We start from the raw sequence: 130,957 nt of genomic DNA on the forward strand, positions 1-130,957 counted from the left end.
AAAAAAAAAAAAGGAGTGACCCTTCTAGGCCTTTTTTTTTTTTTTTTTTTTTTTTTTAATGTAAGCTCTATGCCCAACATGGGGCTTTAACTCACAATACTGAGATCAAGAATTGCACGCTCTATGGGCTGAGCCAGCCAGGCACCCCTAGCTTTTCTTTTTAGGAAATGCATAATATACCTTTATATTAACCCTAAAGTATAAAGAATATAGTATATGGTTTGAAAAACCAATACACATATACACATCTTTGCATATGATCCACTTTCTGAATTAGTTATTATTTAACTTATAATTAGAAGCCACCTACTCATCCAGAGAACTTAAATTGCTTTTGTTCATTTTCCATACTACTCCCCATACTTCATCGCCAGGACTTTGAAAAATGGTGGCTATACCTCCATGCCAAGTTTCACTTGTTTTGCCTTGGGAATTGCCAAAGTCAAGCTTAAAATCCTACAAAGGAAACCAAAAAGACAGGATCAATATCCACTGGAACCAAAATTTCCCTCCTCAAAATAAAAAAAAAGATTTACCTTGAACTCCATGCAATTAAAACACAAACTTTGAGTTCCTTCTCTGCGTAAGAAACTGTAAAAAATACAAAGATATACAAGGACCCAGATCTCGACTTTATTTTTTCATATTCTTCTTTAAAAATGAAACATACGCTAAATATATTAGATGTATACATATCTTACCATAAACAGGTTTGAAGGTTAAAAAAAAAAACATAATCCCAATGCCTTAACACAACTATTTTCATTTTTGAAAATTACTTCCCAGTCTACCTACATACTCATAGATTTTAATTTAGAGGCAACCATAGTACACATAATTGTTGAAGATGAGTAGCTGTGTAGGGGTTATAACCTTTTCTCTACTTTTACGTATGTAGAGAGTATCCTAACAGCATATATCACTACGTCCTCAAGGAGCTGGCATTTTGAGGGTGATTTGGATACTTATTCATCTAACATTCATGAATTGTACTATTATAATAATCATAAGAGCAGTTAGCACTAGAACTTTACTAGGTTACATACACTGTGCTATGAGCTTTACATGGACTCTCATTTTTATCCTGCCAACAACTTTATTTTACTCATTCAACAGCAAAAAAACCCCTGTAGTTTATAAAGATCAAGTAACTTGTCCAAGATCTCACAACTAATAAGTAATGGAGCCAGGTTGCTAGTTTTGCTTATTCCCTGTTAGGGATGGGTAATCAGAGGAGATAATCCTGAGGAAGATTAAAAACCCTTCTTTGGTTGTTTGGTGTAGGAAAATTTCTTTCCATCTTTCCAGAGCTTAGTTTCCTTAATAATAAAATTAAAAAGGTTGGACTAGATATTAAATCTAAGGTTAATAATTAATCTTTATCACCTTATTTTCTTAAATTTTTTTTTCAACGTTTATTTATTTTTGGGACAGAGAGAGACAGAGCATGAATGGGGGAGGGGCAGAGAGAGAGGCAGACACAGAATCGGAAACAGGCTCCAGGCTCCGAGCCATCAGCCCAGAGCCCGACGCGGGGCTCGAACTCCCGGACCGCGAGATCGTGACCTGGCTGAAGTCGGACGCTTAACCGACTACGCCACCCAGGCGCCCCCTTATTTTCTTAAAAATGTCAGACATTCAGGAAAAAGGCTGCTTTGAGTGACCAGTACCTTTAGTTGGTATACTGGATGTTCTAGAACCAAGTAGCCCTGGCAGGACATCAGGAGAGCTGTTAACAAGTTACAACCACACTAGGTACTGGCTGTCTATTACTAAATCCAAGTTCCACTTTTCTGCTGCTTTTTTTTTATTATTAAAAAAAAATTTTTTTTTTCAACGTTTATTTATTTTTGGGACAGAGAGAGACAGAGCATGAACGGGGGAGGGGCAGAGAGAGAGGCAGACACAGAATCGGAAACAGGCTCCAGGCTCCGAGCCATCAGCCCAGAGCCCAACGCGGGGCTCGAACTCACGGACCGCGAGATCGTGACCTGGCTGAAGTCGGACGCTCAACCGACTGCGCCACCCAGGCGCCCCTTTTCTGCTGCTTTTGACATAGTTAACCATCCTGTCTTGATCAGCCTCTTCCTGACTTTCAAACTGTTTCCTGCTCTCAATTCCCTTTGCTAATTCCTCCTCCATACCAGGTCTTTAAATGTTAGAGTTTCTAGGGCTCAGTTTAGGCCCCTTTCTCTGTTCATCAGCAATTTGCTCAAGATGATCTATCCCCTCCAATGACTTCAAATACCATCCAGTATTCCAATTCTCTTTTATTTTATTTTTTTAAATTTTTTTTTAACGTTTATTTATTTTTGAGACAGAGAGAGACAGAGCATGAATAGGGGAGGGGCAGAGAGAGAGACACACACACAGAATCTGAAACAGGCTCCAGGCTGTGAGCTGTCAGCACAGAGCCCGACATGGGGCTCGAACTCACGGACCGCGAGATCATGACCTGAGCCGAAGTCGGATGCTTAACCGACCAAGCCATCCAGGCGCCCCTCGCTTTCCAATTCTCTTTTAATCCAGCCCAGATCTCTCTTCTAAACTTCAAGAGTGCTTAGAACAGGGCCTCCCAGACAGTGAATACTTAATCAATGATCACTAATATTTTTCTGCTCATTTGGATGTATAACCAGCATCTCAAACTCAGTATGTTCAAACTGAGCTTAACTTTCCCGCCAAAACTGATGCTCCTCTTCTCTTTACAAGCATCACCATCATCCACGCTATTGCAGCAAAAACCTTAGTCACCCGTTGCCTCCTCCTCCCTTCACAATCAGTCACCAAGGCTTAACACTGTTATCTCCTAAATATCTCCCAAACCCATCTACTCTCGAATGCTACCACTCCAGTTCAAGGTGCCATTATCTTTAGCATGAATTGCTTCAGAGTCTTTCTAACCGGGCTTCCCACGTTCACTGTTGTCTCCCTCTTCCAATCCATTTCCCACTGCAACCAGAAAGGGCTTTCAAAGTTGTGAATCTGACCTCTCATTTGCTGAAATTCTGCAATAGGGCTTTTCATTGCTCTCAAGATAAAAACCAAAGTCTTCTGTGGTCCTATAACATGTGACCCTTTTCCTACCTCTAGTCATCATTCTTTATCCTCCTCACACACTGAACTCCAGCCATAGTAGCTGGATGATCTAGCTTCTTCTTTCCTGAGGACATTTGTACATGCTGTCCCTTCTATTTTCTTTGCCTCCCCCCGCCCAATCATTCAGGTCTCAGCTTAAAAGTCGTATTTTCAGGAAGAGCTTTACTGAGCTCTTAGGTCGGGACTCTAAGTCATACATACACTTCCATAGCACCTAGTACATCCACCCTCCCCCACCCTTTTTTTAAAGCCTTCATTTTTTCTTTTTTTTTTTTTAAAGATCGGTTTTAGGGGCGCCTGGGTGGCTTGGTCGGTTAAGCGTCCGACTTCGGCTCAGGTCATGATCTCGCGGTCCGTGAGTTCGAGCCCTGTGTTGGGCTCTGTGCTGACCGCTCAGAGCCTGGAGCCTGTTTCAGATTCTGTGTCTCCCTCTCTCTCTGACCCTCCCCCGTTCATGCTCTCTCTCTGTCTCAAAAATAAATAAACGTTAAAAAAAAAAAAGATTGGTTTTAGGAAGGTAAAACTGAGAGGAAGGTACAACATGTCTCCTTTTTAAACTCACCATATCTGTAAATGAATAATCATTTGCTTGATAGCTCTTCCATTGGTCCCAACTATAAGCATCTGAACTTCTTTTCCACATCTCGGCAATTCCCTACCTTCTGAGTCTGGGAGATGGGTAGAAAGTTCTATAGCCCACCTCCCATTTTTGAAGCTTCAAATGCCAACAGTTGGTTCTCCCAGCTTTGCTGGTAGTCAGGGCATAGGCACTAGCCAAGAGTTAGCCGGTCAGGACACCCATGTGGGGCTTTGAATCAGAAGCTGGTGCTAGTGCCCAAGGACGGCAGAAACTACACCCTGGAGGTGGTGGCCACATTTAGGTTTCAGGAACTGCAGGGGTGTAGTGGTGGCAACCCAGGCAAGGTCCAGAGCAGGTGGTGTCAGTGATGCACACTGCAGCGTCCATGTTTACCAAGGTCAGCAGTGCTGCACCAGCGGCCTCCTGGGCTCATTCTGTCTGTGATACTGACTGTGTTATGGTGGCTGTGGTTTCCTTTATGCCTGCCTCTGTGTGTGTGTGTGTGTTTCTAAGTAGGCTCCACAACCCAAAGTGGGGCTTGAACTCATCACCTTGGGATCAAGAGTTGCATGCTCCACCTACCAGCCAGGCACCCCTAGGCCTGCTTGTTTTCTCAGCTCTGTAGTCCTACCTTCCTGGTCATTCATGAGCCCTCCAACAGCCTTTCAACACATTCTTTTTTCTGCTGAAATCAGCCACTTTCTGTTGTTTGCAAATAAGAACCCCGACAACAACAGCAGAGACCATGCCTAATTCAACAATGTCAAAAGGTTTTGCACAATTTTCCGTCTTTCATTTCTTTCTTTTCTTTTCTTTCTTTTTTGCGTGTTACCTCCTATAGACCTAGAGGTCCTCAAAGTAGCCAACTTTACTCAATCACCTTTGTATCTGCAGGGAAGAACATCTACCAAATGAAGGAATGGACTGTAGTGAAGAGCAATGATTTTTACCAAGGTGGGTTACGGTTCATCCAGACACTGGACTTAGCTGAGCTCAGCCCTCACCACGGATGAGACTCCCTCCCAGCTTTCAGGACCTCTCCAATCAGGAGCAAAAGGCGGGTGAATGGAGTTTTACAACAACAGGTGACAAGTCCTGCAGCGAAGGTGTGGGAGGGAACAGAAAGGAACCCATTCTCTGCCCTGGGGTTGGAGAAGGCGTCTCAGGCACCAAGCGAATGGATCCTGTGAGCGTGCCCATTCAGCGGGTGGGCACGAGAGGGGTGGCCGGACCTGGGCAGAACGAGCAGCCTAGGGAAAGTTAGGAGGGGACTCTAGGAGACCCAGACGGGCTTGCTCAGGAGGGCAGAACCCAGACGGCGAAGAGAGCCCCGACGTACTCTCATCAGCGAGAGGTGGATTCCCGGCCCCGAGGAAGCGACTTCTGGAAATCCTGCTCCCTCGTCCGAGGGATGGGCACGACACTGCAAGGGCCGCGGGCAGCACTGACCTGCAGGCGGGCCACGCAGCAGAACACGGCTGATGGGTTTCGGAGGTGGATCCGCTCGGTCAGCAGATTGCTACCGTAGGCGAAGTACAGAAAACTCTCCCCCTCCTGGCCCCGGAGGTCCTCACAGCCCGAATTCGCCATGCTCCACCCAGACACCTGCACCGCAGCGGTGTCGGCGGCAAGACCGTGAGGAGACGATTGCAAGCGTCCCAACTTCAGTGGCAAACCGGCCGGCGACTCTAGGGTTAGGGGAAACGCGGGAAGCGTGGGCGCGGCGAGTCGGATGCGACCGCCCTTGCGATTGGCTGCCGGTCACAAATGTTGAGTCACCCCATCTGATTGGCCAAGCCCATCACCTCCTCTCAATTCTCCAGTAAGGATTCTGAAACACTCAGACCTGAGGCGACCGGGAGCCGACTCTTCATTGGACACGATCCTCTTGTTGTCCCGCCCCGGTGTTCAAGCCTCCCTCTGATTGGTGAATGGGCCGGCACTACGCGAAGGTGGGTCAGGTCTGGAGGGTTCGGTTTAGGGGGCCGCTCGGCGAGCGTCCCAGCCTTGTTTTTTCGGCTTCAGGTGGCGCAAGCGTGCTTCCCTGGCTGTGGGTGCATTTTAGGTAGCTCTGGGCACCCCTGAAGCGAAACAGCTGCCCTGGCCGCGCCCCCGACGGTTCCCTCACCTGGCAGCTCACTCCCGTACCGCCCTCCCGGTTTGGAGCAATCGGTCACTACGGGTCTCTTCCCCCCACAGGCTGGTTCCGGCTTCCCCAGCCCTGATCATCTGCGTGGAGAAGCCCCTCCGAATGTCTGGGATTCCCTTCCCCGACGGAAGTAGCGAGTCGGGTTCAAATCCCGATGATGCCATTTACTGGCCACGTACACTTGGGCAGCTCTCATCTGTTTCCTCCTTTTTATAAATTATGATCACAGTTACATAACTTATGATCCCTTATCTCACAGGGTTGGTGTAAGTACTTAAAGAATAGTTTTGTTAATGTTATTAGGAGCAAAAACTCCAGTGTAAAATAAGACATAAAAGCCTAAGAACAATGAAATAAAACCTTGTATCCTTAAACTTTGAAATGAAAGTATTAATTTAAACTCAGGGGAATGGCTGGCTATCCTTGGTACCCAGATTTTTATTTCTAAATACCACTCTCCACCAAAAGGTATGAGGGATCGTCGGAGAAATTGTTTATGCCAAGTCAAAAGCTAGGAATGAGTAGGAGCGGTTGGAACATCTTGTGACAAAGTCTGGAAGTATCCAAGAAAAATGAGGTCCTTTCAGAAGGACATGGGAGCCAGCTTGAAGGAATGCCCACTGGCCAAAAGTAGAACAATTTGAGTACCAAAAATAATGACTGCAATTGATTGAAAATGTCAGACAGAAAAGTCCCACCAAAAGAGTAAACCAAATATAAAAAGCAATCTTTAAAAACCTAATTTGCCATGGTGACTATTACAGCAACTCTTTACCCTGAAAAGTGGTAATTTAAGAAAATGTAAACATTTATCCTGCCCTTCTACTTGCGGCTGTATTTCAGGGGTAACCAAATAGTCCCAGTTAATGAGGAAGCAGTTCTCTTTACAAAAGTGTGCCAGCTAAATAATGCAAAATGAATGATAGAATGAGAAAATCACCATTTTGTAGGCCCTAATGAAATAGTTGATTTATGCCAGGATCATCAATGAAACCATTTGGTGAAAGGGTGATGGGGAACAGAATACTCGCATAGGGCCAAATTATCCCTCAAGGATTACTCGCTGTAGTCAGAAGGAAAACATAATGACAATGAAGAAATCTGTTCCCTCCCACCGTAACCTAGATCAAACGTATAATCACGGAAAATGTACCAACCTGACATTACGTCTCTCCTGATGTGATACAATGGGAGGCACCAGTATGGTCTATGAAGTATTGTTTCCCAAACTCTTTCACTTCTATACAATCAAGCATAAGCAGGAACTACAAGGATAGAAGAATAGAAATGACACCAAGAGGAAACAATCAGAAAAATCGTGAACAAATGGTGGGGCATCCTGCAGAATAAATGAACAAATGGCTGTCTCTTAAATTAAGTCAGTGTAATTAAAAAAAAAAAAAAAAAGGCAGGACTGAGCACAGGCTGTTCTAGGTTAAAAGAAACTAAGAGACATGATAACTGCATGCAATGGCTTGTCCTTGGTTGTAGTTCGATAAACCAGATATAAAAGATATTTTGGAGACAATTAAATCTGAATACAAAGTAGGGGATGAGATGATATTAAAAACTGCTTTCTTTATTAGGTATGATAATAGCATTGTGTTATGTGGAAAGATATCTCTATTTTTAGATATACATATTCATGTATTTAGGGGCAAAATGTTTGCTATCTATATTTATTTGAAAATAATTCAGAAAAATTGAAATGTGGAAAGTGTTAAATGTTAAATCAACTGATGTGGATATGGATGTTCATTTTATTATTCTAGCTATTCTTTTCTATATAGTTGAACATTTTCATGTTAAAAAGTCAAAAAGGGAAAATGGTGATACTTGTAAAGCACTGGGCAGACAGCACTCAGTAAGCAGTAACACTGTTGTTAGATAATCGGAAAATAGGAAGGTCGGTCCCCTCCCCCTCCCCCAAACATCAAGGTGGAACTTGAAATGCAGACTTGGGAACTTGCTGGCAAGATAGTGCTCTATTGCATCAGAATTCTCAAGGCCTCTGCTTCGGAGCATCCCCACTTAAAATGTCCTTCTGCATTTTAAATTCTTTTAGACATTCTAAATGTATTTATTATTTAATGATTTTCTAAGTCTTTGACTTTTTTTCTCACCCTACATTTCTCACTAATTGCTTAATTTTATGGTTATTGATTTTTCTTAATACCCTTTTACAAAAATTTTCTGAAGCACCGCTGTTTCCTCAAACACTGAAAAATCTTTTCTTAAGCCCATGAAGCATTTTATTTAGCTTCCCCATGTAGATTGCTGTGTGCTGACCCCTGTTGGCCAAGGCAGTAGATAGCAAGCTTTTTTTGTTTTTCCAAATTTAACCAAAGCTTGGTTAATACTCGTTAACATTCATTGAACACTTATCAAATGCCAGGCACCAACCTAAATTCATATATATTAGCTGATTTAATCCTGAAAATAGCCCTATGCAGAAAGTGCTAATACTATTCTCATGTTACAGTGGAGGAAGCTGAGGTAAGTTAACTAATTTGCCCCAGGCTGTAGCTAGCAATGACTGGCCAAGCACTCTGATTCTAGAGGCATTATGGGGTACTGCTTCCCAAATTTCTCAAGCTGAAAAGCCCTGGTGGTCTAGAAAAAACTGGTTATTAATAACCCTCTTTCAAGTACAATCTCTACCTTACCCATAAGGATATTATAAAATAATAATTCTAGCTTTCAATCACTTGATAATGGGTTAATGAGGTCAAATTTCTTTCAAGGGCCATTATTCAGTCTAGTGGTGTTTAAAGTTTTTTTATTGTATTATTAAAGTTTTTTTATTGTATTATTAAGATTTTTGAACACACACAATGTATATGGCATACTACTTACAAAATGACAATTTAAAAATAACTATTTAATTGTCATGTTAATGCAAAACATACATTTAGGGTCAAGTTAATTACAAATAATAGTGGATAGAAATCCATATTTCAAATAGTCCTCTTGCAAAATTTTTTGGCTGACCGTGTCAGATCTTATCAGATCATCATTGTTTTTATACCATAATGTAGGTGATAAAGAGCTTGTACCAGAAGTCAAGAACGTGAGCTTGGTACCTTTCTTTTTTTACTTGTGCTTGCAATTTCAGTAAGAGCTTTAGTCCAGTTTTTTACAGAAATTGTTTTTTGTGTGAGAATTAGTTAGTTCTCTGTAAGTCCACTTAAGCAAACACCAGTGAGTTGCAGCAGGTCACAAGACACAGCAAGTGAATGAATGAGGGCCATGCCACCATTACCCCTCCTCGGGAAGACATTCCCACCTGTCCTCTAGGATACCGCACCTCTTATTAGATATAATAACTATCTGACTGACTCTGGGGTCTAGTGTCAGAGTAAAGCTAAATTCTTATATTAGGATATAAGCGTATATACTACATATAGTAAAATACAGTAAATCGAAATTGTACTATTTTAGCTCACAAAATAGAACTTTGTTTTCACACCCAGTAGATCAACTTGCTCACCCACTTTGAATAATTGTTATCTTATTTATTTATTTTTGAGACAGAAAATGTGAGTGTGAGCAGGGGAGGGGCAGAGAGAGAGGGAGAGAGAGAGAATCTCAAACAGGCTCCACAAGATGTGGGGCTCGATCTCATGACCCAAGCCAAAATTAAGAGTTGGACGCTCAACTGACTGAGCCACCCAGGTGTCCCTAACATTTTATATATTTATTTACTTACTTATTTATTTTAGAGAGAGAGCGTGAGCGGGGGAGAGGGGGCAGAGGGAGAAAGAAAGAGAATCTTAAAGCAGGCTCCACTCTCTGTGTGGAGTCTGACCCGGAGCTAATCCCTCGATCCTGGGATCATGACAGACACTCACTCAACCAACTGAGCCACCAGGCGCCCTTAGCATTATCATTTTAAAAAGAACACTTCGATGTCAAATGTTTGCACATTATGGCAAGTTTGAAGAGTTGTATAGTAAGAAGACTATGTGTCTCCTGAGTAAGGCCAAGCTGGCTGCTTAGGCAAGGTCATTCAGGGCAGTAGTACTATAGTGGGACAGATAGGACTGGTTCTCATGAATCTGTTTCTTAGCTCTGTGGATTGGAAAATTCAGTCTTGGCTCTGGGAGCAGATGCACACTAACTAGACTTATAAGAGATAGATGTACACATCAGAATGCCAATTAGTTGAAATGTGATGAGAGCTGTAACAAATAAACCAGATTCATGTGTTCACTGATCAATGCATTTTCTTCCATTAGGAAAATAAATAACACGAGAAGTCTCCAGACATGAGTTTAGCATGTTTTAGGAACTACAGGTCAGGTGGTTAAAGAGGAAGGAATACGAGGAGTGACAGGAGATGAGGCTGAGAGACAGGCAAGGGCAAGCTCACGTAACGCCTCGAAGGCCATGTTAAGGAATCTGGATTTTATTCTAAGAAACGAAAAGCTGTTTGGGCAGAGATACGATCTGACTTACTTTCCAATAGGATAATTCTAGATGCTGAGTGGAGAATCAATTCCAAGGGGATAAAGAGGATATTTAAGAGACACATAAAGAAGCTGTTGCAGAAGTTTTGACAAGAGTGGATGGTGGCCTTGGACTCCCTAGGGTAGTGGGAGGGAAGCGAGAGAGAAGAGGACTGATCTGGGGTGCCGTTTATGGTAGAGAAGATTGGACTTGCTGAAGACTGGAGGGGTGATTCCATGCCTACCAAACAACTTTCCAATTCCAGTCTGTGTCCTTAGTAGATTCTCTTTCTAGAAGGAAGCCTTGATCAGAGATCACAGGGACGTGATTTTCCTGCTAATTCCAATTTTCTTTCCTGAGAATTTGAACTTGAGTCTGGGAAGGGTTAGGTTACTTGTTGGGAGCTGAGACTATAGCTTGTGATGCTCTGAGCTGGTGTCAGCCATGTTTGCACAGATGGAATGGGAAGAGGAAGAAGGTGACCTGAGTGACAGAAAAGAAAGCAGACCGCACCTAAGGAGAGAATGGTGCTAGAGAAATCCAAGTCCTAAGCTCACTGAAGTGTCTGCATCCGGCTGTTACCAGACCCAGCTGAGTTTCTCACTTTGTTTTTCCCAAGATAGTCTCATAAGCCTTATTCTCCACACTGGTAATTAAATGATTCTATTAAATGCACATAGGTTATGAGGAATACAGCATATTTAATCCTGCCACAATTTTATTTTATTTTATTCTATTTTATTTTGAGAGAGAGAGAGAGATGAGAGCAGGAGAGAGGGGCAGAGGGAAAGACAGAATCCCAAGCAGGCTCCATGCTTAGCGTAGAGCCTGACATGGGGCTCGATCCCATGACTCCAGAATCATGACCTGAGCTGAAATCAAGAGTGGGATGCTTAATCAACTGAGCCACCCAGGCGCGCCCCCCCCCAACAATTTTTTAGAGTGCGTTTTGACAATTTCTAGCTCCCAAAGTAAAGTATTTTGCTCTGCCTGTATTATTTTAAATATATATTAGTGATCTAAAGTATAGAGAAATCATTAATCATATGTGGTCCCAGGCTACACAGGCAGTATGAAATAAACATGAACCTCCAAAACTGCAAGGATGTGGAATAAGCGGGTATGGAGAGAGAATTGCATTTGCTGCCTAAAACCTAAAATGAGTTACCTTTGACTCATCTCTTCCTTTCAAACCCTATATCCTATCAGTCAGTAAGATCTGCTGCCATCAGCTGTCTTCTGCATTCTCATACTTACCACCCTCTCCCTGGTGGCATCATCTCACACCTGGATTATGGCAACAGCTGCCCAGCTGTTCCTCCTGACTCTGCTTTTCTCTGGAGATGGGGTAAGGTTGGGGATCACATGAGGGCAGCCCGGAAGGGGTTTGGAGAATGGTAAGTTGTTCAATTTCAGTAGAGCAAATAGGTTCATATCAGGGAGTGGGAGACAAGTCTGGAAGGAGACTAGCATAATTTGTGGGAGGGTCTTGAATTTTGAATTAAAAAGCTCAGACTATTTGGTGGTCAAAGGGGAGATCTTTTTGACTTTTGAGCAGACAGTAACCCTCCTGCACCTGTGGAAACTCATTTTTGTGACTGTGTGTAGGATGGCCTGGGAGGGAGTAGGATGGGGAGATGGTTGAGTACTGGACACAAGTTCATTGCAGTAGGCCGGGTCATAAAAGTCAGAGCTAGGGCAGTACTTACAGAATGGAAATGAAGGGATGGGAAGGATTGAAGACCTATTCTTTTAATTTGCTTTTATGATATCACTCGTTTGTGCGGAAACCTTGTGAGGCTGTCTATTGTCTATTACTTTATCAAGTTCAAGCTCTTGTGCAAGCTTTTTGTTATCTGATTCCATTCTGCCTGGCCGGTCTGATTTCTCAGCTGATGGTAAAACCCTCTGGAGGCAGAGACCACACCTTATATTTCTGTACACCTACAGCGCTTATTACCACAGCATAGATGAATAATAAATATGTGCTGATTAATCAAGCCAGGGTCAAAATCTCCCCTAGCCTTTACACAGGCTCCCAAAGCCTTTTTTCTATATGATTTTTTTTCCCCAGCTTTCCTTGACTTACTGGGAGGCATTTGTCCTTTACCTCTGATTTAAGATTTAAAAATTTATACTGATGCTTTAGCATACAGGATTCTGCATACATTTTATTGGCCATAGTGGTATTTATATCTCCTCCCAGCTTATGGCCACATGACTGGGAAGCATGCCAGAATAGATGAAACCAGAAATGTTCTGGAGGATAAAAAGAGTAAAACTCGGGTAGGCAGTAATTTCTCAGGATGTTTGACAGATAATCTGTATTCTTGTTTTGAGATTAGCCCTGGAAAGTAGTTCCAATACAGTTTTTTAGTGCTCAGTAAATGGTCTCCTTTGTTATCTCTCTATTTATATGTATTTACATCTATAACCATACACTGTGGAAAGGCACACACAAAACTGCTGACAGTGTTTACCCGTGGGAAGGGAAATGGAGTTGGAAGGGTGGGGAGTAGGGGAGAGGGTTGGACAAAAAGCTTTCATTGTTTCTATTCTGTATTCTTCAGTATTTTTTGCATCTTTGAGCATGTATTCTTGTATTACTTTTATTTTTTTTTTTTTAATTTTTTTTTCAACGTTTATTTATTTTTGGGACAGAGAGAGACAGAGCATGAACGGGGGAGGGGCAGAGAGAGAGGGAGACACAGAATCGGAAGCAGGCTCCAGGCTCTGAGCCATCAGCCCAGAGCCTGACGCGGGGCTCGAACTCCCGGACCGCAAGATCGTGACCTGGCTGAAGTCGGACGCCCAACCGACTGCGCCACCCAGGCGCCCCTACTTTTATTATTTAAAAATACCTTATTGAGTTCATATCCTATGGAATTTTAAGTCCATATCTAGAGATCTAGTGTCAGGAGGGTAGAAAGAGGGTGATGACTAAATTAATTGTTCAAAATAAAAACAGATGCAGCAAACACATTTCCAGGTAGGTCTGCCTTTCGACACATCAGTTAATTAGGCCAGAGTAGGTCGGTCTTGCTCTGCGGAAGGAGGCCTCTGGGAGGCCCGCAGCTGCAGGATCTCAGTGCGTCTACCGGGACGAGCGCTCTTGGCCTTGTGAGGTGCCAGTGGACACAAGACCCTGTATATTTCCCCAGTCTGGTTTAGGAGAAGGCCACACATATAGTCTAGGACAATGGCCTGCTATATCCTACTGCCAACCTTAAGTCACTTCCAGAAGGTTCTGGAAATATAGCAATTCAGCTATCTGCATGTCATTTACCACAGCTACATTAGATCGAGACATACCAATTCCAAGATTTACTACCATTAATGTTAAAGTCTGACAAACTGCTTCATAATTCATATGTCCACCTCCTCATTGTATATGTCCACGTTATTTGTAACATCTTAAGTTCAACTGAAATTAAAATGTAAAGCAAGAATATTGCTGCATGTTTCTACTGCCAAGAATAGAGGGAATATAAGCAATAACACTTTAGAATGTAGATTTACTTAAGTGAGAATCCCAATGTTTCCCTTGGCGATAGACCTCATTCTTTTCTCCTAGAAGTTTATACTCAGTAAATTCTAACTATCATGTATAATAATTAGATGAGAGCCGAGGTTTTCTCAATGTCCCCATAGGAAGCATGGCTTTGGAATGAGGCCTAGTTTAAGCATTTGGAAGCATTTATGGAAAGTGAGAACTGTGCTTGAATTCTCTGCTTAATTAATGTGCTTGGATTTCATGTTTTCAGTCTACTCAACAATATTTAATCAACAATTAACACTTCTCAGACACATACACTCAAATGAAGCATTTTACTTGACTATAAAACAACTCTGGATGTTTGGAAATCTTTCCAGAATAGCTGATCTAGTGCTGGTGTCAACCTTTTTTCTTCTGCATTATTTTCTGCTTTCACACGAATACAACACATCCCAATAATAGAGCTCCCAAAAGGCATCTCTACTTATTGTCTTTGTTAAATGCTTATTGGCTGAGAAGACAACAGAAACTCTAGATAGCTGAGTAACAGAAACTCAGCTCGCTGAAAATGACAGTCATTCATGGGAGAAATAGGTAGGTTTTGTGTGTGGAGAAGAAACTTCCTTCCGTAAGTCATTCTCTAAGATTCCCGAGGGTAGTGCATTTTTTTAGGTGCTTTAAAAACTATGTCTCAAGCTAGCCAAATCATCTGAATTTTATTAGCATTCGTATATTTTAGAATTTTATTTCCATGATCCAACAATTCCACTCTTAGCTACATACCCAAACAAACTGAAAACAGGTACTCAAACAAATACTTGTGCATGAATATTCACAGCAGCACTATTCACAACAGCTGAGAGGTGGAAATAGCCCAAAGTTCATCAGCTGATGAATGGATAAATAGCAGGTAGGATAACCATACAATGGAATATTATTCAGCCATAAAAAAGCATGAAGGACTGATACTTGCTACAACATGGATAAACCTGAACACACACACACACACACACACACACACACACACACTATGGAAACTGAAAGAAGCCAGACATAAAAGGTCACAGATAGTATGACTCCATCTATATGAAATATCCAGAACCGATAAACCTATAGAAACAGAAAATTGACGGGTGGTTACCAGGGGCTGGGGGAGGAGGAGTAAGTACTTCATGGGTACAGAGTTTTATTTTGGGGTGATGAAAAGATCTTGGAACTAGAAAAAGGTGGTGATTGCACAACATTGTGAATGTACTACACGATGCTTGGTTGTTCACTCTGACGTGGTTAATTTTAGGTTATGCGAATTTCACCTTAATAATTAAAAAAAAAAAAGCCAAAAAGCCCTTGTTTCCCAGGGATATCAAGTTCCTCTGATTTGAAGCGAGGGTGAGGAGTTTTACTGATTGGACATGTCTCCCTGAAGGTCACTCCCGTTCCCTTATATACTACACTGGAGGAACGTGATGCCCTTACTATTCTTCAAGGGATGATGGCAGAAACTTTGCCTCCGGTAGGTGTTTGGTAGATGCTGCGGGAAGGGAAAATCAATCGTTACTAATATGCTGCTCCTTCTCTGGTGTGTCCCTATAGTGTTCGGTGTTCCATTAACAGGAGGGGGATGTTCAAGAATAGCAATTCTACTTGAACAGCAATATTTCTCAAGATATGATTCTTGGGAGACATTGGCCCCACTAGATGGTCCTCCATCCAAAAACAGCTCTGTGGTCAAATGAACTGGAAAACAGTATATTCTGTATTTCCTCTTAGAGATTCACCGTATCTATTACCACTGGAAGGAATTGAAGAATGCCTGTAGTGAAGAAAACTGGTGAGCTGTTTGTCCTGACTCTCCCAAACCTTTTTGGTTGTAGTACCCCTTTGATGTGGAAAGCATATTACTCAGAGTGTGGAAAATGCTGCTCTGTATTGACAGGCTAACCTTGATTTGTTTAGAATGACTGTTTAGTTCTTGAAGAATCATATTAAATAAAACCCTAAATTATCTAGAAAATGGCAGACAAGCAATGGTGTGTTAGCTAGAAAGGGAGGATTCTAAATCTTTGTGTTGTTCTGGTTTCCCACTGCTTGACTTGGTGGGTGATAACCTTTTATCATGGATTGACCCATTGAAATGTTCCATGGCTTTGTTGGCTAAATACCTGATAACCAGAAACTGCAGAGTTATGTGTAAAAATAGCCATCAGCCATCAACTTCTATTAAATTCAATAATGGATGCTGGGGCGCCTGGGGGGCTCAGCCGGTTAAGTGGCCGACTTCAGCTCAGGTCATAATCTCACAGTCCGTGGGTTCGAGCCCCGCAATGGGCTCTGTGCTGACAGCTCAGAGCCTGGAGCCTGCTTCGAATTCTGTGTCTCCCTCTCTCTCTCTGCCCCTCCCCTGCTCATGCTCGGTCTCTCTGTGTCTCAAAAATAAATAAAAACATTAAAAAGATTAAAAAAATAAATTCAATAATGGATGCAAGCTGGTGAAAATAAGAATGTGATTGCAAGGCTGCAAGTCAAAGTGATAGAGTCCAAAATTATCAAACTGGGAAAGGATTTGGTTCCTTGGCTCTATTTCCTACCCTTCTTATTTTGCTCTTTCTCCGTTCCTTTAAGATTGTCAAAGAAGTTTACAGGCTTAATAAAACAGGTTAGACAACTTCATGGAAACCTAATTACTATTGGTAACAGTGGCAGATCTTGTTAGGCCAGTAGCTTCTTGAAACAAAATGCTTGAGCTTACTCATTAAAACATTTTAGTAAGTGTCAGTATTGATTCATGTTTCCTGCTGCAAATTAGAGTTCTTTCTAAATTCCCATTTGGAGGAATCTGTGGGCCTAGCAAGTTCTACTCCCTAGTGTAATACGATTTTCCAAGCTGTCACGCAATTAAGAATTTTCTCAATATGTATAATCACTAATGAATTGATAATGACAAATTAGATTAACTGCATTTGGCTGTTGCAAGTCCTGCCAATCTGGTTTAGTGTGTTCAATATCTGATGTTCTTCAAAGTGAGCAAATAACAGTAAACAGGGGTGTGGCATGGAACAGGGGTGTTCCGTGGGTTCTCAGCCAGGTGTCAGGAAGGTTTTTGGAAGCAACAGGGAGACCATTTTTAAGAAGAATATCTTCCCTCTGGCTTAGAAATGAAGATATTTCTCAGGAAGAAACTTAGAATACATCCTTTTTTTCCTTGAATTAATTTCATCCACTCTGTCAAAATTAATCTCTTTTGTAGAACTGTTTTGAATCTTACTTTGCCAAGCTATCCTGCCTAGGGAACAAAAGCAAAAATAAACTCGAATGACTGAAACCCAGCAAAATATTGGTTAATATTTACATTAGCAAAGTAGGACTGGACTGGAGTGAAAGAATCCTGCTAAAAATAGGCCCTGCAGCACCTGGGTGGCTCATTGGCTTAAGCATCCAACTCTTGACTTCAGTTGAGGTCACGATCTCACGGTTCGTGGGTTCGAGGCCTGCATCAGGCTCTGTGCTGACAGTGCACATTCTCTCTCTCTCTGCCTTTCCCCAAATCTTGCTTCCTCTCTCTCTCTCTCTCTCTCTCTCTCAAAATAAATAAATAAACTTAAAAAAAAATTCTGTGCACATAATTTCATCCTGCTTGCAAAGACTTGTCCTACTTTCCTGGAAAACTCTTATTTGTTCTTCAAGATCAAACTAATGTTGCCTCCTGTATCACACCATCCCTAACTTCTAGCTAGATACAGTCTTCAATATTTATAATACTTGATTGATTCCTTTACTCTTGCATTAAAACCATTTTAATTATTTGTTGACATGCTTCCTTCCCCTTCTAGACCAGATGCCCACAGAGGGCCAGAATCATTACCCGTTCAGCATACATTTATAGAGTGCTTAGTATGGGCCAGCAGGCCATTTTGCTATTCTTTAAAACCACAACAGTCATCTTTATTCCCAACACTTAATACATGCCTGTCTCATTATTGAGTAGGCACTCAGCAATGAGTTGCTAAATAATTAAATAACTGAGTGAGTGAAAGGATGAATGAATGAATGAATGAATGGACTCAATTATATAAGGTAGAAAAGGCACAATTTTTGCCAGGAAGTTTTAGTTTCCCAATTTGCAAACAGAATCAGTGCAGAGAGAAGTTAAGCTTCCAAGAAGAGCAGGACCTATCATTCTGCAAGGAGACCAGGGACTCAATGCCTAGTGGACCTCAGAGGTTTAAAGACACCAGGGATATCAAGAGGTATGACTTTAGGAGGAAGCAGTCCTAGCCAGGTGTCCTCTACGTGCTATATCATTTCTGAGATAAGATGGAAGTCTGGCTAAATCAGCAGAATTCCTAGGGCTCCCCTGCAAATAGCCAGAATTGAGAGAAAGAGAAAGGCAGGGGCACTGGACTAAGGAGGAAAGAACAAGCACACACGACATTTAAAAGACTGTGAGTTTCTCCCCTTACTGCAACATGCTTGCTGCAGAATATGTAACGCTTGTTGATTTTTCTCTTACAATACGTCCTCTGATATTTTCTCTCTCTTCATAAATAATGTGCTTGGCCCTATATAGCTGCTGCAAATCATTTTTGACAGCAGGGAGTACTTTTCCAAGATGAGCCTGAGCGATTCTGAGCCTTGAACTTGCTCATCAGCAGCTTGCCCACATGGCAGTCTCTGGGGCTGGCCCAGACAGGCTACAATGCCTCTGAATTTCACACTTGAGATGAAAGGTCATTACGTGGAGTCTGACCTAGTTGCAGTAGCCAGTATGATTTCTGTGGCTGGGTTTGGCATAAAGGAAGACAGGCACAAAAGAAAACCATCAATCTTACGTGTGTACCTAGTTAATTTCCTTTCTGGTTTTCTGCGTGGCTTTCAGCCTCCTGCCAGTCTTGTCAAGCCACTGTATGCTCAGGAAGTAGCACCCCTCATATTTTAATTTACAGAGAAAAAAATAGACCATCAGCCATCTAGTTTCTTTCTTTTTCTGTGTCAGGCATGTCTTCACCTGTCATTCTCCAATTTCCTTCTGACTCAAAAAAAGAGGTGATAACAAACTTCTGTGTAACAATGACTGAGTAGAGCTTAAAAGAACAAAAATTATCTCATAGTTTCCATGAGTCAGGAATTTAGAAGCAGCTTAGTGGGGAGGCTCTGGCTTAGGTCTTTCACGAGGTTGCAGTTGCAATATCAGCTGTGGCTGCATTCATCTGAAAGCTTGACTGGGGCCGGAGGACCCACTTCTCAGATGAATCATTCACATGGCTGTTAGCAGGAGACCTCAGTCCCTGGCCACATGGGCCACATGCTTGCTTGCATGTTTTCATAAAATTTCAGCTGGATTCCCCTAGGTTGAATGATCCAAGATAATGAGCATGGAAAATGCAGCAATGCCTTTTAAAACTTCTCAAAAGTTGCACATTACCACTTCTACCTCATTTTATTAAGGTCATTAAGTACCACCTACATTCAAGAGGAGGAGGAATTAGCCTCCATCTTTTGAAGGAAGGGGTATCAAAGAATTTGTGGCCATCTTTTAGAAGCACCTCTTGTCGAAGAGTGATCCCTATTCCTTTTCAGGACTAATCCATCCACCTGTGAGCTTGATTCTATCATTTCCCATCTGGACTTGGCTAATCAGTTACGCTCTCTCTCAATTTCTTAATAGTAGATCCCATTTATGGAGCATGTGATATGTCCTGGCTACTGTGCCAAGCACTTTATGTGGATAATCTCAATACATACAACCATGTGAGGTCAGGAACTGATTACCCCTCTTTATATGTATAAAAAAAAGATTTATTTAATTGTTTATTTATATATAGAGAAAAAGCATGCACAAGTGGGGGATGCACCAAGAGAGAGGGAGACAGAAACAATCCCAAGCAGACTCCACACTGTCACTACAGAGCCCGATATGAGGCTCAAACTCATGAACCATGAGATCATGACCTGAGCTGTAGTTGGACTCTTAACCGACTGAGCTACCCAGGTGCCCCTGATTACCCCACTTTTAAAAAAAAAAATTTTTTTTTCAACGTTTATTTATTTTTGAGACAGAGAGAGACAGAGCATGAACGGGGGAGGGGCAGAGAGAGAGGGAAACCCAGAATCGGAAACAGGCTCCAGGCTCTGAGCCATTAGCCCAGAGCCTGATGCGGGGCTCGAACCCACGGACCGCGAGATCGTGACCTGGCTGAAGTCGGACGCTTAACCGACTGCGCCACCCAGGCGCCCCAGATTACCCCACTTTTTACAAATGAGGAGATCCAAGCTCAGAAGGATTCAGTGAGATGTCCAATGTCAGATGGCTAGTAAGTAGAAAAGTTACCATTTAAACCCAGTCTGGACTGTCTCCATAGCTGTGCTTCCCTCCACTAATCTATTCTACACTGTCTTGCGTGGACTTCATTTTTATTATTATTTATTTGTTTGCTTGTTTGTTTGTTCTTAGAGAGAGAGAGAATGAGCAGGAGAGGGACAGAGAGAGAGACAGAATCGTAAGCAGGCCTATGCTCAGCACAGAACCTGACACAATGTTCAATCCCATGGCTCTGGGATCATGACCTGAGCCAAAATCAAGAGTTGGACACTCAACTAACTGAGCCACCCAGGCGCCCTTGCATGGACCTTTAATCTCTACCTCTCTGTCAGCTTCTCCTTAGTTTTTTTTTTTAATTAAAAAAAAATATTTTACTTATTTTTGAGAGAGAGAGAAAGCTAGGAAGGGGCACAGAGAGAGGGAGTCACAGAATCTGAAGCAGGCTCCAGGCTCTGAGCTGTCAGCACAGAGCCTGACGTGGGGCTTGAACTCACAAACCATGAGATCATGACCTGAGCGGAAGTCAGACGCTTAACCGACTGAGCCACCCAGGCGCCCCTTCTCCTTAGTTTTCCAACAGGCTCCATTCTTCTTCATACAAACATTGCCTTCCTTTAAACCCTGCCACATCTCCAGCCTCATCACATCTTCCCATCACCACCAATTTCTCAAAATAGTGGTCGGCATCCTGTCCCTACTTCCACAGCTCCCATTTGCCCCAGCTCATGGCCATCAGTTCTGCACTTACCAATTTCACGAAAGGGGTTTCTCTAAGTAAGGCCAATGCCTCCCTAATTTCCAAACCCAGTGCGCTCCTCTCGGCTCACATTCTGCTGTATTTCATCAAGTCCACCCCACACAATTTTCCTGTTTCTGAAATCAGGATGTCTTAAAATCAATGGTACTTTGTATTTGGTAAATTCAATTTCTTTACGCTTCTGTACATTTTATAGCATGCCTGTTCCCTTCTCCTGGAACTCTCTGCTCCTGTGCCATAGACATCCCTGTGAACAGGCTTCCCTCCTTCCCCTCTGATAGCTCTATGCAGTTTTCCTCATTGATTCCTCTTCCTCAGACAAACCCTTAGATGATGGTGTAGATAATTTGGTAGTGATCCACTCTTTTTCCTTCTGCATTGTGGGTAATCTACTTTAAAATATCTTCCATGCCACTTTTGTGTTTCTAACTCCTAATTTCTGCTCCAACCTCCATCTTTCCCTTTAATTAATTACTTATTTCCTGTAGGTCTTACAAGTACTACAAACTCTGCATGTGCTAATCCTTAACCCCTTTCCAGACTATCTGCCCCGCTCTTTTTTTTTTATTTTAATTTTTCAATTTGCATCCAGGTTAGTTAGCATATAGTGCAACAATGATTTCAGGAGTAGATTCCTTAAGCCCCTTACCCATTTAGCCCATCCCTCCTCCCACAACCCCTCCAGCAACCCTCTGTTTGTTCTCCATATTTAAGAGTCTTTTCTGTTTTGTCCCCCTCCCTGTTTTTATATTATTTTTGCTTCCCTTCCCTTCCCTTATGTTCATCTGTTTTGTCTCTTAAAGTCCTCATATGAGTGAAGTCATATGATATTTGTCTTTCTCCAAATGGCTAATTTCGCTTAGCATAATACCCTCTAGTTCTATCCACGTAGTTGCAAATGGCAAGATTTCATTCTTTTTGATTGCTGAGTAATACTCCATTGTATATATATACACCACATCTTTATCCATTCATCCATCGATGGACATTTAGTATCTGCCCTGCTCTTATTGCCTATCTTGGATGTTGACATCACCACTGTCAAAGCATATCTCACAGACATTTAGTTTGAAGCACAGCTGATGTTTACTCATATATAGGGGAGATATAGTCATATATAGATTGTCACCAAAGAGGCAAAACAGGAACCCTTAGTTGGTGGGACAAGGACAAAGCTTTTTGTTTTGTTTTGAACTTCAGCACGCTAATCGGCTGAAAACTATCAAGGGAGCAATTTGTACCCAAGCAGACTGCATTATTGCCAATATAGACAATTTCAGTTATTTGTGAATTTTCCCCCCCAATTCCTATGATTTCAGCTGTGGAACAGATAGGAAGTATATTTATTTTTGGTATTGGCTGCTGATGTCCTGCCTTTGGTATCTATGTCATAGTTAATCTAGGACTGCCCCATTTCTCTCATTATAATTACTCACTCCCTTTTTGGGGTCAAACTCAGACCTAGGACTGTGGTTGACCGTGAAGACTTTAGTATCTTCCTGATGCAGTATCATCCACTAGATGTTGCCTCGAGATAATAGGTCATAGTAATATTTAAGTAGCTGGATAATCAGACAGTGGAAGAACTCACAAAGTATGAGAACAATCATAAATATAATAAAAAAACATTTGTAACCCCATTTGTAACCAAGTTTCCTAGTTGGCCTAGACCAAACGAGGAGAATAAGTCTCATATCTTTTTTTTTTTTTTCCTATCCCTCATAGTCCTTGAATTCCTTTGAGGCTTAGGTAGGTTTCAGTAAGAGCAGCTAGTGATTAAGAGGCCAAGGGTACAGTTAAGACATACAGATATATTAGGGAGTCTTATTAAAGGGGTCGAAAGCCATTGGCAAATCCATCCATTGGAAAAATTGGCAGCCATTGCAATTGTCTGAGATCGGTGATTTAGGAAGTTCAAACAGTTTATGGGAAAGAAGGCAGCTGAGAGAAAGGCAAACAGGACTATGGCAGTCATTTTACAATCTCATCCTTTGACTCACACAAAGAAAAGTATAGAAGTAATAAAAGGAAGAGACAAATGACAAAATATAAATCCTAACCACAGATCTTAATCTGAAAGTCTTAGGTAGAAATTGTTTACACCTGATATCATCATTTTGATTCATACATCTTGGAGTAGCTCTCAATTTCCAGAGCTGTGTGCTTCTAAAAGCTTTTTACTAAGCCTCAAGGTTGTATATCTCTGGTGGAACTGGATGTTCAGGTTGTAGAGCCCTTAGCACGCTTGCACTGGGAATCATGAATCCATGAGTACATCCCCTAGAGTTTAACAGCAATATTGGCGGTTCAAAGTCTGTGATGTGACCTTTCCAAAGCTGATGTCTTCGTGTCCTTCTTGGTATACCCAGTTTCCTGGTTTTATATCATGTAGGAATGTGTTTGATGTCACTTTCAAAGTGCAGCTTTCACCTGTTGGGCTTGTGACTGAGTACATGATATTAGTTTTGACAATACTTGACAAGATTGGAACGTAATAAGGTAAGGTCTGTTGGAGAAGGAGTTAATCTGAGCCTCATCAGTCTTCTCCTTTGTCGTCTTTTTTTTTTTTTTTTTAAGTGAACTATGCCCAACATAGGGCTCAAACTCACAACCAATCAAGAGTCACATGCTCTACTGAGCCACCCAGGTGCCTCCTCATTGGTTTTCTTATATGGATTTTCTGTGGTTAGAGTTTCAGATTTTGCGGTGTAAATCACATTATAATTGGGGCAAAGGGTAGACCTTTAGGCCAAGAAAGGTTAGGCTCTTCTAGAAATTTGGACAGTTTCGATTTAAAAAAATCAGGGGCGCCTGGGTGGCGCAGTCGGTTAAGCGTCCGACTTCAGCCAGGTCACAATCTCGCGGTCCATGAGTTCCAGCCCGGCGTCAGGCTCTGGGCTGATGGCTCAGAGCCTGGAGCCTGTTTCCGATTCTGTGTCTCCCTCTCTCTCTGCCCCTCCCCCGTTCATGCTCTGTCTCTCTCTGTCCCAAAAATAAATAAACGTTGAAAAAAAAAATTAAAAAAAAAATCTTTAGTTAGTTTTACCCTTCTAGAACTTTAGGGGAAAAAATGGACCATAAAGTTTCTATTTTATGTGAAGATTCTACATAATTCCTTAAGAATAGAAACTGAGCTCCTCCTTCCAGGTAGAGAAAACAAAACCCCAAGTTTGACTATTTTCTTAAATCATGTAAAGCATTATCCTTTTAGCAGAAGAAAGCTTTTGTTCCAATAAGAAAAACTGCAAAAAAAAAAAAAAAAGTCTATTACTGAAACACCTTTACAATTTTATCATTTAGGGGTGCCTGGGTGGCTCAGTCAGTTAAGTGACTGACTTTGGCTCAGGTCATGATCTCACAGTTCGTGGGTTCAATCCCCTCACGGGGCTCTGTCAGAGCCTGAAGCCTGTTTCGGATTCTGTGTCTCCCTCTTCCTCTGTCCCTCCCCAACTTGCAGTCTGCCTCTCTCTCTCTCCCTCTCTCTCAAAAATAAACATTAAAAAAAATTAAACTTTTATCACTTGGGCAATAGAATGAATCCACTTGTGTTTAAATGAATCTTGAGGTGGGATTCTGAGCTTTGCCCTTGATAGTTTTTCCTGGATTTTGATACTTATACATAAAGGAAGTTTTAGTCACCAATTGGGCCTCAGGTAAAACTTCCCAACCATATTTTTGTATTTTGGATCTTTTCATCCTGGGCATCGCAGATGCTGCCCCGTAGCTAATGTAATAGAGGTTTGCAGGTGTACTTGGGAGCCGCCAGGTGGCCATCACGGGAAGTCCGAAACCCAATGCTCTGCATGAGAGTTTAGATACATGTATTTACTATCTTTTTCCCTCCTGTAGCGACAGATCATTATATTCAAATAAATCCTTCTGGATTGATGAAATCCTACTAAGTAACTCTCCTTATAATAACAGTTGTGGGAAGATCAGTAAGGACTGTGTGTTTTACACAGGTAGATGTCTATAGCACTTCCTTTAGCTTCAAAAGTATTATTTGTATGCATTTATAGTAGTATTTTTTTTTATTTTTTTTTAAAGTTTTTTTTTTCAACCTTTTTATTTATTTTTGGGACAGAGAGAGACAGAGCATGAACGGGGGAGGGGCAGAGAGAGAGGGAGACACAGAATTGGAAACAGGCTCCAGGCTCTGAGCCATCAGCCCAGAGCCTGACATGGGGCTCGAACTGACGGACCACGAGATCGTGACCTGGCTGAAGTCGGACGCCCAACCGACTGCGCCACCCAGGTGCCCCTATAGTAGTATTTAAGGAGTATTTTTGATAGCGTTTAAAAAATAAGTATTTCTTTCAGGTGTTGTCTTGGCTCTAGTTAGTTTATTTTTTTAATTTCGTTTTTACAGAGAGGGTGTGTGGGTGGGAAGGGCAGAGAGAGAGAGAGAAAGAGAGAGAGAGAGAAAGAGAGAGAGAGAGAGAGAGAGAGAGAGAGAATCTTAATCAGGCTCCATGTTTAGTGCAGACCCCAATGCAGGGCTTGATCCCATGACCCTGGGATCATGACCTGAACTGAAATGAAGAGTTGGATGCTTACCTGACTGAACCACCCAGGCACCCTTCTAGTTAGTTATTAATTCATTTTCCATTTTTGATTCAGGTACCCAAGGAATTTAGAAAACCCATTTGCTTTCAAAACATGCCAACAACTTGAATGATCCAAAAAGGCATATCTACTATCAGGGTGGGGATTTGAATTCTTACATCTTTAAAAAGACGGCATGTTCTTGTTAAGAGTCAGAGAGTTCTGAAGTTACAGTTTACGCAGCACAGAATGTACACTGATTATTTTTAAAATAAGAACCGTGAAAAGATAACACATCGGCGCTGGCCAAGGGAGTAACAGGACAGGAAATGCTGAGACTTTGAAGAGCTGTTCAGAAGTCATGGGGCTCACTTTTATCAAGAGGAGAAGTTGTTAGATTGGTTTCTTAGGTCGGATGACTGAGGTTAGAGTGGTGTTTGACAATTACATGGGAAATGGACAGTGAAAAAAATGTCACATGTGAAATGCAAATAACTATTGTGCATTGTTTGAAACAATTAGGTTTGAATGACAAAATTCATGAGGGCAGTGGGTAAGAAGTAGAGCCAGAAAAATTCCTGCTGTGGTTTAACTGTCTCAGCTACAGCAAGAAACATGGTACCGAAACCTATCCAAGGTAGGCCATAGGCTTGTGATGCGTTGTTAGCTTTTGCATAGCACTTTAATTTTTTTTTTTTTAATGTTTATTTATTTTTGAGAGACAGAGACAGAATGGGAGTAGGTTGGGGCAGAGAGAGAGGGAGGCACAGAATCTGAAGGAGGCTCCAGGCTCCGAGCTGTCAGCACAGAGCCTGATGCGGGGCTCGAACCCACAAGCTGTGAGATCATGACCTGAGCCGAAGTCGGATACTCAACCCACTGAGCCACCCAGGCGCCCCTGCATAGCACTTTACTTTTTTTATTTTTAATTTTTTTTTAAGTTTATTTATTTTTGAGACAGAGAGAGACAGAGCATGAACGGGGGAGGGGCAGAGAGAGAGGGAGACACAGAATCGGAAGCAGGCTCCAGGCTCTGAGCCATCAGCCCAGAGCCCGACGTGGGGCTCGAACCCACGGACCGCGAGATCGTGACCTGAGCCGAAGTCGGACGCTCAACCGACTGAGCCACCCAGGCACCCCATGCATAGCACTTTAAAAGCACAACTTACAGGGGTGCTTGGGTGGCTCAGTTGGTTAAGTGTAGATTCTTGGTTTCGCCTCAAGTCATGATCTCACGGTTCATGAGTTCAAGCCCCACATTGGGCTCTGACCTGATGGTGCAAAGCCTGCCTGGGATTCTGTCTCTGTCTCTCTCTCTCTGTCCCTCTTGCTGTCTTTCTCTCTCTCTCAAAATAAATAAATAAACTTAAAAAAAAAAAAAGCACAACTTGCCTTTTCAGTAGAAACAATGCAAAGTGTTTAGCATGATCAGGTTGCCTAAAGTCAGGAGTTGCTCTAACGTGGGCTCAGGAAAGGAAAAGGCCTATTTAACGTCTGACTCCCAGGAGAGGGGCTCTGGAACATTTAGGTAGCTCTTGTAGTGATTCAGCTAAGAGAAATATGGAAAAGCCCAACACGTCTAGTTATCTCTAGTATCTCTCCTTGAAAAGGTGAAGAGACGAAAGACGGTGCAACCCAGTAGCCACCTGAAGAGTGTCAAAGTCGCAAAAGGCATCTTAATGGTTTTGCCGTCTTGAGTTAGAGCTTGAATATGGGAAATGACATAAAGGAATTATCAGATCAGATATGAACACACATAAGGAGAAGAGCATAAATAATAGGTGCCTAAAAGTAGGAAAGTTATGACAATCTTTGTCAGATGGACAATTTAAAAGAAAAACAGTAAAAAGCAACAATAATTCCTAAGAATCCTAACTTTCTCAGAAGTGAAGAGTTTTTGTTTAAAAGTGGTTCCAAAGCATGTCAAAAGCAAAATAAAGGATATTCAAAGATCATCCTTTTCAGAACTATTTTTCATCATTCACAAACTTTTTTTATTTTTATTTTTTTAATTTTTTTTTCAATGTTTTTTATTTATTTTTGGGACAGAGAGAGACAGAGCATGAACGGGGGAGGGGCAGAGAGAGAGGGAGACACAGAATCAGAAACAGGCTCCAGGCTCCGAGCCATCAGCCCAGAGCCTGACGCGGGGCTCGAACTCACGGACCGCGAGATCTTGACCTGGCTGAAGTCGGCCGCTTAACCAACTGCGCCACCCAGGCGCCCCCAAACTTTTTTTATTAATTCACATGACTTGATATGTATGTGTTTAGACCTACACTTAAGTGATAAGTTTATAGCTTTAGAAGATAAAACATTAACCATATTGAATTTACCATCTTTGTTTTCTTAAAATTTTTTTAATGTTTGTTTATTTTTGAGAAAGAGAGACAGAGCATGAGCAGGGGAGGGGCAGAGAGAGAGGGAGACACAGAATCTGAAGCAGGCTCCTGGCTCTGAGCTGTCAGCACAGAGCCCAACGCGGGGCTCAAACCCACGAAGCATGAGACCATGACCTGAGCTGGTCAGCTGCTTAACAGACTGAGCCACCCAGATGCCCCTGAATTTACCATCTTAATAAAACCTCAGCAATTTCCTTGAAAACCCAATAAAACATCCACCACCTTACATATTTGTATCTCTTTGCAAATACTATTTAAGCACTCATTTTATTACAGCTTTTAACCAAAGAAACTAACTTTTGTTCCCTCTCAGTTGCAGAGAAAACTGGGAGGGGAAGTAACTGAACACTTTCTGCCCCACTTAAGTACCTTAGCCTCCCAGCACTCCTCAAGGACGCCTGATTGTGTACTGTAAACACACATTCCACATTCATTCATTCTGTATGTCTGTAGTGTGGAAAATGGTATCACGCATGTTAATATGACTCAAGTGCATCACTTACTAATCTACTAACTGATAGCCACTCTAAAGAATAAAAGTAGGAGGCAGATATAACTATGTTAGCTTGTTTTTATATTCTTGACCTTTTGGAATTTTAATCTAGTAAGAAATTGGTCATCCAAAGGTTATTTATTAATTAACTCAATTAGCCCAAGGTCTCAAAGTCAATTTAGGATCTTGGATTATGATTTAAGCTGAGACTATACAATAATGCAATCACTGCTGACATCAAAAATATTGTCAGGGAAGTGATATTATAAATTTTATGTAGAAGTGGAGTAACTGAGTCTAAATAGGTTTTAACACTGTTTTGAAATTCTTAAAGGTAAATCTTTTAAAAAGATATAATTATAACTCAGTGTAGTTGGACATACACATTTCTTAACATTTTTATATTATTAAATAATTAGTAATGTAAGCTTATCTGAAGAGCAAGACTAGATTTAGGAACTTCAAAGATTTAGGAACTTCAGATTAGTAAGACTTTCAATGAATAAATAAATCCAAGTCTTGCAAAAGCTAGGATATTAGTTACCATTATTTTTTTTCCTTGTTAAAAACAGAGAAAACATACTACTATTTTAATTTTTTTAATGTTTATTTATTTATTTTGAGACAGGGAGAGAGAGCATGTGTGTGTGAGTGGGAGAGGGGCAGAGAGAGGGGGAGAAAGAATCCCAAGCTGACAGGGCAAAGCCAGATGTGGGGTCAATCTCACAAACTGTAAGATCATGACCTGAGCTGAAATCAAGAGTTGGATGCTTTGGGAATGCAAGCTGGTGGAGCCACTCTGGAAAACAGTATGGAGGTTCCTCAAAAAACTAAAAGTAGAACTACCCTACGACCCAGCAATTGCACTACTAGGCATTTATCCAAGGGATACAGGTGTGCTGTTTTGAAGGGACACATGTACCCCAATGTTTATAGCAGCACTATTGACAATAGCCAAAGTATGTAAAGAGCCCATGTGTCCATTCATGGTTGAATGGATAAAGAAGTGGTGTATATATATACAATGGAGTATTACTTGGCAATCAAAAAGAATAACATCTTGCCATTTGCAACTACATGGATGGAACTGGAGGGTATTACACTAAGCGAAATTAGTCAGAGAAAGACAAATATCATATGACTTCACTCATATGAGGACTTTAAGAGAGAAAACAGATGAACAGAAGGGAAGGGAAACAAAAATAATATAAAAACTGGGAGGGGGACAAAACATAAGAGACTCATAAATATGGAGAACAAAGAGAGGCTTACTGGAGGGGTTGTGGGAGGGGAGATGGGCTAAATGGGTAAGGGACACTAATGGGTAATCTACTCCTGAAATCATTGTGGTGCTATATGCTAACTAATTTGGATGTAAATTAAAAAAAAAAAAATTAAATAAAAAAAAAAAGCCTAGAAAGTAAAAAAAAAAAAAAAAAAAAAAAAAAAAAAGTGCCTGAGCCACCCAGGCACCCCCATATTACTGTTTTTAAATCAAAACAATCCAACCAGTAGATCTAAAGCATATAGAATTAAATATTTTTATTTTCTTGAATTCTTCTAAATTTACATGAAAAATTATCAGTTTCTGGTTCTATGCTTATAGAATGGAAGAACTGATAATGTTAAAATGTCTATACTACACAAAGCAATCTATACATTTAATGCAATCACTATCAAAATACCAACAGCATTTTTCACAGAACTAAAACAAGTAATCCTAACATTGGTATGGAATCACAAAAGACCCAAATGGCTAAAATAATCTTGAGAGAGAAGAACAAAACTGAAGGTATCACAATCCCAGATTTCAAGTTATACTACAAAGCCATAGTAATCAAAACAGTATGGTACTGGCATACAAATAGACACACGGATCAGTGGAACAGAATAGAGTCCAAAAATAAACCCACACTCATATGGTCAATTATCTATGACAAAGGAGGCAAGAACATACAATGGAGAAAAGACAGTGTCTTCAATAAATGATGCTGGGAAAACTTAACAGCTACATGCAAAATAATAAAAATGGAGCACTTCCTTATGCCATAAACAAAGGTAAACTCAAAATGGATTAAAGACCTAAATGCTACAAGGAATCCCATAAAACTCCTACAAGAAAATATAGGCAGTAATTTCTCTGACATTGGCTATAGAAACATTTTTCTGGTTATGTCTCCTCAGGCAAGGGAAATAAGAGCAAAATTAAACTATTGGGACTACACCACAATAAGAAGCTTTTGCACAGTGCAGGAAACCATCAACAAATAAGAAGGCAACCTACTGAATGGGAGAAGACATTTGCAAATGAGATATCCAATAAGGGGTTAATATCCAAAATACATCAAGAACTTATAAATTTACCACCAAGAAAATAATCTGATATAAAAATGGGAAGAGGATCTAAATAGACGTACAAAGAAGACATACAAATAGGCAGCAGACCCATGAAAAGATGCTCAACATCACTGATCACCAGGGAAATATAAATCAAAACTTCAATGAGGTATCACCTCACACCTGTCAGAATGGCTAGACTAAAAAGGACAAGAGACAACAAGCATTGGTGAGGATGTAGAGAAAAAGGAACCCTCTCACATTGTTGGTGGGACTGTAAGTTGGTGCGGCCACTGTGGAAAACAGTATGGAGGTTCCTCAAAAAATTAAAAATGGAATTACCGTATGATGCAGTAATTCCACTACTGGATATTTATTCAGAGAAAATCGAAATACTAATTTGAAAAGATATATGCACCCCTATGTTTACTGCAGCATTTACAACAGTCAAGATATGGAAGCAACCCAAGTGTCCAATAGGTGAACAGATAAAGATGTGGTATGCATATACAATGGAATATTACTCAGCCATAAAAAAAGAACGACATCTTGCCATTTACAAAAATATGGATAGATCTGAAGGGCATTTTGCTAAGTGAAATAGGTCAGACAGAGAAAGGCAAATACCATATGCTTCTCACATGTAGAACTTATGAAACAAAACAAAGATAAAAAAGACAAACAAAAAACCAGACTGTTAAATACAGAGAACAAACTGATGATTGCCAGAGGGGAGGTTGGTGGGGAGATGGGTGAACTAGATAAAGGGGATTAAGAGCATAATTATCAAAAGTGATGAACAATCAGTAATGTACAGAATTGCTGAATCATTATATTGCATACCTGAAACTAATATAACATGGTATATCAATTATACTTCAATAAAAAAAGATTAATAGTTTCTATAAGTCAATCAAAATAGAGGCATCTTCAATTTTAAGGTGTTCTATAATGAAATTTATAAATTCTCTCTGGAGGCAGGCAAAAATACACCAATCCATTTGTTTAGAAATTATTTATACCCTGTATTCATTAGAGTTCTCCAGAGAAACAAACCAATGGGATGCATACATATAGAGAGAGACTTATATTATAAGGAATTGGCTTACAATATTATGGAGGTTGGCAAGTCCAGATCTTCAGTGTGGACCAGAAGGCTTGAGACCCAGGAGAGTCAATGTGCAGGTGAAATCCAAAGACAGTCTGTAGGTGAATTCCTTCTTGCTCAGGGAGGCTGGTGTTTTTGTCCTATTCAGTTCTTCAACTGAATGGAAAAGGCCCACCCACATTTGGGAGAGTAATCCAGATTTAAATATTAATTTCATCCCCAAATACCCTGTAAACTGATACATGATGAACCATCACATACCCATACATTGAAAATACCTTATCAGATTGTTAGGAAAGCTAGGTAACACTATGGAGGAGTTTAGAGATGCATTTCTCTCTATTTTATTAGATGCTATTTTCTCTATACTTGCTGAGTTAGATTGAGTTGAACTAAGGGTTCAGCTTTAAGATTAACACCTTGCTGTTGGCTCAAAAGACTTCCCTTCTATCTTGACACTGCTCATTTGGATATATTTCTACTGAACTTCCCTATTTCTTTTAGTAGAGAATGGAAAAAGAAAAAGCCTTGTACGCAGAATCTTTATGATTTCTCAGGATGTCATGAAGTCTGACAAGCCAGAAGCAATCATTCCTACTCCATCTCCATTCCCCAAACACACATTCAGATATATTTAATTTGCTATCAATTAGAGTTCTTTATTTTTCAAGTCACGAAAAACCAGTTTCCATTGTTTCTTTTTTCTTTGTATACATTTCCCTCTCCTTTGATAGAAGGTATGCCTGTTTGAATTAGATATAACCTATGGTGTTCACAAATGACAAGAAAATCTTGTGGCTGATTAATTTCCAATAATTAACAACAAAAAGAAAGCTGTCTGATAGAACTGGAATGCTGGTGTGAGTGGCCAAAACAATTTGGAAAAAAAAAAAAAAAAAAGAACAAAATTGGAAGATTCACAAGTCCTAACTTCAGAACTTACTACAAAGCAGTAAGACGGTGTGGTCGTGGCATAAAGAAAAACATACAGTTCAATAAATTGAGAGTCTGGAAACAAACCTTTGCATTTATAGTTAATAGATTTTCAACAAGGGTACAAGATAATTCAGGGAGGAAAAGAACAGGCTTTTCAGCAAATGGTGCTGGGACAACTTGATATCCACATGCAAAAGAATGAAGTTGGGCTCTTTTCTCATATCATACACAAAAAACACTTCAAAATGGTCATATACTTAAACATAAGGCCTAAAACTATAAAATTCTTAGATAGAAACATAGGAGTAAGTCTGTATTACCTTGGGGTAGGCAAAGTCTTGTGAAATGTGACATCCAACACACAAGTGAAAAAGAAAAAAAATAATAAATGGATTGCATCAAAACTAAAAACTTCTGTGTTTCAAAGGGCACCATCAGTGAAAAGTGAAAAGAAAATCCACAGTGTTGCATCCACACGACTCCTGAAACAGAATGCTATGGGTGACAGTCACAACAAAGTTTATTACAATGAGAGGCAAGGCCAACCGATCTGGACCAACACTCTTGATAAAAGTGCGGACCCGAACAGCCGGGGTACACACAGAGTTTTTATAGCCGATCACATTGTTTTATTATCACCTGGGAACAGAACAAAGAAATAGTTCCCAGATGAGTTAGAAACAGTTCCCGGATGGGGGTGATTGTTTTAGACTTTCTGCCGTTAAATTGCAACCAGTGGATCTCCTTGACCCAGCCTCTGATGCTCTTTTCTTTGAACTTTTGTTTCCTTAATTGGCGAGGCCTAATTTACAAGAGTATGAAGCGTAATTTACAAGAGTAAAGCAAGGCTGTTATCAGAACACAGCTGTTACTTTACAAGCTAAGCGTTAGCCCCACACTACAATTTAACCCTTACAACAGAATGGGAGAAACTGCTTGCTAATCATATACCTGATCAACATAGTCATCAGAGAAATGTCAAATACAATGAGATATCACTTCATACCACTTGGATATTATAATCAAAAAAGACAGTAATAGGTGTTGGGGAGGATATGCAGAAATCGGAACCCTCATGTATTGCAGATGGAAATGCGAATGGTGCAGCCACTTTGGAAAACACTCTGGCAGTTCCTCAAAAAAGTTAAACACAGAGTTGGGGCGCCTGGGTGGTGCAGTTGGTTAAGCGTCTGACTTCAGCCAGGTCACGATCTCGCGGTCCGTGAGTTCGAGCCCCGCGTCAGGCTCTGGGCTGATGGCTCGGAGCCTGGAGCCTGTTTCGGATTCTGTGTCTCCCTCTCTCTCTGCCCCTCCCCCGTTCATGCTCTGTCTCTCTCTGTCCCAAAAATAAATAAACGTTGAAAAAAGTTAAACAGAGTTAACCACATGACCCAGCAATTCCACTCCTTGGCATCTTCCCAAGAGAAATGAAAACATATGTCCACACAAAAATTTGTATACAAATGTTCATAGCTCATTATTCATGACAGCCCCAATGTGGAAACGACCCAAATGTGTAGCAACTGATGAATGAATAAACAAAATGTGGTATATCCATACAATGGAATACCATTTGGTTATAAAAAGAAATAAAGTACTGATAGATGTTACAGTATGAATGAACCCTGAAAACATTGTTAAGTGAAAGAAGTCAGGCACGAAATACCACATATTATATGATTCCATTTATATGAAATGTCCAGAATAGGCAAATCTCTCTATAGAGAAAGTAACGGTTGCCTAGGACTTGGGGTGGCGGTGGGGGCACAGCTACTGGGGAAAAAAGGGACTGGCTGCAAATGAGTCTGGGTTTTCTTTGGGGTGATCAACACGTTCAAAAACTGTCATAGCTGCACAATTCCGTGGCTATACTAAAACCTATGATATTTTATGCTTTAAATGAATGAATTTCATTATATGTGGATTACCTCTCAATAAAGCTGCTTAAAAAGATTTCCACAAATATGGGGCCCCTGGGTGGCTCAGGTGGTTAAGCGTCCAACTCCTGATCTCTGGATCTCAGCTCAGGTCTTGATCTCGGGGTCATGAGTTCAAGCTCTGTGTTGGGCTCTAGGCTGGGTATGAAGCCTAATTAAAAAAAAAAGATTTCCACAAATACAAAAGAAATATAATTATTAACAAACTGCTTAAAAGAGAAAATATTTTCAGGGGCGCCTGGGTGGCGCAGTCGGTTAAGCATCCGACTTCAGCCAGGTCACGATCTCGCGGTCCGTGAGTTCAAGCCCCACGTTGGGCTCTGGGCTGATGGCTCAGAGCCTGGAGTCTGTTTCCGATTCTGTGTCTCCCTCTCTCTCTGCCCCTACCCCGTTCATGCTCTGTCTCTCTCTGTCCCAAAAATAAAGAAATGTTGAAAAAAAAATTTTTTTTTTTAAAAAAGAGAAAATATTTTCTTAGTACTTCCTTCCTTTGCAAGGAGAGGCAAGGCTTTTTTCACTTATAGACCCTCAGAGAACTGGCAAATGTAAATATAGAGCATAAGACAAAGAACACAAAGGATTCTATTGAAAGGGCGGGCCTACGCCAGCCGACTCCATCTTGTTCTGTGTCCTTCACCTTGACCACACCTCCTCCCCTTGAGTAAACCCTCCCTCACCTGCCAGACCCTTCCCCGGGACCCCTCCCCAGCCAATCGGCTGAGGCCATAGCCATTACCTCACCAACTGCCCCCAGGCCCCAATAAAACCTTTGTCCTTTTGAAACTCGCTCTCTTTCCCTGGTATCTCACCGCTGCGTCGGTGCAGGTAGGGGATTGACCTCGAGCTAGCTCGAATAAAGGCTCTTTGCTTTTGCATCGGACTCGGCTCCCTAGTGGTCTTTGGGGATCACGAATTCTGGGCATAACACTATCAATACTTGAAAAATACAATAAATCAGCACTGTTAGATATGACATAACAATTTAAAAAAAATTTTTTTTTTCAACGTTTATTTATTTTTGGGACAGAGAGAGACAGAGCATGAACGGGGGAGGGGCAGAGAGAGAGGGAGACACAGAATCGGAAACAGGCTCCAGGCTCTGAGCCATCAGCCCAGAGCCCGACGCGGGGCTGGAACTCACAGACCGCGAGATCATGACCTGGCTGAAGTCAGACGCTTAACCGACTGCGCCACCCAGGCGCCCCAACAATTTTTTTTAATGTTTTATTTATTTTTGAGACAGAGAGAGACAGCATGAGCAGGGGAGGGGCAGAGAGAGAGGGAGACACAGAATCGGAAGCAGGCTCCAGGCTCTGAGCTGTCAGCACAGAGCCCGACGTGGGGCTTGAACTCACGAACTGTGAGATCATGACCTGAGCTGAAGTCGGACGCTTAACCGACTGAGCCACCCAGGTGCCCCGACATAACAATTTTCAATGTTACAGTTGAGGGTGGCGAGTTCCTGATTAAATCATTGTATTGTGATCTCAAGGCACACATACCGGCTTCCCAAATAGTAGAAGCTTCAAGAAAAGCAGGAACAAAAAAAAAGACAGAGACACTAAGCTCCCAGTCTTTGCCACTTAACAGAGATCAGATAATCAAGGCCTAACAACCACCTTTTTGTCCACCAATGGAAAAAAAAAAAAAAGCAGCTGCTGTTGAGACAAAACTGTTCAGGAGCCGGTTTCAGCATGCAAGAGTAACAAATTTTTTTTTTTTAAGTTATTTATTTTTGAAAGAGAGAGGGAAAGGGAGAGAGGGAGAGAGAATCCCAAGCAGGCTGTCAGCACAGAACCTGATGTGGGGCTCAAACCGACAAACCGTTTGGCTCAGATCATGACCTGAGCCAAAATGAAAAGCTAACTGACTGAGCCACTCAGGTGCCCCGAGTCACAAATCTTAATGGCCACTGAAAGAGTCCCACCAGAGGGGCCGAGGGAAGACGATTCAGAATTCAAGGTGTCCAGAAGAAATGCCACATATAAGCTCCAATGAGGGAACTAAGGTGCGCTGATCTCGATGGAGAGTCCAGAAATAACTATCGAAGAACAATTTTGAGACATTTATCACAGCTGATATTTACTCATACATGCGGGAGACCAATCAAGCACAGACTGTGGTGGAATAAAGGCAGGGCAAGGATTATAAATGCAAACACCACACAGTGCGTGAAACAGTGAGACTTCCCTTTTGTCTTTTGGCAAGCTGACTTCCTGAAAACCACCAAGGAGAGTGGTTTGCCCCAGGGAAGCAGAAGGGACTTTCGGTGATTTACAGATTTTGGGAGAAACCTTGTGGTTTTGTCTATGGAGTGTATATAGTGTGCTCTCCTCTGTGTAATGGCCCCTGGTGCCCTTCCTTGGGCATTTCCATCGTAACCCAGGACTAAACCTGTCAATTATAATTCCTTACTGCAAATCCAGTTGTCTAAGCTAAAAGCCTAGCACCCCCAATTCTTCTGTTTCACTCCCTCCTGACATATGAGGTTCCCAAGTCCCACTAACTCTGCTTTCTTAATACCTCTTAAGCCCATTCTCTCCCTCCCAACCCACGACCCCCACCATTTGTCTAGTTCAGGTCCTTACAATCTGTGGTCTCTTAAACCGGGTGTCCTCATCCATCTGCCACATCGATGCCAAAATTATAATACAACACAGACGTTTGACATTCCTGTGCTTAGCAGCCTGCGTAGACTCCATGTTGCGACTAGAATGAAATCCAAATGCCTTATAAAAATGGCAAACAAGGCTTTTCACAATCTGGTCCCCGTGGACAGTGGCAGCTGCCTCTCCACCAGCCCTCCTCCACCCACCTGCGCTCCCCTAGATGCCATCACCTGGGCTACTGTGCATTCTGTCACATTCCCTCTGCCTGGATGTTTTACTCCTTCTCTGCAAACCTCCTTTCATCCTTCAAAACTTAACCTCTTTGGTGAAGCCAGATTTGCCAGTCAAAGCAAGTTACTTCCTTATTTGTGTTCCCAAGGCACTTTGTACTTACTTCCATTCCTTTACTTTGTATGTAAATGTATGTATGTATTTACTCGGCCGCTTTTCTCATACCCTGAGGCCAGCAGGCAGTCACAGCCACATCTTTTGTGTCCTCCAGCACCCATCTTCGGCTTTGTCAGGAAAGCTCTTCTCAGTAAGTACTGGGGAGAACCAATGTGTCACCCTTCACAGAGATGCAGATCAGCCAGTGTTGTTTCAATGCCAGTACCTGCCCTGCAGGTGATAAAAAAAAAAAGACAGCCCACAGTCTGTTGGAGGTGAAGAGAAGTCAGTATGAATACAATAAACTATACAGCAATTTAAAAGCCATAGGAGAATCATAAACCAAAGATATGGGCTCAGGTGGGGCAGAATGATTCTCAGAGACCATTTTAAAGATTTCTAGGTAAAACTGATGGTAGGAGAAGGGCAGCAAAGAAGCTGTTTGCAAATGTGATGCTAAGACATGTTGACTGACATCATTTTCAAGGCCAACTCTACTTCTGAAATATTCAGGGATACTGGGGATTTCATCAAAGGGCTGTGCTCTCGGGGAATTCCTTATCTTCTCGGGGAATCCCTTATCTTACACAGTGTAACTGGAGCGCTTCCTTCAGCCATCAAGATAACCTTCCTCTTAAATATTTGGAAAAAGGGTTCTCACTGTGACTCCTGAGCGGGTCCATACTGCGGCAGTGCCTTCCCTGTTGTTATCTGCCTCTCCTCATTTTCAGCTTTGGTAGTGGCTGTTATGCCCAGAATTCGTGATCCCCAAATACCGCCAGGGAGCCGAGTCCGATGCAAAAGCAAAAGAGCCTTTATTCGAGTTAGCTCGAGCTCAATCCCCTACCTGCACCGACGCGGCGGTGAGATACCAGGGAGAGAGAGCGAGTTTCAAAAGGACAAAGGTTTTATTGGGGCCTAGGGGCAGTTGGTGAGGTAATGGCTATGGCCTCAGCCGATTGGCTGGGGAAGGGTCCGAGTCCTGTTAGGCAGGTGAGGGGGCGCGGTTACTCAAGGGGAGGAGGTGTGGTCAAGGTGAAGGTCACAGAACAAGATGGAGTCTGCCGGCGTAGGCCCGCCCTTTCAGTGGCCACATCTGGAACTTCTGGACCATTGTCCCCCTTGATCTGACATTGCTATTGCCACACAGGCCTGAGCAGAGGGGGAGCAAAGAAAGCTGACCTTCCCTTGGATGCGCATCTTTTTGGACTCCTGCAATCCACCCTCTCTAGACTTTCAGGCTGAAACACTTCAAGGTTTGGTAGTGAGACGCTAATTACACAAATGGACAATGACCAGACCACATATACAAACTGAACTCTAGCCTACACTCTGAAGCAACCACGGGAGCCAATCTACTCTCTGTTAGTCAGAAGTGTAGGAAGTTGGACCTCCATCTCTACCCATCAGTCCAGGAAGTCAAGCAATAACTCCTGTAACAGTCAGACCCCAATGGTCAGCCCTTTATTAATAACTGACCATCTCCCTATCTCTTGCCCCTATTTTTTCCATAGAAAGGAAATATGCACTCCTCATCAACCCCGTACAATACCCCACTTCTAGTTGGCCAGCCTACAGTTTACACACGCCAACAGCCTCCAATCAGGGCAAGGCCACAGCCTTCCCTTCTTTCCATGGTGAAGCTTTTCCACTCCTCTGCCTGCTTCTGAGACTCTGCCAAAATGTGTATTGGTGGCTGACTCCTTTGCTACAGCAAACCCTGAATAAATGATCTCATTTGGTTGATCTTTGTTGATTTTCACAGCAGAAAACGTTTCTTAAAACTGGATGCTAAATATGGTTCCTGGAGTCAAAAGGAGAAAATGTTAAATACTGTATAAGAGTCCTCTTGTGGGCATAATGAGTTCTTGCCTCACTTTGGGTTTCTTAAATTTAACCCTCCTCTTGGATTCTGTAGGCTGTACATGGAAGCATACAGAGCCTGGGATCTGTACCTCTACCCTGAACAGCGCAGTGGAACACAGTAAACCCCAGAAATCCCTTTCCTTGAGGGTGAGTTTTGTTTAGAATCCTGTCACCAAAGAGCTGCTACAGAGGAGCCCAATGGGCATTGCTCCCCATTTCCCAGGCCGCGAGCTCTCTCCCCCAGGGCAAGGTGATGTCACCTTCTGCCTTTCCCCTGTGATTCTCCAGCTCCCCGGAGGGTGACTCTTGGACAGAAGCCCACGAAGCAGCTCACATGATAGACACTCCTCAGAGACAGCACAGTGGGGATCCATGTCAACGAAGAACATTCTCCTACAGCAGTATAAATGGAAATCGCATCCTCTTCCTTCTACCTTACTCGGCAGAGAAGTTTTACTTCCACCGTTCTCTTCTTGCTCTGTGGGGCCCCGCCCCAGGTTGTCCCAACTGTAACGGAGTCCTTGCTGGCTTCCTTCTGGACAGCTGAGCCCCTCACTCTGGACACCTGCACTGACCACACGGAGAATTAGCAGGAGCCTGCCAAGTTTTTCTTTTCCAGTTAGTTCATGTTCTTAGGCCCAGTGGGGTCTTCCCACCAGGCCAGATTAAGAAGAAAGGAACATGATAAGATTTGCTCTCCCAGTATCCACAGCAAGCCCCAGGGCTGGGGCAGGAGGAAGTCTGAGGGGGGGACTTTTTCTTGTCAAATGTGTGTACAAAGGTATACTTTGAACTATTTTATTTAAATATTCCTGCTTTAGAAATGTTTTTAAACTGCGGTTAATGTACAAATAACATTTACCATCCTAACCATTTTTAAGTGTACAGTTCAGTGATCTACTTTTTAATTTATTATTATCTTTTAATGTTTATTTATTATTTTCGAGAGACAGAGACAGAGCGCGAGCGGGGGAAGGGCAGAGAGAGAGAGGGAGACACAGAGTCCGAAGCAGGCTCCAGGCTCTGAGCTGTCAGCACAGAGCCTCATGTGGGGCTCAAACTCATGAACTGTGAGATCATGGCCTGAGCCAAAGTTGGACACTTAACCAACTGAGCCACCCAGGCGCCCCCAGTTCAGTGGTGTTCAACATGTTGTTGTGCAACTAACCTTCAGAACTCTTCATCTTACAAAACTGAAACAATTCCCCACTCTCTCCTCCCTCCAGCCTACTTTCTGTCCCTATGAATTTGGCTACCCTAAGTCCCTTGTGTAATTGTGGAGTCGTATAGCATGTGTCCTTTTGTGGTTGGCTTTTTTCACTTAGCATGGTTTCCTCAAGGTTCATCCCTGTTGTAGCATGTGTCACAGTTTCCTTCCTTTTTAAGGCTGAGTAGTATTCTATCAATGTACACATCACATTCTGCTTATCCATTCACCTGTCAGCGGACGCTTAGGTTGTTTCCACCTTTTGGTTACTGTGAATAATGCTGCTCTGAAATACAGATGTTGCTTTTCTCTATTCCCTTGTTAGTGGCTCTGGTCTAGCCAGAGATGCTGACAAAACCAGAGTAGGGTTATTAGTGTGAAATTAATCGACGCTAAGGAATTAAATGGAATTATTTTACTCTGAATTATTCCAAATTAATTATTCTGACATTCACTTTGAGAGGAAGGTCTGAGGACAGCAGATCCCCAAGTTTATGCTAAAACAACAAATTTTGATAGAAAACTGGACAGAACTTCTTGGCTCGGGCTGTCCTGGGGAACATCGAAAAAGTACCCAGTCCTACACCCTTCAGAGTCTGAAATAATTGATCTGGGCCTGCTGGAGTCACCTGCAAGCTTTTAGTTTAGTTTAAATTTTTTTTTTTTTTTTAAGTAGGCTTCATGCCCAGCATGGGGCTTGCAGCCATGACCCCTGAGATCAAGACCTGAGCTGAGATCAAGAGTCAGACACTGAACTGACTGAGCCACACAGGCACCTCTCACTTGAGAATTTTTAAAGAGGAACAATGCCAATAGCACCAAGCTTCACCCGAGACCCATTAAATTAGAACTTCTAGGGGTGAGCCCCAGACACTGATGTATTTCAAAGGTTCCCCAGGTGAGTTTATTGCTAGCTGGGACTCTGAACCATTGGCATAGCTCACAACTCCACCCCCAGAGGGACTAAAGATGGGTCACCTGAACTGGAGAGGAGTAGGGAGACGGCTGGGGCATAAGCCTACATAAAGGGGGTCACCTTGATGGGGTCCAGGTGGAGGGAAGCCATACCCTGAACCTGTTCACACTTTTTTTTTAAAATTTTTTTAACGTTTATTTATTTTTGAGACAGAGAGAGAGAGACAGAGCATGAATGGGGGAGGGTCAGAGAGAGGGAGACACAGAATCTGAAACAGGCCCCGGGCTCTGAGCTGTCAGCACATAGCCCGACGCGGGGCTCGAACTCACGGACCGCGAGATCATGACCTGAGCCAAAGTCGGCCGCTTAACCGACTGAGCCACCCAGGCGCCCCTGTTCACACTTCTATAAATGGTCCTTTCGTTAAATTCTCCTCAGTTACCTTGTTTGAGTGAGTCACTTTCCTGCCAGATCCTGACCTATGTAGCTGTCCTCACCTAGATAAGGTTGCTAGGTTAAGCACCTGGTTGCAGAAATCAGAGATGTTTGGTTTGCCCCGAGCAGATGCCATAAGGCTACGTCAGAACAAGACCTTTTTTGAGACTGGCTTATTTCACTTGGCATGATGTCCTTAAGGCTCATTCTCATTATAGCAAGTGACGGGACTTTCTTTCTTTTTAAGGCTGAATAATATTCCACAGTATTCAAATTTTTTAAATGTGAAATTTAAATTCAATGAAATGAAAAAAAATCTTAAGTGCATATCCACTAAGTTTTGACAGATGTATAACCCCCAAATCACCCCCAAATGCTGATTCTTTCCCAGAAAACCCTCACCCTCACCCCTTTCTCCCAAGGGCAACCATTCTTCTGATTTTCCAGTGTAGATTAAATTTGCTTTTTCTAGGACTTCATTTAAACCCAATAATCCTTAAGTGTTTTTTTTTTTTTTCATTAGATGGATGGGAGTTTGGAAAGCAAAAAAATGAAAAATGCTAAATGAGAAGTATCTGCTAATTGCTTATCAATCAGAAATTCAGTTGGAAAGGAAAGACACAGGGGCTCCTAATTTTAGATTTAATTTAAATCAAGAGGAAATCTTACTAGGTCATCCAGGTTCATTTTAAACACAACTTTCTGGCAAAATCCTCTTTAAGGATATTAGTTACCTTTTCACATATCAATTCAATGATTCACAGGATTATACAGAGACAGTAATTTTCAAACTGAGCTCCTTGGAGCCCCTAGGGCTTTCAAATTTAAATCAAATGGTTGGAGTGGCCCAAGGGAATCTTCAGAAACCTAGGAGGGGGTTTAAAGCTAAAAAAGTTTGAAAGCCATTCTCCTAAATCACTGAATTTTAATAATGCAAAAGAGCTTAAACATTATACCATCAAATGCTTTTACTACTCAGATAAGGAAAATGAGAAGCTGGGCCATTAAGTACCCAAAGCCACCAAGCTTTTATGGGCAGAGCCAAACTCAGGGGGGCCCCCTTATTGTTGCCCAGGGCCTTTTTACACAGATTCTAGTTAGCTTTAGCTTGGTCTGCAGGTCTATAGGAGAGAAGGATGAAAGTCTCCCTGATCAGCATCATCATTTATTTATTTAAAGCTAATAATTTTCATAATAATTCCTAACGGTAACATTTTCAGACAAATCCCATTTTGCCGACTATTCCAGGGGGGATGTAGACTCCTAGAAGTCTGGCCCTGAACTGGAGATTAAGTGCTCGTGTTCAATGGCATATATCTAGCCCCATAAACATCCTGCACAGGACTCTTCATCTGTCTTTTTTTAAGTAGGCTTCGCCCAGTGCGGAGCCTGATACGGAGCTTGAACTCAACGACCCCAAGATCATGACCTTAGTGGAGATCAAGAGTCTGATGCTCAACCTACTGAGTCACCCAGGCTCCCCTTCATCTGTCTTTGCCAGAGGATCAAGATAGCCAAAACTTTTTGGGTTTGGACATACATCTCTTTATTTCAAACTTATTTTGTCTAGTGAACAGAGATGTACAACAATGATCATAACCTTCCAAGTTATGTTAGAAAAGGGAATAAAAGGACAAGTGACTCAGGTAGTCAATACAAATGGGTGCTTGGGCAGGAGGGTGTTTTGCTGCCTTTAGTACCGCAATGATTGAGAGCCTCTCATCCTAGGCAGAGTGAAACAGACAAACCCAACAGATGGCACTTGCTTTGTTTTTTTAAATTTTAAACGTTTTATTTTTATGTTTTTATTTTAGAGTAAGAGAGAGGGAGAGAGCGAGCAGGGGAGAGGGGCAGAGGGAGAGAGAAAGAATGCTATGCAGGCTCCATGCTCAGCACAGAGCCTGACTCAGGGCTCAATCCCATGGCGCTGGGATCACAATCTGAGCTGAAATCAAGAGTTGCATGCTCCACTGACCCAGCCACCCAGGAGCCCGTTTTTTTGTTTTACCAAACATGGGGATCAAATTCACACCCTAGATCAAGAGTCACATGCTCTACCTACCAAATGAGCCAGCCAGGCACCCCTACATGGCATTTTTTGATCATTTACTCTGTGCCCTGTTCATTAGATACCAAACAACCCCTGAAAATGACCTAGGAGATCTCCTAAGTATTTAAGGTGTGTGAACATCAGAAGTAATTTCATTATAATAAAGTAAGAAAAAACCACTTTTTTATGATTATAGGAAAATATACATAATCTGAATTTCTTCAAGCCTTATCAGGATATGGGGAGAGTTGAGGGTGACATCGGCATTTATAACTCTTGTCCCTACCCGCTAATGCAGAACCCCAACATGTAAATTTCTTTCCAAATATTTCTTTTGCCACGGAGGGAGTGTTTCAGAGCCCGTCTTATGTTCTGTACAACCAATTCCACCAGGTGGCAGCATTTCATTTGCAGACACAGCCATTTCCATTCATGGCGCTCTCCTCCCAGAGTGTGACAAAGAATTCTTTTCTGCTCCTTACATTATTACTAAAGAGTTCCCAAAGAGACTTTGTTTTGCTTTATTTTCATTTTTAGAGAGTACAGCTAGTTTAGCCCTTGTCTCTTCATAGGAACTGGGCATTAGTCCCCTGAAAGTTCCATCTGAGTTGCAGCCATGGGGCTGTATTCAGAATTGCCTTGCCCCTCTGATGACAAACGCTTGACCGGTGCATCCATCTGGTCCCTGGGCTGCTTGAGAGCTTGAGAATAAGACAAGTGAGTCTTGGATTATTTCTACTTCTGCCAATTCCTAGCCATGAAAATTTGAGCAGATTAACTTCAAAACCTGTTTCCTCATTAGTAAAATGATGGTACCCACTTCATAGGGCCAATGATGAAATGAGATTCCAACATATGGAATGCATTTAATCAATGTCAGTGCTTATTATAAGCACATATAGCTACAAAAACATTAACTGATTATTGCGGCTGGCAGCGTCACAGAAAAATTTTAATTTCTTCTTTGTTTTCCCAATTCTCTTTAATAAGCATGCATTGTTTTTATAATCAGGGGGAAAAAGGCAATTTAAATATAATAGATTGTTGATCCCAGTTCCTGATGATTCCTGCAGAAACATTCAAATACTTTTACTGCTCAATGAGCTCTGGAGGGCTGGGCGTAGGTCTTACCTATTTTAGTACCATTTGCATGAAATACGTCATTTGGCACCCAGTAGGTAGTCGATACTCATTTCCCGAACCAAAAACCTCAGTGGTAATTGCTTCAGGTTTTAATTTCTCTGTGTAATGAAATAGCTTTTTCTTTTCCATGAATTCTTTTTTCTTACGTAGGTCCAATTTCTAAACCTTTTATCAATTTAATTGAATCCTCCCCAAATTGAGTCCCCTCCAAATTCTCCCCATCAGAATTCCTCTTAGATTGTGAAGTTGGCTTTAGGCAGGTTTTCAGAAAGCATTTCACCTGACCTCCACACGACTCATGCCAATAGGGGATATGGATGGGACTGAGTTGAGGTAGAATCTTTTTAGCAGCGAAATGAAGATGGACCCCGGTAACATAGATTATATAAAGATTGTAAAAGGAAACAGACATTTCCAAAGACGTGTCATATTTTAAGTTGAAACCCATAGTGAAGAGAGTGGTTGGTTGGTTTTTACCCATGGTAAAGGGTACAGGGTTATTGACGATTAAGTCTGGCTGTTGCTATCCCTTGGTTCCTTTGATCTTAAATGAATAAATGAAATGGTCAGGAGGATCTCTAGGGAGGACAGGCTCAAGCAGGATACTGCGCTGGCGTTTCTTCTATAAAAGCAAAAGCAAAAACTATGACATTAATCCTTGGCAGCTGATCTATTTTAGTTCTTTTCTCACATTATCGATACACATAAAACTCTCTCTCCGGGAATTTGAATCTGAAGGGAAGTCCAAAGTTGATTACAGCTGAGCCACCTGAGGCAGGGCCCCTGACAGGCATGGGAACTCCAGAGGGCCCCATCTATACAGAAGCTGATATTTAATTCCTCCTTTGATCTTTCAATCTTTAATAGATTCTTCTTTGATTAAGATGTCTAGACATTTAGACTCCTAACTGGGTCTTAAAAGGTTCTAGGCCAAGCTTGGGTCCAGAGCCAGGAGGTGGCCAGGGGGGCAAGATGTGGGGAAGGTGGTCCCATTGTTGATGGTGGCACTGGGCACAGAAGGTGGAAGTAGGTGGAAAGAGAATGGAAAGCTGGCTGCTTGCACACATTGTTTGGGCTGGCTTCTGTCCTCTGTAACCTAAGGTTTCAGTTGATGTGATGCCAAAGCAGGGCTGTGTTCCTCTTGGCCCCTGCTCCTGGCAGGAGTGGGGAGAAGCTCTTGCCCTTTTTGTCATGCTGTGGTCTCTGATGTGAGCATCAGGGCCCGAAGAAGAGCTCTGTCTTCTCCAAACTGCTCAAACCTGGTCCTTGTGAGGCTGACTGCAGACACTGTCTTTCTACCTTCTCTCTGCCCCCAGGCACTGGGACATAAGCTTCCAATCTCATCATTCAGGCAACAAATGAATAAATAAATGAAAATCAAATCATGCAAGTCTCCTTGGCAGAGGCCAGCATTTCATACGTAGGTCCAATTTCTTACATGGGTTGTCACACTTGCCCAGATTTACCTAAGCTGAGAAGTGAAGGTTGATCAGGCTCACGTGTAAACCCTGGGTCATCAGGAAAATTCCGGCCAACAGGGAACATTGTTTTGAAGCCTCCCACATGACATTCCCAAAAAGAGTTGGTCCAGGAAAAACTCCACCTGTTCAAAGATGAATCATCAAAGAGGAAAAGGCAAAGGATCTCTCCATGCATAGGAAAGGGACAGGAAAAGCAAGTGGCAGATGTGGAACCCTTACCAGGAAAATGCTGCCATAGAGCAGACAAAAGCTATAACCAGTTGTCAGGCATTTAGAAAACTTAATGAAGGGACTGCCTCTAAGAAGAAAGAGTGCAGGGATAAGATGGTAAGACATCAGGGGGCAAAACAGGAGCTCAGGAAGAAAGTGGAAAAAGAAAATAAATAAAAACAGAAAAGAGCCCAAGGGAGAAAACAAACAAACAAACAAACAAACAAACAAACCACAAACCCAACACTACTGAAAATATTAAGGACACAGAAGGCAGGAATGACAAAAACTCAGCAAAATAAAATAGAAGTAAAAGAGTTTAAAAGAATTAGACAGGCCAAGAAGTCCAGTGACTATAAATTTATTGAGCACCTGTGATGTGCCAGGCACTGTTGTAGGCACTAGGACTTACAGCAGCTCCATAGCCAACATGCACCCTATGGCCCTTGAAACAAAACTGCATTTTTTTTCAGCTTCCCATACCACCTACAGTGGACGATGCAAAGGCCACCGAAGAAAGGGCCCCTTGTCAAGGTCTATCATGGACTTGACATGTTCTCCACCTGCAGGCAAGTGGCATTATCCAGCAGTGGAATCGTCTCCTCCAAACTTAACTCATAAGACATCTTATGAGTTAAGACGTTTATCTCTGTCACCTCCTCCTTAGCTGGGTTACTGTTATGGGCTGAATTGTGTACCCCACCCCCCAACTCATAGGTTGAAACCCTAACCCCCAAGTGATTGCATTAGGGGATAGGCCTTTAGGGGTAATTAAGGTTAAATGAGGTCATTTGTGTGGGGCCCTGATCCAACAGAACTGGTATCCTTATAAGAAGAGGAAGAGACTCTAGGCCATGGATAATACCAAAGGCCGTGTGAGCACATGGTGAGAGGGTGGTCCCCTCTAAGCCAGGAAGAGGGCTCTTATCAGAGCATGAATTTGCCAGCATCTTGATCGTGGGCTTCTAGCCTCCAGAAGGGTGAGGAAGTGAATGTCTATTGGCATTTACTTGACCCAGGGTTTTTACGTTTAAGGCACTTGGCCTGTGGTATTTTGTTATGTTGGCTCTAGGTGACTAATACAGTCAATGAATGTGCCATGCCTAGCATGGGGTCATCTCTCCTTGGTGCTTCCTGAGTAATGATCAGGACAAAAGAGATGATGAGCTATATAAGCCTATTTTGAAAATTTAGGATTTACCCTGACCATTCCTGGCCATGATGCTCTTTTCTTCCTCCTACAAGCAAAAAAGGGACCCAAACATGGGCCTAAAATGGTTTGTGCCGATTTTGTGCTGGTAGAGAGAGAGGAATAACTCCAGCATCTCGGGAGGACAGGGGAGAGACAAACCCTGGGGGTGCTGAACTGTGAGGGCAAGTGTACAATTATTGCATTCCTTGTCCACTGAAACTCAGTGCAGTCATGGTCTGCTGGGTTGGGTGACAGCTATTTCTACAACTTTCCCTTCTGTGGGGTTTGTCATCCTTTTCTACATACTATGGAAATAAGAAAACTCACGAGCTCATGGCCATGTCTGAAGTATGCCTCTGTGCCTGATGCTCCAATAGTACCCCCAAACGTGCCTCCGAACATCCCCTCACACCGTTCAAACACCCGACCGGTTCAACCTTGTTTCTACCACCTGACTGATACAATTTCACCTGCTTCTCCCGGTGCCCAGGTGGTCTTGGGTGAGGCTATGTATGGCAATCGGAGATCTGTTCATGTTCCCTAAGCAAACTGACGTAACGGTGATCCAAATCCAAGTCAACAACAAAGCCCAAGCTTGAGTGACCTGTGCCCCTTTAAACTGTACCTTTGTGTGTGAGGGAGAAAGGACACAGAATGTCTCTCCAGCGAGTTCTGAATCTCAGTGGTGGGAAGGCCTTTCCCAGGTTGGTTTCTTCCGTGGGTATTCTGTTTCAGTGCTAGGGTTAGTGCCAGCTACTAAATCCACTATGCCTGTATACTTTTTAAAATTGGGGTAAAATCTACATAAATAAAATTTATCTTTTAAATCATTTTTAAGCATATAATTCAGTGGCATTAAGTACACTCACAATGTTGGATAACCATCACCACTATCTACTTCTAGAACTTCTCTATCATCCCAAACTGAAACTCCATACCCATTAAACTGTAAGTCCCCATTCCCTGTCCCCAGCTCCGGGTAACCTCTATTCTATTTTCTGTCTCCATGAACTTGCCCTTCCCAAGTACCTCATGTAAGTGAGGGCTACAGTATTCGTCCCTTTGTATCTTTCTTATTTCACTTAGCATACTGTTTTCAAAGTTCATCCATGTCACGGCATTTCAGAATTTCCTTCCTTTTATGGTGGAATAACATTCTACAGTATGTCTATACCACATTTTGTTCATCCATTCATTTGTTCCTGTATTTTGGGGGGCTTTCTTTATCCTTGTGTGGTTAAGCCTCTGTTATCATTAATAATCATTTCTATTCAACTCTATCAACACCGTGTAGTTTCTGTCTCCTGGCTGGAGCCCTAACTGCCTTTGAAAGCTGCCTTTCTCTCATTCCATGTGACTTTGATGGGGCCAAGCACTGAACCTCATTTCCCTCATCATAAGCCATACTGCCACTATTATACTGATAATACTATCATCATAGTGATGGGTCCTAGGGCAGGCAAGTGACGCAACCAATGCCAATCAGAGTCATTCTCCAGCATCAATAGATGGAATGGGGGAAACGCCTTTCCATGGGGTTTGCCACACTGGGGTTCTTGCAGACACATTGCAGACACGTGTAAAAAGCTAATCTTGTGGTAGGAGAAACTGAGACCAACATGCAAAGAGAAAGAGAGATGGAAAGGAGAGATTTCTAAAATATCCAGAGGTAGCGTGGCCTGACGGTCAGAATTTAAGGAAGTGAGGGAAGATATAAGAAGAGTGAGAAAGGGCAGCCAGAACTGCAGAAGAAACATCAGAAGAAGGTGGTGTCATGCTTTTGTGGTCATTGTGATATCAAGAGGATTGCTTTTCTTTTTATTTTTTCAATGCTTTATTCATTTTCTGAGAGAGAGAGAGAGAGGCAGAGAGAGAGAGAGAGAGAGAGAGAGAGAGAGAGAGAGAGAGGTAGAGAGAGAGAGAGAGAGAGAGAGAGAGAGAGAGAATCCGAAGCAGGCTCCATGGCCAGGAGCCTGATGTGGTGCTCAAACTCAGGAACCGTGAGATCATGACCTGAGCTATAGTCAGACATTTAACTGACTAAGCCACCCAGGCGCCCCAAGAGAGGATTGTTTTTAAGTTAATATTTATTTTTGAGAGAGACAGAGAGAGTAGGGGAGGGGCAGAGAAACAGAGAGAATCCCAAGCAGGCTCTGTGCTGTCAGCATGGAGCCTGATGCGGGCTTGGAACTCACGAACTGTGAGATCATGACCTGAACCCAAATCAAGAGTTGGATGCTTAACCGACTGAGACACCCAGGTGCCCCAAGAGAGGCTTTTTCTTTTTAAAGTTTATTTATTTATTTGGGGGAGAGGGACAGCGGGGGAGGGATAGAGCAAGGGGGACAGAGGATCCAAGTGGGCTCTGTGCTCACAGGAGTTGTTGGGCTCAAACTCATGAACCGTGAGATCATTATCTGAGCCGAAGTCGGACACCTAACCCACTGAGCCACCCAGGTACAGCCCAAGAGAGGAGATTTTAAAAGAAGGGAGGAGGTAGGAAGATAATGGGCTGGAAAATGGCCCTGGATTGGGCACTGGATTGTGGCTGACCGGAGTGAGAGCGATGGCAGCAGAGTGCTCTGCTTTAGCACCTGTGCGCCTTTCCTGGTCCATCTCCCGCACCCTCAAGAGCCCTGGGCTCAGGCCATGCTTGCCGTTCCTCAAAGGTGCCACAGCTGGCAAGCTGCCCCAGCTCATGCTCTTGAACAACTCTGACTTGACTCTGCAAAATTCAAGGCAAGCTCAGCTCTTCAGAGAAGCCCAGCAGGTCAGTTCCTGGATCCCAGGGAGGAGCAGCCACTCCCGTAGCACTTGCTGTGTCCTTTCCTCGCATTACTTTAGTAGCTGCTGGCTGTGCACATCTGTCTCCCTGCCAGCCTGTGGAGCCCCTTTCAAGCAGGGGCTTCGGTTTATGCATCTCTGCATTCCAACCTCTCAGCCCAGGGCCTGGCCTTGAAAGGAGCTTACTGCACGCTAATAAGGGATCAGTGCCTGCAGGGATGCACTCGCCAATTCTCCTGCTACAGGGCAATGGAATCTGGTTGCCATGGTGCTGAGAGAGTGATTCCTCCACCTGCTGTTTTCAGGAGGAACAAATCACAGTGAGCTGAATGCATGCTGGCATCTGGCCAGCAGAACGGATGCTGGGCCAACCCTGACATGGCAGAGACACCTTTCCAGCAAAACAGACCTTTTCACCCTTTTCTTCCAGGCAGCTAAGACTGTTGAGTAACATCAGAGTTTCCTTGCTTCTATCGCTGGGAGATTTAAAGGGCTCCTCTTTTGCCAGTATCCTCCTCTGCTCTCATGCTAGTTTTCTCTCCTCCTCTCCTGCCTCCCAACGCTGTACTTTCTATCTCCTTGTCTGAGGCTAAGACAGGCTCCCAAACTAAAGCCTGTTGGCCAAATGCTCAGAGGACCTCAGTCTTTTTCTAAAGGTCTTTAATGGATTGGGTGAGGTGTACCCACATTATGGAGGTTTGCTTTACTGATCTACTGGCCTGCAATGTTAATCTCATCCCAAAACTCCCTTTACAGCAACATCCAGATGTGTTTGACCAAGTACCTGAATACTGTGGCCTAGCCAAGGTGACACATAAAATTAGCCCATCAGAGTGTATGACCCAGTTCTTGTCAATGAGATGTCACAAGTTGTTGTGTGTGGCTTCTGGAAGGGCTCCTAAGGAGAGACAGCTGTGCTGGCCCACGTCTTGGTCCCTCTTCCTTATCCTTTCTGTCTAAGAGGTGGGCCTAATGCTGGACACTTCATCAACCGTCAGAGAAGTCAGCTGCAACATCTTTAAGCCTTGAGCCTGCCCTGGGTTTCTCATCTTTGTGCTTCTTTTTAGATGGCAGAAAAATAGAGTGCTGTTGTGCAGTTCTACATCTGTTTTTTCATGTCTCTGTGAATTGCAGTTAAATGCAACTCCTAATACACCAGCCTCTGCTTCTTGGCCATTCAAAGCTGTTTCATTTCTTTTTTTAAATTTTTTTTTCAACGTTTTTTATTTATTTTTGGGACAGAGAGAGACAGAGCATGAACGGGGGAGGGGCAGAGAGAGAGGAAGACACAGAATCGGAAACAGGCTCCAGGCTCTGAGCCATCAGCCCAGAGCCTGACGCGGGGCTCGAACTCCCGGACCGCGAGATCGTGACCTGGCTGAAGTCGGACGCTTAACCGACTGCGCCACCCAGGCGCCCCCAAAGCTGTTTCATTTCTGAGCCTGCCCTCGAGGCCCCTGCTGACCCTGTGAGCCATCTTGCTGTCCCTTAATGCATGTTCTGTCATTTGGGCTAGCCTGAATGGGATCTTATTTATAACCAAGAACCCTCCCCAGTGTAAGGCATATGCTAGGTGGGAGGGACTGAGGAAATTAGGGGTGTGAGGCCAAAGGCAAATGACTACTCTTCTTGAAAGTTAGTAAGGCTGGATCACAAAGCGCGTGTGGAGTGAGGGTGGGAGGCAGGCCTTGGTGAGACTGGACTTTATCATGAAAACAGGGGGGTTGGTGGGTAGGCGTTGTGTAGGTCACATGATCACACTTTCAAATCAGGAATCTCACTGTAAGTGTAGCAAGGAGAAAAGATTGCTGGGAGTTAGTATGGAGACAGGGAAACTTGGTGTAGGGATCCAGATAAGAGATGATGGAGCAGTGGAGGAAGAAGAAACAGACTTTAGAAAGACTGAGAGATAAATAAAAGGCAAGAACTGTATTTGACAAGTAACGGGGAGAGGGAGGTCAAGTTCAGAAGCAAGAATTCTGGCTTGAGCGCCTGGATGGACACCATCCTTTCCTCTGGCAGGCAGTTTATCATCCTCGCACCATACCCCATACCTGTGGAAGTGTTGGTGGACACAGAACCTGTCACCTCTCATCCCCTTCCTGAAATCATAATAGCTAGTCTTTCAGGTGGTCTTAGGCTGCATCATCAAAGGTACTGAGTTCAGAACCAGGGAGGTGATGCTCTTGTCCCCTTGACTCTGGTTAGAACATACACCAGCTAGATCATGTCTAATCTTAGTCCCTAAACTACAAGGTAGAGTTTAACAACTAGAACTGCCTAGGTAAGAGGGTCATCAGGAAACCACACCAATGAGGAAGTTCTAAGGGATCTGGGACTGGACCATTTTTAAGGGTATAATGCTCCTGTGTGCAAAAGTTTAAAGGCAGAGGGTACAGAGTGCTCCTTGTGGCCCTAGAGTACACAACAAGAACTGATGGACTGAAGCTATAGGGAGGCATATTTTTGTCCAACATAAAGAACCTTCTCTGGATCAGGGTTGCCCTGTGTCGATAGGAAGCCCAGGGAGGGAAGGAACAGCCCATCTGAGAGGTACCTGGGAGGAGGCTGAGGGGTTCTTCCTCCCAATCCACCCCAAGGAAAGATGGAGTTGGGACCACAGCTCACGTAGCCACAGGAGTCAGGTGAGGCGTTAGTGGGAGCAGTCCAGCTAACGGTGCACAAACTCGAAATTAAAACCAACAGCAGCAACAAATGGTGTGCAGTCCAACAAATCCTGCTGCAGACGTGGGATGGGGTCAGTGCACAACTTCTGCCATGGAAGGTGGGGAGTGGAGTGTGCTGGTTGGCCGGGGCTGGTCTAACAAAGTACCCCAAACTGGGTGACTTAACAGAAATTTACTGTCTCACAAGTGTTCGCAGGGCCGTGCTCCTTCTGAAACTTCTAGGGGAGATTCTTCCGGCTTCTGGCGGCTCTCGGTGTTACCCGGCTGCTGGCAGCATGATTCCCATCTCTGCTTCCATCCTCACGTGGCCATCTCCCCTCTGTGTCTGTGTCCAGGTTTCCCTCATTTTATGAGGACACCAGTCATGTTGGATTAAGGGTCCACTCTCCTCCTATACGAACTCAACTGATTCTATCTGCATGGACCCCATTCCAAATAAGGGCACATCGTGAGGTGGCCTGATCTTTTGCAGGGGCACAATTCGAACCACACCCCCAAGTCTGAAGTCCCATTCAGCTGGAGGCTTGTCAATCCAGGAGTCACACGTAGCTTGGGTGAGCCTTTTGTCTGTTTTTGCCTGTCTTGTCTTTCTAGCTTAGGGAAGGAAGCTTCTTCCTTCCCATCAAACTGGCAAAGCCAGAGCCCCACGAATGTTCAGTGACTGACCCACCCTCTCTCTGCAGGAGAGGCATAGCGGATGCCTCTCACGGCATAGCTGGATGACTTCTCATGGGGCTGAGAAGGGCTTGGAGAGCTTCCGTGTGCTCACAGTCTTGGGGCAGGGTCTCTAGTGGTCTCAGCTCTGGTGCAGAGGCTACTTTCTGCTCTGACAACCTCGGAAGGCCAGGCCTGCATGTGCCTGACACAGCCCGCTCTTGGCCTAGGTGCTGGTGTGTGGGGAACTGCTCCCCTCTGCTGGACAGAGGGAAACCTGCTCTCCTTCCGGTTCTCAGAATTTGTTCCCCTAAGTCACAAGTTCATAAATCCATAGTAAGAATGGGAAGGGGCCAGAGGTCAGCAGGTCCAGTCTCCTTCACCGTTCAGAGAGGGAGACCGAGGCCAGGAAGGGGAAAGGCCTTGTTGAAGGCCACAGAGAGAGTTAGAGGAGGGGCTGGGATTAGACATGAACCCCCTCCCTCCCACACCCCGGTCTGGGAAGCATCCCTGAGGATCCTAGCGACATGGGCTGGAAGAAAACCAAGGAGCTCCTGGGAATCCTGCACATACATTAGACTGGAGGACAAATGGTAGAAGAAGGCAAAAGAGAAGGAGGGGGTAGTTCACCTCAAGTAGGGGCATCAGAAAGCTGGAGAGATACTGGCCCAGGGAAGTGTACCAGGACCATCAGTCCATCAGTCCACTTACTCCAGATAATTCCCCATCATCAGCCTGTGTGAGTGATCTGAGCACAGCCTAACTCCATACTCCTAAAAAGTCACGTATCCACACAACTTCTGTCAATCAAATGCTCTTTTACTCTTTCCCTCCTTCTCCTGTGTCCCGACATCCTTACCATCTTTCTCATACCTGGCCCACCTAGAACTTGCTATTGCAAGCTTACCGTGCTCATAAGTACACCAGAAGGTATCACCACTCAAATGCAACAGAAATTTACATTTTGCTCATGTCAACAGTTCAAAGAGCTTATCAGAAAAAGGTGGAGCAACAGGCTCTGTTCACACAGTCACCCAGGGACCGGGCTCTGCCATAACGCATGGACATCAACAGCCAGCCAGCAGAAAGGGAAGGGCACAGAGGATGGCACACGGGAGTTCGAGGCTGGGCTGGGAAGTAGTGTGCAGCAAATTCAATCACTTTCCATCGGCTGGAACTCAAAGGATCCAGAAGGGACGAGACAAAACTAAACCTAAAGCTGGGTTAAATGTTGATCAGATGGGAGGTGCGGCACCATGAGAATATGCCTCAAAGAGCTCCTACACCATGCCCAGGACCCCAGCTGCTGCCCCTTGAAATTCATGACAGCGCTGGTGCTGAGGCACGCCTCCTGCAGGATGCTCCCTGCCACTGAATGAGTGTAGTCCACACACTATGGCAGATGGTTCCTCTGAGTACCGGGGACTCTTGTGTTGTCAGCTTTGGTTCCAGAACTCCCCAATGGCTTTACTGAACCTTCCTGAGACTATGTGGCAGGCTAGGAGGCTTCACCCAGCTGTTGCTTGCTTTCCTTCACTCGGTGGTCAGACTTGCATCATGGGCTGGTGGTTCTCGGCCTCCCTGCTTCTTCTCAACTTCCTTTCACATAGGTGTTTCTCCTAATAATAAACTTGCACACATAGTGCTGACTGGTGTCTCCATCTTGGAGGACCCAGTCTAACACAGGAGCCAACTCCCTGGTATTAACTACTCCAATTCCATTGGGGTCATTTAGTGCAGGTGGTGAAGACAGACAAGACTTGTTGAACAAATGATGCTCTGGGTACACCTAGAACTTGCTAGCTGCATAAAGAGGTACCAGGGTGTTAAGATCACAACATGCTTTTTTATGGGGCCAGAATTTGACCCATAATATTCTCCAGGCTCAGCTGGGTGACCCCTTTCCACATTTCCCCAGCGGTATTGCTCTTTAGTTCTTCACAAGGGTTTTATAACCCTCCCCAACATCACAGCCATGCAATGTTTCCCCTCGCATTCAACAAATGGCTGTCCCCCCTTCACAGAAAACCAAACCCTGACAGAAGGGAAGTCCCTTAAGTGCATGCAGCATCTGCCTCTGCTTTATCCACCTTCTTCTCCTGCCCTCCATCATCATATTCTTCCTTGAGTCTAATCTATATCCTATTTAAGGGTCCCTTTGCTCTGATGCAGGGATCCTGCCTCTCCCCAGTTTTCTCCATTCCAGGAAGTGACACCACGATCTACTGATTTGCTCAGGCTAACGATATCCACAAGTCCATCTTTATGCTTTTCTCTTCCTGACTCTCCTTCTTCCTTTTACAGGACCAATCCATCGGCATGTCTGATTTGCTTTACTTTCAAAGTATTTTCCTAAACCAGTCCATCTCAGCATCTCTACTGTTACTCCTCTGATCCAGGAAATCTAACTGGCAGTTACAAAAACCTCTTAACTGTTTTCCCCATACCCATTCTTGTTTCATTCCAGCCCATTCTCCAAACACAGCCAGAATGATCATCTTAAAACAGACGTCAGACCATTTACTCCCCTGCTTAAAATGCTTCAGCAACTCCCCATTGCAGATGAAAATAAACAACATTTTTTTTTTTATCATGGCCTACAAGATCTATATGACCTGGACTTTGCTGACCTCTGTGATCTTATTTCATATCCCTCTCCTTTTCATTTACAACATTCTAGACACGTGGATTTTCTTACTATTCTTTACAAAGGCCAAGTAGGTTGCTACCTCAGAGCCTTTGCATATGCTATTACTCAGAACTTCTCTTGGCTGATTCCTTGTCATCTCTATATCCTAGATCAAATGTTGCCTCCTTGGAGAGGCCTGACCACCTGTCTAAAGATGACCCTCATCCCATAAGCACATTCTATCAAAATTTCCTGCTTTGTTAATTTTAGAGTTTTTATTGTTATCTGAAGCTATTTATTAACCAGCTTATTTTTATGTTGCACACATGGTCCCAAATAATATAAGCTCCTGGGGCACATGGGTGGCTCAGTTGGTTAAGCATCTGACTTGATTTTGGCTCAGGTAATGATCTCATTGTTCATGAGTTAGAGCCCTGAGTCAGGCTCTGCACTGACAGTGCAGAGCTGCTTGGGATTTTCTCTCTCCCTTTCTCTCTGGCCCTTCCCCACCAGTCCCTAGAACAATGCTTGACACATGGTATGTGCTTGGTAAATGCTTACTGGATGGCTGTGTGACAGGTGCCAGGGCCCTTAGGCAGCAAAGAAGTTCCAGAGAGGACACTATCTCACCACTGTGACATTCCCAAATCCTAAAAGGGGTCTTGAAGGCCAAAGGTTTGGTCACCTGTGTGCCAAGCTGGAACACAGGAATCCTTTCAAAGGCTAGGAGTCCTAGAACTTGGATCCAGCCTCCCTAGGGTGCTGCATTAACCACCTCTCAAAGAGACCCTGGCACTGTGACCAGATGGTGTTTGGGGACAGTTGCTGGTCTCCATTTCTTTCTTTCTTTCTTTCTTTCTTTCTTTCTTTCTTTCTTTCTTTTTTTTAATTTTTTTAAACATTTGTTCATTTTTGAGAGACAGAGAAACAGAGCACAAGCTGGGGAGGGGCAGAGAGAGACAGAGACACAGAATCAGAAACAGGCTCCAGGCTCTGAGCTGTCAGCACAGAGTCCGACGCGGGGCTCGAACTCACGAACTGTGAGATCATGACCTGAGCCGAAGTCAGATGCTCAACCGACTGAGCCACCCAGGTACCCCCTGGTCTCCATTTCTTCTGGATCCACAGACCTCTATTCCTCATCTTAGAGAATATCTTGCTACTCTAGCCACTTGTGCTTCTCACTTTACAAGCCCCTGAGTAGGGATCTCCCCCTGATTCTTAACAGTTTTAGACGATAAAATCTTTTGTTACCTATGCTGTGGGAATCAAGGAGGGAAGGGAAGAGAAGCAGTTCTCTTTCTTCTTGATGCTTCTACACCAGTAAAATCAAAACAGAAATTAATCTTACATTAAATTACCCTGCCTCAGCCACTGATATTATCGTTAAGGTTTCAAGGGACCTTACCTTGTTGTTTTTGGAGGATGGAGTCTGAAACAAATATTTGCTAAGGGAGGCTGGAAATTGAGGCAAAATGTTGTTAATGGTTCAGGGGCCAGAAAGGAAAGTCAGTGAGAGAAAATTAGGGAAGCCAGATCATCCGGACCACAGGCCAGGTTCACGCACCCTGTATTCACAAGCTTCTTCAGGGCACCTCTCTGCTTTAGCCTCTGCTGTAGCTGCCTGCACCCAAGGGGAAAAGCTCAAAATCAAGCCTTGGAATTTTCTGCTTCTTAAGTAAAGGGCTAAAGGTTTATTGAATATGACAGGTACCCGGTGTTTCTGTAGTAAGGAGATCCAGGGAGGACCTTTTTCTCACTGCAGTGACAATCACAAAGGTCTCTTGAGGGCCAATAGTTTGGTCACTCGCATCTCAAGAAAAGGGATTGTACAGCCAGTTCAGGGAAGAATCCATCACTGTGTACCAAATTACCCTCAAACCTAGGAGCTTAAAAGGCCACAAAAATTTATTATCTCATTGCTTCTGTAGTTCAGAAATCTGGGAGCAGCCCAGGAGGTGGATCTGGATTGGGACCTTCCATCAAGTTAGATGCAAGAAGTTTTGACTAGGCCTGTAGTCATCTGAGGGTGGACTGCGGCTGGAAGGCATGACTCCTAGATGATGCACTCACGGGGCTTATGGCAGGAGGACTCAGCTTCTCATTGGCTGTTGGCACTGATCATAAAAAAGCTTGAGTGGCTATATTAATATGAGACTAAGAAGATTTAAGATGAAGATGAATATTGCATAATAACAAAAGCGTCATTCAGCAAAAAGATGTAACAATTATAAATGTGTCTGTGCCTAATAAAGTCAAAATGCATGAAGCCAACATGAGAGAATGAAGGGAGAAATAGACAAATTCACAATCACAGAGATTTAAAAAAAAAATTTTTAATGTTTATTAATTCTTTGAGAGATCAGAGAGACAGAGTGCGAGCAAGGGAGGGGCAGAGAGAGAGAGAGGGAGACGGAATCTGAAGCAGGCTCCAGGCTCTGAGCTGTCAGCACAGAGCCCGGTGAGCAGCTTCAACCCACAAACCATGAGATCATGACCTGAGCCGAAGTCAGATACTCAACTGACTGAGCCACCCAGGCACCCCACATAGTTAGAGGCTTTTTCAAAAATTTATTTATTTATTTTGAGAGAGAGAGAGAGAGTGTGAGTGAGTGGGGGAGAAGCAGAGCAAGAAGGAGAGAGAACATTCCAAGCAGGCTTCACGCTCAGTGCAGAGCCCAATGTGGTGCTTGATTCCATGACCACGAGATCACAACCTGAACCGATATCAAGAGTCAGACCCTTAACCAACTGAGCCACCCAGTCACCCCAGTTAGAAATTTTAATATCCTCTCTCAGTTATTGATAGAACAACAACAACAACAACAAAAAGTAGTAATGACACAGAAGATCTGAACACTATCAACCACCCTGTCTAACTGACCTTTATAAAACACTACTCACAACAACTGCAAAATGCACCTTTTTTTTAAAAGTGTACATGAAGCATTCACCATGGTATTGCCATATGCTGGGTCACAAAATGTACTGATGTTGATAAATTTCAAATGTTTTTCTCACACCATGTGGGAATTAAAGTAGAAAACAACAATAAAAATTATAGTATATATTTAAAAGCCTCAAATATTTGGAAGTTAAACAACACTCTTCTTGTTAACTAATGGGTCAAAGAAGACATCATAAGGGAAATTAGAAAGCATTTTAAGCTAAATGAAAATGAAAACGCAATGTATCAAAAACTTTGGGATTCAACTAAAGCAGTACTTAGAGGCAAATCTGTAATTTTAAATGTTTATTTAAGAAAAGAAAAAAGGCTTACAATAAATTAAGCTGCTACCTTGAGGAGCTAGAAAAAGAAGAGCAATTTAAACACAAATTAAGTAAAAGAAAACAATTATAAAGTAGAAATCAATGGAATAGGACATGTACAAAACAATAAAGAATGTTAACAAACCCAAAGGTTAGATGTTTGAAAAATTGATTAATTGGTAAACATTTAGCAAGACTGATCGAGAAAAAAAATAGAAGAAGAAAAAAAACCCTAATTACTTATATCAGGAATGAAATAGGGGATGGGGTTTTACTCTAGACCTTACATGAATTTAAAGGATAATATTGGAATGTTATGAGCAACTTTATGCCAATAAACCTGACAACTTGTATGAAACAGACAGATTTCCTGAAAAACAAAATTTACCAAAAAAAGACAAAAGAGGAAATAGAAGATACGGATAACTTTCATTTCTATCAAAGGACCTATTCACAAATTCACTGGTAAACTCTACCAAACAGTTATGGGAGAAATAATACCAATCCTACAAAAATGGGTATTTTAGGAAAGAGGAGAAACTCTTCCCAACTCATTTTATAAAGCCAGCATAACCTTGATAGAAAGACTTCACAAAAATATTGTAAGAAAAGAAAATTATAGGCTAAAATTGCTCATGAACATAGAGGCAAACATCCTTATCAACATATCAAATCCAAAAAATGTAAGCAGGATAAAACCAAGTGGGGTTCCTTCCAGCAATGCAAAGTTGATAGAACATTTGAAAAATTCAACAATGTAGTTTAGTTATATTAAGAGAATCAAGGAGAAACATCCTCTCAGTAGAAGCATAAAGAGCATTTTACAGAATTCAGCACCTATCCATGACAAAATCTTAAGCAAAGTAGGAATAGGCATGAACTTCATTAAAATGATAAAGGCATCTACTAAAAATTCTACATCTAACATGATACTCAAAGAAACAATGAACATTTTGCCTCTAAGATCAGAGGCACATTTTTCCCTTTAAGCACTTTGAATATATCATGCCACTCTCTTCTGGCCTGCAGAATTTCTGCTAAAAAATCCGCTGATAGCCTTATGGGGTTTTCCTTATAAATAACTGCCTTTTCTCTTGCTACTTAAAAATTTTTTTCTTTATCACTAGTTTTTGCCATTTTACTATGTGTCTTGGTGTGGACCTCCTTGGGTTGAATTTTGGGAAGATCTCTCTGTCTCCTAGATCTGGATATCTGTTTCCTTCCCCAGATACAAGGAAGGATGTTCCCCTAACAAGGCAATATGTTCATCCTCACCACTTCTTTTCAATACTGTACAAGATGACCTAGATATACAACCAGGCAAGTATAAAAAAAAAAAAAAGCATAAAGATCAGAAAGAAGTAAAACTGATTCTATATATAAATGACATGATTATTAATGTAGAAAATCCCAAGAAACCTATAAAAAACCCTAAAAAACAAAAAACCCCATTACTGAAATTAGTAAATGAAAGATCACTATATAAAATCCATTACGTTTTTATACATTAGCGACAAATCATTGGAAAACAAAATCATGCTCAGCGTGACCTAGTAAAACACTTAAAAATAAATTTAACAAAAGACACCCAAAGCCTGTATTGCTAACCTGTCAATTCTCCCGAAATTGACCTATGGATTCACAATCCCAGCAAGTATTTATTTTTTTTAATTGACAAGTCAGTTCTAAAATTTATATGGAAATGGAAAGGATGTGGAATAGTCAAAAAATATTTTGAAAAGGAAGGAAAGGTGGAAAATGTACACTATTTGACTTCAAGACTTACTAGAAAGCAACAGTAATCAAGAAAGTGTGATATTGGCATAAAGGTTGATAGACAGATGGAACACTAGAACAGAATAGGAATCACAGAAATAGACTCACACTTATATAGCCAATTTATTTTTGACAAAGACACCATATCTGATCAGTGGTGTAATAAATTTTGTGAGCTTTTTTTCTTTTAACAATTGGTGCTTGGAAAGATGGTGGAGTAGGAGGACCCTAAGCTTGCCTTGTCCCAGGGATCTAACTAGGTAATACTCACAGCACCGTAAATAACCCAGAAAATAATGTGAAAACTGGCAGAACAAATTCCACCATTAAAGACTGAGAAGAGGCCACATCGAAGAAGGTAGGAAGGCTGGAGATGCAGTCTGGGAACAAAATAGACCATGGCCATCTGTGGTGGGGAGGGAACCGGTGGCATGGAAAAGGGCAGAAAACAGACTGTCACACCAGAAAGCCCACAAATGGGGAGGATGAATCCCCATAATACTTCCCTTTGAAAGCCAAAGGGGCCAATTTCATGAGTTCTTATGAGGAGCAGGATTTAAAGCCTGAAATATTAAAAATCTGTGGGCTCAGTTCTGGGAGAGTCTGGGTTAGGAAGTGGAGTCCTTGTCCTTAGATAACATGACAAACAGCCTAAGCAGATATGGCATTGAACCGAGAGGTTTGAAAAATGCCAAGGGCAGAAGAGAGGGAGAGTGACTTGCTTATCTCAGAGTGACAGGGAGAGACTGGGATCATGGGGAGACCCCTCTAGGAACAAAGGAGCTGGCAGGCACCATTTCCCTCCCTCAGCCCCAGCATAAACAATGGCTACCTGTAGGAAGCAGCACTTCAGTAAAACTCATTACCTAACTTGCTTGCACCAAGCCCTGCTCCCTACTTTGCAGATCCAGCCTTTCCAGTCATGCTCAACTTAGTGCTGGTGCTGGGGGACCCTCCCCGTGCCCCCGCAAGAAGACATGTGCAAATCCTGCCAGCACCACATTTCTTGGACTTGTGCATTTTACAGGACCTCAGTTCCAGCACCATTGGGGCAGGTCTCATTTCAGAAGCTGACCACTGCACACCTTGTTAAAATGTACCCCACCCCTGCTGGGGATCAAACACAGCCCACAATAGGTAAAGAGAGCCTCTACAAACAACCGGACTGAAGGAAAACGAAGACTCAACAGCAGAGCACATGCAACACTTATAGGAGACACTCTCTGAAGCACCAGGCCCTGGGGAAAAGGGAACACTGCACTTCAGGGTGCTACAGGACTTCTTCTTCATAAGGCTGTATTGTTAAGAGCAAGAGAAGTAGCTGAATTTCCTAACACACAGAAACAGACACAGAAGGTCAGACAAAATGAGGAGACAGAGAAATATTTCACACATGAAAGAACAGGACCAAACCACCGCAAGAGACCAAAGCTAAATGGATATAAGTAATATGACTGATAGAGATTTAAACATTTTTTTTAACGTTTATTTATTTTTGAGACAGAGAGAGACAGAGCATGAATGGGGGAGGGTCAGAGAGAGAGGGAGACACAGAATCTGAAACAGGCCCCCGGGCTCTGAGCTGTCAGTGCAGAGCCCGATGCGGGGCTCGAACTCACAGACTGTGAGATCATGACCCGAGCTAAAGTCGGACGCTCAACCAACTGAGCCACCCAGGCGCCCCTGACTGATAGAGATTTTAAAGCAATGATCATAATAAAGATAATCACTGGACTTGAGAAAAAAGTGAGAGACATCAGAGAGACCCTTAACACAGAGATAAAACAAGAACCAACCAGAGATCAAGAACACAATAAGTGAAATTAAAAAGACACTTGATGGAATAAATAGCAGGCTAGATGAAACAGAGGAACGAATTAATGAACTGGAAGACAGAGTAATGGAAAGTAACCAAGCTGAGCAAAGGAAAGAAAATCATGCAAATTGGGAATAGTCTTAGGGAACTTGGTGATTCCATCAAGACTAATAACATTCACATTACAGGGATCTCAGAAGAAGACAAGAGAGAAAAGGGGCAGAAAATGTATTTGAAGAAATAATATCTGAAAACGTTCCTAATCTGGGGAAGGAAATAGATATCCAGATCCAGGAGACACAGAGATCCTCCCAAAATTCAACCCAAGGAGGTCCACACCAAGACATATAGTAAAAATGGCAAAAAGTAGTAATAAAGAAAAAAAATTAAAAGCAGCAAGAGAAAAGGCAATTACTTATAAGGAAAACCCCATAAGGCTATCAGTGGATTTTTTAGCAGAAACTCTGTAGGTCAGAAGGGAGTGGCATGATATATTCAAAGTGCTTAAAGGGAAAGATGTCCAGTCAAGAATACTCTATCCAGCAAGGCTATCATCCAGAATAGAAGGAGAGATAAAGAGTTTCTCAGACAAACAAAAACTAAAAGAGTTCATGACCATTAAACCAGCCCTACAAGAAATATTAAAGGGGATTCTTTGAGTGGAAAGGAAAGAGCATACGTGAGAGTATGAAAAGTAAGAAACACAAAAGCAGTAAAAATAAATATTTTTGTAAAAATCAGTCAAGGGAATCATAAAATAAAAGGATGTAAAATATGACACCTTATACCTAAAACATAGGGAGGAGAGGAGTAAAGAATGGGTTTAAACTTAAGCAACCATCCACTTAATATCGATTGCTATAAGCAGATGTTATATACAAACCTAATGGTAACTGCAAATCAAAAACTAGTAATAGATATATAAAGACTAAGGAGAAAGAAATCCAAATATATCACTAAAGAAAGCCAACAAACCATGAAGTATAGCAAGAGAAGAAAGAATCAGAGAAAATCTATAGCAACAACAAATTATAATTTGGCAATAAATACATATCTGTTGACAATTACTTTGTATGTAAATGGACTACACATTCCAATCAAAAGACATAGGGTGACAGAGTAGATAAAAAATCAAGACCCATCCATGTGTTACCTATAAGAGACTCATTTCAGACAAGACACCTGCAGATTGAAAGTGAGGGGATGGACAAACATCATAAAAATGGATGTCAAAAGAAAGCCAGGGTAGCAATACTTATATCAGACAAAGTAGACTTTACCTTTTTTTTAAAGTTTATTTATTTATTTTGAGAGAGAGAGGGAAAGAGAGAGAGGGAGGGGTAGAGAGAGAGATGGGGAGAGAGAGAATCCCAAACAGACTCCATGCTGTTAGCACAGAGCCTGACATGGGCCTCAAACCCACAAATTGTGAGATCATGACCTGAGCTGAAGTCAAAAGTCGGGTGCTTAACTGACTGAGCCACCCAGGTGCCCAGACAAAATAGACTGTAAAACAAAGACTATAACAAAGACTGTAACAAGAGACAAAGAAGGACACTATATAGTAATAAAGGGGACTATACAAGAGGATATAACAACAGTAAATATTTATGCACCCAAGATGGAAGCACCTAAATACATAAAACACTTAAAAACAAACATAAGGAAATAATCGACAGTAATACAACAATAGGGAACATTAACACCCCACTTACCTCAAGGGACAGGTCATCCAAACAGAAAATCAAGGAAACAGTGGCTTTGAATGACACACTGGACTAGATGGATTTAACAGACATGTTCAGAACATTCTATACTAAAACAGTAGAATACACATTCTTTTTAAATGCACATGGAACATTCTCCAGAATAGATCACATATGAGGCCACAAAAAAAGTTCTCAACAAATTTAAAAAAATTGAAGTCTACCACACATCTTTTCTGATCACAGTGCTATCAAACTAGAAATCAACACAAGAAAAAATCTGGAAAGAGCAGAAATACATGGAGGTTAAATAACATGCTACTAAACAATGAATGGGTCAACCGGGAAATCAAGGAGGTTATCAAAATTACATGGAAACAGATGAAATGAAAACACAGTGGTCCAAAATCTTTGGGATAAAGCAAAGGTTCTAACAGGGAAGTTTATAGCAATATAGACCTGCCTCGAGAAGCAAGAAAAATCTCAAATAAACAACCTAATTTTACACCCAAAAGGAGCTAGAAAAAGAAGAACGAAACCCAAACCCAACAAAAAGAAGGAAATAATAAAGATCAGAACAAAAATAAGTGAGAAAGAAACTTAAAAAATAATAGAACAGGGAGCCTGGGTGGCGCAGTCGGTTAAGTGTCCGACTTCAGCCAGGTCACGATCTCGCGGTCCGGGAGTTCGAGCCCCGCGTCAGGCTCTGGGCTGATGGCTCAGAGCCTGGAGCCTGTTTCCGATTCTGTGTCTCCCTCTCTCTCTGCCCCTCCCCCGTTCATGCTCTGTCTCTCTCTGTCCCAAAAATAAATAAATGTTGAAAAAAAAATTAAAAAAAAATAATAGAACAGATCAATGAGACAAGGGGCTGGTTTTTTGAAAAGATCAACACAATTCATAAATCTCTACCAAGACTCATAAGAAAAAAAAAAAAAGAGCAGACCCAAATAAACAAAATCACTAATGAAAGAGAAATAACAACTGATACCACAAAAATACAGTTACAGACAGTTGTAACAGAGTATTATGAAAACCTACATGCCAAAAAATTGGATAACCTAGAAGAAATGGATAAATTCCTAGATACAAATAACCAACCAAAACGAAAGCAGGAATTAATAGAAAATTTGAATAGACCAATTACCAGCAATGAAATTGAATCAGTAATAAAAAAAACTCCCAATAAACAAAAGTCCAAGACCAGATGGTTTCACAGGTGAATTCTACCAAACATTTAAAGAAGAGTTAATACCTATTCTTCTCAAACTATTCCAAGCAATACAAATTAATTCTATGAGGCCAGTATCAGCCTTATACCCAAACTAGATAAAGACACCACAAAAAAGAGAACTAGAGGCCAATATCTCTCATGAATATGGATGCAAAAATCCTCAACAAAATATTAGCAAACTAAATCTAACAATACATTAAAAAATCATACATCATAATCAAGTGGGATTTATTCCCGGGATGCAAGCGTGGTTTAATATTTGCAAAACAACGTGACGCATTACATCAATAAAGAAAGAATAAAAACTATATAATCATTTCAATGGATGCAGAGAGAGCATTTGACAAAGTACAACATCCATTTGTGATAAAAATCCTTTGCAAATTAGGTCTGGAGGGAACATATCTCAACATAATAAATTCTTACATGAAAAACCAAACATCATATTTAATAGTGAACATCATATTTAACAGTGAACAGCGAACATCATATTTAATAGTGAAAAACTAAGAGCTTTTCCCTTAAGGTCAGGTCAGGAACAAGACAACGATGTCCACTCTTACCACTTTGATTTAACATGGTATTGGAAGTCCTAGCCACAGCAATAAGACAACATAAATAAAAGGCATCCAAATTAGTAAGGAAGAAGTAAAATTCCCAATTGCAGATGAGATGATACTGTATATAGGAAACCTAAAGACTCTACAGAAAAACTACTAAAACTGATAAATTAATTCAGTAAAGTTGCAGAATATAAAATCAAGGTACAGATATCTGTTGCGTTCCTATACACTAATAATGAAACAGCAGAAAGTGAAATCAAGACAACAATCTCATTTACAACTTCACCAAAACCAACAAAATATCTAGGAGTAAACTTAACCAAAGAGGTGAAAGAACTGTACACTGAAAACTATAAAACACTGATTGATAAAAGAAATTCAAGACAATGCAAAGTGGAAAGATAGTCCATGCTAATGGGTTGGAAGAACAAATACTGTGAAAATGTCCACAATGCCCAGAGCAATATACACATTTAATGCAATGCCTTTCAAATACCAACAGCGTTTTTCACATAACTAGAATAAACAATCCTAAAATTTGTATGGAACCAAAAATCAAACAAACAAAAACACCCAAAAAAACCCCAAAACCCAAAACCCAAAAACCAAAACAACAACAAAAAGAAACCAAACCCAAATAGCCAAAACAATCTTGAAAAAGCAAAGCAAAGCTGGAGGCATCATAATTTTGGACTTCAAGTTATATTACAAAGTGGTGGTAATCAAAACAGTATGGTACTGGCATAAAAATAAACATATAAATCAATGGAGTAGAATAGAAAACCCAGACATAAACCCACAATTGTATTGGTCAATTAATCTTTGACAAAGTAGAAATGAATATAGAATGGGAAAAAGATAGTCTTTTCAACAAATGGTATTAGGAAAACTGGACAGCTACATGCAAAAGAATGAAACTGGACCACTTTCTTCCACAATACACAAAAATAAACTCAAATTAGATTTCAATGTGAGACCTGAAACCATAAAAATCCTAGAAGAGAGCACAGGCAGTAATCTCTTATTGCTCATTGGCATATTGCTCATTGGCATCGGCCGTAGCAACCTCCTTGTAGATGTATCTCCTCAGGCAAGGGAAATAAATGCAAGAAATAAATTATTGGGACTACATCAAAATAAAAAGTTTCTGCACAGTGAAGGAAACAATCAGCAAAACTAAAAGGCAACCTACTGAATGGGAAAAGATATTTGCAAATGACATATCCAATAAAAGGTTAGTATCCAAAATATATAAAGAATTGATACAACTTAGTACCTAAAGCCCAAATAATCCAATTTAAGAAATGAGCAGAAGACAAACAGACATTTCTCCAAAGAACACATACAGATGGCCAACAGACACATGAAAAGATGCTCAACATCATCACTCATCATCAGGGAAATGCAAATCAAAACCATAATGAGATATCACCTCGTACCAGCCAGGATGGCTAAAATAAAAAACACAAGAAAATACAGGTGTTGGCAAAAAGAAAAAGAAACCGTCTTGCACTGTTGGTGGGGATGCAAATTGGTGCAACCACTGTGGAATAGGGTATAGAAATTCCTCAAAAAGTTAAAAACAGAACTACCCTATGATTCAGTAATCACGCTATTGGGTATTTACCCAAAAAACACAAAAACACTAATTCAAAGGCGTACGTGCACCCCTGTGTTTATTGCATTATTGACAAAAGCTAAATCATGGAAGCAGCCCAAGTGTCCATCAATAGATGAATGGATAAGGAAGAGGTGATATATATATACACAATGGAACGTTATTTAGCCACAAAAAAGAATGAAATCTTGCCATTTGCAGCAACATGGATGGAACTAGAGAATACAATGCTAAGTAAAATAAGTCACTCAGAGAAAGACAAATACCATTAATCTCACCTGTATTTGGAATTTAAGAAACAATACAAATGAGCAAAGGAACAAAAGGGACAAACCGAGCTTCTTTAAGTTATGTGGTAAAACTGCCTCTCCTCCTAACTCACATTCTGGCCCTCCACTCAGTAGTTGTGTGACCAGAGACAAGTTGTTTATATCTTAGTGTCCTGAACCCTGAACCCATAAAATGGGAATTATTATGGAGTCCATCTCACTGGGCTGTGAATAAAATGCAGGAGATACTTAAAATGCTAACTGGTATGCAGTAAGCCTTCAATGAATATAATCTATTATTATTGTCTTGTAGATATAGTTTTTTAAGGGAAACCCTTAGGAAATTCTACTAAGGGCCATGTGGACCTATTGAAGATGCACAGCTTTGCCGTTTAGGGATAATTACTGAGGCAGCAGTGGGGAGGATGAACCAGAGTGGGGAAAAACGGATTTGGAGACTAAAGCAGAGATTGTCCTCACATGAAAATCAATGAGACATTATTCATCTAAAGAATTAAAGGTATACATATATATATATATATATATATATAATTGTTTCCAAAGTATACAGAATTTGAATTTTTCATAAAAATTCAAATAAAAATATATGTAAAAATTAGAATTGTTTTTCATTACAAATATTAAGCTAAATCCAAAATTACCTATCAAAGGGAAGCCAACTACAACTGTAATTAATGAGTATCAAATCTTGAAAGTTTTTAAAACACAAATTGCTTAATATTGCAGAAGCTTCTTCTGCACTTGACCTACTTATGCTAAACTGTCAGTACTTTTCCAGAACCACGTATTGGAACGGGAAGAAGAGAATATGGATTTCCATAGTAGTGGGAAAGGCAACTTCATTTTGGTGAGTCTGTCTACTCTCCTAAACTCCTGGGGTGGAACTGTGGGTCACAGGGAAGGTGTGTGTGGCTGGCTTTAGCAGGAAACCCCAGACAGTTCTTTAACGTGGCTGAACCAGTTGACACTCCTCTCAGCAGTGTGGGACAGTCCCAGAGCCTTAGTTGGCATTTTCCATAATTTTCATTTGGACATTCTGGTGGGTGTGCCCAATGCTTTTTCTATAACCAACACTTATTCTTTAACGCAATATTATTAATATCCATTCTCTCTGGAAAGGGAATCCAGCTTTGCCAGCCCACCCACCTTTGGGGCAGAGGGGAGGGAGGGAGTCATCTCTAGAAGGTCCTCAGCGGGGGCCCAAGCACAAGAGGGCAGGTGGGCTGCTGCAAGGCCATGCAGAGGGATTCTCAGCTCCACTCCCCTGCATTACCTTGTTTCCTAGTCTTTCCTCCTCTCTCTGCTTCTAGCTTTTCCACATCTCTGCTGGGTCAAACCCTGCTCGCTCTGCAAAGGTTGCTCAGAACTGACCTTCTCCAAATAGCCCCTCACCTCTCCGCAGCTATTTTCTTGAGGTCGACAAGGCAAGGGCGTGGTAAGACGGGCAAATCATTAACCAAGTCTTTTGTTTCCTCATGTGAGGAACAGGAGAGCCTGAGCAACATTGAGTCTGCGTCCTAGAGTCGATGTTTTGTGAACCTTTAAGGCACTGGGAGCGCAAGAACACAAACAGAACTGTGTATTCCCGTGGGTGAGCCCCAGTGCGGTGCCCAAAGCCTATGCTTTGAAGGTCCTCGGGCGTCTCTGTCTGCAGGTCTCGGATGCGTCTGCGTCTTGGACTGTCCACTCTACTGGGGGGTGGCCTGACGCATCTTTGTGGAAGTCTGTTGGCGGGGTGTTACCTGAGATCCCGCAGCCCTCCCAGGCGCCGGAGGTGGAGCGAGCCCTCTCCAGGCTCCGAAGGATTGCGGGTTCTGTGTCGAATCTGCTGGCGGTCACCCACCCGGTGCGGCGTCGCGGGGTTGGGGAATGTGCGGCTGCGCGCGCGCCGCGGCGTTTACGCGGCGATTTCATCATGCTCCGGGCCGGGCCGCGCGCGCCGCTTCCGCCGCCGCCCGCCCCGGACCGCCCAGGCCCGCCGGCTCATGCCCTCTCTGCGCCCAGCGCTGCTTAGAGCCGCTCGCGCCGTGCTGCTGCTGTCGCTGCCGTCCCGGCTCCCGGCCCAGCCTCTGCTCCGGCCCTGCCGGCGCCTCAGCACGCCCGCCCGCGCCCCGACCTCATTCCCCGCCGCAGCCTCCCGGAGCAGCATGGACGGCACCGGGGCTGAGGAGGTGCTCGCCCCTCTCAGGCTCGCAGTGCGCCAGCAGGTACCGGCATTCTGCGTCTCCCCTCGGCCCCGGGCTCTTCTCCCTCTGGTCTGCTCCGCGTCATCCTCTGTCCTCCTCTGGCACCCGTCCACCTCGCGAGTTGCTCCTCTCCTTCATCCGCTGGAAGCCCTTGGTTTCCTGGCATCTTCCTCGTCTCCCCCGATTCGGACTCAAGTCCCCGCGTGCGTCGGCCACCTTCCGTGTCGTGGACACGCGTCCTAGCCTCTGCTTGGGTGACTCCCTCGGATCCCCTTCGACATCCTGAGTCCCTCTCCTCGCGATCTGCTCTCCTTTCCCAATCCTTGTTAATGTCTGCGCCTTTCCTCTCTCCCTTGGGGCTGGGATCTGTGACCTTTGGTACTTCTCCTGGCCTAGCTCAATAACCTCAACTTCAATTTTCCAATCTCTGCGGTGTTCTTTGTGCCACCCGGGTGGTGAGGTTCCCAGTTCTTTCCCGCGAGAAGCTGTCTGTTTTGTCTTAAGACCGGACTCTTTTTTTTTTTTTTTTTTGTAAATCTTCAGGATGCTTTGAACAATGTTTCCTCCTTGACACCTTCCTTCATTTAGTGCTTGGTTTTGCCGAATGATCGGCTGAGAAATAAGTTGAAGCGTGGATGTGAGGAGGTGTTGAATTTCTTTTTCTAATCATGATGTGAGTTCTTCATCCTTAGCTCATCGTCCTTCGCTCCTGTCATCTTCTCTGGGTTCTTAATAGTCTTTTAGACTATTTGGAGTGAGTGAGCTTTCAGATCGTAAACCTGGGAAACTGTAAATATTGTTGGGTTCCTGGGTGAAGTCAGCCATCCTCTGTATGGAACACTGAAATTTGATTTTGCGGAAAGGAGGGAAGTTTCATGGACTGGAGTGCTTGGTAATTTAATACAGGCCTCCTTTTCCTAGGGTACTGCATGAATATTAGAATTTAGAAAGGACAAGGAAAAGATTAGTTCAAGTGGATTCCTACATCAAGTCAGGCAGAGCCAAAAGCTTGGAATAGGACCCCAGAATTGATGACCTAGGAGTAAATACCAAATAGGTTTCTCCTGCACGGGTGCCTGATGCAATAACTTCCCTTAGCTACGGAGGGTGGAACCCTCTGTCTCTCGGAAATAATTCATTGGGGCACAGTTGCCAAAAATTCAGCAAATTTTGCCACTTTGTAATGTCTGCTTCTCTCTAGTTTGAGGGTGACTGATTCAATAGTATTTTGTTTTGAAATTTCACTACAGGCTTAATTTCTTCTTATTCCTGGGGTCAGAAGGCTGTGTATGCTTATTCTCCATCTCCCTCCACCCACCCTACCCAAATAAATTAGGTGTGGTTCCTTTGTCTTTCCTGTAACTCACAATTTTTTTTCCATATCTTTTACTTGAAGAAGGAGAATACATCTAATTTGGGAAAACACACCCCCAAACCCCTCCCTCTGCCACGTTTGCCTGAAACTGCTGTGCAGATTATCCATGTGTAGTAAGACTATGGGACTAGTGTAACAGAAGTCAACTTTGATCATGGAACAACTTTCCGATGCAATTACTATTAGTGTATTGTTTATGTTAGCTTGGGGTTTTGTTTTGTTTTGTTTTGTGTTTTTGTTTTTGTTTTTGGGACTTTAAGATTTTTTTCTGAAGATGTAAGTTAGTTGATGTCAGTTCGAGTTCTTTTTCCATTTCTCTAGGACCACACATGTATCAGTTAGCTACCTGGAACTTTGAATCACACAGATTCCAGTGTCAGCTGGAAGGGAATTTAAAGATCACTTACTTAAAGCCTTTTTTTTTTTTTTTTTTTTTTTTTTTGCTTATGAGGAGATGAGACACTATCACATCTATCCATTTGACATACTTCCATTGGGAAGTTTGTGCTGTTGAAGACATTCTTGGAGTGGGATTTTTAAGGCACTTAACAACTGGTCTTGTTAGTGGCATGTGTTTTGTTTTTTTTTTTTAATTTTTGAAAAAATTTATTTTTGATAGAGCACAAGTGGGGGAGGGGCAGAGAGAGAAGGAGACACAGAATCCAAAGCAGGCTCCAGGCTCTGAGCTATCAGCACAGAACCCACCGCGGGGCTTGAACTCACAGACAGTGAGATCATGACCTGTCTTTGAGATCATGACCTGAGGTGAAGTCGGACGCTTAGCTGACTGAGACACCCAGCTGCCCGTCATGTGTTTTATATAAATTTGCTAATCTGCTAGACTACGTAGATGCTGCTGCTTTTTCATTTGTTGATTGACTGAAATGTATTTTCCCATGGCATATTCTTAGTCATTTCCTGGAGAATTAGTTATGGAACTTGTTGGAGGGCTTCAGAGTATCTAGAAAACGCATTAGTTGTTTGATCAAGGGCACCCTAAGGCAGTTGAAGTTTTTAAAATGTTTATTATTATTATTATTTTTAGTAATCTCTACTCCCAATTTTGGGCTTAAATTCACATGCTCCCTGAGCTGAGCCAGCCAGGCAGCCCAGGGCAATTGAGTTTTAAAAAAAGGTGAGTATAAGCACAGTATGGCCAACCTTCATTTTGCCAAATAAGAGTAATTAAAAAATTTGTGTAATCCTCAGACCACCATCTGCTTTCCCCTTTCATTTTATAAAAGAAAGTATATTTTAATACAGAAAAGCACATTATAACTCAAAGAACAGTCTTTTTTTTTTTTTTTAAGGCTTTATTTTTTAAGTAATCTCTATACCCAGGGTGGGGCTCGAACTCACAACCTGGAGATCAAAAGTCATATGGTCTACCAACAGAGTCAGTCAGGCACCCCGTTTTAAAAATTTATTTATTTGTTTTTAATATTTTAGTTAGTTAATATACAGTGCGATATTGGTTTCAGAAGTAGAATTCAGTGATTCATCCCTTACATACAACACCCCCATCACAACAGGTGCTCTTTCTTAGTTACCCCTCACCCATCACCCATCCAGCCCATCTCCCACCCATGTCCCTCCATCAACCCTCAGTGTTTTCTTTATTGTTAAGAGTCTCTTGTCATTTGTTTTCCTTTATTCTTTACCCCCCTCCCCATATGTTCATCTGTTTTATATCTGAAATTCCACATATGAGTGAAATCATATATTTGTCTTTTTCTGATTGACTTATTTAGCTTAGCATAATACACTCTAGTTCCATCCACGTTGCAGATAGCAAGATTTTGTTCTTTTTGATGGCTGAGTAGTATCCCATTGTGTATATATACTACATCTGTATCCATTCATCAGTTGGTGGACATTTGGGCTCTCTCCATAGTTTGGCTATTGTTGATAATGCTGCTATAAACATGGGGGTGCATGTACCCCTTCAAATCTGTATTTTTGTATCCTTTGGGTAAATACCTAATAGTGCAATTGCTGGATTGTAGGGTAGTTCTATTTTTAGTTTTTTTGAGGAACCTCCATACTGTTCTCTAGAGTGGCTGCACCAGTTTGCATTCCCACCAGCAGTGCAAGAGGGCTCCCCTTTCTCTGTATCCCCGTTTTTAAGCAGCCTTTTATATTTATTATTTATTAATTAATATTTATTTTTTTTATATTTAATAGGTTTAGGTTTGAAAAAAAGATCTAATGCATTGTCCCTTTTAATTTTTTTTTTCCTTTTTACTGTGTGTTGGAAAAACCTCTGTCTTGGAGTGTCTTGTTTGGGAACTATTGCTCTATGGCAGTGGTTCTCTGGTCTGCAAACCCTTGGTGGTCCTTAAGGTCAAAGTCAGTTTCATAATAAAACTGAGATGTTATTTTTGTTTTTTACTGTGTTGTTATTTGCACTGAAAACGCAAAAGCAGTGGTGAATATAACTGCCTGCCCTTACTGCTAATCAAATGAGGACACCAAACCAAGTCCTATTCTCTGTCATACTCTGACAGTTAAAAAAAAAAAAAAAAAGTCAGTTTTGCTTTAGAGTGTCCTTGATGGAGCAGTAAAAATTATTAATTTTATTAAATCCAGGCCTTTGTTCGTACATCTTCTTAATGTTCTGTATGACAAAATGGGAAATACACATAAAGCATACTGAAATATGATGATTGTCTCAGGAAGAACACTCGTGTGATTGAGTTGCAAGCTGACCTATCTGCTTATTTTCACAGAACGCTATTTGTAAAATTCAGTTTGAGCATTCATTTTCTGGAAAATGAGTGACGTGAGTCTGTCATTTCAAGGAAACAACTGATGGTATATGTAGCCAATAATAAGATCAGGTTTTCGGTTAATTTTAGAGTTTTGGAAAACTTACCTGCTGCATAAGCTTGACAGACTTTTCTGATGGGATGAGTGATGATATTAACAAATGTACTTGTTTTGATACAGTATGATAAACAGGTCAGTATTTAGAAGATCTACATAACTGGGTTAACATTTTCCAAATGACCAATACATGTTGTTATGGAATCAAATATTGGTAAGAGATTTATTTAGAGTCTAAGATACATCAGTGAATTTAATGTAACAGAGTATAAAAAGTTCCTTCTTATAGTTTCCAATTCCACATTGCTACTAACCTTTAAGAAACTACGACTTGTCAGAATTTTGGCATAGTCTAAAGAAGAATATTCACAATTATTCGAAAAGACTTTTAAAATTCTCCCTTAACTTATGATATTCTTTGTATACTTTACCATTAAAATGCTATTTTGCAAGATGGGCAGATACACACATCTAACTGTCTTCTATTAAGCTAGAAATTAAGGGATTTGCAAAATTACAAAACTCACTGTTTTTCGTTTTGTTTTGGCAAATACAGTCATTTTTACAAAAATGTTATCTTTATTCACGTTAGCACATATTGAGCTTTTATTTTTACTTTAAAAGAATTAATAACTATTTTTAAATTTGCATTTTAATTTTTTTTTGAATCGAGCCCCGCTCAGCTTTTGACTTTTTTTTTTAAATTTTATTTACATCCAAGTTAGTTAACATGTAGCGTAATAATGGCTTTAGGAGTAGAATTTAGTGATTCACCACTTCCATGTAACACCCAGTGCTCATCCCAACAAGTGCCCTCCTTAATGCCCATCACCCATTTAGCCCATCATGCATTTTAATTTCTAATATAGCACAAATAGGTAGAAATAACCCACAATAACAAAAGCTGTTTGGGATCCTCAGTATTTTTTTTTTTTTTAAGTTTATTGATTTATTTTGCGAGGGGGGTGGGGAGAGAGAGAGAGAGAATGAGAATCACAAGCAGGCTCTGCACTATCAGTGCAGAACCCGATGTAGGGCTCGAACTCATGAACTGTGAGATGGTGACTTTAGCTGAAACCAAGAGGTGGTTGCTTAACCGACTGTGTCACCCAGGCACCCTGGGATCCTCAGTAATTTTTAACAGTAGAAAGGGGTTCTAAGACCAAGAAGGTGTAGAACTGATGCGTTAGGGGAATGTAAAGGGCTCAGAATGCTGCCCACAGTGCATAGTATACTCTTGGTAAATGTTAAGTATTGTTCTGAAAGGATTGTGGCTTGTTAGAGCACTAGTGTTACCAAACAAACCATTGCTGGCATGGAGCTCACATTTTCTTGGGGTTGCCAGTTTGGTAACATTTTGCACCTTTACAAGAGGATTGATGTCTTCTGAATTTGGTGAGATAGGATGATAGAGGAACCTTTTTAGTGCTTACTTGGGAGGTCTTTAATAATGATTTACTGTCTGAACCTCTTACATGTCTAATGGTGGGAATAGACATGTGAATAACATTACTTGTGTTTCAGTATTTCAAATTTTCTTTTGCTGTGATGGGGAAGATACAGGTGAAACTCTCATCTTGGTAGCAGTAAGAAGTCTTAGGGTTAAGAGCCCTGGATTTTTCTCTGCTTTGATTTTTCTGGACTGTGAGTGTACATTAAAGCTCTTGCTTAATCCAAAGGGCAAGTGAAAAGTTTATGAAGTTTTGTCAAGGATTATAATACACTTGGGAATCTAAGATGAACTCAACCCACGTATGTGTAAAGGCAGCATCTTACAAGCCCAGGAAATGTTTTCTTGTTGGGTTTTCTTGGCCAACTGAATATGCACCATGATATATATGAAGGATCCATTAAGAAGATCCGTTGGAATGATTTCTCATCTAATAGCTACCCTGCTTTATAATCAGAGGCTTTTAGTTATTAATATATGTCTTAATGGTAGGAATTTACCCAGGAACTAAGCTTCTCAAGGATAATTTAGAGATGTTGATGATATTTCATGTCAGTTTCATTCAGTACACACATAACATGCACGGAAGCACAACCCAAAATATAATTGATTGGTGAACAAAGAAGAAAGAAAAATAGTTAGAAGTTAGGACTTCTTAAGTACCTTCATTCCATGTTTAGATCACCTCCAGTTCTTTTGTTTTCAGGATTGGATCATTATAAATCACGGTTTAATTATTCTATTATTCAGAATAAACATGATTATTTCCTTTCTTCACTGCATTTTACAGATGACTAACCCAGTGGGGGAATCCTCACTCACATACTGCTTCTTTTTAATAGCTGCACTTTCTTTGATGTATGTATTCTATGCCTGAACCTTAAAAGACCAAAAAAAAAGTGCTTCAAGGGAATTTATTTTAAATTCTTCCTGTCTCTACCTTTACGTGTGGCCTTGCTTGCTAGTGTTCTATGAGAAGCTCCAAAAGAAAAAGTGTATGAAATATGTGGGAGTGCTAATACTTGACATATAGGGGATAGGTATTCAGAAGAACTACTTGCTTACTTATTCAGTCATTCATGAAGAACCACCATTTGCCAACCTCTTTTCAAAACAGAGGTTTTCACAGAGTTCTTATCCTCATCAAAAAGCACTGTTAGTGAACATTTATGAGATAGGTGCTCTTGGTAGGTAGAGGAAAGGAAAAGAACCACTGAATAAAGAATAAGTCACTAGATATTGACTGAATACTAAGTGCTTTGTACTGTGCTAGGTTTAGTTTGTGATATCAATCAACAAATATTTGAGTGCCAGAATTGACATGCCAGAATTCCCATCTTAAAAGGGCCTACTTTATACTGACAGGGACAAATAAAATGTGTAAATAAATAAGGCACTGGATTGATAGGGTGACTTCAGTTATTGTAAGTGAAATGAAGAAGCTAAAGTTAGAAGATGACTGAGGAAGTTGCTTTAGCTGGAGAGGCCAGTACAATAGTATAAAGACTGCTAGTGTGTAATCACACCAGACTCATTTGCATATGATAAAATAAGAGGAATAACTAATTCAGTGGCTCTCAACTTTCAGACCCAGTGTCCCTTTTAACACCAGATATTTTGGAATCCCCCATTACGATCTGATAATGAAATTCATAGAAAATATCTATAAAATCTAATTAAAGTATGTGTACACATTATGTTTTAAGCGTAATACAAAGAAATAATCTATAATAAAATAATTTGTATTTCTTTTTTTAAATGTTTGTTTATTTTGATAGAGCATGCGGCGTCCTGGGGAGGGCCGGAGAGGTAGGGGGAGAGAGAATCCCAAGCAGGCTCTGTGCTGTCAGCGCAGAGCCCTATTTGGAGCTCAGTCCCACAAATCGTGGTGTCATGACCTGGGCCAAAATCAAGAGTCAGATACTTAACCGATTGAGCCACCCAGGTGCCCCTAAAATAACGTGTATTTCATTGTGTAAATTCTTGGGTATGAATCCACTGGAAGTTATGCAGAAGTAAGTGAATGCTTATACCTGTACATGGATTTACAGTGTGATTGTAATGGATACACATTGATAAAGGTGTATCCTATTGGTTGCTCAGATACCACGACAACATTGCCATTGGTTACATGTTGTTTGTTTCAAATAATAACTCTTTGTAAAATTGTGAACAAAACAGTGTATAGTTTATATAGTCTTCTTTTAAATTGTATTTTCCTGGCATTCCTGGAAAACTCAGTGGATGTTAAAACTGGGAGAATACTTCTTATTATATGTAAGCAGAGTTAGGTTCTAGGTTCAGGTAATTATAAACATCTTTGTCACCTCCTGACCAGGACATTCTAAAGTAGAGTGAATTGCAGAGAGGGAAACTGTCACTGAAAGAGGGGAAGTAAGTGGGAGCTTAGAAGATGTCAGCAACAAGAGGAAAGGGTAATGATGGGCACTTCAAAGGAGCTTGTGTTTTAGAAGGAGGAAAGAGAAATCAGTTTGAAAGTGCAGAGAGGAGTAAGGAAGACATGATCCCATTTCCAGCCTCTGAGGATCAAAGGGCTGGGATAGAAAACTCACCCTGTAGTTGAAACAGCGTCAAGAGGGGGAACTATTGTAATGCTGGAGTATTTGGGAAATGAATTTCATTAAGTGAAGGAAGATGCTTTTGGATAAGAGGATGAACATTGTTGAAAGCATGGGGGTAGGAACAGTCACCAAACTAAGAATGCTATGTGTTTGTGAGAAGTTTACAAAGGTGGGAGAGAAATGACATGAATTAGGGTGGTTTGGGGTGAGTGTATCTCAGTGCAGACACCTTTGGATGAGAACCAAACTGGTCATCTCTTCTAGCAATCTAGTTTGTGAGGTGTGAAAGGCGGAGTGTAGATTGAAATTTGAAACTGACCACATATTGGAGGTAAAGAAGGATAACTTGATGTTTCTTGTTTGGAAAGTGGTAGATGTTGTTAACAAATAGCAATACATAGGAGAAGGAACAAGTTTAGGACAGAGAACAATAATCAGTCATAAACAAGTTGTGTTTGAAGTATTTGAAAATAACTCAGCCACAACCAAGTTCGGGTGTTTTATAGCATGATAACAGCTATCAGTTTTTGTGTGTCTGATGTTTGTTAGGTACTGTTGAAAATATTCTACTTAAATTGTTTCGTTTACTCCTTATAGCAATTCAGTGAGGTATTATCATCCTGATTTTATAGTTGAGGAAACGAGCTCAAAGAGGTTTCAGCTTGTTCAAGGTTTCACAGTTACCTGATCAGGGATGAAAAATCCACGTCTTTAATCCCTCATAAATACCATATTTTACAGACTTGTCTAGATGTGGATTTTTGTTTTCCATGTCGTTTGAATTTCATTGTGCTTCCTAAATCTGAGAATTCCTGTCTTTGAGCAATTATAGAAAAATTCATAGTCATTATCTTTTCAAATGGAACCTCTTACAGATTTTCTTTACTTTCTTTGAGAATTCTGGCTGGATAAACGTTAGACTCTCTTTTTTTCTGTGTCTCATTACCCTGTTTATATTTTTAACTCTTTGTCTCGCTGCTCCATTCCATAGATTACCCATGGCTAATTTATTTAGGTCTATACTCTTTTTTTTTTTTTTTTAATTTTTTTTTTTAACGTTTATTTATTTTTGGGACAGAGAGAGACAGAGCATGAACGGGGGAGGGGCAGAGAGAGAGGGAGACACAGAATCGGAAACAGGCTCCAGGCTCTGAGCCATCAGCCTAGAGCCTGACGCGGGGCTCGAACTCCCGGACCGCAAGATCGTGACCTGGCTGAAGTCGGACGCTTAACCGACTGCGCCACCCAGGCGCCCCTAGGTCTATACTCTTAAATCACTAATTCTCTCTTCTACTTTGATCTGCTATTTAACGTGTCCAGCGAGTTTTTAATTTCTGTGATTCATTTCTAGATGATCGATGTGGTTCTTTTTTCCCCTTTTTTATTGTTTATATTGAAGTATATCTGACACACAGTGTTAACATAGGTGTACAACATAGTGATTTGACAGGTTTATACATTATGCTGTGCTCACCACAAGAATAACTACCACCTGTCACCATACAACACTATTACGGTATCATTGACTATATTCTCTGTGCTGTACCTTTTATCCTCATGACTTATTCATTCCATAACTAGAAGCCTGTGTCTCCCACTCCTCTTCACTCATTTTCCCCAGTCCTCACCCTCTCCCCCTGTCATCTCATGGGACCTGAACCTGCGTGGTTCTTTTTCAGGTTTCCTGATGGTGTTTGATAGTCTCTTATTTATTGCTCATGTTTTTGACTCCTTTCATTATTTTTTTAAAACCGTCTTAAGCGTTTACAAAGTGTATTTGATCATTCTAATACTTTGGAGGCTCTAATTCTGTTGTCATTTCTGCTGAGTCTCATCTATGGTGGCTTGTTTCCTCATGTGTTTTTAAATTTTGAGTTGAGTGCTTATTATTTTGGTGACCTTGATCTGTGAAAATCCTAAAAAGCCTATGTGGAAGGTCTAGAGAGCAGTTACTTCTGCTGGAAACCCAAAGGCTCTATCAAGTTGACCACTTTAATTTCTCAGCTTGAAGTTTCCCAGACCATGTAAGTAATGTTTGTTTGCTTTCTCAGATTACTTACTCCACCACATTACCCTAAGTGTTGGGATCAGTGTACAGGTGGTAGGTTGTTGGAAGTGAACAAGATATTCCAGAGAAATCAGTGAGGAAAAATTCTAACAATTAAGAAAAGGGCAGAGGTGGGGGATGCCTGGGTGGCTCAGTCGGTTAAACGTCCGACTTCGGCTCTGGTCACGATCTTGCAGTTTGAGTTTGAGCCCCACATCCGGCTCTGTGCTGACAGCTCAGAGCCTGGAACCTGCTTTGAATTTTGTGTCTCCCTCTCTCTCTGCCCCTCCCCCATTCATGCTCTGTCTCTCCCTCTCTCTCTCTCTCAATAATTAAAAAAACAGGGGCGCCTGGGTGGCGCAGTCGGTTAAGCGTCCGACTTCAGCCAGGTCACGATCTCACGGTCCGTGAGTTCGAGCCCCGCGTCAGGCTCTGGGCTGATGGCTCGGAGCCTGGAGCCTGTTTCCGATTCTGTGTCTCCCTCTCTCTCTGCCCCTCCCCCGTTCATGCTCTGTCTCTCTCTGTCCCAAAATAAATAATAAAACGTTAAAAAAAAAAATTAAAAAAAACAAAACAAAAAAGTTAAAAAAAAATAGAAAAGGGCAGACGAATATGAGTCAGTAGTGACCCAGAAGAAATGGGGTGTCTGGGTGGCTCAGTCGGTTAGGCTTCTGACTTTGGCTCAGGTCATGATCTTACGGTTCTTGGGTTTCAGCCCTGTGTCTGGCTCTGTGCTGACGATGTGGAGCCTGCTTGGGATTCTCTCTCTTTCCCTCTCTCTCTGCCCCTCCCCAACTCACGCTCTTTCTTTCTGTCTCAAAAATAAAATAAATAAACTTAAAAAAAAAAAAGAAATGGCCAGAGAAGTAGGTGGGAAAGCAATATAGTCTGTTTTTTTGTAAATAGGGGAGAGATTCAAGGGGAGGGTGGTTGATTTACTGGCTCTTCGTGTTCTCAGTACTAACCTGTTCTTTCATACTTTTTATCAATGCTTTTCTCTCCTCCTTTTCCATTTGTCCCCTCTCCCAAAAGGAAAAAGAAAACACACTAGTACTTATCCCCTTAGAACATAGTTACTTGTATAGTAATCTGGGTTTGTGTGTTTTGCTGAGGGCACAGACCTTCAGTTATTTATGACCTCTCACGTAATAAACATTTGAATTGCCTTATTCTTACACAGATGCTTTTTAAAAGGCATGCTTAAAAACACATTCAAAACTTTTCTTGACTTCTGAAACCAGTCCTGACTATACATTCTCTTTGTTGGCCAGGGAGATCTTGTACGAAAACTGAAAGAAGATAAAGCACCCCAAGTAGATGTAGACAAAGCCGTAGCAGAGCTCAAAGCACGGAAGAGGGTCCTGGAAGCAAAGGTGAGTCTTGGGATCCTAAAATAGGAACGTAAGTTGGTCTAGGATTGTTAATCTGTCAGGGTGGGAAAGACCTAGAAGAGTGTCTGAACAAGTATCATTTGCTTTATCTCTATTTATCCAGAATGCCTTCTCCTCCCCCGCTACCCAGCAGACTTCTCATCCTTTCAAATTGCATCTCAACATGTCACCTTTTCTACGAAGCCTCCCTGACTTCTGACCTCCCCCTCCCCCAAATGCTAGACTCAGTATGCTCCGTGAATTTCCCTGGAAGGCATTGTGCTCACTCTTCTTTATGAATTCTTCCATGCCTGTAAATAGTGGTTTTGTGTTAAATTTTTTCTTTTAAGGAAAAGGTATATCCATCTAATACTTGCTCCCAAATCTTTCAAACAATAAATCTCCCATCACCAAATTGAAATCGTGTGGAATTCTAATTCATGATCTTCCTACTGTAATCCACTAAAAATTCAGACATTGCTTATCAGTATCTGCATCTAAGTAAGCTTAGTCTTGTAATCTTGGAAATGATCATATACTTTGCTAAATAATTAAGTAAAGGTACCTTTTCTGTAACTCAAAGGGGGAAAAAACCCTAAGGTCTCTATTTTTTTAAGGTATCAAAATCTTGTCTGATAAATTTTATATTGAATTTTGTTGAGGAATAAACTGAATTCACATATATAAATTCATATTTCCACTCACCCCTCCAGTCACATGTTTTCTATTTAAAAATCCCTTACAGGAGCTAGCATTACAGCCCAAAGATGACATTGTAGACAGAGCAAAAATGGAAGATACCCTGAAGAGGAGATTTTTCTACGATCAAGCTTTTGCTATTTATGGAGGTAGGGGATTAATGATAGAGCAGTTATGTTGTTGGTGGCTTTAATATGTGTTTAAATCAAAAACATGGCTTTTCAATTGATACCTAATTGTATCAGGTCACGTAAAACAGGATATTTTGCTTTTGTTCCTTTAAAGTTGGCCATTTGGTGTAAAATCTGTTTATGTCTTTCCACCCTACTTATTCTTAAAGACTGCATTTTTCCATTAGGATGTAGGGAATTGGTAGGGGCCCAGGTATTAAGCACTTAATATGTCCATGTACCTATCAGATAGACTCTTCTTTGGAGCACTCGAGGGCCATTGTAACATTGGCCGGCTGTACTGTGCACCTCCACACAAGGGCAGTGATAAGCCAGGGTCCCCCAGATTATTCTTTATGGCAACTGCCAAGAGAAAACGTTCTTCACAGGTATGTAGATAAATCTCTATAATTTTATTTGCCTATCTGCCTATCTGTAGGCAAATATAATTACTGATTAAATGTGTAGTGGTGTTTTTTAGTTAGTGGAGATCATTGCAGTAGTATTAGACTTTTAGTACTTTGCCACTGAAACTTGATTCAGGTTTGGCTAAGCAGATCTCTAAATGTTTAACTTCTTAAGGTTTAAATATAGTGGCTCATATACCCAAGATTAAGTATAGTGGCTCATATACCCAAGAATAATTTAGAGAATTGGGTGCTAAAATATTAGGTCATTGTTACCAGCTGCCGCAACAAGTTATGTCTATGGCACAAAACTGTAATCTGCTTTTTCATTCTGTTTCTCACATATGGAGGAACATCATTTGCTTTTAGTTTTTTTCTAAACCTACTTGGAATTCTTAATGTGTAAATACAATAAATGGAGTATGAGCTTTTAAATGTTACATCTGTTAGCTAGCTGGAAGTAAGACTCTTCAGTATTGAGGGATTCGAATTGCCGACTTTAATACCTTTTTAGGGAGTATGTGAAGTCTTACAGTTTCTTGTGTCTTTTTGCTTTCATTTGCTTAGAGTGACAAGTTAAAGTCCACGTTTTACTCATTCATATTTTATAGGCGTTAGTGGTCTGTATGATTTTGGGCCAGTTGGATGTGCTTTGAAGAACAATATTATTCAGACCTGGAGGCAGCACTTTATCCAAGAGGAGCAGATCCTAGAGATTGATTGTACTATGCTTACTCCTGAACCAGTTTTAAAGTAAGATCTCTACTTTGGGGGCTGAAATTCTTTAGTAATGCATATTTAAGTAACTTCTCCTGATTACAAAAACTACCCATATTCACTATAAAAATCTGGAAAATAAAGACAAACAAAATACATACCTAATGTCCATAGACAGCCATGTTAAAATTACTGTATTTATTCTTACTGTGTTCTTTCTCTGGAAGTCCCTGTATATACATCAACATTAGCAGCACACTGCTTTTTTCATGTAATGTAGGTGAACATTTACTTACATCGCTAAATGTTCTTCTAAAGCGTTTTTAATGACAGCATAGTATTCTCTTGTGGATGTGCCATAATTTATTTAGTTAGTGCCATGTTGTAGGCATTTAAATCGTTCCTCATTTTTGAGTCTGCTGAACATCTGATAGATGGATTTTTGCAAATATATATGATTATTTCCTTTGAGTTTTTAGAAGTTCTTGGCAAAGATGTGTATGCATTTAGAATTGAATACTGCTATTTGTGTTGAAGTTTTAAGATTCAGGATCCATACTGAGTATCATGAATTCTTGCCTAGTTACATTCCCTATGGTTTCGGCCTTTGCTTAGATCGTTAATAATGGGATAGGCATGGATTAATTGATTCTGCAAAGTAGCACATGCTTTATGGCAACTTGTGGAAAAGTATAATCTAGTTGATGTCTTTTCCCTATGGGAAGAAAGAATTTAGGGAAAGGGTGAGGATATATTTGAAGAAGAATGTTCTCGGCATACATTATTATCTACCATGGGTACATCATTATATACATACGGGAGCTTCCACCTCTCAGATGCATAGATATAAGCTTAATATACTCCATATAGCAGGAAGATTGTCTTATAAGGTAAAGTCTATGTTTTAATTTGTATGAAAGTGACAGATTGGCTTGGCATTTGTTAACTTAGGACCTCTGGCCACGTAGATAAATTTGCTGACTTCATGGTGAAAGATGTAAAAAATGGAGAGTGTTTTCGCGCTGACCATCTGTTAAAAGGTATGGTTTTTCATCTCAGATACTCTTCCAGGTTGAATTCATCAAAACAAAGGGTTTAGATTAAACTTTTCTCATATTTTTTCTCTTAAAAATTTTTTGGCACACCCGAAACCAACTTTACCATATATGTTAACTACAGTTTGAATAAAAATTTGAAATAAAAAAAATTGGGGGGCATAACATACAAAGATTAAAGTGCGCAGATCTTCCATATGCAGGCATACCTCACTTTATTGCATTCCACCTTATTGTGCTTGGCAGATACTGCATTTTTTTACAAATGGAAGGTTTGTGGCAACCCTGTATCAGGCAAGTCTATCAGCACTGTTTTTCCAACTGCTTTTGCTCACTTTGTCTCTGTCACATTTTGGTAATTCTTGCAATATTTTAAACTTTTTCATAATTATTGTATTTGTTATGGTGATCAGTGATTAGGACTTCCTGAGAGCTCAAATGATAGCATTTTAGCAATAAAATATTTTTAAATAAGGTATGTACTTTTTTAGATATAATGCTGTTGCATATTTAACAGAGTACAGTATGATGCAGACATAACTTTTATATGTACTGGGAAACCAAAACATTCATTTGACTTGCTTTATTGCAATATTTGTTGTATTGTGGTTTGGAACCGAACCCACAATATATCTGAGGTATGCCTGTATGGATCAAGTCCCTTATTTAACAAGAAGTTTTTATACATGATAAGTAGAAACTCTAAGTCCTACAAAAGAATCAAGACAGTGTTATGGTTCTCCCTGTAAAATCAACCATGGAGTTTATATAAAGTAAGAACACTATCCTTGGATTCATTTTCTTACCACTTCAGCACTGAATCTCAAAGTGCATTTTCCTTTTTCCCATTGATTGAAATTGACATGTACCAACACTGTTCTTGTAGCTCATTTACAGAAATTGATGTCTGATAAGAAGTGCTCTGCTGAGAAGAAATCAGAGATGGAAAGTGTCTTGGCTCAGGTGAGTACTTTAGAGATGTTATCACAGTAACTCAGGAAGGTGCTGTCTTTCTTTCAGTGTTTGGTGACTGTTGAATTTCACATTGCACTGACCCTGGCCACAATTGTAAAGAAGTAGAGTTTACCTTCTGTCTCTCTTTGCATTTTTATTTTCTTCTTTCGCTGCCTTTTGTGGCTAATACTTTATGTTAGCCCAAACTAGCAATTCAGTGTAAATAGGCATGAAATTTGTTCTATCTCCTTCGAAACCAGTTTTCTGGATTCAATAGCAAAAACCAGACGAATGGCTGAAGATGAATGTTGTTCAGTCTTGCTGTAGAGATTTTGGGGAAGATACCTTCATGAGCACTGTCTCATCAGCCACTTGATCTACTTGTGGTTGCACCGTCCCTGACTCCATGCTGTTATTGTTAAAACCCAATGAGCAGGCCCCTGCTTTCCCTATAGACTAAAAGTTTTATAATTTCTGTTTAAGTTGGCAAAGTTTAGGGAAGACAAAAGAGACCATAGAGATAATCGATTCTTTTACCAAGTGCAGGAATACCTTCTATATCAGAAATAGTTCTTATCCTCCTTTTGGGTCACAGATCACTTTAAGAATATTATGAAAACTGCACCTCTTTGCCCCAGGAATATGCACATGCCCATGTACATATGTTGCTGATTTCTCATGTCGTGTATTCATTTAAGCAAAGTACATTTCTCCAACACCATGTTTGATCATGAGGTCCATCAAAGCTTACCTCTTAAATTTTATGTACTTCCTTGGGTAAAAATACACACACACACACACACACACACACACACACACACACCACTGCTATATTTATACATCTTTTCTTTATATTGGTATATATATATGTGAGGCTGAATGTAGGAATCCCTACCTCTTTGCTTTTTACTCATGAGAATTTATTAGATACTTCTCCACTGTTGCCTTATTTTCTACAAATATGCTGATTTTTCCCTGTGATATCTAGCTTTCTAACGGTAGAGAAATTTTTTCCTTCCTCGTTTAAATTGAAAGAAAATCTCAATTTGGCTGTTGACTAATCTGCCAATTGATTTTAGTCCTTGTGAGGTATATTTTAATCCTTTGCTTAAAGCTCATTACTTTAGGGGCGCCTGGGTGGCGCAGTCGGTTAAGCGTCCGACTTCAGCCAGGTCACGATCTTGCGGTCCGCGAGTTCGAGCCCCGCGTCGGGCTCTGGGCTGATGGCTCAGAGCCTGGAGCCTGTTTCCAATTCTGTGTCTCCCTCTCTCTCTGCCCCTCCCCCGTTCATGCTCTGTCTCTCTCTGTCCCAAAAATAAATAAACGTTGGAAAAAAAAAAACAAAACTCTAGTATTGTTGTTCATGGTTTAGTAAATCAGTTCTTGAGTTTTGACAGTTGTAGTTACACATTCATTTCTCATTTCCTTTTCCAAAGGCATGACCTTTAATAGAAAGAAGAAATGAAAAGCACTTCTAATTACCCCTAAATTACTGTTTCCCATTTAGTATGTTAGACCCACTAAGTTTCTATAAGTATGTATCTTTGATCTTAGCAGTTTCATTCATTTCCGAGTCAAGTGTCAGACCAGGAAGTAATTAGCTGATTTGTTAAGTCATAATTTATAGTTTGAAATCTGACTGTGTTTCATCTCATATGCATGGTCTTAGGAGAGCAGTCTGTTTTTTGATTTGCCATATCAGATACACATACAAGCTGTCAATGTAATGTTCAGTGAAAAGTTGGGGACTGTGGTCTAGTACTCAGAAATGGCCCTGGTGGATTCACAGCCAAAGGCCCATCTGTTTACTTGAGTGAGTAATAATATTTTCTCCACTTGTTAGTGCCTTTGATTCCTTTTCAGCTGTATGAAGCATGATAGCTTCTTTAAAAGCACTGATTCACCCTCTGAGTTAGGATGAGCTTTATTCCTGTTATGTGGATCCAGTAGCTCAGAATTAATTGTTTTTCTTCTGTATCCATTTTTGCTGACCTATTTCTGAATGTACCAGTTTTTAAAGTCATTTTTTAACTTTCATTTAAAAAATTGGTAATATATTTTTAAATGTATATTTATTTTTGAGAGAGAGCGAGCATGAGCGGGAGATGTGCAGAGAGAGGGGGGGACAGAGGATCCAAAGCGGGCTCCACAATGACAGTAGAGAGCCTGATGCAGGGCTCAGACTCAAACTGCGAGATCATTATCTGAGCTGAAGTCTGATGCTCAACCGACTGAGCCACCCAGGTGCCCCTAAAAAATTATTTTTTAAAGTTGAATCATTTGTTCCTTAGTGTTTCCTACTATCTGGATTTGGCTGACTGTATCATTTTAGTGATATTTTACATGTTCCTCCATTTCTATATTTCTTGTAATTTGGTAGTCAGATCTAGAGGCCCGATCAGATATCTTTGTCAAGACACTTAGTAAGTAGTATAATGTATGCTATGTGCCAAGCCCTGTGCTAAGTACTTTACATAATCTTTTTTTTTTTTTAAGTTTATTTATTTTGAGAGAGAGAGAGAGAGAGCACAAGGAGGGGAGGGGCAGAGAAGGAGAGAGAGGGAGAGAGAGGGAATCCCAAGCAGGCTCCACACTGTCAGCACAGAGTCTGACAATGGGGCTCGAACTCACGAACCGCAAGATCATGACTTGAGCCGAAATCAAGAGTTAGACACTTAACTGACTGAGCCACCCAGGTGCCCCTATGTAGTTAATATTCATAGTAGCCCTTCATAGTGAAGTAGGTTCTGTTTTCCCATTTCACAGAGAAGCAAAATGAGGCTCTGAGAGGTTAGGTAAGAACTTATTTTAAGTCACACAACCCATTAGTGGTAGAGTTGGGCAGTTTATATAGCGTTTTCTGACTCCAGAGCCTCAGTTCTTATGGCCATGAGTTGATTTATCTAATTATTTTGTTTCTCTTGGGAGATTTTTTTTTTTTTTAAGTTTTGAATATTCTTCAGTATTAGATGGTTTGTCATAGTCATTTGAAATTTTTGAATTGGAGGGTCATACATTATTTTAGAGTTTGGCATTGATTATCGATGTATAAAATGTGCAATAAATTGGAACAAGCAGACATGAATAAGAAACAGCTTCTCCCTTCAAGATCTTAATATCTAGTGGGAGAGAAAAGGTATATGCACATTTAATGAATAGACAGGGAAGTGAACCTGACTGAAATATGCACAGAGTGGTAAAATTCAACTTGGAACACTTACTTACATGATTTCACATGCTTGCCAGTCAGTAACTATTATAACTGAACCAGAGATACTTTTGCTTTATCTTTCATTGTGAGATGGTGAATGTGTGAGTTTTAGGTCAGTCCCAGAAAGATACTCCATTTTTCTAGAATGGTAAATGGTAAATTGATAAATGGTAAATTGATAAATTGATAAACTGGTTATGGTTTTAATTTGGATATCTTGGGGGTTAGGTTAATTCTGATGTTCTTGTTTTGGGTGACTTTTAATGATGGCTGGGTTTTATATATAATACTCTTATCTTATGCCCTGTTTTTTTCCTCAGTCTTTTACATTAATTATTTTCTTGACCTATCCTTTAGCTTGATAACTATGGACAGCAAGAACTTGGGGATCTTTTTGTGAACTATAATGTAAAATCCCCCATTACTGGAAATGATCTGTCCCCTCCAGTATCTTTTAACTTAATGTTCAAGACCTTCATTGGGCCTGGAGGAAACATGCCTGGGTATGTATCACTTATTCTTTATGTAATGAAGGTATTAAAATTTCTCACAATAAAAAGTAAACATCATTATCATCCATGAAGGAAAACTTTTGATAAGTGATATGTAGAAAGTGCAGATAAATATATTAAGGAGAAATAATGACAGACATATTATTAAGTATATTCCTTCTAAGTCTTTCCGAATGTAATTTTTTTAGTGTATGTGATAATTTTTTTTTTTTGTCACAAAATAAAAGTCTGTGATCATCATGTCTTCTAATTATAGCTGTATAGGGCAAAAGAGGTAGTTGAAGAATGATTTTGGAAGTCATTGAATTTATTGCTGAAGGACACTTAGGGAAGAATTTTGTCTAGATCAGCACTTTGCAATAGAACTTTCTGCAGTGTTGGAAATGTTCTATAATCTGTGCTGTCCAGTATGGTGGGCATCAGCCCCATGTGGCTTTTGAGCACTTGAAATGGCATTAGTGCTTCTGAGAGGAACTGAATTTTAAAATATATTTAATTTTAATCAATTCAAATAGGCATTCGACTAGTGGCCTACCATACTGAATAACATAGGTTTAGCTTGTTATTTTACAAGATGTGGTTTTCACAGTAAGGATAGCTGAGCAGCTTACAATATGATCCAGAGCTGGAATCTGTATTTACACATTTCTTCTCCATGTTAACACACTTAGCCAAAGTATTACACTTCATAGCTTCAGATATTTTTCTCACGGTCTCATTGTAGAATAATGGAGTGTAGGCATTGGCTGAAGCTAGACAGATCATGTTTCCTGGAGTAGAAACTAAAGAACAATGAAAAGTAATTGTGACAGAATGTATTACTGGAATTGTTTGAGTCACACACTGTGTTGATTTGGGATATTTTATGGAGAGAGGCCAAAGGCAAGCCTTTCATTTTGACAATACATACAGAGAGTCATTAAATGGGCCAAACCCTCTGACCTATCGTCCCACTCCTGGGAATTTATCTGAGGAAATAAGTCAAAAGGAAAGGGAGCTATATTTATCAAGAGTACATAAATTAAAAGTAGAAATAATCTATTTAATAATTTGAGATGGTTAAGTAAATTATAGTAAAGTAGTTCATTTTAGTAAAATACTCTGCAACTGCTAAATATGTTATATTTTTATGATTATTCAGAAAATGGAAAAATAACGAATACATCATTTTACACACTCTACTTACAAATAATGCATATAGGGGCGTCTGGCTGGCTCAGTTAATAGAGAATGTGACTCTTGATCTCGGGGTTGTGAGTTTGAGCCCCTGTTGGGTGTGGAGCTTACCTAAAAATAAATAAGCAAACAAACTTACAGCTTTAAAAAAAATGCATATAAACTGTAGTTCTGCTTCTATGTGTATCAAAACTGGAAAGCACCACCAAGATGAGGAGTTGGTGTGTTAGAGTGAGAGGAGGGTGAAATTATAATTTAATTTTTCTTTGTTGTTTTGTTTTCAAGTTTGTTTATTTTTGAGAGAGAGAGGGTGAGTGCCAGGAGGGGCAGAGAGAGAGGGAGGCAGAGGGTCTGGAACAGGCTCTGTACTGATATTAGAGAGCCCGATGCGGGGCTTGATCCCATGAACTATGAGATCATGACCTGAGCCGAAGTTGGATGCTTACCTACTGAGCCACTCAGGTGCCCCCTTTTTTTGTTTTAAAGTTCTTTTCACAAAATATTTATTTTGAAGCAGGCTGTTGGGAAAGCTTTCTTAGTTGATGCTTTTGCACAGAATACTTTGTATAAAATAGAGGACAGTGGATATCTTGGAGTAGTTGCTTGGCTGTATCTTTAAAACATGGAGGAAAAGAGAAGAAGCCTCTGGCTGGAAATGTAGAACACCACAGAAAAGAAAATGACAGGGAGGATCTGGAAAATTGCCTGGCTTGTTGTAATGATTGTGATGAGTGAGCTCTAATGTCAAGTGTTAGCCCATAATGGATTCTTTTGAGCCATCAGCAGCACTCTCCTGGGTGGGTTCGTAGAGGTACACTTAGGCAGGGTCTTATTTTCGGAAGGATCCAAAACTGTTATCTGCCTCCGTGTAAATGATTAACCAGGTTTTAGGGACATTGAGAGGTGCTATTTGACTCACTAGAGAGATAAAATAAAATCACATTTCTAGTAGTAGTATTACCGTACCAACTGCTTGATACATTCTCTAACACGTGCTTGAGAATGCTTGCCACCAAGAAAAATGTGTATTCCTAAAACTTTTCTTTAGGGCGCGTATGTACAGTTTTGTGCAAAAATAGTATAGTATTTAGGACTTCGAGGATTTGTATCTAGAGTTTCAGATTTTTGGAAAACAGTTTCTTTCCTTCTAACCAACTGATTTATTTAAACTCTAGGTACCTGAGACCAGAAACTGCACAGGGCATTTTCCTGAATTTTAAGAGACTTTTGGAATTCAACCAAGGAAAGTTGCCTTTTGCTGCTGCCCAGATTGGAAATTCTTTTAGAAATGAGATCTCCCCTCGATCTGGACTTATCAGAGTCAGGTACTGCCCATATTATTCTGCTGGTAAAAATCGTGAATGACCTTGGCATTGAATGGGAAAGGAAATCTTGCTATGTTGAAGCAATTCTGCTTCATTTTTATGTGGGTCAGAATTTATTTTTGTCCCCCAAAAGATTATGTTTTACATTTGTAATCTCTGGGACATCAGGTAGTTTTGAGTGACTAATGTGAACTGAAGGGAAAGGAAGGGAGGTGAAGGATAGGTCACATTTCTCACCTCCAAAATAATCTTTCCCCCTTGTTCATCATATGTTTAGAGAATGGCAAGATCTTGACTGTCTAAACAAGGGCATTTTCTGGCAGTGGTGATATATATAAGTATAGGGTGAGGTGAGGATGAGGTGATGCTTATGAGAGGGAGTCCTCAGTGTCCAGGGCAAACAACAGTGCTGGACTTGGGCTGAGAGTGCTTCCATAACCAGTTGACATTCTTCCAGATACTTGAGGCGTCTATATGACAGAAAGGCCAGCTAACAGGCTTTTTTTTTTTTTTTTTTTTTTAATTTTTTTTTTTCAACGTTTATTTATTTTTGGGACAGAGAGAAACAGAGCATGAACGGGGGAGGGGCAGAGAGAGAGGGAGACACAGAATCGGAAACAGGCTCCAGGCTCTGAGCCATCAGCCCAGAGCCTGACGTGGGGCTCGAACTCACAGACCGTGAGATCGTGACCTGGCTGAAGTCGGACGCTTAACCGACTGCGCCACCCAGGCGCCCCTAACAGGCTTATTTTTATCTAGCCTACTCACTCGCTTCTGTTCTAATAACCTCCCTTTGCCAGATGTATCCAGGAATATGTAGGGTGGCATATTAGCACTTAGTTAACATTTTTCTTTAGAAACATACTGTGACTTAGCTGTTTGTGACTTAAGCTTTTTGTGGTTTCTATACATTTTTCTTACTAATATCATCTCTTGGGGTAATAAAGTCCATATAAAAATAAGATGTAGGTAAACCTAACTGTCTTAGACTCCAAATGATTTTCCAAAGCCCCACCACCCCATCCTTCTCCTCTCTCCTTACTCACTGTAATTACAGACTTTAGTAATAGCATGTCCCAGCCACTGACTCTACATCAAAGCACCCAAACCACCTGCCTAATCTTGTTAGTCCATGACCCCCACTGAGGAAACACTCCTGTGATTGGCCAAACTGTATCTTCAGGCCTATGATTCCTTTAGCCTTCTGGTCTAGAAAGGGGAGACTGCACAGAGGAAGGGCTTCAAGACTTAGAAAAACAGGTGGGAGAAAAAAGAGGCGCAGAAAAAAAGAGGTGGTCAGAAACTTTAGCCAGCTATGATAACAGTGCAAAACTTGTCAGGTTTGAGTCTTTTGTTTTTCTGTTTTTTTCTCTCTCTTTTTTTTTTTTTCCCTTTTGTTTTTTGGCTTTCTGTCTGCTCCAGTAGTGTCTGCAGGCATGCTTTCAAAATACCGAGGAAGCTGGGTAAGACTAACTTTGTCTAAAGCCGGTGTTTTAGAGAGGGTTTACATCATGTAGAGTAGCTCTTGGAAGTTATAAAGGACACAAAGTAAGGCCTTTGGAATAAAAAGTGGTAAATCGGAAAACCAACTCAGAACTGAGGAGTGATTCTAGGAGTTAACTGGTGAAAGGCTGTGGGACTTCATGACATTTTATTCCTTGGTCATTTTCACTTTATTATTATTTTTTAAATTTTTTTCAATGTTTATTTTTGAGAGAGAGAGCACGAGCAAGGGAGGGGCAGAGAGAAAGGGAGACCCAGAATCCAAAGCAGGCTCCAGGCTCTGAGCTGTCAGCACAGAACCTGATGTGGGGCTCAAACCATGAACTCATGACCTGAGCCGAGGTCGGAGCTTAACTGACTGAGCCACTGAGGCACCCCGGTCATTTTCACTTTAAAGCATCCTGTCTGGATTCTGGCTGGTTTTTGGTATATGCCCCTGTAAGATCCTGACTTAGAAGGCTGTTCATTCTTCCATGAGCCAGTAACCCCGTGTTTTTTGTTACATGGGTTGGGTAGGGCTAGGATTTGTTTAGTGTTATGATTTCCTCTTGATGACATAGAGTTATTAGGTCTTTGCCTGGCTGTGATTTCTTTAGGTTGGGAGTATTGGAGTGTTCATATGAAAATTTTTAAATTAATTAATTATTAATTTATATTTATTTATTTATTTTTGAAAGAGAGAAAGAAAGAGGGAATCCCAAGCAGGTTCCACGCTGTGCCGAGCCTGATGTGGGGCTCAGTCCCACCACCCTGGGATCATGACCTGAGCTGAAATTGAGTTGGATTTTTTTTTTTTTTAAGTTTATTTATTTATTTTGAGAGAGAGAGAGAGCAAGAGCGAGCATGGGTGAGAGAGGGGAGAGAGAGAGGGAGACAGAGAATCCCAAGCAAGCTCCACGCTGACAGCTCGGAACTGTGAGATCATGACCTGAGCCGAAATCAAGAGTCAGAAGACGCTTAACCAACTGAGCCACCCAGGAGCCCCTAAAAATTTATTTTTACTTTGATTGGCTGGTTCTGTCTTCTAGACCTGTATGTGTTTTTGTTCTCCGCAGTTCCAGGTACAGTCTCTGAACTCAAAGACAGGAGACTGCTGGTTAAATCCGTGTTTAGTTTTGATTTCCACCTCCTGTCTGTGAGCTGACAGATGGAAAGGCTTTGGCAGCAGATTATTTTGGGATTCTGGGCCGGGCCCTTATTTTGATATGCCCTGCATTTTAGATGTTCTGTTCCTAACAGCCCAGCTCTAAGCTATGTAAGGACAGACATTGTGCTTCTCTGTCATGTTTCAATGCACACAGATGTTTGATAGTGGTCAGAAGACAAGATATAGGTGCTGTGGGGCCAAGTAAATACCATTAAAAAATAAAATTTAAAAATCAGAGCTCTTTTGCAATGCATTTCATGTATTTTTAAAACCCATTTAAGCAATTTTTCTTTACTTTGAAACATCTGAAATAATCATGAAAGTGCAGTAGTAAATGTGTGTGGGGGGGGGAGAGTTTGTTTAAAGAAGAGAGATTTGATTTTCACTCATAGCTTAAACCACTTTTCCCTCAATAGCTACTTAATTGCCATTCAGAGAAATCTCTTAGGGAAACCATTACTATATGCATATTTATTTCAGCATTATGCAGTTAGCTTAGTGTTAGCCTGTTCAATTTATACCTTATGTCCTCAACCTTGAATAACACTTTATTCAAGAAGCCGTTACTCTAAAGAAGCCAGCCGTATGGTGCCATTATCTGTCATTTACTTGTTCAGAGCAAGAAAAAGGAAGAAACCAAACTGCTATAAAAGCTAAAGAACAGTTTCACTTCACTTTTAATTTCACATTGGAACTCATTTAGTGTATATTTATGAAGACTTGCTAGTGCTTTAAGGAAAACCATTTTATTTGGAAGTCACTATTAAATATCTCATTTCTTTTTTGCATCTGACTTTGGCTTAAGTTTTCCTAATATTGAAAACTGTATCAATCTGTTCTTTAAAAATTATTTTCCATTGAAAGTAAGAATCTTTTGTTGTTGTGGTTAGTATCAAAGGAAAAACAGAGATGGACAGTAATGAAAGTGGTAGAAACAGATTTTATTCAAGATTATTATGGTAGGGGAAAAGGATCTCAGTATAGAACAGGGCCCAATTTTGAATATATCATGGGTAAGAGGGGATTTATAGCCAAGGAGGATGGTGGGGGTCAGTAGTTAGAAAATTACTAAAAGGGAGTATCAGGGGAAAGGGGGATTCTGACTAAACCAGCCTAACAGGATCTTGCCGAAGGCAGGCCCGGGTGATCAGATACCATGTGGGGGATGGTGGAGGATGACAAACCCTAAAAGATACCAGAAGTGATCACACGTAGCAAGCGGGGGAGGGGTTCTGGTTAAACTGACTTAGCAGGGTGCTTGCTAAAATTGGATTTTATAAGGAAGTGTACAGATGGGCCTAGGAGGAGGTTCAGGAGACTGATTAAAGTTTGGCCGAGCAAAGAATCTTTGTCACTAGATAGAAGGAGTTAATATTTGAGAGAAATTTGACTGTATTTCTTTAAAATACTATTTAAGCAAGTAGTGAAGTTTTCATTAATGTGTTTAAAAATAACAACTACCTACACAAACTTAATCTGACTTTTTTTTTTTTTTTCATGCCATTCCCTTAGGAAACAATTTTCTTGTGTAGTGATAAAAGATTCCTGTCGTGTGAGGGGTTATATCATTGTAGAATAAAGTCGAAAATAAGGGCCTCATTTATTTTTTATAGTTAAGCATGCCACTTTTATGTTTTTGCTTCCAGAGAATTCACAATGGCAGAAATTGAGCACTTTGTAGATCCCAGTGAGAAGGACCATCCCAAGTTCCAGAATGTCGCAGACCTCCACCTTTATTTGTATTCAGCAAAAGCCCAGGTCAGCGGACAGTCTGCTAGGAAAATGCGCCTAGGAGATGCTGTTGAACAGGTAAGATTCTGTCGGTAACTTCCTTTAGGTTATTCCTCTTCAGGGACTCCAGCACTTAACAAATTCTGTGTACTGAATGATAAAATATTTATTTTAGCAGTCATTGTATTATTTTATTATGTTTATTTATTTTTGAGAGAGACAGAGAGCATGAGTAGGGGAAGGGCAGAGAGAGGCGGGGAGAGAGGATCCGAAGAGGGCTTGTGCTGACAGAAGAGAGCCCGATGCAGGGCTTAAACTCAAGAACTGCGAGATCATGACCTGAGCTGAAGTCAGGTGCTTAACTGACCGAGCCACCTGGGCAACCCGGTCATTTTATTTTTTATATAGAGTTTGTTTTTATATAGTATTTATTCTATACTATTGTTATAATGGGAGGAAATTACGTGAACATGCCGATTTGTGGGCCATGGGGTCTAACGTGAAAAACATATTTAGCAGAGCACTTGGAAAAAAGATCTTGGTTTGAACTCTGCATTATCAATCCAACTTTTTTCAATATGTGCTACTTTTGGGGAGACATTGTGACTCACAGAAAGCAAGCCCTCGGGATTTTAATCTCTTCTGTATTGGGATAAAGTCTTGCGTAGAATAAAATTTCTCCAATCATTTGTCTGGAGAAATGAGTGAGTGAAAACTTTCTTATAGTAGCTGTGGCCTGATAGTGGAGTGAATTGCTTCAGGAAACAATGAACTTCCTGCCCCTGAAAATACTCCACTGGAGGCTGGGTGATAACTTGGCAGCTATTTCGTAGAGAAGAGCCCAGCAGCAGGTTGGAGATGGGGGCTAGATGATTTCCAAGATCCTTCTGGTGCTGTAATAGTAAGATGACACATACAATGTGGGGTGTACAAACTTCAGTGCATAAGGATACGTTAAAATCCCCTCAACGTGTCTTATTACTTCTGTTAATTCAGAAGAAATATATCTTCCAATCCATAGGGTCATTATTATGAATGTCATTTTTAATACTGTAGTTATAGAGGGTGTGAGGTATTGGGCTGAATTTTATGCTGACCCAGTGAGTATGGCAGAAAGATTTTGAATCACTCCCATTATTATCAGCTTGTTAACTTGACGTTAACCCCATTAAAAATAGCCACAGTCACATTCTGGGTATTTGAGATTGTTCTGAAAGCTGGATAAATTAGCTTACTTTGTGTTTCGAATGTTTTTCAGTAGATTATGAATAGATTGAAAACGGTATGTTGGCCTTTGAAAGAATGTGCATGTTTTTTTCCTTCCTCTGTGCTTGCTCGCATGTTTGCTTGCTTATTTATTTACTTGTTTATTCATTAATTTTTTTAGGGTGTGATTAACAACTCAGTATTAGGCTACTTCATTGGCCGCATCTACCTCTACCTCACGAAGGTTGGAGTATCTCCAGATAAACTCCGCTTCCGACAGCACATGGAGAATGAGATGGCCCACTATGCCTGTGACTGTTGGGATGCCGAATCTAAAACGTCCTATGTAAGGAGAATGGGAGGGTTGTTAGCATGTGACCGTCACGCTGTTAACTTAGGAGCATGAATATCAAAATTGCCTTTCATGTGCTTTATGTCAGAGTGGAACAAGGAGAAAAGGTTTTTTTTTTTTTTTTCTTCTGAAGCAAAATGGAAAAGGCAATTGCCTCGTGCCCCCTTATAAGGAAGGGGTTACTCTCATGTCCCAAGAGGCCTTTGTAGACTTAGACGGCTTTAATGGAGACAGTAAGAGAGAGACACAGGGAGAGATGGAGAGTGAAAGTCTAATGGGGCAGTGCTGGTGTGTACATTCTTGGGGTGGCCAGTATTTTTGGTAATATCCCTGGGTGCGCCTAAGATGGGGTGGCCTCCTTCCTGACAAGGACCCCAGAAAGTGTTGGGAATGGTGGTAAGGCCGAGTAGAGAAAAACATGGTGCTCTTTGTTTAGAGAGCTATTTGGTAGGTTTTGGCAATAGACAAATAGATTATGATCTCTTGTTTAGGAACTACCTTTCTTCAAATTCTGTGTATTTAACGGTTATTCAGAGAAGACCTCCAGGTTACTGCTTCACTGTACCACCCCATCCCCACCTCCCAAACATGAACATTCGTACTGGAGCTTAGACGTGACAAACATTTGGGCATAGGAGGGGCGCCTGGCTGTCTCTGTCAAAAGAGCATGTGACTCTTGACCTCTGGGTCATAAGTTGGAGTCCCACATTGGACGTAGACATTACTAAAAATAAACGTTTAAAAAAAAAAAAGTCATTTGGATATAGGGGATGCTTTCTGCTCTGGTGGCAATGAGAACAAGGTGGCATCCAGAACAAGGAGGTGGAGAGCCTTCTGGCATTTCCCTTATTTGGTGCTGGAGAGGCGTCTCAGTGACTTTTGACAGTCATTGGTTCCCATATGCCCTTCACTCTTTACTTTTCAAAATGACTTTCTTTTAATAGGTTCATTTTTAAGAATTAAAAATAAAAATGAGTCATTTAAAGATGACTCATTTTTGTAAAACAAAAAACAAAAAGTAATTCTGAAGAATATTATGTAGAAAGCGAAACTTCCAGTTGTATACATCTCCCCAAAAGTGGTTCACGTCTCTTCTAGATGAGGGATCAGCAAGCATTTTCTACGGTAAATGTAAAAATATTTTAGGCTTTGTGGATTTCTGTTGCATATTTTCTTTGCTGTTGTTTTTTGTCTTTTATTCTTTTTTTTTTTTTAATGTTTATTTATTTTTGAGAGAGAGAGAGAGAGACAGAGCACGAGCAGGGGAGGGGCAGATGAAGGGGAGAGACACAGAATCAGAAGCAGGCTCCAGGATCCGAGCTGTCAGCACAAAGCCCAATGCGGGCTCGAACTTCTGAGCCGTGAGATCATCATTTGGTGCCGGATGTCTGGTGCCGGATGGTAACTGGACTTCCTGGGCACTCAGTTTGCAATATGTATGAATACTGAATCAATACATTGCACACCTGAAACTAACACAATGCTGCGTGTCCATTGTACCTCAATTTTTTTTACAAATAAAGAAAATATTTTCAAAAAGGGTATGTGGGCTCAGCATTGAGATTAGGCTGCAACATTTTACGGAAGGTCATTGGAAAGCTAAACAAAACCAGAAGCCTAAAAGTACCAGGCACTTCTAAGGGGAGGGGAGAACTCCTTTAAAGATTTTTTTTATTGTTTTAAGTCCTCACAGTAGTGATTTTATTAAATTAGCTGCTTTATAAAATGTCATAGTTGTTAACAGTTTACCAAACTGTAGTGACCTGGTGCAATTTGCTGAGCATGTTGTAGACAGGAAAGGAAATGCCAAAACCCTGTTCAAGTTGATCCATTGCAGCCTAGAACAAAGGAGAGTTGTTTCTCCCTCACTTAAATCAGGGAAATGAAACAGGTAAAGAGCTTCCCTGCCCATCTGAAGCCTCTGTCAGTACAACAGTCCGCTCAGTAGAAACTAGATGGTCTATGCATTCAAGAAAAGACTTTAACACTTTATTATTGTGTACTTCATATTTTATTTTTTTCAATTAAAAAAAAAAAAGTTGCTGAGACCTCTAATGCTTCACCCTTTTCTTCTCCTTCCTCAGAGGTAAGCACTAGCCCAGAATTGTTGCTTGCCATCCTCAGACATGTTTTTGTAATTTTACCTTTTAGTGTGTAAATATGTTGACATCTTCCGTGAATGTCAGATGATCAAGTTACGTGCTTTTAGGCTTCGTTTTTTCTCTTTAATTCCTGTTTTGTTGTTGTGGTTATGTATTGGGGCTTCTGAGCTTACGAGGTTTATATTTGCCCTCTTTAGTCCACACACCCCGTGTGGTAACATGTGCTTGGAAAGCTTATGGTTGCGATGGTTGCATTTTTCCATTCTCTTTGGATCAAAGGCCAAAAACTACATACGAGAAGGACTAACTAGATATCTACTAAAACAAGCCTTTTACTTCTTTAGATCTTACAGGTTATTAAGGGTCTTTGAAAACAATGTAGATTGTGCTTTTGAAAAGTATCATCGATATTAACAGGAAATGACCCTGACATCTCTGTGGTGGTAATGCTGTGAAGTTTTAGTCTATGACTTCAATGTTACCTGCTCTTTACCGAGATTTCTTTTGTTGGGTAGGAAACTGAATTGAACATTAATGCCCATGCTCATGGCCAGCCGAGGTGTGTGTTTAGCACAGCCACATGATGCCAAGCTGTGACAGCAAGTGGACGCTTCATCCTCAGAGAGTAGTGGTTTTTGCCAGTTTCATTTGGAATCACGGTCACAAATTTGAAACCCATCTACTGGTTTTGTCTGAGTTCACATTTTATTTCCATAAATAAATCCTAGAATATATTAGTTTACCCCACATTCACAATATGGCAAAATAAATCTGTCCAAAAAACAAGACAGTTTTACGTATATGTGTGAATTATATTTTATAGGGTTGTTAGCTGCCTGATATATAAAACTATTCCCATTCCAAATATTTATAAAAGTTGAATGAAGATGCTATAATTGAATTATCTTTGGGTATGTGAAAGAGTTATAATATGCATGCATCTGTGAATGAGCTCAGCGTAAGTAAAAAGTGTTTTTTATCTGTTATGTCTTCTTAGGGCTGGATTGAGATTGTCGGATGTGCTGATCGTTCCTGTTATGACCTTTCTTGTCATGCTCGAGCCACCAAAGTCCCACTTGTAGCTGAGAAACCTCTGAAAGAGCCTATATCCTTTCTGGTCACTTTAACAACTCTGGACTCAAGTGTAAACATCCTGAAAATGGCTAAGTCCATTTCTGTACACTCTATGGATAAACTGACATGTTTTGGATGTTGTGGCAATATCTACCCTTGTCATTGCTTCTTTCCTGTTCTCATTTTTCTAATCCAACACACCCATCCGATGTTTGGTCTTTAAAAGAAGCATATTCAGAAAAATGCTCTGAACATCTTTCACAGTATTGGCCAGTTTTTGTCAGCTGTTTCCAAAATGCATTTCCCCACACCTGCACCCACCTACATGCTCTTTAAATAAAGGGCACCTGGTGAGTACTACTTCTATTAAAAGATGAGTGCCATTTAATGGTAGGTGAAATAATAATTTAGTTCACTTGATCTGTAAATCCGTAAAGTAGAACTTTCCATTCTTTACCAGGCAGTGAGTTTGTGAGCTTACCTCAGGGCTAGGCCAGTGACAGGAAATAGATCCTGTGGTGTTTGAGACATTTCAGAAGTTCGTTAAATGGTTAGCAGAGGTTATTCTGTGTATCAGGGTGTGTTGCTGATTAGATAATATCCCTTTCACGTCACTATAACTTTGTAAAAATCTTTGTTGACAGTGTTTACCTGTTTTGAGTGAGGATTTGTTTGAATGATTTTGAGGGTGGTTATTTCATTTTGCATTTGGCGTCAGTATAAACAGTGTCTAGGATGCCAATAGAGAACTGGTCGTTGTTTTATGTCAACGATGGATTGTTCTCAAGATCATTCCCATAGTATGGCAGTTCTGTGTTTTTGGATTCCTTGACTACTTCATACAAAACAGTCAATGTTGTTCAGTTTGAACCCAATAAGGGAGCCATTGGGAAGGCATATAAGAAGGATGCAAAGCTGGTGCTGGAATACCTTACCATTTGTGAGGAGTGCTACATTACAGAGATGGAAAAACTACTGAATGAGAAAGGGTAAGATTTAAGATGTGTACTTTTTTTTTTTTTAATTGGGGAGAGAGAGAGAGAGTGTATGCGTGGGCAGAGGAAGAGAGAGAGAATCTTAATCAGGCTCCATGCTGAGTGTGGAGCCCAGTGTGGGGCCCAGTCCCATGACTGGTATCGTGACCTGAGCCAAAATCAAGAACTGACTGAGCTACCCCAGGCGTCCCTAAGATGTGTACTTTTATCTGCTTCAGTTAGAGATGTTCTCTCTGCAGGTTCTGAAAGGGTGAGCTCAGTTTCTTTAGAAATTTTTTGCAGGTAAGTATTATCTCTTGGCTATATTTATAGAACTGTCATTCCTGAGATTTTGGCATTATAGCCTGGAAATAGATTTGAAATGAACTATAAAGATCTTTTTTCCCCCAATAACTTTCTTAGAGGAGGAGACTTGTCCAAGGAAGTGACTGAGGAATAATTAGAAATGACATATGCCTCTCAGTCATTGCTCTTTTTTTGAGCTTTGGAGTGGTCTCTGTAATTGTTTTAAGCATGAATATAAAAACAGTAGAGACAAATCTGTAAAGGAATATGACAAAATCCAGCACTAAATGATATAAAATGTACCATGTTTGACAAACAATAAAAAAATTTGTAAACACATGAAAAAGCATGAAAACATAGCCCATATTGAGGAGGTCAGTCAAAAGAAACACCTAGAAGTGACAAACATGATGAATAAATACATAAGGATGTTAAAACAGTAATAAATATGCTTCATATGCTCACAGATGTAAGGGAAAACATGAACATCTGAGGTGAGAAATGGAAATACATATATAAAAAGAGACAGTGGACATCTAGAGGCAGTTTTGCAAATGAAAATTCACCAAATGGGATTAACAGTAGGTTAAACATCACAGAAGGAAGATCATTGAACTCAAAGACATAGCAATAGAAACTATCCAAAAAGAAGCTATACAAAAAAAGACTGGGGAAAAAATGTCCTTTGGATTAATATGAGGCTGTCTAACATATCTGTAATTGGGAGTCCCAGAGACGGTATACAGAGAAAATAGCTGAAGATACATACAGTTGCTCAGAAATTTCCAAATTTGTTACAAACAGAAAACCCAGAGTAAAAAAGTTCAAACTCAAGCAAAATAAACACAAAACCACATGAAGGTACATTAGAATCAAATTGCTGAAAACCAGTCATAAAGAGAAATGTCCTTAAAGTAGCCAGGGGAACAAAGGCTCATTACATTAAAAGGAGCAAAGATAAGAATGCAAACCACAGCACAATAGAATAAAATCTTTTAAGGTGCTTAACAACCAAAAATCCTCTGCCAAGCAAAATACTTTCTTACAAACAAAAGCTGAGAGAATACATTGCCAGCAGACCTATACTAGGTGAAGTGTTAGAGGAAGCTCTTCAGGCAGAAGTGTGGAAATTAGCTACCAAAGAAATAAAGAGCTCTAGAAACAACAATTCACAATATGGGTAAGATAAAGGACATTTTATTTAATTTCTTTAAAAGATAATGTGCTGTTTAAAGCAAAAACAATAACGTATTGTGAAATTTACAACATATAGAAGTAAAATGTGTGCCGTCAGTAACTCAAAGGATGAGAGCAAAGAATTGGGAATATACTGTTGTAAGGTGCATATATTATATGTGAAGTGGCATAATACTATTTGAGAGTAGACTATGATAAGTTTGAAAAAATACATATGGTGAACTCTAGAGCAATTACCTGGAAAAATACAAAAACCAAAGGAATGTAACTAATAAACCAATAAGGGAGATAAAATAGAATAATAAAAAATACTCCAGAAGAAGACAAGAGGAGAAAAACAAAGAAAAGATGGGACAAATAGAAAGTAACTCATGAGATGGTAGCTTCAAATTCAGCAGTATCAGTAATTATATTAAATGTAGTTATCTAAACACTTGAATTAATAACCATCAATTGTCAGACTAGCTAAAGAAATCAAGACCCAATTAAGTGCTATTTACAGGAAATTTGCTGTGATTATAATACACAAATAGGCTTAAAAGTAAAAGAATAAAAAATATTTCCCATACAAACATTAATCATTAAGTTAGAAGTGGCTGAATTAACATCAAAGTCAATTCAGAATAAGGGAAGTTAGTATGGAAAGAGTTACATTTCATAATGTTAAAGGGATCAGTTCATCAAGAAGGCATATTCTAACTGTATACAACTAAAAACAACCTCAAAATATGTAAAACAAACCTGACATAACTAGAAGGAAAAATAGATCCACAATTATAGTCAAAGTTTTCTATTCCCTTCTCTCAATATTTGGTAGAGTAAGAAGACCAAACAAAAATCGGAGTTTAAAACAAAACAAAAACAATAGGAGTTTAAAGGTATAAACACTTAATCAACTTAATTGCCATTTATAGAATACTTAATAACCAAAGAATACAGGTTAAAAAAATTTTTTTTTTATTGAGGGGTGCAGAGAATGAAAGGGACCGAGGATCTGAAGCAGGCTCTGTGCTGACAGCAGACAGCCCGATGCAGGGCTTGAACTCATGAACCATGAGATCATGACCTTAAGTCAGACGCTTAACCGACCAAGCCACCCAGGCACCCAAGAGTACAGTTTTTTAAGTGCACTTGAAAAATCTTTTACATTCTTTTTGTACAGACCTCCAACTAAGAATGAGTTTTGCATTTAAGGAGTTACTTAAAAAAACAAAGAGTACGAGAGATTGCATATGGCCTGCAAACCCTGATATATTTCATACTTGACCCTAGACAATAGGCTAAGTGAAAGAAATCTGACACAAATATGCAAAACCCTGGGAAAGGTGAAACTAGTTTATAGTGATAGAAAGCATGTCACTTGCTGATTGTTGTGGAGGGGATTGAAATGGAGCCATGGAGCCTTGGGGTGATTGATGGTGGTTGCACATACATTTAGTCAAAAGAACTATCATACAGGGCACCTGGGTGGCTTGGTTGGTTAAGGGTCTGACTGGATTTTGGCTCAGGTCATGATCGTACGATTCATGAGTTTGAGCCCCACATCCGGCTCCACGCTGACCGCACAGAGCCTGCTTGGGATTCTGTCTCTTCCTCTCTCTCTTTGCACCTTCCTTGCTTGTGCTCTCTCTCTCTTTCAAGATAAATAAGCTTAAAAAAAAAACTGTCGTAAGATGAATGCTTATAACAAGTTGAAGATATGATCGTCCATTTCAGTAGGAAAATTTTAAAACATTCTGGTCTCCCAGAATTAACATTGCTTATGCTAAAACAACATCAAATCCCATTAAAATGGACAAGTTAGAGCACTAGTTAGATACCATTATTTGTCACAAACATGACCACTTCCTTTATTAATTATTCTTATGTAATGGGTATCTTTTTGCTAATTTCAGCTTTTTTATAACTGTTACCTACTCTGCACTTAGACTGTACTCACAGAATATATGATAATGTTTATGTAATGGAATTTTAATGCACTTAACAAACTTCAGACAAAATGGTAAAAATGAAGGAAATCAGTGAAAACCACTCAAAAAATGCATGAGATTATCAGTGCTACAGACTAGCAAAAACACACTGCAACATGTGCCAAGTATACAGCTCCAAAGACAACCACACGAGGGCTCTCTTTTCCTGGCACCGAGCTGCTTGTGAGCCAAGATGAATCCAGACCAGTTATAATGTGAGAAATACCTCCTAAGCGGAAATATAGGTACTGCAGTGAAGTGCTTTGTAAAGGTAAATTGTTATAACCTGAAATGGAACGGGCAGATCTCAGGACCTGAACACAATGCAAGTCAGTGATTTTTGGAGGGATATCAGACAGAATCATTAAACTTCTTGAAGCTGATCTTCACCAACAGAAGTGTCAAAGTTTATTTTGGAATAGTGTGGAGGTTTTAAAATTACCTCCTATTAGATGACAACCTTGTCACTTTTACATTAGTTGGAACAATAATGAGAACAGTGGTCTTTTTGCCAGTAGGCCTGTTTCTGACAAATTCATTGTAATTATTCTAAAACTGAATTTAAAAAAATTGCTTTGGGCTTTATTTTCATCTCAAAACGAAAGGAATTAGTCATTGGGTCACTTGTGGAATTTTATAAGATAAGTCATTTTTGGGTGCTTCCTACAATATTATTTGGTGCCATTGTTAATATAATACTTAGTTTGGTATTCCTTATGAAATATTTTAAATTTGGCTTTACCTATTTTACCTGGAGAGTTGACCAAGCTGTATTACACTTAAAATGAAAACAGTATAGCAGTTGGTAAAACTCCTTTAAATTAAGGCATAAGGGATGCATGATGTCACTAATGCAAGATGTGTTTTGTTTGTAGGGAATTCACTATTGAAACTGAGGGGAAAACATTTCAGTTAACAAAAGACATGGTCAACGTGAAGAGATTCCAGAAAACACTACATGGTAAATTTCTTAAAATAATTAAACACGGAGTGCCTGGGTGGCGTAGTTAGTTAAGCGTCCGACTCTTGTTGGCTCAGGTCATGATCTCAGGGTTCGTCAGTTCCAGTCCCATGTTGGGCTCTTCTGTCAGATTCTCTCTCTGCCCCTTCCCCCCGTTTCACGAGCATTCTCTCTCTCTCAAAATAGATAAATAAATAAATAAACAAACTTAAAATCATCACAATCCTTGAAGTTTTTTTTCTTTAAGTTTTATGACATAACCATTTTACAGAAAATTTGAAGAGGAAAAATAGATCTTTAATGCCACAACCCTAAATCTGATGAATATGTTTAAGGCATTATCTTTTGCCTTTTTAAAAAATTTAATTGTGTCAATATTGAAAAATAGTTTATAACGCCACCTTTATATTTCCTATGGCCTGAGATGCATATGAAGAATATCTCTTTGATGAAAACCATCTTTTTTTTTCCTTCATTTTAAGGAAAAGTCCTTTTGTTTCTTAAGCAAAGGAGAGAACTCCTGTCTTTTGTGGCAAAATTAATCTGTTAAAAGTCATTTAGATTAATGATCTTTCCTGCTTCTTTAAAAGACAAGGAGATGATTATTTTTATAGAACAAATTATATGAATTGGGATATGAGTGTTTTGGAGAATATACAAAGGATGCTTATTGTTAATTGTGGCTGAGTAGAAGTTTCTGGAAATTGAGAGTAGTAGGTGGGTATTTGAGAAGGGACTGCTAATGGAGAGAGTAGGCCTACTTTTCCATTTGTGTTTGGCCTGCCCTATAGCCAGGCTTCCGTGAGCTGTAAAAGCAGTCTGAGCAGTGATGGGAGTAAGCAGGGGATACTTCTTGCTTTGGGGCTTTTTAGCCACCACTCTGGTGGCCAGTTCAGAACTGCACTTTACTGTTGCTTGGATGACCCAGAAGCATGGGCAGAAAATACCTTGGTCATATTTCTACCATGTTACTCTTACTCTTTATCACAGACAAAAGAAACAGCCTCCCTTTTCCTCCACATATGTGAATTTTTGGTTCTACTTATCTCCTTTCCCTTGAAACAAATTCTCTAAGGTTAAGCTCAGTTACCTTAGACCCAGTGCTTAGCAGTGTTTTCTTTGTGAGTAGTAAGTAATGAATACATTTCCTATGTGTACCACGGGTATAGCGTCACCCATGTGGGGCCTCTGGTAAATGTCTTTGATTGAGAACAGATTCCTACGCAAACTTCTCTGAAGGCCTCTTGACCCCAGAACCTTGGAAGTACAATGGCAGTAACTTGGCTTTCTTAAAGAGTTCTCATCAAGATAGCAAGATAAAAACACAAAAGCATGTGATACTTGTTGTGTGTAGGAATTGTTTTTGTTAGTTTTGTCAGCTGTGGTGGTAGATCTTTGGTTCTAGCAAAGTCTTATAAAAGCTCGAGAGTTTTAATGTTTTCTGCAAGGCAAGGCAAGGCAGATGATGGAGTAGCTGCTGTTGATTGTAGCTTACCAACTGTGGTATACTGTGGAAGGAATACTCTGGTACTTTGTGTCATTTTCACTGCCATATAAACAACTAAATTTGGTGAAAAACCTTTTCACTCCACTTTCACTCTTTAAAGGCATCATGTTTCCTATCAGCAAATAGTTTTAAGGAATGTTCTGCTTTTGTTCTGATGTATGGGAGCAGTCAAATCCATCCAGAATAGATATTTTTAGTGCTAATAAGACTTGTTTAGAGAGGAGCGGCAATGCATTACGCAGGGTTTGAGAGAATGTCACTGGATTTCTATCTCGTTTGCAGTGGAAGAAGTTGTTCCGAATGTAATCGAACCCTCCTTTGGCCTGGGCAGGATCATGTATACGGTATTTGAACATACATTCCATGTACGTGAGGGAGATGAACAGAGAACGGTAAGTTGTCTTGTACAGTACACTATTCTCTTACAGTGTCAGAGAATGTAATTTCCTGAAGTACATTATTAAGAAGACTCTGGATGATTGATTAATTACTAAATGTTTTAGTGATGTTAACATTCCTCTTTGCTTAACTCTTTACAGAGCAAAAAACTTTCTTATGTAGCTCACTTGAGCTTTAGGATATGCAGGTTATTCTAGATGCCATTGTGTTAGTTGCCTGGTGCTCTTATATTCTGAGACAGAACATATTACTTTGGGGGAACTATCTGTGTTGCATCAATGGAAGATACTGGTACATGTTTTCAGAAAATTGGGAAGAAGGGGACGGCTCAGAGAATTTAGCCAAGCCACTTAACTGTATCTGTGCACTAAGTGTTAAAGGGAACTTTCTCAAACAGCATAAAATTGGGGGATTTGGGGGGTAAAGGTTCTCCTCCAGAGATACTGATTCACAGATCTGAGACCTAGGGATCTGTATTTTTTTTATAAGAACCCCAAGCGATTCTAGTGCGGGAGATTGACAGGTAGTAAATTGGGCAGTAACGTCCGTGGTACAGCCCTCCTAGCATTCAAGCTCTGCTAAGGATAAATGTTTCTAAGAAGTCTTCATTAACTCCCACAAGCTTTCTTTTGACCCTGATGCTTCTGAATCACTGCTCCATGCCTTCCACTTTATCTCTTCATTCTGCCTCCCTTCACCTTTCTTCCCTCGCTGCTGCCTGCAGAAATTACACTCCTTTAATTTATAGGCACAGATTTCCAGGAAATCAATCAGAAGACTGGCTAGAGTGGAGAGACCGTGTGTATCAAATTAACTGAATGAAACAGTCTTACCTGCATGGCCATTCTGCAGCTGAGTGTACGTGACGTTAGACGTCAACTCTCTAGTTCTTTTTAGGACATTTAACCTTGAAGAATAGACTGATAAGTTCTTGGTGCCAGTATTTTAAAAAGTCTGATATACTCTTGGTAATAAGGCAGCTAATAAACTTACTATTTTGTTCTCTGCCCTCATTGCGTCTTCATTTCCTGACATTTGAGGAACAGCTTTTCATTCATTCAACAGAACCTAGTCTAGACACCAGACATGTAAATATAAGGCACGGTTATTCTTGAGGCATGGCAGGATACGGAAAGTGTTCTTTTTAGATATCAACTTTGCTGCAAGCCTTTTCTGTTTATTTTTCTAATAAAAGGATTAAAAAAATCTTTTAGCTGTTTCTTTGAATATAACAATACGGATATAAGTAGGATTTTAGTAGAAATTTCATAAGGGCTAAGCAAGAATAAATTAGTGACATGTTTTATGAATGGCATAGAGAGTACCCTCATGAAGAGAAATTTCAGTAGGTTCTGGGAAGCCAAAAATGTTTTTAAACTATTATCACATAGTCCCTTAATCAATTTTCCTATAAGTTTGGTATAAAAACATTGCCAGTGAGATGTAAAAAATTATTTTTCTATAAAGGCAGGTCCTCGCTTCTCTCTCACATTAAATAGAATTATCACAAGATAGAGGAGAGGAGGGGTGCCTGGGTGGCTCAGTGGTTAAGCATCCGACTCTTGATTTTGGCCCAAGTCATGATCTCACGGTTGTGAGAGCGAGCCCCACATCAGGCTTCACACTGAACTCGGAGCCTGCTTGGGATTCTCTCTCTCCCTCTCTTTCTCTGCCCCTCCTTTGCTCTCTCTCTCTCTCTCTCTCTCTCTCTCTCAAAATAAGTCAATAAACATTAAAAAGAGAGAGAGAGAGATTGAGAAGAGGGGCACCTGGGTGGCTCAGTTGGTTAAACATCTGACTTCAGCTTAGGTCATGATCTCACAGTTTGTGAGTTCTAGCCCTGCTTCTCTCTCTCTTCCTCTCTCTCTGACCTTCGTGTGAGTCTCTCTCTACTCCTCTCTCTCTCTGCTCCTCAATCACTTCTGCCCTCTCTCTCTTTCAGAAAAAAAAAAAAAAAGAAGAGGAATGCGAATGTTCTAGGATTTGGGCAGCCATAGAGTCTAGGGTTTACTTACAGCGGGATAGTCACAGTTGCTTAGCATTTAAATAGGCTTTTGAGGGACTTAGCTGGAACCCATGTCATTTATTTTTGTGGAACCTATTCATTCTGCGTTCCATATTCTTGCTTTGCCATGGACCTTTTATACAAATATTGAAAAACTGGTCAGCTCTTATTTCCAACTCAAAATGGTAGACTAGTTTGCCTTCCACAAAATATCTTTGCTTTCTTTATTTCTGAAGCCTATTTCAGGAGCAGTTTAGGAGGGTTGTACTTTTTATTATAGGTATACAAAACATCTCTTTTTGTTTTATACTGTTTCTTTTGGATATACAGTTGTGAGATAATTAAGCTTGTCTGTTTTACCTGGTCACTAAGACTCATAGATCCTTTGGCTATGCTGAATTTTTTAAAGGACAGAATTGGATCATGTGTTTTGGCACTGTTTACTATTTGATGATTTAGAGGGAAGTTCCACAGAAAGAAGTAAGGCTTTTATGTGGTACCAAAAAATAACCATCTAATATAGTAGCTTTCTGTTTTTTATTTTATTTTTTAATTTTGAGAGAGAGAGAGAGAGAGAGAGAGAGAGAGAGAGAGAGAGAGCATGCATGCGCATGAGGGGAGGAGGGGCAGAGAGAGAGGGAGAGAGAATCTTCCAGCAGGCTCTGCACTGATGTGGGGCTTGAACTTAGGAACCGTGAGATCATGACCTGAGCCAAAATCCAGAGTCAGATGCTTAACCGACTGAGCCCCCCAGGCGACCCTATGGTAGCTTTCTGAATGCTTCACATCATTCAGCTTTTTATAACAGACCTATGAAGTAAACAGAGCAGATGGTAGATATGTGGTTTTTAGATGAAGAAACCAAGATCCAGAGCTCGCTAAGGCGGTTCGAATTCAGAGCTGCAAACCAGATCCTTCTGGTTCTATCTTCTGTCTTTTGTCACACTGCTTTTCGTGTCATGTTTTCTGGTATTTTGATAATGAAGTTTGGACAGTAATGTTTATAAACTAATGTATTTGGATGTTCTTCTTTTTAAACCATGTAGTTCTTCAGTTTCCCTGCTGTCGTAGCTCCATTCAAATGTTCGGTCCTGCCACTGAGCCAAAACCAGGAGTTCATGCCATTTGTCAAGGAATTATGTAAGCAAATCTAATCGGGTAATCTCCAGGAGAACACTGTCAAGTAGACTCAGTTTTAGGAAGTGTATCTTTTTTTCAGTAAAAATACATGTCAAATAAGAACACATCTAAGTGATTTTAGCCTCTGCTCTTACTTCTAAGAGATGTATGCTTGTTCAGGACGTTTTCTCCTAGCATTTGAGTTAGGGTAGGACCCAAGTGTCAGATTTGAAATATCCTTGCTTCTCTTCTTGACCTCAGTGCTGCTCCCTCCATCAGGGGCTCCTAAGTGAGTGTTAACAACCCGAGGGGGTCTGCATCCACTGGACCCACAGTACTGAAAGGGCTCCTCCTGGTCCTCTGCCGGTCCACTTATTTCAGAGTTGGGAAATGGGAAGAGTTCACTGAGTTGCTTGGGGTCGTACAAGTAGAGGTGGTGGAGTCTGGACGGGGCCCCCTGGCCTTGGCTTTTGATTGGATACTTGTTGCCCTGCAGCTGTGTGAGATGTAGGTAGGACTGAGGGGTTGGGCTCCAGCAAGCCACGTAGGAAACTTTGGGGATTTTTCTTTCTTTTGCAACTGTTACTTATTGCTCTCTTGTCTCGGTTCCTTTTATAAGTTTCCTGAGCTTGTATGACGATATTTAGTTGATATTGGGACTTTCTCCATTTTTTACTTTTAATTTACTGTATTTTGGACAGCGGAAGCCCTGACCAGGAATGGCGTCTCTCACAAAGTAGACGACTCCTCTGGGTCTATTGGAAGACGTTATGCCAGGACTGATGAGATTGGTGTGGCTTTTGGCATCACCATCGACTTCGATACGGTGAACAAGACCCCTCACACGGCAACTCTGCGGGACCGAGACTCCATGCGGCAGATTAGAGCAGAGGTGGCTGGCGTTCTCTTTGGCTTTTTTTTTTTTTTTTTTTAAATTTTTTTAATGTTTACTTATTTTTGAGAGAGAAAGACACACAGTGTGTGAGTGGAGGAGGGGCAGAGAGGGAAGGAGACACAGAATCTGAAGCAGTCTCCAGGCTCTGAGCTGTCAGCCCAGAGCCCAATGCGGGTCTCAAACCCATGAACCGTGAGATCACGACTTGAGTTGAAGTCGGACACTTAACTGACTCAGCCACCCAAGCGCCCAGGCATTTTAATCTTAGAAATGTGTACTGGTGCCTTCTGATTTGAGCTGGATTTTGTTGTATTTATGCTCTCCCCCTCTTTTTTTTCATTTGAATTTTAATCATAGGCTTATATCAGAGCACAGATTCACAAATCCCCTTGGTTTAATTATGAAAATACCCATTAACAGTTATCTAATATTTTATAACCATTTGGCTCACTCTGGGCTCATTCTCCAGCAGTTTGCTTTTATGTAGTTGTTTGTTTATTTGGGCAAGAGAAGTATGATCCCAAGTGGTTGCTTCCATAGTTTTATTGGCAGGCTTGGGCTGGAGAGGGGGGGGGGGGGGCTTAGACATTTTATCTTTATATCTCTTTTTAACTGTATACATGTGCATGTCTAAACTTTTCCTGTTAATCTATTCAAAACAGCCAATAATGGTTCAGTAATTTCACTTAATGAGAAGGGATGATAGGGATAATAGGAAAAGTATGAAAGGGGAAGGAAAGAACAGCCACTTTGACAACTGCCTGGCTCCTTTATTAATTTTTAGCAGAGGTTTTATTTAGAGTACGTATTGTGTGCTCAGCTTGCTACAGAGAGTTAATTAGGGAAAACAAAAGTAAAAGACTGCTTTTTTCCACAGGAGTTTATAGTCTAAGTTGTAAGTCCTGCATTTCTGGTTTGTCTTTTTACAAAACCAGTTCTGGCTACTCTGGACCTACATTCCCATCTGATAGTGATTCTCAGAATGGGGTCCTGGACCAGCAGCCTTCACATCACCTGGGATTTTGTTAAATAAGCAAAATCTTCACCCCAGACCCACTGAAACAGAAGGGTGGGCTGGGAGGTTGGAGATGGATAGAGGGTGGGCACGACTGTTCCAACGGTCTGGATGATTCTGATGCACGTTCAGTTTAGGAACTTCTGCCGTGTGGTAGCCAGTGTTTGGTTATGGCTGAAGAACAGCTGGCCCCCTTGGTTGGGGCTCTCCAGTTGGCCAGTCTCCGCTCATTCGTGTTCCTTGACGGGCTCCTCTTCTTAGGGTTAAATTTAACACCTGGAGTAGCTTCAGGTGACACAAATTTAGAATAATTAGGAAGGGCTCTGGGGGAGGATTGAGTTATCCAGGGGGAGCCGGTAGACATTCCGGGCTGGGAGGAAAAGCATGAACGCAGGCCCGGCAGAGAAGTCAGTATAGTTAAGGAGGCTTCCGTGAGAGTGACGAGAAACATTCCGTGGGGGCCAGTTTGTAGAGGGACCTTGTCATTAGTTAGACACTGATTTGGCTCTCCTGAGTTCAGGGTGAATTTTCTTTCTGACAGTCTAATCAAGTCGGTTGATTCTTGGAATTCTCCTTCCTGTTACTGCAGGTCTCTGAACTGCCCAGTGTGGTCTGCGATCTGGCCAATGGCAGCATCACGTGGGCCGATGTGGAGGCCAGGTATCCTGTCTTTGAAGGGCAAGAGACTGGTAAAAAAGAAACAATCGAGGAATGACGACAGTTTTGGCGACTTCTGACCACTTGCCCTAATTGAAGAAAAAAAAAAAAAAAAAGCTCTTCTCATGTCCACTTGACAAACAGCATCGCATTTGCTCCCGGGGACTGCATTTTATCCTCAGTGGCTGCCTGACCTTACCCCACAATTAAAGTCGAAGGAATTCTGAACAAACTTGTAATCCATTTGCTCATGTGTCTGCACTTTCAGTAGAGCTGTTTTTCCCACCGTTGGGTAGACATGCTCATGCTTAATGTTAAACACAGTTGATACATGTTTTTCAATTAATGGCCATATTGGGGTAAAAGTTACATACCATAAAACGCACCAGTTTTAAGTGTCCAATTCAGTGACGTTTATTTAGCGTATTTTAGAGTTGTGCAGCCATCGCTGCAATCCAGTTTTAGAACATCTCCATCACTCCAGAAAGAAGTTACATGTGCACTTAGCATCACAGTTCATTCCCAGCCCCAAGCAACCACTTGTCTACTTTCTGTCTCTCTAGATTTGCTGTTCCTACTCTTTCTCTTTTTCTGAGAAAGCGATGCATTGCGCTAGAGAGGCAGCATTCCCTAAGCAGCTGGAACAACGACGAGGAGAAGCCGAGGTGGGGAGGGGCGGCAGGGGCGGTGGGGGGAGGCACCTGCTGCTGTGGGGGTGCAGGGTGCCAACCATGATGCTCTGCGGACAGAAGATGACGCTCTGCTAGGTCTCCGGGAGGGAACACGTTGGCAGAAACCTGCTATTTAAAATTTTTTTTTTTTCAACGTTTATTTATTTTTGGGACAGAGAGAGACAGAGCATGAATGGGGGAGGGGCAGAGAGAGAGGGAGACACAGAATCGGAAACAGGCTCCAGGCTCCGAGCCATCAGCCCAGAGCCCGACGCGGGGCTCGAACTCCCGGACCGCGAGATCGTGACCTGGCTGAAGTCGGACGCTTAACCGACTGCGCCACCCAGGCGCCCCGAGAAACCTGCTATTTTAAGGCGTGCTTGTACTTGGCTTCTCGTCGAACCCCTGATGCTGAAGGAGCCCCACCCCTCATGCCTAACTTGGCATTCTTTACCATCCCGGTGATGATTCCAGCTGGGTGGTTTGGGCTCAGCTTTTGAGGGACTTTACTCATGTTATGTTTTTGCATAGAACATTCAGAACACGTATATTTATTTGTCAGGAAGATATTCAAGGATGTGTGAATTTGAACAACTCTTCCCAGGGTTAGGACTTTGTCTAGTGTCTCAGCCTCCTCTCAGACAGTATAGGGCGGGGGCGGGGTGATCTCCAGAATGTTGCCTTGGCCTTGGGTGTGAAGAAAAATTGAAGTAGTGGATCTCTTCCCCCCATCCCCCCCCCCCCCCCGGGGATTCTCTCATTTTTCTCTCCTCTCCGATGATGCCTACCACAGCACTGTGCATAGTAGGTATTCAGTGAATAGACTTTGGATGAGTCTTGAATTTTTAAGCAAACCTCTTGGGAAGAAAGCCTTTTACTGAAGCTTATTTCTCTCCTGCCTGCTGCTTTCATTAAGCATCAAGGAACTAGATTTTGAATAAACTGAGTATCATTTTCTAGGGATTTCTTTCACCTCATACTCTTATAGCTCTTGACTTGGTGCATATTCTTACGTTGGGACTGGGGGTTGTCTTTCCTTTTTCTCATGGACTTCTTTTACAGCGAGTACCTCCATAGTCAGTCGGTCATCACCACCTCAGACGTTAGGAGCTCATTAATAGTAAAGATACATGTAATCCATAGTGGGATCTGCCTACTTTGGATCATAAAGGGATTAGAAGTAAAGCTCTTTTCACTTTTCATTGGCAGATACATCTGTCATGAGTTCAGCTGCTGGATACTAATTCTGGGAGCCCTGCCTTTCTCTGTACCCGCCCCCCCCCCCCCCCCCCCCAGGGCAGTGCATGATTTCTCCTGAGAGAACACACTCGGTCCCTGAAGTGACCTGAGTGGGGTCGGTGGGCCAGTGGCAGAGCTCGCTGGTTCTGTTTGTGCCATATATACTTGATTCTGAGCACAAGCAGAAGGGGCTCTTCACACATGAGAGTTTTGTGTGTGCACATGCACGTGACATACCCCTCTTCGGTTCCGGCTCAATGTGTATTTAAAGCCCGTTCTTTCCGGGTGGCTGTGCTGTGAGGCCTTTTCATTATATATTTATATGTATTAGACTGTGGGCTAGTTCGACAAAAGCTAGATCAATAGTACCATCTCCCAGAGAAGTTACTCTTGCTCATCACTTTCTCCAAAAACAGTGATGGAGAAGAAGGGTCAGATTTGGACTGTTTTTCACGGAATGTACATAAGAATGCAGTAGTTTCTTTGAAACAGGTTGGATTTGAGGGCATTCGAATACAATGAGTTAAGTCCGGAGAAGTGGCCTGTGCCCGACTTCTGCAGGAGCCCAGAGCCTTAATACGGCTTAACAGCTCATAATAGTAAAATACGGAATACAGATGGATGTTCCGGAAAAGGAATTCATTGCCACGTCATAAAAATACAGAAATGATCTTACTAATTGGGTGAGATGGTGCTAGAGATGTCAAATGGCTTTCTGTGACAACAGCTTGGAAAATTATCTTGTTCAATAAATCACTTGAAATAGATTCATTTGGGCCCTTTAATATGTTTCCCTGAACCAGTATAAACTTAGGGAAATGGTACCAACTGTCTTAGCCGATGGAATCTATTCATGAGAGAACTGGATGCCCTGGAAGTAAATCCAAATTCTCTCTGGATACAGTTGCACTTAACCTTCTGTCACCAGGAAAAACGATTACTCTGTATCTCTTGGTTGGGGCTACGATGGAGAGGTTTTGATAGCATTGCTCACATTAAAGAAACTTGCTCCGGTATCTTTGCTGGTATCTGTTTAACGGCCGCTTGTAATTTGGCATTGGGCCAACACCATGAAGAAATTTAGTTGATTCAGTAAGTGAACGGATGAATAATTTTGCTGGGCCTCAAAATTCACCTTATTGCCTCTTCAATAATTCTTGCTTATTGGGCTGCTTCCGAGCAGTAATTGTGTTAAAATCATGTGGATGGAATTAAGTTCTCTTCCGGAAATTGGGATACAATCTGGGAACTTCGGCAAGAATTGCTGGAGAGAAGCAGGCTGTGGCCCTGCCCTCTTGTGTTTGTGACATGCTGTTCTCCCAGCTGGATGGTGTATCTTCCTAGCCATGGTAAAGGACATCTTTTTAAATCTGTTGCACCAATGAAAGGTGTTAACCCCGGCTGCACATTAGAATCACAGGAGCTTTAAAAAAAATACCCATGTCTCTGTCCCCTTCAAACCAACTTAATAAGTTTCTCCAGGGTGGGGCCTACATACCAATATTATTTTGAAATCATCTTAGGGGAGCCACTGCTGTAACGGATGCTTCAGCTCAAGCCATAAAGAGCCTGAGAACTCCCGCCTCCAAACCTGGGAAGGTCTTCTGAATGAAGGGTTTCTTCTGACAATAGGGGTCAAGTCAACACCAAAGTTTCCAGAAAAGATGAATTCCATGGGTGTTGTTTTTTTCCACTCCACTGAGGTGTCTCTAAATGTGCTGTCACAAACCCCGAGCATCTTGTGTTGGGGGCTGAACTTCCCCCCCTTCTGTCCCATTTGCCCGCCTGCTCTGATTCTGTCCAGAGACTTCTGTGAACTTGTAACAGGATTTCCAGAGGGAAAGGCACTTTTGTAGGGTACCTACCATGTGCCAGGCGGTGTTCAAAGAGGGTCCCTGTGTGTTCGGTCTCATCCATATAATAATTTAAGTATTATTAATGCCCTTTCACATAAAAGGAAAAGAAAGCTAAACTTTTTCAGGCTCATTCAGCTAATTGAGGGCAGAACCAATTTTGAACCTAGTTCAACGTACGTGATCGTGTCACACTATGCTGCCACCTGGGTTTTGCTACTTTCTATCGTGACTACAGATGAAGATCACTTGAAAAAGAGTGTCTTGAAGTGTCTAAGAAAATCTCACCTTTAAAGAAATGTTTCAGGATATTCAACCTCAGTGAGGAAATCCACATGTTCTCCGACAGCAGCAGGAACACGGGGAGGCTCAAGAGGTAAATGCAGTCAAAATGGCTGATCTTGAGCTGAGAGCCAGCTCGATCAGGGTCTTAGAATCCTGGAGTTGGTTTTGTGGCTCACTGGATGGACTTGCACATCTGTGAGGGACAGGGCTTCTGGAGAAGCCTACGAACTTTCCTTCCTGTCCCGGCCACTCTCCTAACTGCACCGGAGCCATAGTCAGTCACTTATTACAACGTTTAAATAGTTTATTGCTCTCAGAACATGCTTACTTGCATATAACCTTGCCCTAAAACTCAAGACCTTTCCTTCCAGTGCCACACTTTGGAGTTGGTGAAAGATGCTTCCAGCCAGGTTAAGTCTATTCTATCATCGTGACTTACCTTAAGAGAACTGTCTGGGGGCGCCTGGGTGGCGCAGTCGGTTAAGCGTCCGACTTCAGCCAGGTCACGATCTCGCGGTCCGTGAGTTCGAGCCCCGCGTCGGGCTCTGGGCTGATGGCTCAGAGCCTGGAGCCTGTTTCCGATTCGGTGTCTCCCTCTCTCTCTGCCCCTCCCCCGTTCATGCTCTGTCTCTCTCTGTCCCAAAAATAAATAAACGTTGAAAAAAAAAATTAAAAAAAAAAAAAGAGAACTGTCTGTAGGTCTTGCCTGGAGGAAGGTGTTGCTTACACTAGAGAAGCAGATGAGAGAAGGTGCGAGAAGACTATTTGTAGGCTCGCTGTGTGCTACAGAACCGCTATTTCCTGTGTCCGTGCACCTCACTTTCCGTCCTCAACCGCTGACCGCTTAATGCCCTAGCTAGAGAACTTCTTCCCCATCTGTCCTTCCCTCCCTTCCTCTCCCTTCCCCCTCCCCCCCCTCCTCTCCCTCCCCTTTCTTCTCTCTCAGATCTGGCACTTGCTCGTCTTCCTGCTTTTACCTCTTGTTTGCTGTTCAACATTAGCCCGTTTGGGGATATTTGCCCAAAAGAACATAACAGTTTTTACTTGGCATCAGGAACTTCTTTCAGAACACTCCTGTTTGCCTCGATACCTGGATTTACCCACACCATTTAGGTACCATTTGTGAAACTGTTTAAGATTGTTTTGCTTGGGTCAGGGCTCATGTCAGAACTGAGCCAGTGGCCCGGGCAGTTAGCAAGGGCACAAACCTGTGCACAGCTGTGTGACGCACAGTGCTGTGATGGGTGCTGAGGGAAGTATTATAAAAGGAACCATGAAGTAGGGCCCTTGTTTGGAGAGCGGAGAGGTCAGTTGTCGCTTGAGTCACTTGGTCTTTTTGCTGCTGTCCTCGGGGGTTATTTCCTTTTCTGGAAGCCGGTTGAGCAGAATGAGTCAGTTTTTACTTAGCCTGCTCGTGAGACAGCCGAATGTGTGTCTCTCCCTCCCCCTCACTCCTTGAAGTTTGCCATCAGAGCTGGTTGAGGGGAAAGTTCCTGTCCTGGGCCCGAATTCTCACCCCCATGTGGGAATCGGGCTCTCACCCTGCACACAGGTAGTGTTACCTTGGGCGGTTTGTATAATCTAAAGCTGACAAGCCTTCACCATTACAGATACTTCATGTCCTCGTTTAAAAAAAAGGAAGCAGCCCTCTGCCAGCAGAGCTTTAGGTAGAGATGAACCTGTGTTGGGCCCAGTGGGGTGGCTGGCTCTCGTGTTTGGTGAAGAAGGCCAATGAGAGCCATTTCTGGCTTGAGTTTTAAATCTAAGGCCCCTCCAAGCTGGCTAGAGAGGAGATCACAGAATGACAGCCAGGACTGGCTTGAGACGCATCCGTCCTGGTCATGTGCATTTGGATTTCACAGAGAAAGGGGTCTGTTTAAATTGGCAAACGTCCGTCTACCCTGAGGGAGCCCAGACTCTGTAATGGGTGTGTTTGGAGCAGGGACAATGTAGTCAAGATGAGCGTTTTGGGGGGCGCCTGGGTGGCGCAGTCGGTTGAGCATCCGACTCCAGCCAGGTCACGATCTCGCGGTCCGTGAGTTCGAGCCCCGCGTCAGGCTCTGGGCTGATGGCTCAGAGCCTGGAGCCTGTTTCCGATTCTGTGTCTCCCTCTCTCTCTGCCCCTCCCCCGTTCATGCTCTGTCTCTCTCTGTCCCAAAAATAAATAAAAACGTTGAAAAAAAAATTAAAAAAAAAAAAAAAAAGATGAGCGTTTTGGAACCCCTCAGAGGGGATTGTGCTTCCTTTTGGTATTTACCCGACCATCTATCATTGTGAACTCTCTTACCATGTGAACGCTGGACCCATTGCTCCTCCGAAAGGGCTTTCTTTTGAGAAGGTGAATTTATAAGGACCTTGCACCCAATGAGACAATTAGACAAGCGGGGCCGGGTAGGGGGCAAGCGTGCTGTGGGTTTTCAGTTTCCCTGAGTGATCCCATGGAGCCACAGGCTTGCAGGATGCGGGGGGGTGGGGCTGTACTGGACACAGTGCATTCTAGTCCCGACCCTTCCAGAATCTAGCTGTGATGACCCTCTATGCCTCTGTTCCAAGCCACAGCCTGAGCCTGAACCTAACCGAAGCTTCATGAGCATGAGGCTGGGAAGAGAGAGCCCTTCCGGCTTTGGGAGCCAAAGCTGTCTGCTTCCTCTAGGTGCAGAACTGAGCCCATGTAGTGAAAGAGCAGACCTAGGCCGGCTGACTAGTGACTATGTCCCCGACATGGCCGCAGAAAGAAGTTCCCGCTCAAACCTCAGACCACGCATCCTCCCCTTGAGTAACTTATGTTTTCTAAGAAAGCAGGCTACCGATTGATGCATACTTCCGAAGTCTGAGGTGGGAGGAAGGGGAGTGTGAGAGGCGTGGAAAGTGTGAGTAGAAGAGGGAGGGCTTCTCTCAGGTGGGGGCCAGAGGCAGGAGCCCTCAATCCTGTCCAGGCTTAGAATGACCTGGGAGCATTTTAATAACTGACCCCTCCCCAAACCAATTAAATCAGAGTCTCTGGGGATGGTGTTTGGTGCTAGGTATTTATATAGCACAGCAAGGCTGACAGCCAATGGTTAATAGGTGACCGGTGAGAAACGTTCTGTATACACTGAGGCCAAATATGTTAAGCTCAGACACAGTGGTTCTTAAACTTCAGGTGCATCAGAATCTCCTGGAAGACTTGTTCAAACACGGATTGCTGAGCCCCACCCCCAGAGTTTCTGATTCAGTGGGTCTGTGACCACCAAGCCCAACATTTGCATTTTTAACAAGTTCCAGGTGACGCTGATAATTGCTGATCTGGGACCACACTTTGGCAGCCAATCGGCTGAGGCCACGACCCTTCCCCAGCCAATTGGCTAAGGCCATGATCCCTATAAAACCTCTGTGCTTTTGAAACTCGCTCTCTCTCTTCGGTATCTCACCGCTGCTTTGGTGCAGGTAGGCGATTGAGCTCGAGCTAGCTTGAATAAAGGCTCTTTATTTTTTGCATCGGACTCGGCTCCCTGGTGGTCTTTGGGGATCATGAATTCTGGGCATAACAGTAGAATTTTTCCAGACGGTATCTGCATTTGTTATGTCTTAAAACTCAATCACCGACAATTAATGCAAAAGCAGTTATGCTACCTAAAATAACTTAGGCTAATTAAAGCCTTTTTTTGGTCATCAAAACCCACTGTTCTACATCTGAGTGCAAGTTAATTGATAGATGAAACACAGCGAGATTGTAGGAAAGGAAAAAAACACTGACAAGCTTTAAAAAAAAAATCCTTATTAGCATTCTTTTAAAGATCAAGACCTGGGGCTTCTGGGTGGCTCAGTCAGTTAAGTGCCCGACTCTTGAGTTCAGCTCAGGTCACGATCTCACAGTTCGTGAGTTTGAGTCCTGCATCGGGCTCTGGGCTGATAGCACACAGATTGCGTGGGATTCTCTGCCTCCCTCTCTCTGCACCTCTCCCTCTCATGCTCTCTGGGTCTCTCTCTTTAAAAAATAAATAAAAATATATATAAACAAATCGAGACCAGACTTTCCATTTCCTGAAAAGAATTCCTAAGCAGGCTTGTGAACCTGACTTCTTGGTTAGTAACTGCTCCTCAATGCCAGTCCTGACTGCTCCTTCTCTTACATGCCACTTCCAGGCCATCAACTCCATCCTTACTGGTATTCAGAATCTGGCCACCACCATCTCCCCACTGGTTGAATGCAAGACTCTCATCTGCACTCTACCTCACAATCTATTTTCTTTTTTTTTAATTTTAATTATTTATTTTGAGAGAAAGAGAGAGGGAGAATTCCAAGCAGGCTCTGTGAGGTCAGTGCACAGGGCTCGCACACACGAAGCCATGAGATCATGACCTGAGCCAAAATCAAGAGTCGGACACTTAACCAACTGAGCCACCCAGGCGCCCCTTGCAGTGTATTTTCTACACAGCGGCTGAAGTGACCCCATTCATCCTAAAAGTTCAAATTCTGTGGCTTTTCTCCTCAAGAATAACACCTGCATGATCTCCCCCATCTTCCTTCCCATCACACTCACACACACACACACACACCTCTTTCCTGTTGCCCCAACACACCCAGAAGCAGGACCTTGGCATTCACTTTTCTGCCTGTCTACAATGCTTCCCTCCAGGACCCAGATGCTCATGAGTACCTCCCAACCCTCAAGACTATTCGGCAGTCAGTCTTGACGAGGCCTCCCTAGCCATTTCACTGACAGTTTCAACCTCCAGCCAAACCCTCCTCCCTTCACGTTCAGACCCAAGCACACTTTATATCCCCTTCCCTGTCTTCTTTTTCCTCCATAGTGATTAACACTTTATAGCACATTTTACTTCCTTATCTTGTTTAATTTTCCCTCTCCTGGTCAGAAAGTAAGTTCTGTGAGGTCTGGGATCTGGGTCTGTTTTCTTCATGGCTATATGCCCGTTATGCACAGAGGAGAGCCTAGCATTGGGTGGCTGCTCAAAAAATATTTGAATGGTTGATGAATGAATATTCTTCAGGGCAGCTCCCACATTCAGTATTTTTTTTTCTTTTTTTTCTTTTTTTTAATTTTTTTAACGTTTATTTATTTTTGAGACAGAGAGAGACAAAGCATGAACGGGGGAGGGTCAGAGAGAGGGAGACACTGAATCTGAAACAGGCTTCAGGCTCTGAGCTGTCACCACAGAGCCCGATGCGGGGCTCGAACTCACGGACCGCGAGATCATGACCTGAGCCGAAGTCGGCCGCTTAACGAGCTGAGCCACCCAGGTGCCCCCACATTCAGTATTTTGATGTCAAAACTGGCTAACTTCAGAATGTCTACCCCCTAACGTACATACATAACTTTGTAAGAGCCCTGCAGTCATGGAGTAGTTAGTACCAAGGCAGGGCCACAAAGTTAGTGTGTTATAGTGATTTTTGTAGTGGAAACAAAATCTCAACCCTCCCATGGAATACATTAGGGAATCCCTGGTTTGAGGAACTTTAGCTAATGTTTTGTTTTGTTTTGTTTTAAGTAGGGTTTATGCTCAGCACGGAACGCAATGTAGGGCTTGAACTCACGACCCAGAGATCAAGACCTGGGCTGAGATCCCGGAGTTGGATGCTTAACGGACTGAGCCACCCAGGGGCCCCCAGTGTTTTGTGTTATTAAGCTGTCTTTCAACTGACACCGTGAAAAGGGCCTTTTAAGGTAAAATATTCTTTTAAGATGATTACTAAATTTGTAAGTGTATCACTAGCTTTTTAAGGTTATAACTAAAATGAAAGCAGTAGATTAAAAAATTCTTGTACAACTTGTAGACTCTGAGAAGAGGTTCCAGGTAGAAAAACCGTAAGACTTCAAGATCTTTTAGGGACAAGAGTTCCAGGCCCGGGTTAGACTCTCTGAAAGGAACTGGTAGCTCATAGTAGCTAGCATTTTTTTTTTTTCTTTGTAAGATGAGGTTTTCAATATTGCAGGATTTTAAAAGATTAAGTGAGAAAGTACCTGGAAAAACATGTAGTCCAGTCTGCCATGCAGAGAGGCAGGTGGTGTTCACTTCTTTCCTTTCTCCCTCCAAATTCAGCGCACTGATACATCCGGACCTGCTACTTGTACTAATTTGTGCACCGTCTAGTTTGATTCCACTGAGCTTTGGTAGAAGTTGCCTCCAGCAATCTCACTTTAGAAAACTATTTCCTGGGGCGCCTGGGTGGCGCAGTCGGTTAAGCGTCTGACTTCAGCCAGGTCACAATCTCGCGGTCCGTGAGTTCGAACCCCGCGTCGGGCTCTGGGCTGATGGCTCAGAGCCTGGAGCCTGTTTCCGGTTCTGTGTCTCCCTCTCTCTCTGCCCCTCCCCCGTTCATGTTCTGTCTCTCTCTGTCCCAAAAATAAATAAACGTTGAAAAAAAAAATTTAAAAAAAAAAAAAAAAAAGAAAACTACTTCCTATCCTGGACACCACTAGTTGAGAGTCCAAGGGACTAGGAGTGTGTAAATTCAGTGGTTTTCAGATGTGTGCTTTTGGAACCCTTTGTTCAAATGAAGTCTCTCTTGGAACACTGACATTTCCTGGATCCTGGCAATTCAGGGCTGGGGCAGACAGGGCCCTGCCCTCGTGCCCGTCATGACCTACTGCAGACCCAACCTTCGTACAGGGGGTGGGGCAGGGAAGGCAGAGCCGTGCTTCGCAGGGGTGAGGTGGTCACGGTGGGAGACACAGGGAGCCAAGGGTCTTGTGTGCCAGGGAAGGAACGGGGGAGGGAGAAGGGCCCTGTGGGCTGGTGGCTCCCAGGGCCTTTCTGTGTGAGAAGCACTCCTGGAGCCTGTTGAAAGTGTGAATTCACACCTCCTGGGGTCATGTTCCAGGAGGTCTGGAGTGGGCTCAGAAACCTGTGTGACGCAGAACGCCCCGTGCTTCTAACACACAGGCAGGTTTGAGCACCGCCGATGTAGCAAACTCTTGAATTAGCTACATGAGAGCGTTTTTATTTTATCTTGAGGTCGCGGGCATTTAAACATGGGTCTGTGGTTCTTTTGAGGATTTCTGTAGAAATTTTGTGCACTATTTAATGCACAGTATTTGTGCATTTTATATGTTTATATTTTTCTTTTTAATGTTTTCAAGTTTATGTATTTTGAGAGAGAGAGAGACAGAGCGAGTGGGGAAAGGGCAGAGAGAGGGAGAGAGAGAATCCCAAGTGGGCCCCACACTGTCAGCACAGATCCCGACGCGGGCCTCGAACTCACAAACCACGAGTTCATGACCTGAGGTGAAACCAAACGTCCGACGCTTAACCGACTGAGCCACCCAGGTGCCCCTATTTTTTCTAGGTAGGGAAAAGAATCCATTACAATTCCAAGGAAGGGCCTTTTCCCCCTCATTCCTTCAGTTGTAAATGTTGAGAAAAACAAAGGCGGGAAAAATATGACTAAGAATAAATCATCTTACAACTTGTGGCCCACTGTTGTACATCTGAGACACGCAGAACATGACATTCTTAAAGGATCTGATGACTAATGTCTAGATTTACCAGTTAATTAAGGGTAACCTTATCTTGACAATAGCCAGACCTTCAAGGTCCTGTAGACCTCACCTTCAACATACACGAATTCCTTAGAGACTCACTTATCCATCACCCCCGCTAACTAAAAAGAGTAGAATCAGTCACTCCTTGTAATCACAAGTGCAGTGTGGCCCCGTAGGTCCTGTCCTGGTGCTATAATGAAAACACCTTTTTTCACTGGGAAATGTTTCAAGAATTCTTTCTGGACCTTCACACTCCACACTCCTGCATTATTATTTTTTTTAAATTTTTATTTTTTTTAACATTTATTTATTTTTGAGACAGAGAAAGACAGAGCATGAGCAGGGGAGGGTCAGAGAGAGAGGGAGACCCAGAATCCGAAACAGCCTCCAGCTCCGAGCTGTCAGCACAGAGCCCAACGAGGGGCTCGAACTCACGGACCGAGAGATCATAACCTGAGCCAAAGTCGGATGCCCAACCGACTGAGCCACCCAGGCGCTCCACACTCCCGCATTATAAAGACCTTAGCATTTAGGTGTGCAACGTTAAGGGGGTGGGGGCAGCCAAGAATCTGTTTCAAACCGAGGACTGAGATAGATTTGGAGCCACCGGGCGGGGGGAGGAACAGAAAGGAACGAGAGGCACAGACTCCATAGTGCATTCTTTGGAAAGCCCCGAAAGGGTAAGATATTCAGGCCAAGCAGGAAGAATAAGGAAAGGAGGCATCTGCAGGGCTCCTCAATAGGTCCACCACCAGTCTTCTCCAGGGGACGTGGAGACCAGAACTGGGGAGAAGCAGGAAGAAAAGACAAGTCTTAGGATTTCCCTGTCTTCTTGGGCAGAGGGGCCTCCGTGGGGATGCGTGATGCTGGCCTGTTTATTGCACGCGGTTGGGCCTCAGCGAGCCAGAGGAGGCCTTGCTCGGTGCCCCGCAGATCTGATTACGAAGCACAATTAACTACTGTCTTGTTTTCACAGCAGAAGCAGAGTCCGTTTTCTTCCGGAGCTAGAATCAGCTCTCCCTGCCCCTTCCTGCTCACTCACGTGCCCAGCAAGACCAGATACGGGGCTTTGCCTTGGAAGGGCCCTTTGCGCGGGTTGTTTTTCCAAAGTGCGGTAGCTAACATTCCGGACTTTCTGTGGCCCTGGCTTTCTTCCTTCATTTCTCCAGGCAGCATGTGTGGCCCATGCTGCGTACTCAGACCAATGTGGGGTTTCAGCAGAGCGATCGTACAGTTAATCCTCTAAACCAGGACGTGTGCTTGGGAGAGCTGCTTCGACTCCTCCAGCACAGGACAGCAGGCACAGCCCTAGATGGTGGGGCACAGGTCTGGTCGGCCCAACTCTACCCTGTAGGAAGTCAGGGCCCATCAAGGCCTGGGGGCCCCTCAGCCTGAGACTGACGGATGGACACCTGCAGGCGAGTCTTGGAAGGATGTGGGGGTGCTCTTCCAATTTCCTGCCTGCATGCGGAGAGGGGGATGCCCGCAGACTGGGCCTGGCCCCCCCGGTTCTGGTGGTGAGGGGAGATATGGAGCCGGAGAATGGATTTTCTCCCCCTTTCAAAGCTCATAGATCTCTGGGATTCTTTGTGTCTTTGTTCGGTCCTGCTGGCACTGAACGCTGGCCTGTGAGTTACTAGCAAATACGAAAGGCCAGTTTATTCAATGAATATTTCTAGAGCTCCTCCTGTGTGCAGAGTTCTTGCTGTAGGCGTAAGTAATGGCACATGCCTTGAGCAGTTCCCAGCCTGGTGGCGGAGCCTGGCAAGGATTGCCCTGGGAGCTCCTAGAGGGGCCTTGTCTGAGTGACACTGGTAGGACGGCTTCCTGGAAGGAGGCTCTTGGGGCTGAGTCCTGTAGGATGGACGGGATTTGCCAGATGGAGTCCACCGTGGTGGTTCTGTGGTGGGGAAAGCATGCTCCAGCTCTGTGGGAGGGCCTCAAGCTCTGAGCAAAGAAATCCCTGCCGACAAAATCTGGGGAAACTCAGTCAACACGGGGCAGTGATCTCAGGGCGCTCCCCGCCCATTCCCCCTGCTAACTGACTTCTCTAGGTGGGGTGGCTCCCTCAGGAGATTTAGTGGCATCTCAGGGGCAAAGCCTGGAAATCATACTAAGCATATTGATGGGAAAATTTACGTGTTCCGTACCTGCTTCTCTCCCTCCTGCTACAACTGCCTTCCCCTAGAGGCTTCCAGAAAGGCAGGTGAGGTCACTCACCTTTCCAAAGTGGTACATGTGTGCGTGTTGGAAAAAGGAGACGAGACGTTTCCTTGTTCCACGGCTCCCACGCCAGACAGCAACAGAAACGCCTGGGGGGCTTGTTAATGTGCAGATTCCCAGATTCCACCCCGTCTGGAAATAGAGGTTCCCAAAGTCTCTTCTCAAAGAGCAGCCCAGTCGGTTCCCTTGAGCCACCCAGGCGTGTTCTCAGAGCTGTGGGCCCCTGGCCAGCCTCTTTTCCACAGACTTCTCCCTGACCCCGGCTGAAGCGTCACGCTAGGAAAGGACTCCCTTGGGCCTTGCAGCCCCAGACATACCCCGCGTCAGCCTCAGACACGTGAAGGGGAACCTATTGTGCGACAGCCCCCTTCCCACCCAGCTGCCTCACTGCCGGCCGTGGCAGTCCCGGGTTCCCCGGACAGTTGGGAGAAGGGAAAGGAGTAGGGGAGGGCATCCGAGGTTCTTGTGTCCCCCAAACCTTGTCTGGCTTGGGGCCACCATGGGTGTGGGCTCAGAGAGATGGAAAAAACAGGAAGCTGAGGAAAGGGCCGGCCGCAGAACCTGACTTGTTTTCGGTCCTCGGACCCGACCCTCTTCTCCCCTCACCACAACACGTGGACGTGGACACCAGGGATCCAGCCAGGCGAGGACACAGAGCACATCTTTTCTTCTGCTTTTTACCTTGTACCGTTTGGGAGCTGTTTCTTCCCAACTAGATTCTGAGTTTCTTGAAGCAGGAACCTTGCATTATCACTGGTGTTATTTCCATACGTGGCACAGGGTGGTGTCCAGGAAATGGGGAGTGACCGACGGATGGGCGCGTGTGTATCTAGTGTCTGGGTGCACCCGTGCGTGTCTCCAGGGGTCTCTCCAGATCCCTCTGGGCCTCCCCGTGTGGCCCCAGGAGTGTTTGCCTCCACGTCTGTGCACCTCTGTGTGTCTCTGGCTACGGACCTCCACATATTGGTGGTCAGTTTCTGTGAGCCTTCATTCCGCTCTGTCCATTTTCCTTCCTACTGCTAGTTAGCCTCCTCCACGGGAAACCGGGGGTCTGGAGGCTTCAGGCCATGGGTAGCACCTCCCCCACAGACCCTCCCAGCAGGGAAATGTCAGCTCACCTTCCACCTCCCACCCCACAGATGCTCCACACCTGCCATGCCTGCCGGCATCATTGCCGTCTGCAGGCTCATACCCCAACAGGCACTTCGTGGCCCCACTTTGCTGCATAGCACTCAGGTGCGTTGGCCAGCGGTTAACCTCTCCTGGCTCAGCCCAAGGGCCAAGCAGCAACCAGGTGCCCCTGCGTAGCCAAGCCCTTGGGGAAGGCTGATGGTTTTCCTTTGTTTTTTTTTTTAGCCAGATTTAAAGAGGACTTAATCAAGTGGCTGACACATAATTTTTGATGATAGATCACGATGCAGTTTTTGGCATCCATCTGGGGAGTTCAGAGAAGTGCGTGACCTCTACTTATTTATGTGCAAAGGCTTCTCACCGTGCGGGGATATAAAAATGAAGAAAAGAAAAAAGAAAAGAAACGATGCTGACTCCTGATTCGTTCTGGCAATAAATATTCACCCACGGATGCATGAACGATGAAATGCCTATCCATTCCATTAAGATGTGTTTCCAATACATTTCCCTTTTGAGGTTTAACATCGACTTACAAAAACGTTTAGTGTCTGTGTTGTGTGATTCAATTGTATACTGTATCTTATATGAAAAATAGTGGTAACAACTCAATCTGGAAGACGTTTTCAAAAAACTTACAGATTTCGGTCGCAGAAAATTAAATATTTCTATTTCAATTTATAAATATATTTTGTGGCAGAGAAGTATGATAAGGTGAGCAAAGAAAGACTTTCAACCGTAAAAATACTGCATTACTAGAAAATT

At 41.9% G+C, this 130,957-nt stretch overlaps 2 protein-coding genes and 2 long non-coding RNA genes across 7 annotated transcripts in view; 2 read left to right on the forward strand and 2 right to left on the reverse strand.

Annotated features, from left to right (window-relative positions):
- GGCT (gamma-glutamylcyclotransferase) overlaps nt 1–5,372 on the reverse strand; it is a 10,671-nt gene extending 5,299 nt beyond the window's left edge. Inside the window, exons 1-2 of the mRNA XM_047851061.1 lie at nt 5,129–5,372; nt 311–456 (exon numbers count right to left, since the gene is read on the reverse strand). Of these exons, the coding sequence (XP_047707017.1) occupies nt 311–456; nt 5,129–5,269 (287 nt within the window). The 5' untranslated portion in view covers nt 5,270–5,372. The remainder of the gene's footprint in view (nt 1–310; nt 457–5,128) is intronic.
- Nucleotides 5,373–35,912: 30,540 nt separating this feature from the next.
- On the reverse strand, nt 35,913–71,003 carry LOC125160130 (uncharacterized). 3 transcript variants are annotated; one of them, XR_007150145.1, is made up of 3 exons: nt 70,870–71,003; nt 39,730–40,034; nt 35,913–37,834 (listed from the first exon to the last, which is right to left on the reverse strand). It is a non-coding gene; the product is annotated as an uncharacterized LOC125160130 (long non-coding RNA). The 3 variants fall into 3 exon arrangements; XR_007150146.1 differs by having other exon boundaries at nt 39,804–40,034; nt 70,870–71,000; XR_007150147.1 differs by having other exon boundaries at nt 70,401–70,999.
- Nucleotides 71,004–71,023: 20 nt separating this feature from the next.
- GARS1 (glycyl-tRNA synthetase 1) lies at nt 71,024–115,541 on the forward strand. The gene is made up of 17 exons (XM_047848766.1): nt 71,024–71,334; nt 82,865–82,966; nt 83,709–83,811; nt 84,851–84,992; nt 85,908–85,996; nt 86,898–86,974; nt 90,534–90,679; nt 93,040–93,189; nt 97,486–97,648; nt 98,958–99,122; nt 102,228–102,335; nt 103,148–103,293; nt 107,627–107,712; nt 109,502–109,611; nt 112,670–112,763; nt 113,444–113,634; nt 115,242–115,541. The coding sequence occupies exons 1-17, from the start codon at nt 71,113–71,115 to the stop codon at nt 115,365–115,367; spliced, it is 2,220 nt and encodes a 739-aa protein (XP_047704722.1). The 5' UTR covers nt 71,024–71,112; the 3' UTR covers nt 115,368–115,541.
- Nucleotides 115,542–122,757: 7,216 nt separating this feature from the next.
- Nucleotides 122,758–125,548, forward strand: LOC125160803 (uncharacterized). 2 transcript variants are annotated; one of them, XR_007150380.1, is made up of 3 exons: nt 122,758–122,783; nt 124,851–125,023; nt 125,400–125,548. It is a non-coding gene; the product is annotated as an uncharacterized LOC125160803 (long non-coding RNA). The 2 variants fall into 2 exon arrangements; XR_007150381.1 differs by having other exon boundaries at nt 122,762–122,783; nt 124,848–125,023.
- Nucleotides 125,549–130,957: the final 5,409 nt, after the last annotated feature.

This window comes from Prionailurus viverrinus, chromosome A2, assembly GCF_022837055.1.
Source record: "Prionailurus viverrinus isolate Anna chromosome A2, UM_Priviv_1.0, whole genome shotgun sequence".
Taxonomy (NCBI): Eukaryota; Metazoa; Chordata; class Mammalia; order Carnivora; family Felidae; genus Prionailurus; species Prionailurus viverrinus.

Bases quoted from the DNA above. Each gene is read 5' to 3' on its own strand.
- GARS1 (XM_047848766.1), top strand. From the start codon at position 71,113: ATGCCCTCTCTGCGCCCAGCGCTGCTTAGAGCCGCTCGCGCCGTGCTG. The intron at 83,812-84,850 runs GTAGGGGATTAA...CATATTTTATAG, and splicing joins AGCTTTTGCTATTTATGGAG to GCGTTAGTGGTCTGTATGAT. The intron at 84,993-85,907 runs GTAAGATCTCTA...TTGTTAACTTAG, and splicing joins ACTCCTGAACCAGTTTTAAA to GACCTCTGGCCACGTAGATA.